This window comes from Ixodes scapularis, unplaced genomic scaffold, assembly GCF_016920785.2.
Source record: "Ixodes scapularis isolate PalLabHiFi unplaced genomic scaffold, ASM1692078v2 PGA_scaffold11__112_contigs__length_91849675, whole genome shotgun sequence".
NCBI classification, from domain to species: Eukaryota; Metazoa; Arthropoda; class Arachnida; order Ixodida; family Ixodidae; genus Ixodes; species Ixodes scapularis.
The window spans coordinates 66,521,924-66,647,100 of NW_024609837.1; the positions used below are offsets into that span (position 1 = coordinate 66,521,924).

General features: G+C 46.0%; 1 protein-coding gene across 1 annotated transcript; it reads right to left on the reverse strand.

Annotated features, from left to right (window-relative positions):
• Positions 1 to 39,932: 39,932 nt before the first annotated feature.
• LOC115332233 (venom metalloproteinase antarease-like TtrivMP_A) lies at positions 39,933 to 108,716 on the reverse strand. Its single transcript, XM_040205382.1, has 14 exons — positions 108,674 to 108,716; positions 92,180 to 92,355; positions 91,569 to 91,661; positions 88,111 to 88,237; positions 71,652 to 71,690; positions 71,438 to 71,556; positions 57,257 to 57,334; positions 57,072 to 57,199; positions 56,904 to 56,953; positions 55,610 to 55,718; positions 53,259 to 53,432; positions 50,463 to 50,607; positions 42,223 to 42,348; positions 39,933 to 39,965 (listed from the first exon to the last, which is right to left on the reverse strand). Exons 1-14 carry the CDS (start codon positions 108,714 to 108,716, stop codon positions 39,933 to 39,935), a joined length of 1,440 nt encoding a protein of 479 aa, XP_040061316.1.
• Positions 108,717 to 125,177: the final 16,461 nt, after the last annotated feature.

Genomic DNA, 125,177 nt, shown 5'->3' on the forward strand with positions numbered 1-125,177 from the left:
TAAAATTTGCTCATGTTCACCAGCTTTTCAATGCAAGGAAGCCACTCAGGAGAGCATTTCTGAGCCTTATGAACTTCAATAAATGAAATAATACTTTCACGGAAATACTCCTTAGCTTCACGCATATCACGGTCTGCATGGCGGACAGCCATCCAAGACCTCCAGATACCATGCAGGCTGTGGGCAACCTGGCGATTTCAAGCGGTTGGCCCAGGTTGCCCCTCCGACAATCATAAGTGGTCATCTTGGCCACGAGGGGGCCAAGGGCAACTGGCCACGCGAGCGGCGCTCCGCCGCTGATAAAAGGCCGTCGCAGCGGATGCGCGGGGGCTGTTGGGATCGCGGCGCAGGCGATAGCGGTCATTAAATGTTTACGTGTTGTTGAACCGGTGTGCTGTGTCATTCTCCGAGACGGGTAGCAGCAAGGGAAATCCCACACTGGCGCCCAACGTGATATGCTGCTCGTCTGGGAGGATGGCAGCAAACTGGGTTCGTTCTTACGTTTTACATAGTCAATTTTGCGTTCCTGAGTTTGCCCAAAGTTGAGGGGGCGTTTCTTCGGAAGCCCACGTTCATCGAACTGCGCAAGTCTCCACTACAACATGATGCCGTCTACAGAGGACGCCGACAGAAACGTGAGTGAGGACGACCTTTTGACGCTCGGTGCACTCGCGGATAACGCCGCCAGTGACATAAAACCAGACGCTAAGCCTGCAGTCTCAGTCCCGGTAGACGCATCATTAGAGGGTGGTCTGGCAGAACTAAGAGTGGCCATGACCATGATTCTTAACATACAACGAGAGCAGATGATGCGCTCAAGACCCACTCCTGCTGGAAGTACGCCCCCCAGGGACTTCCTAAGGCTCTCGCTTAGCGTTCCGGTTTTTTCGGGGTACGCAGATAGAAAGTCAGTTGCGATGTTCGTCTCGGAACTGCGAGACTACCAAGCTGCGTCGGGAATTGACGACGAATCCATCCTCACCCGCCTTTTGCCGGTGTCACTGACAGACAGTGCAGCACTGTGGAGGCAAAGACAAACTAAATTCACAAGTATGTCAGATTTTGAGGCACGATTTAGGATGGAGTTCCTGCCTCCGGATTACAGCGTGCGGATAAAGGACGAGCTGCGCGCGCGCACACAGCACCCGGAAGAGTCACTTATTGAGTTTGTAAGGGCTCTCCAGGGCCTGTACGATATCGCCGACGCCGCGGCACCGGACGCGGAGAAAGTACAACGCGCTATCCGCCAAAGCCACCCGCGTTTCCATCCCCATCTCAGGGGACGTACCTTTACGAATTTAGACGAGATGGCACGGGAGGCAATCACCATCCAGGCCGACATCCTCGCGGAACTAAGATACCGACCCCCTCCACCGCAGAACATGACTCTGGAACCATCATTTGCGTGGTCTGGAAACGCACGTGCACATAGAGTCGAGAGAGAACAAGACGATTCCAATCAGGCGCCCGTCCCCCGAACCCCAGATCCTCGTGCATACGAATCACGAACCCTAGATCCTCGTGCATACGAATCACGGAGGTGCAGCGGTTACGAAGGCACGCAATCACAACGCTACAGCCCCTCCATTGGTCACGATGAGTTCTTGTCCTCTGGACCGGTAATGCGGAGCTCGGGAGAGGCAAAAGAGAGCGGGACACCGCACGAAGCCGACGGGCGGGTCACGCCCCGTTGTTTTCGATGCGACCAGCCAGGACACATACACCGGGACTGCAGCGAACGGCAGCGCCCGCCTCAGACACAGGGAAACGGCTACGGCCGGCGGTGGTAAGAAATTTCTACTCTCCGCCGGCCGCGTCAAAAACACAATCCACGAGATCGAGTCGCCGCAGCCGCCTCCGGGCCTCCCGGAGGCTCACACGGGCTCCGGGGACTGACGCTTTTCTATCGACCCTCGGTGGCCCTCCATCACTTTTTCTTCCTCATAACACTCCTCGTTGTGAGACTCCCGGCGTGTCCGATTTTCCATGGACACCCGGGCGCCCAGCTCACACCGTTCGCGGTGTTGAGACTCCCGGCGTGTCTGCTCGTGCATCGACAACCGGGCGGCCAGCTCACAACACTTTCCGTCATGAGACTCCCGGCGTGTCCGCGTTCGCGTCGACAACCGGGCGCCCAGCTCACACCGTTCGCGGTCTTGAGACTCCCGGCGTGTCTGCTCTCGCATCGACAACCGGGCGGCCAGCTCATAACACTTTCACTCTTCGTCGTGAGACTCCCGGCGTGTCGGCTTTCACACCGACACCCGGGCGCCCAGCTCACACCGTTCGCGGTCTTGAGACTCCCGGCGTGCCTGCTGTTGCAGTGACACCCGGGCGGCCAGCTCACAACACTCCCCGTCATGAGACTCCCGGCGTGTCGGCTTTCACACCGACACCCGGGCGCCCAGCTCACACCGTTCGCGGTCTTGAGACTCCCGGCGTGTCTGCTCTCGCATTGACAACCGGGCGGCCAGCTCATAACACTTCCACTCTTCGTCGTGAGACTCCCGGCGTGTCGGCTTTCACACCGACACCCGGGCGCCCAGCTCACACCGTTCGCGGTCTTGAGACTCCCGGCGTGCCTGCTGTTGCAGTGACACCCGGGCGGCCAGCTCACAACACTCTCCGTCATGAGACTCCCGGCGTGTCGGCTTTCACACCGACACCCGGGCGCCCAGCTCACACCGTTCGCGGTCTTGAGACTCCCGGCGTGTCTCCTTTTGCACAGACACCCGGGCGGCTAGCTCATAACACTCTTCGCCGTGAGACTCCCGGCGTGTCGGCTTTCACACCGACACCCGGGCGCCCAGCTCACACCGTTCGCGGTCTTGAGACTCCCGGCGTGCCTGCTGTTGCAGTGACACCCGGGCGGCCAGCTCACAAAATTCTCGGTCATGAGACTCCCGGCGCGTCTGCCTTTGCACTGATCCCCGGGCGTACAGCTTCCACCGTTCCCGGTCCTACGCTACCCAAAGCAACTGCATTTGAGTTGGACCCTAATGCGATTCCCTTTCAGCCAAAGGCCGGCACGATCCCCAGCGTCAGAGCCGCTTTGAAGTTCTCAAGACCAAGGATGGTCGCTCTGGATGGCCGGCCGCTAATGGACTCGCACCAGCCGACGGGGGTAGGAACAACCTCACTAAACGAGGAACCGACATTGCTCATCCCAGCTGTGAGTAGAATCGAATCTACACCCAAGTCTCTTGAACCTCGTATGACTGTGAATGTACTAGGTATGCCAGTAGCCGCTCTTTTAGATACTGGAGCAAACATATCGCTTATTGGGGATGCAGTATTTGCGGAATGTAACAAGAGAAAGATACATCTTCGGTCAGCAAACGTGAAATTGCAAGTAGCATCGGGGTCCGTACTGCCTGCTCCCGGCGCAGTCAGGTTACGAATTTCCTTTCATGGTAGAAAACGAAGACAACGGTTCGTATACCTCCCAGAACTGCCGGTGCCCATGATCCTTGGTAGAGATTTTATTGCAGCGGAGCGGGTTTTGCTCGACTTTGCCCAGGCTGGATATTGGTTGGGTGGCGAAACGAAATTAACGCCGTTTACCAGACGGCAGGATTGTATTCGCGGCCAAGCGTTCCCGTTAAACTTTGCCGGGCAGATGCCTTTACTTCCAGACAGCGTGCTCAAAGCCGTGCAAAAGTGTTCCGGTGAAGACAAACAGAAGCAGCTCCAGCAACTGCTGGAACCCTTCTCGCTGATGTTCACGGAAAGACCTGGGAAAACCGATCTCCTACAGCACCGCATCGAAACCAAGGATGCACCTCCCCGGAGGTGCAATCCGAGACCCATAAGTGCTCACAAGCGCGAACTTCTTGATGCGGCGCTATTGGAAATGATCGACACAGGCGCAGTACGTCAGTCAAAAAGCCCGTGGGCTTCCCCGGTAGTCCTTGCTCCAAAGAAGGACGGCACAGCAAGGCTTTGTGTTGATTACAGGCGCCTAAATGAAGTGTCAGTCAGAGACAGTTACCCGTTTCCTAGTATTTCCTCAGTAATGTATGCCCTTGGAAACGCGACTGTTTTCACAACCCTCGATTGCAGCCGCGGATTTCTTCAAATCGAAGTTCATCCGGCTGATGTAAAGAAGACCGCATTCATTTGCCATAGGGGGTTGTTCGAATTCACTCGCCTTCCCTTTGGTTTCCCGCCAGCTTTCAACTCCTAATGGACGTTGTCCTCGGTGACGCGAAGTACGAGTTTGCGATGGCGTACATGGATGACGTAGTGGTCTTTTCACGAACATTCGAGGAGCATCTCGTGCACCTTCAGATCATACTCGAACGAATGCGTCAAGCCGGCCTTACGATTCATCCAGATAAAGTCCAGTTGGCATCGCCTGTAATCAACCTTCTCGGATTTGTTGTGGATAACGGAACGCTGCGGCCGAATGAAGATAAGCTGCGCGCAATAACGGAGTACCCACCCCCTTATGACGTCAAAAGCCTACAGAGATATCTCGGGATGATTGCGTTTTATAGAGATTTTATTCCGCAATGCGCTGAGATAACTGAACCCCTGAACCGATTGCTCCGCAAAAAAACGAAATGGTGCTGGGGGCAAGAGCAGCAAACCGCATTCGCGTGTCTTTCAAGGGCTGTGACTGAAAACGCGTGTTTGAACCTGCCCGACTTAAATCGTCCGTTCGTCTTGCAGACCGACGCAAGCGATTACGGATTAGGAGCAGCCCTTCTGCAGGAACATGACAGCGTTCTTCGTCCCGTAGCTTTCGCCAGTCATACGTTAACCGGAGCGGAGCGAAACTACTCAACAACCGAAAAAGAGTGCCTGGCAATTATTTTTGCGCTTAAGAAGTTTGACATGTACCTTGACGGCGCTTCGTTTAGCATTCAAACTGACCACATGGCTCTCTCGTGGCTCAAAGGGCTTCAAAACCCTGCAGGACGACTCGCTCGATGGGCCCTTTCGCTCCAGCGCTACAAATAGACAATCGAGTACAAGCGTGGAGTGGCTAACCACGTTGCAGATGCGTTGTCCCGTGCTCCACTTCTCGGGCAGGAAATGCAGGTGAATCCCGACTTGGTGGCACTGGCCAATGCGGCGCCCATCACACCAGAGTCGCGGTGGGGAACCCTGGTGAGCAGAGAGGAGCTCCGAGCGGCCCAGCTGTCCGATGGACTTTGTCAGAAGGTGATGCACCAGCTGGCAGAAGAAAACTCAGCCGACGCTGGGAATCCCAGAGACTTGGACTCATACCTGCTCAGCAGCGACGGCATCCTGCTGCGATACATCCCCCAGGCGGACGATGGGTCCAGCGGCCCGCCATTCCGGTCTGTAATACCACGTAAACTGCGTAAGTCATTTATAAGATATATGCATGATCCCGCCTTGGCAGGCCACAGCAGTGGGAGCAAAACTTACGAAAAGTTGTCCCAAATTGCAACGTGGCCAGGTATGAGGCAGGATGTGATGAGGTACGCTCGTAGCTGCCCGGTTTGTCAGAAGGCAAAACCCCGAGGTGGCCAACCACCAGGTTTAATGCAGTCGGTCGAAAGCAAGTACCCCTGGGAGTGTGTTGCCTGCGACGTTGTCGGTCCCTTTCCCCGTAGTCCACGCGGCAATCAGTATTTGCTAGTAGTGACCGACCATTTCACAAAATGGGTCGAAATGTTTCCTTTGCGCAAACTAGACTCTAAGAAAATCTGGGACTGTCTTCTCGAGACGTTCGCGCGCTTTGGCTTTGCCGCAACGCTTATTACAGACAACGCTTCTTATTTTGTTAGCAAGGTGTTCGTGGATGCGTGTAAGGCGCTAGGCATACGGCACAAACGGACTTCGCCATACCATCCACAGGCGAATATCACGGAAAGAGTGAACCGTAACCTGAAGCAGATGCTTGTATCGCATACAGAGCGACACAAAGACTGGGACGCGAAATTAGCAGAAATGGCATTCGCTACCCGCACAACAATCAACCGGTCCACGGGTTTTACTCCGGCCCAACTTAACTTTGGAAAAGAGCTCGTGTTTCCCCTGGGAAACGGCCTCCTTTGCACAGATCCTGCAAGCACGCAGCGCACAACCACGCAGTTCGCAGAAGATCTCCGGAAGCGTTTCACGGAGAACCTGCGTGAAGCTCGAGAGAGCCTCGACGTCTCGAGACTGCAGCAGGCAAACCAGTACAACAAGGGGAGGCGAAATCTGCAGTTCAAGGTAGGAGATCTGGTACTGAGGCGAACTCATCCGCTGAGTGATGCTGCTAGAGGCTTCACGGCCTCTTTAGCAAAGAGGTGGGATGGCCCCTACCGTGTTAGTAGCAAGCTCTCCAACCTGTCTTATGAGCTGGTGCATTGTGAATCTGGTGAAGTGTGCGGGTCTATTCATGTCGCCGACCTAAAAGCTTTCTATGAACCCGAGGAGGTAGATGTGTCGCAGGTTCCAGATGACGACTATCCGGACCACCTCTCGGAAGATTCCACACCGTCTCTACCGCGGTACAACTTGAGACGGCGGTGAAGACGACCGGGAGTAGCACGAGTTCTAAGCGTATTATCTTCATGCCCTCTTCGGTGTTTTGGGGGGGAGAAGAGAAATGGTCCGCGCTCCCGCATGCACAGTGGGACAGGCATCTTTCGTGTGCGCGGCTACTTTTTCCTACCGCGCCATAGCCTCATGTTGTTTTTAATTTCTAGTTCCTCGTGCCAGACAGCGGCGACGCAGCTCCCATCATCAGACCACCCCCCATGGCTGCATCGGTACTGTCCGGAAGCTGACGTCGGACCCGTGCTCGCTCATCTGAGAAGACCCTTGCTGACCAAGAAGGAAGGCCCCCCCGAAGACCATCAAAGACGTCCTCTGTTTTCGTTTTTGGAAGGGGGGAGATGTGTGGGCAACCTGGCGATTTCAAGCGGTTGGCCCAGGTTGCCCCTCCGACAATCATAAGTGGTCATCTTGGCCACGAGGGGGCCAAGGGCAACTGGCCACGCGAGCGGCGCTCCGCCGCTGATAAAAGGCCGTCGCAGCGGATGCGCGGGGGCTGTTGGGATCGCGGCGCAGGCGATAGCGGTCATTAAATGTTTACGTGTTGTTGAACCGGTGTGCTGTGTCATTCTCCGAGACGGGTAGCAGCAAGGGAAATCCCACAAGGCCCAGCAACATAACAAGATCGAATGGGGCGCCACCCTCGTTTTCTACCGGCAGGTACCTAATCCCATGAGAGTCAAGTGGAAAGTCTTTCTTCAAGGTGCGCTGTAGGACATCCCAAAGAAAGACGCCATCCCAACACTCCAAGAAGACGTGTTCAATAGTCTCTGGTTTTTTACATAGGAAACAATGAACACCCCACGGGACAAACAAGCCCCTCTCTTCCATCCGCGTTTTAACCGGTAATGTACCGGTATGCAATTTAAAGAAAAAAGACTTGACCCCAGGTGGAACTAACATCTTTTTCACACGTTTCAAGACGTCCTGTCCTGGGCCTGTAGAGTACATGGTCCTGTACAATGGAACAGGAAGAACAGCATCGCAAACATCCTTATACAACCGCTTACGGGGTACTACACTCAAATATTCCAAAGAGAAACGGGCCGCCAAAAAGCGGCATGATGCGACTACTTCTTTAAAGTCCCCATGAATACCGCCGGGCACACTGGACGAGGAAACAACAAACTCAGGCAAACATCGACCTAATCTTACTTGACAAACCGTATACGCAAAAACGGATCTAACATCACGAAAATAGCAGTAACGGTTTACTAATTGGCGCAAAAACAGGTGCGATAAGCCTAGTCCTCCCTCGCGAACTCTTCGGAAAAGGTTCATTCTGCTTGTTCGCTCCCAAGACGAGCCCCAGATGAACACCGCAAAAACACGATGCAGTTTCTGTACGTTAACACGCGAACAGTGTAACACCTGCAAAACGTACCACAGTTTACTCACAAGAAATAAATTGCAAACTGTGGCACGCGAAAACATCGAAAACCCATTACCCCTCCATTTTTCGGCTTTCTCGCGAAGGACTACTGATTGACTGCGCCAATATTCCTCACTCACACGATAATACTCAAGGGGCACCCCTAAGTACTTTACAGGAGTGGTGACCCATTTAACATTGGCAAACGCACTTGGGGTAACACTCCACTCTCCATGCCAGAAGCCCAGACATTTATGCCAGTTGACCGCACTACCACTTACACGACAAAAATGTTTGACTATATTGACAACACTGATGATACTCTCGTGATTCGTGCAGAAAATAGCGATGTCGTCCGCATACGCAAGGACACGAACTTCAGATGAAAATAATTTAAACCCACTCACAATGTCATGCCGTATAATACTTAAACAGAGCGATTCCAAATAAAGGCAAAAAAGAAGAGGTGACAAGGGACACCCTTGACGAACAGAGCGCTGCACTTGAATGCGCTTACCTACGGAATGATTTATTACAAGGCGCGTTGTACAGCCGCTATAAGCCATGCGTACTCCTTCGCGGATCAGTGACCCAATATTAACATGATCAAGAACAGCCAATAACACGTCGTGCGGTACCCGATCAAACGCTTTCTGTAGATCTATTTGTAGCATATCCACGCCACTCTGCATGGCGTCGCAACACTCCAACACACTCCGTGCTTTATGAATATTCGTTAAGATAGTCCTACCTTTAATACCGCATGTTTGGTGGGGGCCAACTATTTCCGTAATTACAGTCTGTAACCGCCTGGCCAGTATCTTCATAAGTATTTTATAATCCACATTAGTTAAACTGATAGGTCTATACGAAGTTACCTGTCGCAGTTTGACAGTGTCTTCAGTTTTCGGGATTAAAATGGTGTGGGACGACAAGAAGGATGGAGGTAGGACACCTAGTTCGAAAGTCTCATTGAAGACCTTAGCCAGAACTATTGAAAGCTCATGCTTCAGCGCCTTATAAAATGCAGCGCTGAGCCCGTCTGGCCCAGGGGACTTTCCCGGCTTCAGGGCTTCAATAGCAAACAAAACGTCCTCGGCCGTGATGGTCGCTTCCAAAACCTCTTTTGTTGCGTTGTCTAACCGCGGCATTAAAGGCAAAAAGTCACGCTTAAAGCTCTCCACATCGACTGGACTCGCCGCGAATAGGGTACAGTAATAATAAAAAAAGGCGCGCTCGATTTCCACCCGGTCGCTTGTGACTGCACCTTCACATTCGACCTCAGTTATTTCATTACGACGAGCGTATCTTTTTTCCATGCTCAGTGCTCGTTTAGTCGGCGCCTCCCCCGTTATGAACCGTTCCGCTCTCGCCCTGACAAGTGCGCCACGATAACGCTCTTTATCTAAAATCTCCAGTTTTTCCTTCACAGAAGAAATGTCGTCTTTACATGCTCCCGGCATTCTGCATTCCTCTTTGACCAACATTTCCAAGTTCAAACGCAACACTTTTTCAATTTTTTTTTCTTCATTCTTAATTATACTAGCTCGTTCTAATGCCTTCATCTTTATCTCCTGCTTAAAATGTTCCCAGCTTAGCCTATACCCACATGCCTTTACATCCCTTAATTTTTCTATTGCGGCCTCGACATCAGCTCTAAAAATGTCGTCATCCAGCAGCTTACAACTTAGTTTCCATAAGTTCCAACTAAATATTTTTCGATTTCCCGATTTTTTTCCAACGCAGAACTTGACCAGACAGTGGTCGCTAAAGGAAATAGGACACACCGTGTAGTCGAAACAAAATGGTACCACCTCCAGCGATACATACGCTCTGTCTAGACGGGAATGACTGGTCCCTTGAAAATGGGTAAACTGAACTCCCCTCCCACTATTGACACATTCTCCCACGTCTTCGAGGCCGTAGTCGTTAACTATGTCGCTTAAAAGCACGGTGCTCGAGTCTTGGTACGGAGTAGAGCTTGTTTTATCGTGTGCAGAGCACACACAGTTAAAGTCCCCCAGCAAACAAACAACCCGTTCAGTATCACAGTAGTGCCGAACACTTTCGAAAAATATGCGCCTTTCCTGAACCCTAGTTGGCGCGTATACACAGATGATGCGCCACTCTCGATCCTCGAAAGAAAAATCGTAAACGACCAGTCTCCCCAACTCACAAGCGGCCACTGAATGGATAACAGCCCCTAAACATTTGCGAACAAAAAGAACACATCCCGCCGACTTCCCAACCGCGTGACTAACACAGGCGTCATAACGCGCCGTAAAAGGTCTCACCATGCGCTCCGTCTGGTCTTCGCCCTCAACTTTCGTTTCCTGGATCGCGACAACATCCAAGTCCTGCTCTGTCACGAGGCGATACAGCTGGTTCTGCCGCCTCCCAGCAGCCAGCCCTCGTACATTTAGGGTCGCAATTCGCAGTAACCTATCTAGAGACACGATGGTAGAATGGTTCAGGCGGAGCACTCGGTGCTTACCCCCTCAGTTTTACGAGGCGCAGTGTTCCATGCCCGCAGGCGTTCCGGCCGCCGTCTTATCACCGCGTGGAAGCGACGATGACCGCCCTTGACTGGCGACTCGCATCTTTTTTCCCCTTCCGCCGACAACTTTCCACTCCTTTTCAAGCTGACTAAGCCGACGCTCCTGCGATGCCTCAAGGCTGGCATCACAGCGACGCTTTGACGCTGCCCACTCGACTTCCATCTCCGAGTTGCTGTTGACATCGTCGCACACAGGAACATCCACTCCAGAGGCATTGACCTCTTTGATGCCCGACTCCGGCGTGGCCGACTGTTGCGCCTCCGGCTGCTCCGGCCTCGAAGTCACCGCCACCGGCTGCAGGTCAGCACCGCTCGTCACAGCGGTGGTGGTGGCGGCCCCTTCCTGCGCCTCTCTCGGCTCGGATTGAGCCGTTGCAGGCGCCGCTGCGCCCTCCGCCTCGTCCTCGTCCATAACGAGTTCGCTGTGGTCTCCGTCCGTGCCACGCCCAACAGCACCCGCGTACGAGCGTGTGCAGTCGGCCGACACATGTCCAAATGCGCGGCACTCGGAGCACTTAGGTACCCGGCAGTCTCGCCGAATATGCCCCTTGGTGCGGCATCGTAGACACATCGGAGCCCGGCCGGGAATTACCACCAGAACCGCGCCACTGCCAAGGCGCAGCTGGTGTGGAAGACGGTCCAGCGAGACGCCCTCGTGCAGCACCAGCCGGACGAGCCGCGTCGTAGACTCTACGCCTTCGAAGTCGGCGACCCTCCACTTCTCTCGCGTCACCACTTTCACTTCGCCGTACTCCCCGAAGGCTCGTCATATCGTGTCGTTGGTCACGTCGAACGCCACCCAACGTAACTTAACCCGCACTTCTTGCCTTGTCGGATTCACGACGAGGCACGCCTTCTCCTTGACAAGGAACTGCCCGACGTTGAGCAGCTTCTTCTTCGCTTCGTCCGACCGCATATCGAGGAGCCAGACATGCGACATCTGGTATGCCCCGATTCCGGTCACCTCCCCGATCACGCCGATGTCTTTCAGCGGCTTCCGAAAATCTTCAAGCCTGTAGGGTCTTCCGGAGATGTCGCAGTGCAGAATAACTGCACGCTTCATCGCCTCGCCGGCTGGCAATGGAGGAAGGACGATGCGATAGTCGTTTGAACCAGAAGATGCCGAGTCACCGCGACCCTCGACGGCCGCTATCGCTGCTCGCACGGAGCCCATTCTGCGTCCGCTCCTATCGGCAGCCAGATACAGAATCGTTAGACCACGAGCGCGCTCGAGGCAATATGTTGACGTTTCTGTGAGAATGACGGTGTTTCCTAGTTGCAATCTTGACTTTTAGCCCCGAGAACGAACACAAGCGTCGCTGCGGTCGCCGCGCCCAATTGGCCGCTTGCGCGGGCCCCTCGCTTCCCAGCCCCGGTTTCCTGGTTTGGCAGTTGTGTCATAGAGTAATATAGTAACCGTAAAGAGAGGACACAGGAGCCGATTCGCGGCCCAGATAGTGCGTTTCATACCCTCCGCTACGTGGCGCTTTTCTACAATTTGGTTAGAATTAATTAAAACTCTTTGTGTGAAAAGGATTTATTTTTTAAATGGCAATGCTTTAAAATTATTTAAAGTACTTAAAACGACTAAATAGATTAAATCAAATACGTCACAAAAACCACGTGATGAATGGCGCCTGCCATGGCCTGCCTGCCTGCACGCCGTCGCCTCTGCATCATTCTGCATGGCCTCTGCTCGTCCCTGCGTCGTTCGTCTGTGCCGTGCGTGCCGTCCATCTGTGCTTTCTGCTGCATCATGTTCGGTCGACTTTGCATCAATCAAGGTGACGCATGACCGCCGCGTGCTCGCATGCTCGGCGTGAATTCGTGGAGCCGATCGGTTCAAGCTTCTCGCGCTGTTGTTTCTGCCGGGCTGTCTGGCTGCACTTGAACGTGTGTGCATGTTGATTTTCGATGAGATTGTTTTAAAAAAAGAATTTAACTTACGACCTTGCACACGACATTGTCCATAGGTTCACAGATGACGGTGTTGAACGAACCTCTAACATTGCAGATAGAGCCTTGGTTGTTATGCTGTCTGAAATTTCCAGGAGGTGCGTTTGCACACACTGTTGTGCACACTCCAACAACGTCTTCTGTTTAACGCAGTCTTTTCATTTCTCTCATCCGGGAGCTTAAAGGGGCGGTGCAATGATATTCAATTGGAATGTTTTTCACTTTACACGAGCTTACTGGCACTAGTGGGACTCAAGGATACTCGCACGCAACGCCACTGAACAAGAAACTCCTCTGTTGCGCTGTTATTTCGAGAACAAAACCCAATGTTTTTATTCAATCTCTCCTTCAAAAAACCTGATGACATAGCTGGACGATAGCAGTACTGCCCAGTGACGATATTTGAATACGGCTCATAGATTGGACCCGAGCATGGCGTGGACACTCGAGTTGGGCTCGTGATAATCTATAGCTCGAGAAGCATTCGGACAGTGTCCTGTGTCCAATCGCTGCAATGACGACAACTGCCGAACCCTAACAATGTCTGAAACGCAGCGCGTGTCCTGTGCCTTGCCAACCCCAGCGCATGACTATGATCAACATTGGCGGCATATAATCGGCTCCAGATCACGTGGCCGCTTGTTCTGGCTGCGAGTTGAGGGGGTGAACTCTGCTCTTTTTTCTTTATTTTCTTCTGCGACTTCGATTGCGTGTGGTGAAAACGAACGGGTATATTTTACAAATCATTAACGTCAGGGATTCGTTCTAAGCGGTATTTGCGCAAAAAACAAATATCAGTGCATCGCCCCTTTAAGACTGTTGGCTTCACAGTAAAGGCTGTGGTCTGTGGTTAGGGGGCTTCAAACGTAAGCTTGGTGTGTGTGGTGATAAGCCATTTTTTGAAGTTGACAACGAACACGTTTACTTTGTCTTTGATGTTCCGCACCTTCCCAAAACAACCAAGAGCAATCTCCAAGCCCACAAACTCTGCATTGGAAATGAGGTCATTGAGCGGTCTTCTATTGTTGAACTTCATTGTTCTATCCATGAGATTAGCTTGCAATTGACTCCGAAACTTACTGAGAGACACATTTATTCAAAAACTTTTCTGTAACATGGAAGAAAATTGTGCCCTACAGGTACTGAGTGCCTCAATCTTTCTTGTAATCATATCCCTTGTTTATGCAAAGGAACTTCCTGAGGCAGCCATGGCTACAGCCTATTTCTGTGATAGGATGTGCATACTTTTTGATTGTATAAATAGCTAAAAAAATTCAAGAAGACAGGGCAGAAGTTGCGTCATGCCATTCTGAAGGGAGAATCTCAAATACTTGATTTTCTCCACCAGTAACTCGGATGGATTACAGCATGGCAGTTCCAAAGTAGAAGGCAGCCATAAGCCATCATTGGTTGGCAAGTTACTATAAAAAGTGTCCTCATGCTCTGGGATGAGCCTTCAAGCAGCCATGACTTTAAGTTCTTACTTACACGACGCCTGCAGCAAGACACTCTTGAGAACGTTTTTGGAGCTATATACGACAAACGCTGGGCTGCAACACAAACCCAAATGTGCATCAGTTCACCTCAGGACTAAAACACCTCTGGATAAAGAAACTGTTCAAACTGTCGGACAATGAAAACGTAGAAGATGACAAGGCTGACCTCTCAAAGGAGTTGCAAATATCTTCGCACCATGAAAGTTTAATTGCAGACATTGTGGAATGTCTTCCAATTGATAACTTCCCGCCACTAGAGGATATTTCTGAGCTGGCATCAGACATCAGGTCTTACATAATTGATGACTCGTCCACGTTTTTATTACGTTTGGGGCTATTTGATCAAGCTTTTGCTTGAACAGACAACTTACAGCTGTGGCTGTTCTCAGCTGCTATCGGATGAGTCTAATAACTTGACCAGGCCTTACCAGTACTGTCTTGTTCCTAAATCATACCACGTGCCTGGAAAATTCTTCGGGAACTTAGTAGTACCATCACAGGCTGCCTTTCATTTCATTCAATAACTAGGAAATCACTTTCTTCCCATAATAGAGAGTGTGACACATGTTCGAGGAGTGTGCCGCCTTGTATAGCACACTTTGAGGTCTGGGTGGTTTTCGCCTTTGCCCAGAGGAGTACCACAAAGGGTTTTTAAAATTGTTTTGCAGAATACGCTCGTGTTGACATGTTTGATTTCTTAACCGGAATTTGGACAAAGTTCGGTTGCACTCTTCAGTGGCTAGTAAGAACGAGTCAGGTTTAACTGTTAATATCGTATTAACAGAGGCGGTTGCCAAACCAAAAACAAAAAGTGATTAAGTGGGCGGTGCAGCTTGCTCTCCAAATATTTATTTCCCCTTTTTCCAGCGAATATGTATCACGGCTCCCTAACAAAAATATTTGTCCACTTTCTAAAAAAATTCGATAGAAAATAGTGTATAGAGGCTAACAATATCTGAAAGAAAATGTATCCACTTTTGTATCCACTGTCTATAGTTTTTTAGCCGCTTTTTTCTGAAGTCATATTTCTTTTCTGAACAATTTCGGGGAATATTTAGGGACGTTTTATCTTGTCAGATTTCGAATAGAGTTCTCATTGTTTGGTAATGGCTCGCCCGCAGTGAGTTTGAGGCTATGCAAATTGGTGTTTTTTTATATTTGCCGGAAATCGGGAATTTGTACTATCCGGCGTGTGCTTCGCACTGTTATTATACTGTTATGACTGGTAATGATAGCGATGTCTTATTTATTTTTGCACTTACTTCCCGTACCCGAGTCGGCGTGAAAGTGAATGTATCATACAGCATGTTCTCCGTGGAAGGGTTTTGTTAACTTGGTTCCGCTAAGAATCTATTACGAAGTGTACGAATGCCGACGTCCTTCATATTCATTTATTTTGGGTGAGTTTCGATCTCTTTCGTATAAAACATACAGAGCCTCTGAAGTAAATCATGTCTACATGAATGTGGTCCAATAAAATGTGTTCGAACCACTTACTGTTGCTGACCCCAAAATGCTCCACCAGCCAGGAGTCAATGCGGTGATTGTGTAACTTCAATGCTTTACAATATAAAAAGAACAAGAAATATATATATACTTCTGCTTTGTGAAGTGAGTTGAAATATTGTTTGACACATTTTGCACGGACTCCATCGTAAAAACTAAAGCACAAGTGTGTCAGTATTAAAAAAAAAACGAAAAAAAAACAACAGCGGCTTTGGTAGTCAAGGTGCTCCCGAGAGATGAGCGAGGCGGGGAGGAAGGAGAGAGAGAAGGGTATTAGAGAACGGAAGCAAAAACACCGAAACCGAAACTAACTTGACCGGAAACGGAATCAGATTATACTTAATACCGCCCGCTAGGAGCGCTACCTGTCACTGGTCTATCTGTGCCGCTGGGGCCTATGGCAGTGTCCGCTCTTTACCTTGTGTATATTACTCTATGGTTGTGTGCCGGCGGCACTTCCAGGAGCAGGGTCTCGTTCACCCGGTGTACAAGACGCTCGGTTAGGACAATACCGACGTGTTTCCGTGCCTTTTATAAGCGTGTTCTTCGCTTTTACCTCTGCTATGACCCTTAGGGTCATAGCAGAGAGGGTAAAAAGAGAAAAAAAAAGCCCCCTCTCCCTCTCACCCGCTTCTCCTCTGCTCCACCGAGTGAGCTGTACCTAGTATCTGGCTGGCGTACAAACCCTGTTTAAAATCGCGTCATTTTGGAAATTTCAAGCGCAGATTCGCAGATTTCGGTATGCCAGTTATCGTGCTAGGTAAAAAGACTAACAGGGTCCAATTGCGATGTTACCTGTGTGCAAATAAAAAAAAAGGGAAAAACTGTGTCAGATTGGCCAGTCTCCGGCGAAAAGTAAATGCGGTTGCTGTACCTTTTTAACTTAACAAAGTTTGTACTGGTGTAGGCCTTTAGTGACCATGAGTGGAAGTCTGAAATAATAAATAAAAACGTGCTCTCCTGCCGCAATACACGCAGTAGTTAAGGGTAGTACTGCCGGCTGACTCAATTGCTATTTAAGTAACGGAAAAGATATGCTAGTTGATCATTTACCGAAATAGAACAACAGAGAGCTCTAGGCTGATTTTGGAGTAGCCATAACTATTCTAAGAACGCGAACCACTTCACAATGGCAGCCACAAGCGAGAGTTCGATGTTCCGTACAGCCCGCCGGTACAGCCAAAAGACGGAGGATGGCAACCTCCCGGTTTGTCGTCTGCTAGCGGAGTCGGGTGCGTGCCCTCTCTATCGCCGAACCCGCTGAATCTCCCGGATGTATGGAGAGGGCGCTGCTGTCAAACAAAATGGTTCCGGCCAGAGAGCGCTAAATGGGTAACAAATCCTGAAAGCTACCGGCGGAGGCTATTCCGCCGATGAACCTTTTTCACGATCCACACGTCACAAGGCAATCGTGCGGGGGTCGGTAAATCGGCGGCGGAAGTGTTTTAGACGCTAGAGTTCTGTTCCTTGCATGTTCAGGATTTAAGAAAATATTACAGCCGCTTTGCAGACATCTCAAATGGCATTTATATCAAAGGCATTTGGGTGGTCGGCAAATTAGCTGGCGACGCCGACTGCGCGTGCCACTCTGCATGCGCTGGTTCGCGGATGCTTTAAAGGCCCTGGGTCTGAGGGCCTTTGAAGTGCTCGTGGTATAGGGTTGTGTTCCATAAAAATGGCTCCTTTGTTAAATAATTACATAATTCGTACACGTATACAGATATGTTTTATTCTTTAGAATATTCACGGTTACTGGAAATTAGTTTGTATGGTAGCAGAAAAAACGGCCGAAAGGGCCCTAGTTGCCTGCATGAGGTGTATTAAACTAACAAAAATATGCGCAACAACGCTACCGTAATTTGGAATGTATGTACTTTTTCCTGTCATTCTTCCTTTATTCCAGCGTTGTGTATTCGGAAAATACGCCATTTAGTTTGAATTGTCATTTCCAATAAAAAGAGACACAGCTGCAGGTGCCCAAAAGCTTCCTCAGCCTAAAAACTTCGCACAGCTGGACTCTGACAACAGAGAAAAACAGGAGGAACGGCAAGCATTCGAACGGCTGTCCAGTTGTAGATGCTGCACTAATAGCCGAGAATGTGAAACATGCAAAGGGTAACAGTTTGCGTAAGAAAAGCTTCTGGTATTTTAGCTTCAAGACAATTTGCTTTAAATGAAATCTAAACATTAGAGTATAAGGGACTAATAACGGGCTAGACACCTTCGATTACGTTTGTTGTGCATTACTTGAGGGTTGATATAAGCAAGTCCTCAGACACCATCAGTGGAGTCCATTGGAATACTACTCGAATCCACGAAAGGTCAAATGGCGAGCAACGTAAATAAATAAATGTTCATTGTTTCTCTACTTTGCCCCTGTACTTGGGTTGTCTCACTTGTTATTCTCTCTATCCAGCCCATACAATATTTAACATGTTGCTCGAACAGCAAGCAGCTTTTCTGCTTCAACATTAAAAAAAATGGTATACATAACCTGCTAATTTATTCACACCATCAACAGCATTCATTGTGTTAGATGTAAATCTCTAATGATACTCCCGCAATTGTGGTCATATTTCTTCATTTTCATATACCAGCTGCGATCCTTGTGTTGCGGATCGTGTTACTCTTAAGTGATGATATCGAAGCTTAATACTTAAGCTTAGCAACGAATCTTGAATTAAAAAGGGCGAACATGATCTGTTACGCTTTCAATCCTTCAGCAAGGTTGTTGACGCCGTGTGAACAAGAAGGGGGCAGGCTTAGCATCTCTAAACATCTTCATACGCATTTAAACCCCAAATTATTTTCTGCTGCTATGATTCAGTGCATTAAAGACAAAAGGCATCCATGGCGAATTAGGTATTTTATTTTTTCTGAAGGAATTACAGCCCAACTTTGTGCTGTAATTTAGCAGGAAATTATTTCTACATCGCACAAATGATCTATTTTTACAGTTTTCTTGTTTATTATAGAAAACCACCTTATCGCGTAATGCCTCGTGATCGTTTTAGAGCGCAGCTCTTAGGCGTCCATTTCCGGCATGAGCGGCGTCGGCGAAACCCCCGCTTTTTTATTTTTTTTTTGCAACGATCGGGGGGTCACCAGTGTGCTTTCCTGAATCGCTGTCATACTGATGAAGACCCGTCTCAAGTCAAAACGTCTAAGTAAAAGAATTAATTTTTTGTAGTGGCCCTTTACTCTATACAAACTCTCGGCAGCCAAGCCCCGAACTTCTTACAATATATATAACGGGCATGGTGGCGGGCGGCCGAAGGCGTGGGTATATAACTGAGAAGTAAAAACCCTTTGCTGTTTTCACTAGGGGTTTCTTATTCTCAGTTATATATATATATATATATATATATATATATATATATATATATATATATATATATATATATATATATATATATATATATATATATATATATATATATATATATATATATATATATATATATATATATATATATATTCCGTGCGGGAACTATCAAAATTAGAGAGTTCCGCGCCAGGACGAGCATGTACGACAACTCTTTTTTTGTTAAAACGATACGAGAGTGGAATGGGCTGTCGGAGCTGCAAGTGTGCTGTAAAAAAGAAAGATGTGTTTTTTTCAGCATTGTAATCCTTCTGCTGTAACGCCCTCGGGCACTGCGGGGTAATCTCTGAACAAAGAAAAAAAAAAATATAGGCGGCGCTTTGAAAAACGCGCGTAGCGCCGCTAGCGGAGGGTCTGGCGTTTGACAGTGAGGCGCATTCAGCAACTTGCGCCGCCATTTCGCATGCGAAGCTGTGGCGGTAGAAGCGCGCACGGACGGAACTTTTGCTTTTGAGCCGATACGTTGAGGGTGACGTTGCATGAGAGCTGAGGCAGACCTAAGAAGGGAATCTAGTTGTTCTCCGCTTCATATATTGAGTTTGAGTCGTTAATAGGGATCATTTCTCTAGTTGCGGTCGAAAAAGGGGTTGGACTGATTTTCCAAAAAGCAAGATGGCCGCCACCATAACTGGTCTCAGTGGAAAATTTGTTTGGCTCGTCGCTGTAAACGTAGGACAACTGGGACGATGATATTTAGAGGCGAGTGAAATGTTCATTAAAGGAAAGTGTGTTCACTACTGTCTCAGGAGGAATTTTTCTTTTTCGCTCGTCGCTTCAACAGTAGGACTGCTTGGACGATGATATTTGGAGGCGAGTGAGATTTTCCCAAAGTTTGTGCACTAAGGTTTCCAAGTTTCATTAAGACAGCAGGTGTGAAAGTTATGTTTCTAACGAATAAAGGAATAAAACTCTACGGCATATGAAATATTAGACCCAAAACGTTGTGTTATAACCGGGCTGTGCGAAGTTCAGATTTAGTCACACAGGTTCTTGAACATGACCGTAACTTGACACAACACTTATTATACAAAAAATAGGTGGAATAGGGAAACCTGGTGGAAATTTGGCATGGGCGGCGTAACTGAATTGGAATTGGTTTTGACCGTGAAAGGGCTGTAAAGAGAATACCACTCGCCGTGGGAGTTGGATACTTTACAGGTAAGAAATGACCAGTAGACTGTACTTCCAATAGAAACAACTTTACGAAAAGTGGTTAAAAATCCGAGAAAACAAAGTTGTCGGCCAACACACGGTTTGGCCGTCAAAGGCCTTTGCGGTCAGGTGTTGACCTGCATGGTTGTGCGAGGTGCCGATTTTCGGCACACGGGTACTTGGACATGACCGTAACTTGACACAAAACTTATTATACCAAAAGGGGTAACACAAGGAAACCAGGTAGAAATTTAGTTTGGGTGCCTTAACTAAATGGGAACCGTTTTTGACCGTCAAAGGTTGTCAAGAGACTACCACTCGCCTTGAGAGGTGCACACTTTACAGGTATACAAAGGGACCAGTGGACGGTACTTTCAATTCAAACTTTACAATAGGTGGCTCCAAAGCCGAGAAAAAAAATTGTCGTCTACAGGACTGGGGGTGTCGGCATTTCCACATCCAAAAGGTGGCTGATCAAAAAATAATAAAAATAAAGCACACCATTTAAACTTCCATTGGGAGGAACGTAAGAACGCCGCTGTTTCATTTTTCATTGCGGGAACTGGAACAGGAACTCGTTACATTTTTACAGGAACTGGAACAGGACCGGCGTTCTTTTTTTTTGTCCAGTGAGTTAATTTTTACAATATTTCTCAGAGGAAAATTCTAAAAGTATAAAATACAATACCTCTGCAAAGAGCACGATCACGTTCACGTTTTGGTTACATATCTCAGGGTTTAATTTGTGTGGTCCTCGCTTGGTAATAGTCGGGTACAGGAGACCTAGTGGACATTTTTTTTTATTGCGCGAGGCTACGGTACAAAAACCAAAACCTTTAGTTAAATAAAATTGCAAAGAAAAAGAAACGTTTCAAACTCAGCTACTTTCCTTGCTTCCACGAATCTTCATACACCAGAAATGTAAAGCCGACTACAGCCATCACTGAAGTTCCACAAAGAGACCTACATTTACAACGAAAGAACAGTTTACAGACGTTGAGCCCACCCTTTAAGCCCGAAGTTTGGTCACTTAAAATAGACATAAAACTTAACTTTTGTTCTTTCTCCCCTCGTCCCCCACCTTCAAAATGAACAACGAATGCCTGGAGCTGAGCTGGTTGGTATGAAATGCTTCTGCAGCATGTCGAACCAACAACGAATCCACTTCCCGAAGACTTGAAGTTTTCAAGACTGACCTTCTAAATGCCCTACACTGTTCTTCACTTCCTCGTTCTGCGAGAAGCAACATCGAGAAGAAACTGTTCTTAAGTTCGAACACGGAACTTTGTTAGATTGAAACGTGTGAGGTTGCTGTAAAACGCTCGTTCAATGTGAAATAACAGTACATTTGGCTCGTCTGAATTGCCCACCAGAAACATAGATATGGTTAAAAGCTGATATTTTTAAAGGTGAATACATCAAGAAGTGAAACTCTGCTTCGCATTGTTTTCTTCTCCTGGTGCCCCTCTGTCACGGCATTCAAATTCGCATGTTCACATTGCATGCATTATAAAAAAAAAACTTTCCTCGATCTAACTAATTATGGTAATCGGCAAAATAAAAATGTAACTTGTATGTAACGATAGGTTCCATTTTCTGTAACTGTAACGGGAACGAGTTCCCTTTTCAGATGTAGAGCGGGGAACGGGAGCGCGTTCCATAAAATAGAAGAAACGAGGAACGATATTTCGTACCTTTTCTTGAGGACCGTGTGTTGATTACAGAAACCTAAATTCCGTAACGGTCACTAAGGTGTTCCCTATTCCAAACATGGAAGCCTGCATCGAGAGTCAGCTCGGCAAAGTACATTTCTACTTTTGACCTCGTCCGCGGCTATTGGCAGGTTCCGCTAACAAACAGGGCTAGCGACATCGCTGATTTTGTAACCCCGTTCGGAACATACAGGCCACTTGTGCTTAGCTTCGGTTTCAAAAACGCTGCGTTCGTTTTTTCCCTTCTCATGAACAAGGCGCTTTCGGAGGCAGAATCGTTCGCGCTACCGTACCTTGATGACATTGCAGTTTTTTCAAACACTTGGGGAGATCATAAACAGCATTTGCGCGACGTCTTATCTCGATTGTGAAGCGCGGGGTTGACAGTGAATGCGAGCAAGTGCAAGTTGGCGCGTTCCGAGGTGAGCTACTTAAGCCACGTGGTTGGTCAAGGAAAGAGGCGTCCGCAAGAGCTGAAACTCTTGGCTATCCATAAGTATCCTTTACCGGACACAAAGAAGGACTTAATATCTTTCATTGGTTTAGTAAATTACCATCAGCAGTACATCCCTCAGTTTTCCGAGTTAGCTAGTCCGTTAACAGATGCTCTCAAAAAGAAAGAGCCTGTCCGGATTGTATGGGACGAGATACGGCGCCAAGCCTTTGAGAAATTGAAAGAAGCGTAATTAGCCCTCCTGTGCTTGCCAGTCCCGACTTTTCGAGATATTTCTTGGTACAGTGCGATGTAAGTGAAAAGGGGTGGCGTCGTGCTGAGCCAAATTGATAGCAAGGGGGACGAACACCCAATTCTGTTCGCTAGCCGGAAGCTGACGACACAGGAACAGACATACAGCACGGTAGAGAAAGAATGTTCCTGTATGGTCTGGGCTGTAGAGGAGCTGAAATGTTACCTTGACGGGGCAGAATTTGTTTTTGTCACCGATAATAAACCACTAACTTGGCTGAGTCAGATGGCTCCCAAAAATAGTAGACTCTTGCGCTGGAGCCTGACATTACAATCCTATTATTTTCAAGTGAAACACAAGAAAGGAAAGCTCCACTCAAACGCTGACAGTTTGGGCAGAGCGGTCTAAATACATTTCATTTCTTTTCTTCCTCTGTAAATAAGTTTGTCACTTGACTTTTAATCTTGTAAATAAGGATTGTAAATAAGAAACACTTTTGGGGGGGGGGGGGGGGGTAGACTAACACACCTTCGGGACGGGGTAATCCCAAGTCGGGAAACTAAATAAAATGTGGCAGTGCGATATTATGGTTGGTGTAGTGTTTTTTACTCGACAACTTGGAATCTCGATTTGGCATCTCGTGGCCGTCGCCCGGGTTTTCTGGTTGTCGTTCGTTCAACTGTCTAGCTTACTCGCAGTCGACGACCTCGGCTTCAGGAGCGCCCGGTGGCTCTACTGTCATCTTCCCCCTGAACTGCTGTCCCTTGGCTTGGGCTTTTACTGAAGACTGCCCTGGACCCGTGGACCAATGTCAGAAGGAGCAACTGGGTCCAAGTCGTCTACAGCTTCTGCCCCTCGCAGCTTTTTCCAACAACCTTCTCTGGAGAAAATGTCCCTTGGCTTCGAGGCTTTGCCGCCTATCCTGGACAAGTGGGTCAAGGTTACAGGAGTCACCTGTGCTGAAGTGTGCAGCTGACGGCTCGTGCAGCACCCTTCATGCACGCTTCTAACCTGGGACACCACAGTCATTGCGAGAACTGTTTCTTGGTTGCCATTATTCCGAGGCTCTGCCCTCGAAGGGGGTAGAAGTTGTAACGTATCTTATCGGCATGATAAGCGGGACGGGGCGCATGCCCAGTTTTCGGTGCGAACTCGATAAAATGCCACTGGTCCAGTGGCATTTTATCGAGGCCGCGGGAGCGCTTTTTGCTTGAGATGTGATTGAAATAAAGTCGCCTGCCAGAACGAAGGTGTCGTCACTCTGGCCATCCCGGCCGAAGCGTTACAAGGAATTCAAATGTGAAAATTGCATTGTCGGAGCAAACCTGCTGACGCTACGATAGCCTGTTTCACCAAGGGAGGAACCCAAAGCGCCGTCATCCGCGGTCCGAGTCCTCGCCAACCACGTGAACTTACTCCCGCGGTCTGGTGTTTTCGTATCCGTCGAGATCACCGAAGCTTTTTGAGGCGAAGCTCTGCTTAAGGGAAGCCTCCAGTTGCTTCTAGAAGCAGGAATAGGCGTCGCAAGAGGAGTAGCTGAACTTTCGGACAGAAATAAATTGTAGCAACAACCGTGCTGTCAGCTTAAAAAGGGATCGGCGCTGAACCTCGAGAGTCACTTTTTTTCGAAAGCAGGTACTGAGCTGGCAAAAGAGCAAATGCGCGAAGCAACTTCAGTATAATACTGGGGTCCTTGTCAACGAAATTTACATATGGGGAAGATGCTTTATAGAAAAGGAAGGCGCTTCGAGTTTTCTAAGAATAAGAGGTGCCTGACACAGAGACTGGGGTAGAGACAGTGTACGGCTCTAAACGGGTGACTCAGGGCAATGCCAACGCAGGTTGCTATCTAGCACTAAAGTAAGTTTGTTTAGATCTCGAGCGTTTCGGTAAAGCTCTGAAACTTTGCACACGAAGGCCACTTCTATGGAAACCATAACAGAGGATCTTTCTCCTTGCGTTCTAGAACGTCTGTTTTAGAGGGTTTGCTCGTAAATCTCAAAATTGCGAAGGGAGCCCGACATTTAAACGGAACTGGTTGTTACAAAGCTGTGGATTTATGTTTACTCATGCACAATTTTGTGATCTTTAAAATACTCTCCGTCTCATAAGATACAGTCGTCGATATGCTTTCTGCAATGCTGAAAGCAGCTTTTTTACGCGTTGAAGTTTTTGCCTTGCAGTGCTGCTGCCAATTTTTTGTTTCCCCTCGCCATTGTGGCGAAGGAAACAGAATACAAATGCTTCCCTGTAAAAAAATAATCGTCCAAGGAAAATGAAAACTAAACGGGGCGAGGTCGGCTGAATAAAGAAGGAGGATTGTCGGGGTCATGCTGTTTTAGAACAAAAATTCCTGAACAGAGCGTGGAGTGCACAGGCGGAGTGCCATGGTGGACGAACCAATCTAACGATGCCAGGCAAGAATTTTGCTGCAACAAGTTTTACGTGTAAATACTCAATAACATTATATAACAGGAAATCCACGACGCTCCAGTGAACTTTATAAGTTCAGCAATCGCCTGATGGCGGTTATCGAAAATGGACTGACGAGTTTTGTGACAAGTCACTTGAGTGCGCCTGGTCGAACATCGCCCGGAACGAAATTGAATGTGAATCGACATTTCGCTTTGTTTTAAACTGGGACTCCATTTATAAACTTGTGTTTTACATATATAAAGGCTATTTTGAACAGTACGTAGTACAACAGCCATTATCGACGCACTTTGTTCCTCTACAGGGAAAAAACACATTTTATTGAAGTACGTTCTTGCATTGGGTCTTTCTTGCGTGAGTTGAAAAGTGGTGGTTCCAGTCTGCAAATATTCCCCACCACTTTCGTTTCGGAACTATTCGGCGTGTTTCGCTGTGTTTGTGAAATCAAGTATGCACTCTATATTTTCAAGATGGCCACTTATAGCATTGTACGACTTACTTCACTCCTATGAATAAATAACCATGTCTAAAAAATATGGAAACGATCGTAAATTGCAAGTGCGCCGGGGCTGCCAAATAGAAGGCGCCACTTTGTGTGTTGCCGAGCAAAAAAGGCGAATAAATCAGGTATCACGAAATTGGGAGACAAGTTGAAAGGGACTGCAAACACAATCCAGTGAAGCTAAACATTGTGTTTCACAAGAACGCCGGCTGCTACACTAATAGAAAACGCACTTAACGGAGGGAACTTGCTCTACCAGACACCCAGCCTCAAGAAGATAATTGCATTTACATTCCGGTCCCCTCCCGTATATTGACTAACTCAATAGGACTGTGAAGAATACTGCGTCGGTTCAACTCGCACAATACTGCTCAACCTCTTTTTTATTCTTGGTAAATATAGCTGAAACACTCTGTATAATAGACAGTGCGCATATCGCTCAGCTTGTCCAATACGCGAAAGGCTCGTTTTGTTGCCTCTAACATGTTCGATATTTAGCGCTAAAGACGCAGAACAATTTCACGCGTGCAAGAACCGTTTTAATCGGTATTTCATGTTCTATTTCATTTAGTTTTTGTCGTTTTGTTCAAAATAATGTTGAAAGAGTTGAACTACGTTACGTTTTTCGTATCGAAAGAGAAGCTGAAACACTTGACAAGAAGTTGGGAAAGGACGTTTGTAGCGTTTTGTCCCGTGAATTCAGTTATCGTACTTATTTTGGGCAAAAGAAAACGTAAATCGCATTTATTTAAATAAAAATGCGTGCAGCTTTGGATTTTAATCCTGCATGCGGGAATCCTCTCTGCCGCCTGTTAAGGCCTGCCGGACTAGATGCAACGGCTCCGCCACCGGGCGACTCCGTTAGGCGTCCCAACGCGAGGGGGGCACATTGGCCAGATATTGCCGAAGTTATTGTCAAAGTCGATTTCATAGTTTATCGAGACAACCGTCCAGGAACACAGTTGCCTGGTTGGCCATCGCGAAAGGCATCAACATGCCTGACAAGGTGACAGCCCGCCCCCCCCCCCCCCCCCCCCCCCTTCCTTTTGTGATAGCACTGAATCTAGCGATTCTTGGACTGCTCAAGAACGCGAGTGCGCCTCCACCGGATTTTCCGCACTTTCGTCGTCTGCTCTTGGTTAGGTTCTTCCGTTTCGGCTCCCAACTTTCGCATAGCTTAGTTTCACAACAGCACTCGCTGCCTACATAGCTTGTGTCGATGATGACCTGGTGATCAACATGAATGTGACCATCCCATCCAGCTCAATGAGCTTGCGAAGTCGCCGCGCTCTGAAGTCAACAAGGCACAGGCTCAGGGTTCTGCCGAGTTGGCGCTGCAGTCACACCAAGGGGCAGGACAGTGCATTGCTGTCCCGGCTGCGCGCCAGAGATGAAGACTACTTAGGAGATTCAGTGACTGAATTAGTTGCGACAAGGGTTCACCATTTATAATGTCGCACAGTTTCGAGGAACCGCTCCGTTTGGAAAGGCATGGGGAAAATAGGGATTACAAACGAAATCATGCTATGCGCTTCTGCAACGTGAAAAACGCGCGGAGAAGTGGACTGCGCGTGGCCATATGGCATCGGAACGTCACTATCTACGCCACCACCCATTGGCTCCCTTCTCCGGCAAGAAACGGCGAGCTATCAAACGCCCGCAAGCCGGTTACGTGAACGGCGCCGGTCAGCAAGCCTCTGAGGGCGAAAACAGATCTTGGCCGGCAGCCCGGAGAAGCTGCGGCGGGCGGCAAAGAAAGAAAAAAAATACACGTACCGTGATCGTAACTCTGGACTGCCGGTATCTGATTTGCAGAAGTGGCACAAGGGTGAACCCAAGTAGGCGATTCATAGCGATCTGGATGTTTCCCAACGTCAACGTGGTGTAGTATATTCACTACCGAGACGAACGCAGCACTGGGTGTTTCGCCGGTTTCACTGGGATTCACAATCGTAGTGGTGACAAAACGACACCTAGACAGTTTTGTTTGCAAAAAGGTAAATAGTAAAAGGAGAGCGACCCCGAAGGACACAAACGTTGCAGTCGCAGCCTCTGCGGCCTCGCCACTGCGCCCTCGGCCGATGGGGTGGCACAATCCATTTTGAAGCGTCTTTTGCCAGCGGTAGATACTCGTAAAACATTTCTCATTTATGTCACACCAATAAACACAGCCGAGTCTTGTTTGAAGTACAGAAAAGCACCCATCACTAAAATGAGACAAAATCCAGCAGTTTCACGCCGAAAGACGCCACCGACGGACTTATCCTGTTTTCAGACGAAAGAGCCGGGATACTAACCGTCGACGTTTTTTCACGTCGAGAGGGGGCGGCGCGTTCCGTCTTTGCCCGCATTTTCATAGGGGAATTTCGTCGTTCGAGCCTCTAACTAACTAGACGCGATATCGCCACTTCCATTTCTTTTCGGGAGAAATGACACATTTCTCGGACAGAGCGTTCCTGGTCGGCAGGGAAAAACGCGTCTGGATGCAGTCGCTTACACTGTCGCATTATTGCCGTGATAAGTACGGTGACGGCGCTTGAGGGCGGATTCCTTTGGCGGTTTAGCGTGTATAGAAGACAATGTATGGACACGTATAAACTACGCTTTTAAGCCGGCAAAAAGCCGTGTAAAGCTCTGGGCCACGCTCCTTGATCCTGTCTCAGGTCAAGAGGCCGCCATGTAAACTTTATGCGGCCATGGCAAAACATCACCACTAATCGTGTAATCACGAAACCAAATGCACGTTCAGAAATGTTCATATTACACGAGACCTCGCGCGCAAATAAAGTACCATATGTCTTGAGTGTAAGACGAACACCATTTGGGGTGTCCGCGCTAGGAAAACGGTTTACACGGCTAGTGGTGTAGATTTTTGCTAACATCGTAGGTTGTTTTTTGCGCTGTGTTGCCTTCTGACAGCTACAGCTGCCATATACAGTGCAGCTAGGTTCGACTACACCGCCACACATGCGACGGTTACCCTATAGCAACCGTCGCTGACGCTGGGACGTGGCGGCGAGGCACGCTTCTTCATAAATGCGCCAGCGACTCACCCTTCTCCGCTTAAATGATACACGTTCACGGTGATATTGATGTGAAGGGGCAGATATCCAGATTTCGCTTCCGTTAAAATGCATTCTGCAATAACATGTTATACATTGTCTTAGAAGCAGGAGGTGTGCCTTGTCCCCACTGGCCGGCGTAAGCGGTAACGTGAACGTACTAATTGCTCACGACGTTTTGATCCCTAAGTCACACGTATATGCCTCTGTAAATAAATGATTCGGCAAGGTTTACCGTTCTAAAAGAAAGAAAAAAACGTATTCTACTCACGAAGTTAAAAACAGCGCGGAAAGACGAGGACCAGACAAAGAAGTGACACGGACGTAGCGCTGACTTACAACTGAGTTTATTGAACGTAAACTCGCAATATTTATTTGCGGTGTCACGAACAAAAGAACATAAAAAATTCAGCCCATGTGACGTATCACCAATAAAAATAAAACAATGATAAAAAAACATTGAAAAAAAAACATTGAAAAAAATAATAATGAAATGCGCCATGACACAGCCGTACAGAGTATGTGCCAAAAATCGAGCAAGTCACGGAACTAGAAAATTCATCTCTTTGCCTGATAGGGCCACAGAAGGACTGCTTACACATGCTGCACCCAGCCTCGCTATCTCAACAGCCTCTAGAATTTCCCGAGTAAGCTGGTCCCTATGACGCTTAACAACCTCACACCGTTGGAAGTCGGGAAGGCAACCACAGTCGCGGCAATGAATGCCCAGGTGACCAGACACGGTTGTGGAGACGCTGTAAGCGTGCTCTCTCAACCTGTCGTTGAGACAGCGGCCCGTCTGGCCAACGTAGCGCCTGCCACACGTCAGAGGGAGAGAATAAACAACCCCCTCCGAACACGGGACGAAGCGATCTCGATGCCTCGTACTGCAAGCCGTGGCCGCCCTCGAAGAAGGGTTAACAGCTCTGCACAACCTGGACAGCTTGTCCGGGGCAGAGAATAAAACGTCGACGTCACACCTGCCAGCAATGCGTTTTAGGTTGTGGGACAGGCCGTGTACGTAGGGAATAACCACAAACTTTCTTCTTTCCCTTCCCTTTCTGTTGTTGGCCTCTTCTTCACTTCTCATAGGGCTGCTCTTGATATCTTTCAGCAAAGACTCGGCGACCGTTGTTAACACGTGAGAGGGAAACCCAGCATCTGCGAGGCGTTCAGTTTGCCTGTCAAAGCTATGTTTAATTTTATGATAACAAGACCTACGCAGCGCATGTGTATAGCAAGTCCTTGCAATCGCCCGCTTGACAGTTTTTGAGTGAGCGGACTCGAAAGGCAACAATGGCTTTCCAGCACGGGGTTCATAGCTCCAACAAAGATGACCTGGACATATAGTTAAATTCAAATCCAAAAACCGGATGCATCCTGCCTCAGGCACTTCATGAGTCAGAACAAGTGGCGAAAGGCAATGACTAAAAATGCCTAAAACGTCAGTCATTGACGAAAGAAAGGATACGGCATCGGCATGAAACAAAATCAGAAAATCATCTACGTACCGGAAGACCTTTGCAACTTTGGTTCCCCCAAGCCGTTCAAAGATGAGGCGGTCAAGGCTCGCTAACAACAAGTCGCTAAGTACGGGGGCAATGCAAGAACCAATACATACCCCTTGCCGTTGCAAATAGATGTTACCCTCCCAAGTCGCAAAGGTCGACCTCAGATACATATCAAGGAGTTCCATGAAGCCTTCAACTGAAATTCCCGCAGCATTTTGAAAGGAAACTACACCAAACACATCGATGCAGTCACGAATGCAGGTAAGGAGTCCATTATGTGGCAAGGAGTAATACAAATCCTTAATATCGAATGAACAGGCCATAAAGCTAGTGCGCTGGTTGTCTTTAAGAAAAGAAATGACAGTATCGGAACTCTTCACGAGAAAAGGATCGTGAATCTCAAACAGCTTCAAACTCTTTTGCAGGAACAAGGCAACCGACTTCTGCCAAGTACCGGCCTCCGAAACAATGACACGCAAAGGGCAATCTACCTTGTGCGTCTTTGCTGCGAAGAAAAGCTCCAAACTAAGCTGTTTCCCAGCGTCAATTTTCTTAACCAGCTGTTCGAGGTTCAGCCTCTTACAAAGTTTTTTCGCCTCAGATTTTTGTTTAGTTAGGGAAACGCTGTCCTTAGGCAGGAACACAGACGAAATAGCCACAAGTGCCTTGGATTTATAAAGGTCAACAGGAAGGACAAGGAACCCCCCTTAGGTAGTAAGGGTTACTAGGTCAAGAAGCTAGTAACTGTTATTAGCCTCAACGTAGAATCCATGTATTTTACTACCTCTGGCTAGGAACTAGCGCTACCTCCCAACAGAAGACCGGAAGCGCATCTAGTCACGTGATTTCCGGTGAAAAAAAAAGGTGTTGGGTTATGCCACTTATCACCAGGTGGCAGGCGCAACAAACATTGACACTGGAAATGAGTAATACAGGTGCCGCTAGTCACCGTCCAATTAAACGTACACAAAACAGGAAGCCCGTTATTTATAACTTATTTCAATACTTCCATATTTGCAAGTAGGTACATATAAACATGGACAACCACATCTTTAGCACACAATCAAAACAATGCGTTCAACACAAACACATGCTTACCTAATAACTCTAATCGCTAGCTTAAGGGGAGGGCAGTGGGGATGGAACCTAGGAGGTTCCCAGCGCAAGCTTTCTAGCTGAAACGCGTTAGCCCACTCGGCCACTTCCTCCCTGCTAACTTCTTTGACTGCCCTGAAGTCTTTTATACTGACCATTTGAGTGCGCAAACTTGTCGTCGTGTATCAGCAAGTCAGTTCTTCGCAGTCGCTAGGTCAGTGGCGCGACGAGGCAAACCGCATGAAAGCGACGGGAACGAGCGGCCAAGGCGATGGCGACGTTTCCTAGAAATTAAAAAAACCGAGCGACGCGACGGGTGACCGTGACAAATTGCCGTCGCTCGTCCCGTCGCTCGCTAAATCGATTACATGCGGTTCAGCCTTCAAAACGAATGCGGTTGCCGTCGGCGTCTCGCCGTCTAGTGCGGCGAACGAAGGCTCTAACTGACGGGGAGTACGACGGCAGCTGCACTCCTTTCGCGTGCTGCGCTACAAAACTGCATGCAAAATAATTACCGCGTGCAGCTCGCACCTTAATTTTTGTAGTGCATCGACGAATGCTCGCTTTTTGGGAAGATATAAGCAAATTCAGAAAGACTCGTAGAATGCCAAAAAAGTTTTTTTTTTCGTAAGTCCCAAAGCTACATGCACTATTTACGACGCACATCTACTTTTGTGACAGTGGACTGTCACGACCGAAGACAGCTCAATCAGAATCATTCAACCACCGAGCACACACAAACCATGAAGAAATTCTCAGTGTCAAGTAGGAGGAGGCGGAGAAAAGCTTCTTGGACGACGAAGCCCCATCCAGTGACAGCGGTACCGGCTCGTTAGAACTATCCTCGGAACAGTCCAGGTCCACGCACACACTTGCCCGTCGAGTGCATTAGCGTTAACTTTGCACTCCAACAGGGCAACACGAGAACTGCACACGACACAAGGCAAAAACGTCGGGTTCACATCCGTGAAATTAGCGTCTTGCGAACTCCGACTGGCCCCAAATTGCTTGCCGTACAATGTTGCCAAGCGTCTCTTGTGAAAGCAAAACATATGTTTAAAAAAAAGATACAAAATTCCAAAAATATAAAAAAAAACAGAATGAACTTTTCGTGATTTCGGAAACGTTTTTAGTATGTGCTATGTGGCTATTTTCATCCCAGTTAAAACAAAAATTAAATTATAAACGCTCACAAATGAATGCAAACGAGAAGAAAAGTAAGTAAGTCGCATGGCTATTGGATCAACAATGGCTGCTGCGCTCGCTGCCGCCCTGGCTTTCACGTCGTGCTGCTATGGAGGCTGCGATCGTTATAAACTTAGCTCCAACCCTTAAACATGCTCCTTCATACAATATTTAACGCTACGATTGCGTGTGGATACCTCCCTCTGCGATCCGAAACAGCAAGTACGTCGCTAGCGCTGGCAATCGGGTATGAAGCAAGCGCCGCCATCTTCTACTCGCCTTTGCGGTAGTAAATACCGACTCGTCAACAATAAACAACATCCGCACTACCTTCGTAACGCAATCTTAAGGACTAAAGTTTACCCACGAACTACCAACCAACTGCAAGCTCAAGATTCTAAAACTTTAGTTGTCCTTCGAAGACAACCATACGCTTTGAACCATAGCCTCCTCTATACTGACAAAGTCTAGCAGATCCGCCGACAGTGAAAAGGTAGAGCGGCAGACACGAGTCATGTAACGGGCGCCCCGCTGTGGCGAGACGCCGGAACACAATTGTCCCGAGCGATAGAATGTCCGCCGGTGCTTCTCGCGTTCCTCGAGCTACCGCTTCCTTTCTTGTCGGGTTTGAAATACATGTTTCGGGTCTTCACCGCTGCAAAAAGCTGTGCGCTGAATATCAGACTCTGTGAGAAATGATCTGTGCTACAAGATCCTTGCGCTCCAAATCTGCGACCGGGCGCTCTATGGCTCCGTCATCAAGCTGCCGGGCTTTGTGAGTATAGACGCGGCTATGGTTGGACCTATATATTCACTGCAGTCCAAAAAAAACAAAAACAATACTTTTTTGCAAGCAGTGATAGAGTGCAGGCGAGCTGGTAATTAAAGGGGCGGTGCAACAATTTACGGACTTTGGCTAATTAATTGCGGTAATTGATCCCGGCCACATATAAAACAAAGGACCGAAAACTATTCTTTCCTGCTTGCCCTAGTTTTCATTAAAAAAATAAAAGAAATTGGTATCTCCGGCACCCCTCAACTCAACATTGAAGCGGCACCAGCTTCGCCTGTGACGTCATTCGGAGTGGCGTTGGTTTCCGGTTGGGTTCTTTTGGCTTCCGTTTCCCCAGCGCTCGCCGGCTCGCCAGGCTCGCCGCTCGCCGCTCTCCCGTCGATTCCCGACCAACATGGCGGCGCGGTCGAGGTCGAGACACCAGGAACAATAACGATACCACGATAGTACGGACCACGACCAACGCACTTCGTCGGGCGAGGGAAAGACAAAACGTTCGGGTTGCTCGTGTAGCCGTTGTAGGCGCCTCGGGCGTCGACGGATGACGGCGACGGCAGGTTTTGTTGACTTGCGGTAGATGGCGCCACAAATAATTCATACCCTTTTAGCGGCAATATTAGGCTTTTGAAGCGTTTCTGCATGCCTAAACAACAAGATTTTTTAAACTTAACCTTAAATCAAGCTTACAATTGCCTAACACTATCACTTACAAAAACCACTCCGAATGACGTCGCACCACAGGTTCCATTTGCGGCCACCATGTGGCCGCAGGTTGGGAAAAAAATGTTTTTTTTTTATTTTGCGATTACGCAGCGAAATATAGGTATTTTGGGGTATGGTGGCACTTTTTCTCTTACTTATGCCGAAGTAAACAATATAAAAAATACAAGCTGCACATTCGTTCAGTGTTAAAATCATTGCACCGCCCCTTTAATCGACATCTTGTGAACCCAGAGATGGGGAACGATAAAAAAACGGACGTTTGAATTGCATCACTTGAAGATAATCAAAATAGGAATTGTAAAAAGCTGCTTAAGCGCAGCCTTGCGAAGCCTTTCAGCCTCTCCACTCTGGTGAAGAAGGAGGAACAGCGGAGCTGTTCTATGTACCGCAATCTATAAGCGGCGGAGACAACCAGAAGACCGGCTTGCCGGTTGTCTGGTTGCCGTCGTCACTTGTAGATGGCGGTAGCTGTCCAGAGGGTTGTGTCGAGATTTATCGGTCCACGAACACGAAACTTGAGAAAGTAGCCCTTAACAGCTCCGCGGCAAAAAATAGGCGAACACAGCGAAGAAGAAATTCGAGGCCCAAGTTCTAAGGCTTGGGCCTCTGGATATACCAGCTCGTTCTTTGTTTGGTACCACAATAAATAAAAGAATAGAAAGAAGCCATGGAAGGAGGCGTTTGCCTGCAGTGCTACGCTGCCACCACAAAATTGTTAACTTGAAGCGGGTAACCTCAAAATATGACACTCCCCTTAGCGAAAAAAGGCTGTACTTGAAATATGTTCCATATACATGTATTACATGTATTTATTTTATATGATTCAGATCTTTTTTCCGCATCCAGAATTTGTTTGAAAAGCATTTTAAGTACATCAGAAATGCACATTTCATTATATTACGTATTTATCACTAGCAATCCAGAAATATGTCAAGTGCGTTCCAAACCTATTACAACAGCATTAGAAATATTACTTTTTTTATTTTTCTACACGAAACGCGATGCTTAAACACGATGCAGTAATGCGCAAAGCATCACTCTAACATTTTTTTTTTTTTTTTGTAATGAGACGTCGGCGGCTGTCGCCACGAAGCGGCGTGAATGGGTGTCCCGGATCGATGAATACGCGTCCCAGTGATACACGCGCGACGAAATGTCCCTACAGCGTGCAATTCGCGTAACGAGTGTCGATGACATGTTAATATCAAGGAAACGTGTCAGTGAAAAGTGTATCCACAAAAAGTTGTCTGTGAAATAGGTTTCCGCGAAAATAAGAAAGTCAGTATTTTACCCGCATTTGTCACTTGATTTAAGACACGTGATGGGAGGCGAATGCCGGATGAATTCTGAAGAAATATTTTATCCCAACTGCCAGGAGATTAGGCAGTGCCTAATTCTAGAGGAAATCCGGAAGAGTACCCGTAGAAGAGAGGTCTATCGTCGCCAAGAAGTAGGTGGCAGTGCATCTAAAATAAATATAGCGGACATCAAAGATGTAGTCGGAGATCTATGTCGAAGCGGGCACTGCAGGACAGCCACGCTAACACAAAGACGAGAAGGAGGGGCTCCGTGAAGATTCAACACGATGTGGCACAGGCGGTCATTTATCTGTCAAATTGAACACTAAACGTATCATGGGAATTTCGTTATGGTTTCTTCGAATAAATTTTATGTTACCAATACTCGCGTACGACTTTCCGAACACTGATAGCTTTCGTACGCTTTGAATACGTTTTGCGGACGATATAACCACTACCACCAAAATCCACGGCAGCCCCATAGGCCGCAGCACACACGGAACTAAGTCGTCAAGAAGGCATTCCGGGATGGGGAAGAGCCACCGCGTTATCCGTCAATCTTTTACTGCGTGATGACGCTCCTGTAGTCACTCGCGCGCAGAGAGCGGAGTCAAGTGATAAAAAGCAGAAGGTTGAGTTTTCAGGGGAAAGCGCGCCATCTGAACAGCTCTCATTTTAGAGAAAGAGAGACAGAGGGAGAGGAAGTAGGAAATCAGGGGCTGCTTGAATACAGCCGTAGCGCATCGAATCTAGAAGCGACGAATCACGCGCCCCTGATCCTTCTTTCCCTTTCTCTTATACCGAGTCATAAGCAGCAAATCTTGGTTTTATTAGCTACGTACGCATCCATGCAAACTCGAAAGAGGCGGAGTGGCCTGACGAAAGGTTAATCGTCAAGGGGCATCCCAACAATAAACAATAGCGATAGGATTTTTCACTTGTATCAACTTGAAAGTTCTTTCGGTAGTGATATTTCCCGTTGCAACTCAAGAAGGTAGGGGGAGGGAAGGTTGGTCGGTGAGGAAGAAGCAGACGGGACACTGGAAGGGAAAAGGGGAAACCTTCTCCTCTCTCCAGCGTTCCGTCTGCTTCCTCCTCCCCGGCCTTCCTGACCCTCGCCCTACCTTCTAGAGTTGCCATGTACAATAGTATAATTTATGCTATGTGCGTTTCCCTTGTCCTTCAGGCAGGTGGCGCTCTCTGCCTTTTCACCAGCTTGGAGACTAGTTGGAGACTGTAGTCATGTGACCCTAACCGGATACACGATTCGCCTAAAACGCGAATACCGTCTACTCTGCTGACAACACCGAGTGAACAGAACAGCTGCATGAAGGCTAAGTTTTGAAGTTCCAAAGACACTGCCCAGCTCAAAAATTAATCGAAAGCAGGAAGTATGAAGATCCTATGTATTACGCTGTATGCCCACATTCTATGCTACGGTCGTGGTTAATTCTGCATTTGAAGAGTTAACCGCGTCTTAATTCTGCGCACGATGTTCATATATATATATTTTTTTTCAAGAAATAAAAAAAAAATCTTTAAATACTTTGTCAGATTTGCTTTTTTTAAATTCAGTTTTGGGAATCATTGCACCTTTGTGGCATTTATGACTGTATGGTTTAAGAAATGGCACAGTTTTTCTTACATCCCACAATTCTTCAATATGACAGTGCCAAAGCAGTCAGACGTTGTTGCTTCAACACAGAAAGAAATGTTGAACTGTTGTACATATCTGATTTTTCAAGTTTATAATGCACTATCAACAATGTTATTTTTTACTTAATGTGACGCAAAAATACTTCGTTACTAGACATACACTCTTAGAAAAACGGGTATGGATAGTCCTCCCTAAGGTTAGGAACGGTCTTGTACCCTATATTCCTTTTGAAAGGGAGAAACCTTCGTCCCTAAAGCAGGGGAGCAAATAGTTCCTCCGTCGCCTGCATCTCATTATGGCGGCACTGAATCGAGCAAATCGAGCTCAATAAGGATTAACTAGTACGCTACGTCTCTCGTACGGGACGAAAGGAGCAGCAAATAAACGCGTAACACGAGCTTTCCACGAACTGTGTTTATTTCCGAAGCCAGGTTCCCCCCGCAGGCACAGAAACTTGCGTTTCGAAAGCAGTTACTCACTCTTCTCGTCGTCAGCACTGCGACGTTAAAAGGAGACAACCGACACCCAGTTACTTCGCGCACTTTGCGTCTTACCTTTGCTGTTCCTCGAGTCACAATTCTTTCGCCAACCGCGCATCACGGAGAAATGGCAACCCAAATTCCAATCCGCGAAACCAAAAGCCGCTCTCAAAAGAACAAACTCGAAGCTGCTGTTTACCGCGTAGCGTGAAAGAATGTTAAATCGCTTGCCAGCAGGCGGCAGGGTCAAGCAGAGTAATTTCAAGTAGCTAGGCTAGGTGGCGCTAGGTACCTCCCAATTCATGTTGTACAAAAGGTTTTTTTCATTTTTTCAGGTTATCCGTGCGCTTCAGAAACCTCTTCTATACACTCATTTACACACGGAACTTTTCGGTGACTCGCTAAGCAATAAAAAATATTCCCAGCATGTTGATGTTTTCCCAGCGATCATAACTCTGACAGTATTTTGAATGACTCAGAGGAAGAATCTCTTAGTAAAAAGTAAACGCTCGATCATGCCGTAATTATTTGAAAGCTAATATATCAAGCCGCTCCAATGCGGTTCGAAGCCATGAGTTTGTTTATCCCGCACGGCACGTGGTAGCCTGTATTTCTATTGTAGTGTTTGGTTTTCTTTTTTTCTGTTCGCGCACGGCTTTATTTGCAGACTTGAATTAATCTCTGTAGAGCGGATATTCACTCAGCTGGAAGTGATGCTTCACGATCAGAAAATCGCTTTTTGATGAACTTGAATGCAGTCAAAGGCGCGACTTGCGGCAGGTGTTAAGTGTGGAGCTACGACGTGCTGAGTTCGAAAACTTCCAGCGCTCATCGCAGCGCGCCACTTGGAGGGCAGTATCTCCAGGAACTGTACTATATTTAAACAGCAAAAAAAGGGTAGCTTTTTTTTTCGATTGTACCTACTATTCTTTTTTAATGCTTCAATTCCACACTGTAAATATACGCACTTTCCGTCATAATTTCGTACTGTTCAGTCCTTTCCCGAGAGCGCAATTGCTCTCGGGGGGGAGACAACCTACAATCACATGTGCCACTGTACGAGGAGCTTACTGTTCAGACCAGCGTTCAAACATGACTCTCCGCACGTCGACCGATTGCACCTAATCCCTCAAGTGGTCTTAAACTCTTTAATGTAAAGCGGAATGTCAACCTGCGACACTCCGCCCCCTCCGATCACGGCCCGACCAGCGTCATCAATGCCCAACAGTTTACGTCATCTCATCTTGTGTTTACATTACTGGTACGCGAGAACAGGGTCCCATCGGCGATAATTGCAGTCTTCTGTTCACAACGCACAACAATGCCACCACGATGTTGCTGCCATGTTGCTGACACGCAGAAATACAGAGCCCCATTGACTGCCGGTTGACTCTCGGCATCGGAAAACAGAACCGAACTCAGCACGGAATGCACCCAGGCACCCGGCAGCAAAACCTGTCGGTCTTCGACGCAGTTCCTGCGATTTTCATAACGGCGAAAACGTCGAAAACGTCGACACAGTTCCGCGTGGGTTCCGCAATCCGGAGACGGCCACCTTACCCAGTGTACGTATCGGTGCTGGCACTGCTCCGGAACTTCGCTGTTTCTAGCGGCTTCGTTTACTCGTTTGATAAAATTAGTAATAAAAACATCAGTGCAACCGAAATGTTCTGGACGTTCGGACTAGAAGAGGGAATTACAAGCGGCCTTCGCTGCCGCTGGAGCTCAATCCACTCAATAGCATTTATTAAACAACGTGCACGACGTGCTCGAAAAACGAAACCGAAAGAATATGAATCGAGACAGCGAAAGCTTTCGCCCGTCTGCCTGGAGAAGGAGAAAAACGTTTCGTTCCTCTCTTTTTCTCGTGTCCACTTGGGGGCGTGTCAGTACATGGGAGGGAGACGCGCCGTTGCTACCTTTTTCCTCCATTTTTTCTTAGAGTGTAGGCTCACATGGTCTGAGATATTAGTGAAAATTATTTCTCACAATGGATGAAGTCTTATTTTTTCAAAGCGTGGAAACTAAAGTATCGCTTATCATATCTAATTGTTTAGAAGTGGTGTTGATTCAATTATTAAAATTTCAACTATATTCAAAATGCTGTTCCGCGATGACAACGAGTTCAGTACGGGGTCTATGACCAAAGGTAGAGAGTTAATATTGTTCATATCATCAAACCCTGTGATACAATAAAGAAATACCTTTCTTTATACGATTACGTTTATATGTTTCCGGAAATCTCGCAAAAACAATCTAATTTAAGGATAAAAGTGATACATAAAAAGTGCCAATTAATGTTTAAACAACTAGCATGCGTGTCAAAGTATTTAAAAAATAAAAGGCTTGTTAAATTGGGTACCACCAGGAAACCAACAAGATCTCCAGAGTAAAATGTTTCTGCACACTTTTTTAAAACCAAGCAATATTCAAGGGATAAAAAACTGTTCAATGTCGATTTACTCTTTATTCCAAACTCCTCAATTTATTCCAGGTTAAAGTTGCATTTTTTTTTATTCGTACAATATCTTTTAAACCGCAAAAAGTTGGATCTTGCTGCACTCCACAATATTTGCCATGGGGTACCAAGCATGTCAATTTTTCCAGCTATTGATGTAACTCTATCTTGCATTAATTACGAAACGGGCGCAGCAGGATCATGTGTACGTAAAGCAATACATTTTCGTACTTAATAAACCCTCCTTATTTAGCGAGGATAAGTAAAATTTTCTAGACAAATGAAATAACATAGAAACTAAAATATTGCGATTTGACTATAGGTTAATAAAATGAAGTTGCACATGATATCCGAAATATGAAATGATTCGTATTTTTTAAACTTGGGCCAGGGTGTTACCAGAAGCGACATTCCCCGTGTCTGCACGTCTGCGTAAAGAAGGCATAATACGGAAGATAAGAAATTTGCGTCACATTAATTCAACATTTATCTAGTTTTTTTCGTTTAATCTCACCTTTTTTAATTCTCACAAAAATTTTTTTTTCCATTTGCATTTGTTATTAATTATACATTTTGCGAATCATTATTGAAATTTGTCCTTTCAATAGAGAAACAAATTAAAAGCTCAAAAGTGATTGACGTCGCGTAAAACGAGGCACATATCAAAATTATGAATTACGAAATGTTCAAATTATAGGCTAAGGGATATTAGGAGGAACACAGCTTGGAAGTTACAATGGCTGAACAAAAAAAAAATAAAATGTTGAATAAATGTCTTACAAGCTACAAGGCTGAATAAGCTTACTACATTTTACAATGCTCAATGTTATTAAATTCATAAGAATGCAAGTCTTCAAATATGTTTCCACTAAAGTTAACCTATAAACCCCGTCTATAAATTAAACATGAGTAGCTTCAACTTACCTTCTGAAAATACTTGAATTCTTAGCGACTATAGTACAGCACTAAATTTTTGGACTGCATAGTTTAGTACTGTATTGAGTAAACTTGTAAAGGATTTGGACCATCTGACTGTTTAAGCTACATATTTATCTGCTTACAAGTTGGGTCTTGATCGAATATGCCACTCTCGCTACCTTGTAACGCTAAGTCTAAATCTTATAGATATTTCTCACGCACAATAACGTGATCAAAACAATTGTCAGTGTAAAAGACTTGAAAGTACGGTGGAATACAAAGTATTTATGGCCGGCATTTGCATTTCCTGAAAAAGCAGTATTCTCAATTTGAAGGCGGGGGGGGGGGGGGGGGGGTGCAGCGATTTTAAGATTAAAAGAATTTTGCATCTCGTCATTTTTACGTTGTTTATCGTCTCCCGGAGGATAAGGAAAACATCTCCTTCATTCAAAATGTCGCTATTCCGCTGGTTAATCGCGAAGCAAAAGCCAAGCTTTTTGCTCCATCTGCAACCGCGAGTGGCAGCCGAAGGAACTACGGCGAGAAGATTACGTGACCTCGCTCGGCTCTAAGCTGCAGCATAACGCCTGCTAATGTCAGCAGAGAGAGGGAGAGGAAGCGTCCTCAGAAGGAGCACACGGGAACCTACACGGCACCCCGAATTACGTCACTAGGAGTGCGACCAGGTGTGACCCTGTACAGTGGCGTCACTAGGGTCAGCGGCACCCAGGGCGGTAGCCCGCCGTGACACCCCCCTGAGCGCTGCGCCCGGGGCAATCCACTCTCCCCCCCCCCCCCCCCCCCCCGCACCCCCCTTGTGACGCCACTGACTCCGAAGGCTGGGAGTGAGTTGAGGGGTGCCAGAAATTACAATATTTATCTTTTTTTAGAGCGCAGCTCTCAGGCGCCCATTTCCGTCTTCGGTGGCGTCGGCATAAACGTAAGGGGTCGGTGTAACGCGTCGGTGTGACGCGTCGCCGTAGGCGTAACCGTAACGCGTCGGCGTAACCGTAACGCGTCGGCGTCGCCGTCGGTGTAACCGTAACGCGTCGGCGTAACCGCACGGTGCATTTCGGGACGTTTACTATTATGCACCGCCCGGGAGGGAGGAGGGCGAGGGGGAGGAGGAGGTAGGAGGATGGAAAAGGGAGGAGGAGGAGAAAGAGAGAGTAGGAGGAGGGGAGGAGGAGGGAGGAGGAGAAGAGGGGTAGGAGGCGAGGAGCACGGGAGGAGCAGATGAGGCGGGACGAGGAGAGGGTAAGGCGGAGGAGGAGGTGGGGCATACCCTCTCCCCCCCCCCACCCCCTTTAACATACCTAAGCAAATAGCGGCTGCATTCGTTACTTCTCTCTAGACTTAGACAACTAAGACAGAAAAAAATTTAAAATTAAAATATGAATGCAGAAAAAATTAAAGATGGTTTCGTTGGAACCATCTTTAACAAAAAAAAAGTATTTAATGCACACCGATTGTTAATGGTTTCTTTGAAAGCCTACTGGCTCTTCCTATTCTGTGAACAGCAACGCATAGTTCGTTTATAAATTTCGTGGTTTTATTTGCGAAAGCTTTCAATCGTTTGCCTGATGCATAGTTTCCTTTTTTCCAAATTTGCGTTCGTGCAGTTTTCACGCAATCAGAACTATCTTGTCATCCCCTTCTCCAACAATATTCACACGTTCTTCATGTTTATCGCATCGTGAATAATAGAAAAAAAAACACTATATTTTGATCTCTAAAAAAACGTTAACACCATAACGCCCTACGTACCGCCCTTTCTCCGTAGCAAGTCAATCCTTCGGGTGCGAAATGAGGGTAGTATATGTAGTTTCCGTATGCATCAGTTCGAACTCTGCATTGAATCCTGCATTGTAGAAGGTCCAAAGGGTCTTGCGGCTGTGTACAATGCAAGCAACCGGTAAAGCGAAGCCGATTCCGCATGGGGCGAAAAGTTACACATCTCTTATACCAGTGCTTATTCAAGATTATTCTGCACACATCTAATTTGTGTCCTTTCAATTCAAAACTTATAAATAAAAAAGAACTGCGTGCATTTACGCTTCAATTCGTTTTAAGGTAAAAGAAAACACGTAATCGCGATATGTAGATTAGCATAATAATTCCTCAAACGTCCTCACGCTTCACTACACAATGCCCCTCAAATACTGTACTTAACAAGGTGCAATTCTGTCAAAATAGTTACTTGTATGATCCCTCGTACAAAAAATTAAAAAGGAAACATTTGTTTTTCCAAATTTTATGTTATAAACAAATAGCCTGATAATGATGAGTACGTCGTTTGCGCTCCATTCATGTTTCATGCAGCGATCTTGTGCGCGATTAGTTCACAAGTGGGAGTTTATGGCCTTGAGCTTGAATTTTATATCCCTGATGTTTCGACCTGAATATTTTTCTTAACTGTGCCATAGATATACAGGCTGTTTCGGTTTAATTTGAACAGTGTTTTAGCAAATGGGGTTAAGTTAGACGAGTGCCGTCTTCACCTTGTAAGTATAAGGCTCTGCATACATAAGATGAGGAAATAATCCTAAAGGTAAGTTGACTAATTACCAAAACTCCGTTAATTAGCTTTCAGTATTAACACTTTTAGAGGTCTGTAAGTAAAGGACTGACGGCATTTACAACTCGAGGTCAGATCAACTCAAATATTCTACGAATATGTAATAGCTATGTAGAGGTTTATATTCATTTTCACCACTTTTGGCCAGATATAAAAATTCCGCGAAGAGAGAGTGCCACAGGCCCAGCCCGTAATGACGCTTGGAAAAGGGACACAGGCGTTTCAATCATGTCAAAGCAATCTCGGCAGCGTGTCCTTGATGGGTGCATCGACGAAGCAAGTGACGACGGTACTGAAACGACTATGTCATTCGTTTAAGCGTTATTGTGGACAAGGATCGCAGCGCTCTTGCGTGGAATATTTGAGACAAGAAAAGGAAACAAATAATCAGTCAAAAGATGGAGCGCAGGTAAACAAAAACAGTAAAGTGGCCAAACTTCCGAGCGGAGTATTGTAGAGGCTATGGCCGCTGCCACAATCTGCTGCGGGGCCAATAGCTCGTGTGTGGCTCTAACACTTTGCTCTACGCAGAATGGCCCCTGAAATTCACTTGCACGGGATTGACAACCCTTTCTGTTACCTTGGAGGAAAAAAGCGTGCATTTGTTCCTCGAAGAAACGTTAAATCTGCTAAAGGTATCGTGCGCGCGTCTTTAAGACTACCTATTCGACAAGCCCGGTTCATATATATCTTAGGACGACTTAAAACCTACAAATCCATAAACGCGTCCAACTACTTCGTGAACTCCAAGGCATCGGCGGTGGGCACCTACCTCCCCCAGTCGCAGAAGATACGCGCCAAGCCTCTCTGCGGGGGTCGCCGAGTCGGGTCTTAGTTTTAGCAGAGAACCTTCCGTAAAGCTTTAAAGCGAAAGCCTTAGCTGTCCCATAGAGTGAGCCGACGTCATCAGCTTTGAAGCCACGCCAAACGACACCTTAAATCCTTTCTCCAAGTTAATCCAGCTCCTAGCTATGAAACCACGTGAAATCCCGAGCCAAACGGCACCTAGTTTCCCCGATCTCAGAGGAGCGGAGTAAAGCTGACAGATTTCGGCTTCGGTCCCATTGGCTGGCGCGCGTCGACGAGGCTGCCATTGGACGCTGCGCGTCAGTTTCAACGACCGCCACCCCATGGCGCTGCGTGTCTGTCAGCGCGCCGCTAACACGAGGCGTCCACGGTTAGAGAGGCGAGAAGAGGGCGCGCACTGCCGTCGACGCAAATACGCTGCAGGCGAAATAAGGGAGCGGACGAGCGGCTCTGCATGCTCTCACATTCACAAGTCATAAGAAGTGCTAAGGTGTACCTCAAGCATTTTTTTATTACGCTTCCCTTAGCGCAACGCGACTCTATTTTCTATTTGCTTGGTTTGGTATTCAGGGTTGTTTTTCCCAGAATTTACGAGCAGAATAATTAGTGTCAGATACATTTTGTGTTCTTTGAACATTTGTAAGCATTTGACGCCAGTCCGGAAAGTGTTCAGCCACTTTAATTACATTGCTAACCTGGGACACAGCTCCCATATCATTTGGGAAAGATACAGTCTGACAAAATTCTGCGGCGCTTACGTGAATAATCACTTTGGTTTCGTACACGTCATTGGCAGCGATGCTTTGTTTAATCTGGTAAAGCGCCGTGGTGTAGCCACATTAATTGTGATTGAGCGAGTTCGTTCAGGACATACGCCAATTTTCACTTCAAAGTGCAATAGACACCAACGGACACTGTTAGTTGGTAATGCCCGGATAAATATTTGGTGCGGGTGCGTCAAGAGCCATGCGCGGTCTTAAAGATTCTCGGGAGCCAGAGCACCAGACAGCATGAGGCGCGTGGGAGCTGCATTCAACGAAAACCAGCGTATGGCAATAAGAGACATTGGAAGGGACCCGGCAATTCCCTGAATGACAGTTGTAAGCATTTTGCCGGAATATCTGGTCATGGAAACGTGTAGCGGCAAAATTCGCCCCTCAGCTTCTATCGCAAGTGAAGAAGGATCTTCGTGCTGAAGTGGAGCAGGCCTTGCTTGAAACCGCGAGTAACAACACAGAGTTCCCAAAGATTATTATACCAATAGATCAGTCATATTTATAACCCTGACCCTGAAATAAAAGCTCAGTCTAGCCAATGGAGCTCACCAGAGCCGTTATTACTGAAGAAAGTATGAATGGGTCGCAGCACGCAAAGGTAGTGTTGACCAGTGGCGTCGAAACAGGGGTAGCAGGGGGGGGGGGGGGGGGGGGGAGAGGGGAGGCGAGCGCCCCCCTCCCACCAGACAGTTAAGAGATTTAATCAAAACAATACGGGGGAAAGGCCACGAAATCGCCGCCGGCGCCCCACCCCTTTCCCCTCCCCCTCCCCCGACCACCGTCGCGCCAGAATCACCTGTGTAGTTCCAACGCTTCCACTGTTGACGTCCTTTCTTGGTCATAAATGCGTGGTCCATCACGAGTAGGCTACTTCAGGTGAAAAAATACACAAAGAGTACTAATGTAGGTTGACCATCGTGTTGGTTTAGTGAAAAAAAAAAACACCAAAACAATGGGACACAGGTGGGATAAGAAACGATGTACAGTTCCTTTCAACTAGCTGCAGTAAAATAAAGTCACAACGATCGTCTTCCCGAATCACACCTCACAGTAAAAAGTACAAGAAAGAGACATAGAAAGGGGGCAAGGAAAGGAAGGAGAGGGTAACCTAAAACTTTAAACGACTGAATTTAAGAAAAAAGAGACTAAATGATCGGAACTTTATCACTTACTTAAATTATGACAAAGCGGCTATGCCGATTCCGGAGAAAAAATCATGTTAAAATGAGTGACGTAGAAGAAACATTTCCACGGCTTTGTTCATGGTGAATGATTCTATTATATTTCTTCCTAACCTGCTGTGGTTCCCTCCTATGATACTCGTCCGCTGAAAACATGGATGCAATCACTGCACCTGCGAGAATGGACGACGGTCAGGTGATACGAGTCGACTTGCACGTCATGTTTTCCTGAACTCACTTTGACCATGGAAAACCAGTCGCTAGAGGCTTTGCAGTACTTAGAGCTGCGTTTTCATCATACTCAATCGGGTCTGTGTTGGGCATTTCAATAGAGGACAAGGAAACCGGTGCATCCCTTCTAAATTGCTCACTCTGAATCAGTAAAACACAGCATCTTCCAATTCCTTTCCTCTTCCTTCTTTTCGAAGCCATGTCCGCACCTATAAGAAAAAAGCTTGTGGAAGACGAGGCTCTAGGACGACGGCATGGAGGACACGTGAGGAGCGGTAGGCCGAAGAGGCACGAGCCGGCGCGTGATAGAGCGTGCTGCGTGAGGCTGGAGGCAGGGAGGAACGATGGAGCCGGTCCTGCCTAAAGGCACTGGATCCTGGAAAACTAGCGCCAAGCTCCCCGAATGGTGGTCATCTTGGTCCATGAATTGAGCAATTTTTTCTTGACACCTCTGTTCTTGGTGAGCCGATCTAAATTCTCTGGTGACGGGTATAACTTTATGAAGACGTTTCTTGTATATCAATATTTTGCAATCCACACACCGGCGAAACAAGCGTACATCTTCGTACCACCCCCACATGCTGTGTCGGTGCTTGGAGGCGCTGAAAAATAATTTTACTTTCTTGAAATACGCAGGAAGAACAATATAATTGGAAGATATCCGTGCCGATGGGCTTGATTGATAAGTTGATTTAGGGTGCCTTCATATGCGCTTTTCTTGGGCTGATGACACCTGGCCACTTTGTTTCGAACGCTTATTTTTATTTTTTCTTCTGAAAGCGTGAAAGAGCGTGTGCCTGCAAGCGCTCGTGGCACTGACTATGCTAAGGCGACTTTTTGTTTCCTGCGTCTTCTTTGTGTTTTCCCTGTGTGCGCGTGCTGTCGGCATCAGGTACTACTAATGATGGCATCACCCAAAATAGAAGGACAGTGAGGCACTCGTAAGTTGATTGCATACACAGTGCCAAAGACGCTTCTATTGGCGAGGAACGGCTTCAGTACGATGATGTTCCATGGTGATCTTGGCGCAACTGGATCAGAACGACCCCATGGAAGCTTCGAAGGTTTGGACGGACTTAGATGGCAAATTCCATGGCAACGTAGACAAATTAGCGAATCGCCTTCCGGGGTTTCGGTCGTATGTATATTAGTATCTGATTCTGTCCAGTTAGCAGGTGGGGAAGGCAATGGCGCTACTCTTCCAGGATCCAGTGGGTTTAATCCGGCCCATGGCGATCCGTGGAGCGGCCTACCAGCGAGATCCGGACAAGAACCGGCGGGAATGGCGAGCCATGGACATATGGGACTGGGCGATGACAATCCCTGAGAGGTTAGGCAGCGAGGCTTGGACTATGATCGCCCGGAAGAGCTAGCCTACGCAGCGCTGGAGTGAGAAGGACGATCCACAGGCCTGGACACGAACCCCTTCTGAGAGCTCTGAAGAATGGGCGACAACTAGGACCGGAGGGCCCGGACTGTCGGCTCTTGAGGACGGGCAACCGGGAAGTACAGTAAACGTATTCGCTCTCTTCTCGTTGATTCGCGTCAATCCTTGGGAGTCGAGCCCGGGGTAGCCGTTCATAAAGACGGCGGCACCGGCGGTGACCAGCCGGCGGAACGACGAAAAGCCGGAAGGGCATCGCGCCCCCGCGAGTCCTACGGACGCTGTCTGTTGTGCGCCCTCGGCGACATCCACGCGGGATAGGCATCTCCCTCCGCATCGGAGAGACCAGCTTAGAGCAGGCGCCCTGCTGCATCGCGGTGAATGGGACAGCGAGCGACGAACAGGAGTCTGTTGACATTGTCTGCCGCAGCTTCGCTAGAAGAACCAGCTGACGCCAGTATCAAGAAAGACCGACGCCGAGGGTCATACCATAACCTACGCCTCTTTCGGACGCTACAACGCGGCCTCCCCGGCAACATCAATAGCAGCCGTCTCTCCCGACACCTCAGACGACACCTCTGCCTCCCCAGTCCATTGACGAAGACCATCATACCTTACATGGAATAACTTCTCTCTGAGGCCTATGAGAATCCGAGAACCGGATGTCCGCTGAAATCTGTGCCTTGAGGAGGGGAGCGTGTGGGAGACGGGTATGGAAGACGACAGGGCTAAGGACACGTGACAAGCGGTCGGCCGAGAATGCACGAGCTGGCGCGTGACAGAGCGTGCTGCGCAAGGTTGGGGCCGGGTAGAAACGGGGGAGCCGGTACTGGTCCATGGTGATCCCCGGAGCGGTATACCAACAAGACTCGGACAAGGACCTGCATAAACGGCGAGCCCTGGCCACACTTGTCTATGACATGTCGATCCCGAAGCGGTTCGGCACCGGTACTTTGACAATAATAACCCGGAGCAGCTAGCCTGCGCACAGCTGGTGTGGAAAGGACGATCCACAGGCCTGGACACGGAGTGCCGCCTTTTAAAGTTGGGCAACAGGGACGTACAGTAAACGGAATCGCCGTCTTTTCGTTACGTTGCGTCCCTTCTGGGAGGCCAGCGAAGCACGGACCGATCGGGCGGCGATTATTATAGAGCGACCCCACTAGTTTCCATGCTCAGCACCACAAGTTGGACATTGCGGGGTTTCCTTTGGATCTTGAGGAACACCTGACAAAACTTTATTCTTAGTGTTAGCCCCGCAAGACCTGTCACCAAAAGCATGAAGTCGAGTTGTTTTTCCGCCGTACCCTAAGTACTGTCGCAGTGTTGTTCGTGACTTATATATACTGTTAAGTTCGATAAAGCACGGTTGTACCTTTGGAACAAAAACTACTCGTTCATCATAAAAATAATTAGATGAAACGAAAGCATAACTACACAAATATATACTACCAAGAAAGAGAAAAGATGTGAAAAGTTACAAATGGGAGAACGTTAGATCCTGGCCGTAGGCTGGTGTAGATACCGTGGGGTTGAGTTAGGTCGGGTGGCGAGGAGCGTTTCAGTCATGAGGTCTCTTGATGTTAAAGGAATCTTGATTAGCAGCGGGAGTTTTTGTTCTTGCTGGGTGCCAGGTGTGGAGACCAACCGTGCTCAAAACAAAGTCAGGTCAGTCCCGGCTCGCCAAGACCCGTCGGGAAGCAGCAGACTTGATCGGACCTCTTGAGGCCTGGCCGACAGTGGGAGTTCAACGTCTTCGCACAGCCCAGCCTGGTTCGATTGTCCCGCTCCGCTCGCTCCCACGCCGCTTGTGTCTTTTTTCTTTCGTTCTTGCCACGCGCACTTCGTTTCCTTCCATATGGGATCAGCCATGACGCTACATAGCTCAGCGCACAGTCTGAAGGCTATTTCTCCCGTTACATCACAAATGTTTTGTTTCATGCAGAACGCGTTTAAAACAGCTCTGTAAAAAAGTTAACAATGACGAGAAGCCGCAGGAATGAGCTGTCAAGCAAGCAAACAAATTCGTCGCATGCGAAGAGAAGTAAGTTTGTTCTATTCCATTAGGTTCTGGGGACCAATATATTGGAAAAACTGCAAGTTGCGTCAACCATCGACTTTGGAAAAGTCGATTGAAATTTTTATGAACCTCGATGGTGACTCGTATCACATTATCGGCTTTTACTCCCGTTCGTGCAGTGGTTGCACTCCATGATTTGAGCGAACCAGCACCGTAGGAGGGCATCATAGCAGGTTCGGCAGAAAGATAATAGAAACATTCACTATGAACAAGACCGACAACAATTTTCCTTATCCGTCAGTGATCTTAACTCAAGATAGAACTGCGTTCTTGTCTCCGGAAATGATATAGCGGTTTGATCATAATGTTAGGACGCAATGTAGTTTTTACCGTCAGGTCATTTTTTTTTTGTCTTCTAATCTTTTGAATTTTTTAGATATCATCTCCGTTCATTCACTGTCACATTTCCGTGTCTATTTCTGTGATTAAAAAAAAAAAAAAAGATCGCCGTGGCTTTATGCAGTGAACATAGCTGTAAGTAAGTTTACGTCATCCTTCGTCCTACCTTTGTCCTATACTTCCGGTGTTCCCCTAAAGAACACTACATGCGAGTTCTTCGCGTCGGTGAGATTCCATAAGAATAGTAAGACCAGAGTTGTGGGACGCTTCTCCCGGATATACCAACCACTTAACAGCCAAGACATGGCTCTCTGCGACTTTATTATTTTCCCCAATATAAATTCCAGTTGAAGAGTTGTACATTTGAGATCATTGAAGATATTAGAAAATAAGCAAGGAGGCCGCAAAAGGCAATCCCGAAAATGAGCTTCGCAGCATGTTTTGAGAATGGAAGGAACACTGGCATAAATCTGTTGGCTCCCTTGGGGAGTAAGGTACCATTGAAGGCGAGTAAGGTACCTTTGTCCTAAAGCATCTACATTTACTTAGTAAGAAATTGATGGTTACTTTCCGAAAAAGAAACATCTAATTCAAGATTAGCTGTCGACTATGAAGTGGATATTTATCTTACCTGGGGATAATAAATAGAGGGCGACGAAGGGTGGTGAGATTTACAAAACAAATTTCCATTAAAGTAGTCTCCTGGTAGTTTGTTTTCTGAATTTATAAAGTAATCATATCGGAATTTATTAGCTAAGCAGTCCGCCGAGAGAAGTCTGAAAATTAGAAATAGAGAACCAAGGTTAAAAGTGTTAAGTAGTCATTTTTCAGTTGTCTATACAGACATGTTATATATTCACTTGGATTCAATACCGTACGAGAATCTCGTCTGCAGAAAACTAATACTATCATTTTCGCTGCAGTCAAGATATATTTTCAGATATACTACTGAATTCATTGTTCCGGCATACGTTAATTCCCTTTGACTCTATCCTTACCATGGGCAAACTGCTCGTCCTTGGAGTGTCCCAGTATTTTGTTTTTCTAAAAAAACATCTCCGTTTAAATTGTGTTGCAATTTTTTAAAACATAGCAAAATAAATATTATTTTTCATTACATTACCATAATATAAGAGCTTAATAAAAGAAGCGATATTTAATTTGTGAAAGCCAAAACTATTGCGGCCAGCAAAACAGAAATGAAAAAAAAATATGCAGATATTTCGGCAACACTCACAACTGATATATTTCAAAAGATACAAAAATATACCAGATTTCAATAGCAAGAAAGGCAGTAAATTGCAGTGTCCTAGGTAAAACGTTAAGTTCGAACACATAGTCTCAAGAATAGTGGTATGCATGCCATTTGGTAAAGCAGTTCCTGGACGCTGTAAAACACAGGTAAACGTAGAGGGTTCTGCTGAAACCTATTGTTTTGTGCTCAACTTTGTAGAATTTGTAACATATCTTCTGTTTGCCTCGCTTCTCCTTTCTTTTTTATTTTATTTTTTTGAGGGGGGGTTGATGCAGTTGTTCAGTATGTACAGTGGTCATCGCCTGCACAACACATTGGTGTCTTCATATAAGGTATAATGCATTTTGATCCCTAAGCCACCAGACATCCACCTCGTTTTCTTTTCTTCTCCTGTGCGAAATTCTTCTACACAGATGGGAACCCCCGAAGATCTTTTTGTGTAGACGCCATGCATAAGATGTTACAGCGTTCCGAAAACGAAAATCACGCTCAACTTGCTTCTTTTTAGGTTTTTGTTTTCTATGTAACCGCATCTCCGCACCAGCGGTCCTGCTCGCGTTGACCAAAGAGAGTAACTAAAGCGCACCGCCACAATGAATTCAAAACGTATTCTAGGTATATCCAAGATTTAAAGCTTACTAGCTCTTGCAATGTTAATCCGACAGCACAGCATTTCATATTGTATTTCGGTGCCACACTTTCTTTTCTGCTACGAAGGAGGGGCGGCTGTTGGTGCGCGCATTTGTCACGTGTAAGAGGACCGCTGGCGGCGATATTCATTTTGGAAACGAAATCATAACTAAGAAACATGTCCGAATTCTGTGTTTATTCAGAACACCGTAAAATGAAGCACGTACTTTATATTTTGTTATTTTCGTTGATTTAGTGATTTTACATGATGCGCAAAAACGTTATAGTAGGAATAATACCTTTAGCCGTACTTCTTAAAAATTTAATTACTCAAAAATATTTAGGAATGCAAACATATGAAACGTTATTAATATCACGAAGTTGGCCAATTAGCATGACACCAATATGACATCAGTTTTGCTATGCGCAGGGTATTTTTGCAAGAGCAATTTGGACAGCATGTATTATACCAACTGTAAATAAAACAAGCAAAAAAAAAACTTCGTTAACTTCGCAATTTTTAGATTGCGTTTTTTAATCTTTCATATATTGTTGGCAAATGATTCTATGTTTGAAACTGATCTCTATGCTATTTGAACAAAGATATAATATAAGGATTTAAGTTTTAAAGATACATAGAAAGAATGAAAATTCTAGAATCATTAAAATGACCGATGTGCGCCAAACGTCTTTGGGAGGTATTATCCCCTCAAAGCTCATATTCTTCTAAATACCGGTACACACTTCGTTTTACTTGTTTTAGGTTTCTTTGATGCAGCATTTAATAACGGTCGAAACTCTCTTTACACTACCAAATATCTTGGTTTAGTGTTAATCAGGTAGTGAGGTAACACATTTGAAAAAAAGTGAAAGCCGTTTACAACTCCCTGTAATGCCGAATTGGAGCGCAGCTCTTGAGGAGGAGGAGGGAAGGGTACTGAGGGGAAGGTAGACCCCTCCTCCTTCTCCCCTCATTTTTTAGTATGCTCCGGGGGGTCACGTGACCTCGGGAAGGGGGAGTCACGTGACTTCGGGGAGGGGTGGTCACGCGACCTCGGGGAGGCGTGATCTAGGGGTCAAGTGACCTTGGGAGGGGTCACGTGACCTCCGGAGGTCACGTGACCTTGTTGGGTCACGTGACCTGGGGTGGCCTTGGGGGTCACGTGACTTTGAGGTGACCTTGGGAGGGGTCACGTGTCCTCGGGGAGTCACGTGGCCTGGAGGGGCCACGTGACTTGGAGGGGTCACGTGACCTGGGGGTCACGTGACCTTGGGGTAATCTTGGGGTCACGTGACCTTCAGGGTGTCACGTGACCTTGAGGTGACCTAAGGAGGGGTCACGTGACCTCGGGGGATCACGTGACCTGGAGGGGTCACGTGACCTTGGGGTGACCTTGGGGGTCCCGTGACCTTGAGATGACCTTGGTTACGCCGACGGCGACGCCGACGCCGCTCAAGCCGGAAACGGGCGCTTAAGAGCTGCGCTCTAAAATCAGACGTTCACTCAATATCGGGAAGATATTAGTAAAAATATATATTTACCGGAAAAACACCTTCATCTGTAGTTTACAGCAGGGAGAGAAATGAAAGGACTTTGCATCCTTCTCAATGTAGCTCATCATGTAGCCGTGTTCCCACGCGCATTCTGGAAATTTTGATCCGGGATGATTAGGAATATGGGCCAGTGGTCCTTCACCGTCATGTACGCAGCCAAACCTAAAATAGATAGAGGGGTACGTTTTATTTGGTTTGATTTGAAGCTTCCTTTTGGGTGTCGTGTTCCTAAGTTATTTGAAGGAGAGATATATTTGCCATGATATGCATTACCCTGAGACCGGGGAAAAATAACATTCAGAATTGAAAGAAACAAGAAAATTAAGGCAGATACACATTGTCTCAAACGCAGTTACTGCGTTTATTTAGTTACCCGTCTTAAACACGCCACCTTTTTATGTTGCGAAGAAAGGGGATGTGCAACGATATTCGATGGAAACGTTCCTTTCTTTACACCAGCTTACTGGAACTGGTGGGGCGCAAGAATACTCCAACGCAGCGTCACTGACCAAGAAACTCCTTTCTTTCGGTATAATTTCGAGGACAAAAGCGGACCTTTCCTTTCGGTGCTTCCTTCGCAGAACTTAATGACGAAGAGAATTGCGTAGCTAAGGAGGCATTGCCAACAATGCGATGCGTAGGTGTGCGCCATCAAGTTTTGCGAACCCCGCTGTAACGATATTTAAATGTTGTTCATACAGTAGACACAAAGACTGCCTAGGCATTCGAGTAGTGGCTCGTTCCCGATCGCTTGGATGAGGGGAATAGCCGAAACTTAAGAATGCGCTGAACTCGGAAAGCGCCCTGTGCTCTACCAACCCGAACGCGTGGAGCATTGGCGGCGTATAATTGGATCCATATCACGTGGCTGTTTTTTTCTACCTGCGAGTTGAGGGGGTAAACGGTGTTCTTTTTTTCTTTTTTTTTCTTTCTGCGACTGCCTTTGAGTAGAGAAAAAAAGCAACTCCTGTTTCATTGTTCACAAACGTCAAGGAATCTTTCTAAGCTGTATTTATGCAAAATTGAAGAATTGTTGCATCGCCCCTTTATACCATACGAACTTGCCCCTATTCCGAGGTATTTAACATCAGAGTAAACTAAACGCCGCTAGCCTTTCACCCTCATTGTTTTTTGTTGATGTGTCTGGTCGGTTGTTAAATGCGAAAAATCGCGAAACTTTTAACTAAGCCGGGGTCGTCCGAATCAGATGAATAAAAATAATGTTTTGACTCGCACGCTCCCGTTCCTACCGCCCACAAGGGCCAGGAGAATGGGGAAATGCGGTAAAGTGTGGGTGGAGCAACATGAATCGAAGCACCTATTTTTTCGTCTCTTAGGACCTTACTAATCCTTCGGGCCAAGATATAACATGGTACAAGGCTCGCGTGGCCATATTTTTTTACAAGTACCAATCGATCTTTCAAAGTAATCGGTTGGTCATACCCAACCTGCTGTCTGTATTCATTGCAATACTCAGGGTGCTTCGCACAAAAAAGTATAATAAATAAACGTATTCCTTCGGGATGCTGCTCTAACGCCGTCGTCGATGTCCGAGTACGATATGAAAGCAATAATACCCTCACCTTTTAGCTAAATCCTCTAATTTTCTCCCTAAACTTGCGCACTAGTTTGCACATTCCAATGAAAAATTTTTTAGTCGTAGTGAATAGTCCAGTTATAATACTGAAATCTAGATTAAGTCTGGCAACCTTCATTGGTCGATTTAATCTTGTAAAGGAACCGTGCTCTCGAAACTAAGAGGTAAGGGATCGAATAAAGATCTTCCCCGAGGCACGATGTAAGATACATTTGAGGCGAGGACACACAACACGGCGAACGCTACTATGCCAAAAGACCCTTCTCTTTTTTTAATTCTTCGTGAGTACACGCTTTCTATACAGGGTGTCACACCAAAATTAAAAGCCTCTGTAAGTTTCGCAAGCCACTGCCCGGATAAAGGGCTGTGTGCATTGGGTCATGGTTAGTAGATTCCTCTGCCACCTCAGGCGGTAAATGCGCTGAAGTTTTACGAGAGTACGGCGGAAAGCTGCAGGGGGACACACGTTTGTCTTGGCGTCACCGCCTGCTAGCGTCGCGCTTCTTGTAAGACGCTGAAGGAAACGCTGGCGGCGACGCTGACCGGTCTTGTCGTTCGTCGCAGGTAGAAGAGTGAGGTGCGTGCAGGTAAGAACGAAGCTAAGAGATTATACGCCGTCGAGGCCCCGCAGAGGAACCATCTGGGCAACGCGTACTCGCGTATAGGTTCTCTAATTCGACGGAAACTCGAAGAACTATCTTATCCTTCTGGCTTATTCAAACCGCGTAGGTTTTTTACTTACGCATGGGCCAACTCGTGAGCAGTTACACGGACACCTTGATACGTTCCCGGCTTGTCTTCTCCAACTCCGACATTGTTGAATCCGCACATCACCGCGACAAAAGTCATTCCTATAAAAAAAGAAGACGCAGTAAATTGGCGCATCAATAATCCAACCCCGTTTTGCAGTACTAAAAAAAACTTCGCTTAAGTTGCGAGTTAGAAAAATGAATTTTTCGTTAAGGCTCGTTAAACTATTAAGTGCTGGATACAGTCATCCATCTGCGTAAAAAACCTCACTTCGAACTCTTTTGTTCACGTTCCGCCCTTTCAAAAGCACGGCCAAAGAGTGCCAACTGCGCCATTCAATCATAATAGTATTTCCAAAAAGGCCTTATTTTGCTTTTCTTTTTAGCCTAGAAAAACTTTGACATTGTAGAAACACTGGATGTAATATAAAGTCTTACGCATCCGTCACGCGTTTAAAAAACACACAAAAACTTCTGCTGTCTGACTCGGATTTCGTCTTAGGGTATTTTTAGTGAGATCAGCGTTTCTTAATTAAACGTTTTGTGAACATATTCCAAACTCATCACCCCTGGCAATATTTTGTAAAATTCATGATTCTGGTATCTTCTGCTTTGGAATAATGTTAGACCAATCAATCATCTAAATACCCATTAACTCATTAAAAGTTCTGCAGTTTATTATTTCACATGACAATTATTAAAAGCAATCATTACAAGCAGTGTGCCACGCCTTCTTGCCGCACACAGCGCTCTGCTGGTGACGTCACGATCCCCCACAGCGCAGGCGCGGCGAATCCCGGTGGCTCCACGCCTGCCGTGACGGTGCATATGCGTTGCTGTGCTTTTCTTTGTGTTTTACTTCTGAACGGGCGTGCTTGTTTACTTGCATTTAGGTGCCGGTTTGCTCAGCCAATGGGCATTTAGGGATTATTACAATCAGCCAATGGGACTAGCTGCCGTTTTTCGTGGTTACAGACAACGCCGGCTGCACTCCTTGGAACAGTTAATGCTTTCAATTTAAAAATAAATCAACGTAGAAGTGAGAACTACGACATTCTGCCGAGACAATCTTAGGTAGGAAAAGAGAGAGAAAGGGAAATGAATGGTCATTTCGGAGATATTGCAATCTTAAAATTATACGAGGTAACAGACTATTTAATGATAAAATAGATTAAGTCTAAATTAATCGGTATGCGGCTATCAGTGAAAGTAGTTAGAGTTGTAATAATACCTATCATTTCTAATAGTTTAGTGTGAAATAAAACAATCCAGTCATAATGCACGCACCCATAAGAGTTATGTCAAGATTCTGGCCGTTCATCTGAGCAAGGTCTCTCCTAAATCCAGGTGGAGGAACAATACGTTAGTGTAGACATTGTGGAGACATCCTGTTTAGAGTAAATATACTTTAAAAAAGCAAACATATTCAGAATGCAAATAAGGTTTGTCACTCACCCTGAAAACAAATAAAAGAAATCTGGATTCCCAAAAACGGGCCTTTGACGAAGAAACCTATATAAGTTTCTCAATGACTGTTCAGCCAAGACATATCCCAATGAATAAGAGTATAGGAGTGATTCCTCCTAGAAAATTATTCTAAAAGTAATAAAAGCACTTACTAGAGAAAAAAATTCACTCACCTGATATGTCAGTCGGTACATGCCGACAATTCGTATGGTAACAAAGGGGTCGGACAGCAGTGTAAACCGAAGTTTCACCTAAATTTAAAGGACAGTTGGATTAATTTTTTTTTATTTCTAACATGTTTATTGTTGTGATATTTAAATGACAAATTGTTTATTTTATAACCCTCAAACATAATTTTTCAATCCATTATTAAGACACGACCTAATTAAGTATCAATCATTTTTTACTTTTTGCTTTTATTTACTTTATAGGCGGGGCATCTAAATAAAAATGATCATAGTTTCATTTAATGGAAAAAATATTTAGAAACTGTTTAAACAACTAGTCGTGTCATAAAATTTTATGAGCGTAATCAGCTAGTATTGGTTTCTAATTAAGAATAAGCAAAAACTAGAGTGCCACGCACAAATCCAAACACGCGAAATGCATGGCTGTTTCAGCAAAATACATACGTTTGATTGGCTAGTGAAGAGCTCGAGGGAAGAGAAATCTTGGCGGAGATAATAAACGCGTGTCTGTCCACTTTTTGCGTCTGGTGTATTTTTATGAAGGGGAACGCTGACTTGTCCTCTACTGGCTAAGACATTTGCATTTGAGGAGACCTGACTCCGTTAATTCTCGTAGCTTTCCTTTTTAGACCCGTTGCGCGGACTGCAATTTTCATAGCAAACGTCTGGTCGTAAGAAGTCATCAGTGTGGGTTCGTCACTTGATCGTTTTGTAAGGAATTATATGCTTTTGAACGAAACCCCTAATTCCAATGTTTTTCTGTCCGTTCATTTCCCGCCAAATTTAGCGGCGAAACTAAATTGGCGGTTAGGTTACGTGACTTCGATTGACGTCGTATAACCTGACTTCACGCGATCTATACAACACTTCAGTTTTCCCGCTAGAGTCAGCATGGGAGTTGATGTCACTTGACCTGAGGTCACGTGATATGTGCACTGATTCAGTTTCCTCGCTAAATTTATTAGAAAAATTCACGTAACGTGGCGCCACGTCATGTTACCTCTAATGTACATCATTGGTTGTTTAGCTTTACTTGACTTATTTTGTAGAAAACAACGATGGGTTGCGCGACTATGAATCTACATAATTTCCGTTCCCTCGCTAAACGTACCGAGGAAATTGGTGTTACCTGTCCCAAACTTCTTCGCTTCCGTACTAAACTTAGCGACGAAATCGACGTCACGTGAGCTGACAACACGTGAGGCAGCAATACGATTCCCCCAATAGATCTAGCAGGAGAATCGACGCAGCGTGACTTATACACAAGTTTTGTTTTCCGACTAAATTTATCAGGGAAATCGACGTCGCGTGTGGCACCCAGTTTCTCCCTCCATGTATCCGCGGGAATTAAAAAAAAAGGCACTCTACTCCTAAGATATCGTTTTTATGTCTCTTAAATATTGCTAACCAATCTTTCCCTAAATTTTGCTATTCACGCAATATAGGTTTTTGAAGAGAAATATCGTTCCCAACTTTTTTTCTTCAAGTTCTCAGGGTTTTTTTTTTTTTTTTTTTGGGTGGGGGAGGTTGTATTTTTTTTTTCGTACAATCGGTGTTTTTCGGTGTCTTAAAAAATTACCGTTTCTCACAGTATGCTGAAGTAAATAAGACACTGTCGTGTGATTTTTCAAACTCCTAGGACCATGCGTGGGATCAGAATACTGGGAAGCCGGCCGGGTATTCATAAGGAAATGAAATGAGGGAAAAGCTGTGATTCCCGAAAAAGGAGGTAGCCTCGCAGGAAGTTCTCTGCGGGTTTTGTTCTGGGAAGTGATGACAAACGCGGCCAGCTGAGCGTAAAGACGTAGGGCCTAAGAGGCATGAGAACAGAAAAGGGCACAGGACCCTGACTCTCGCGCACGAGAGGCATGGGGTAATCTCCATTAAAACTTCGCCTAAAGAACACCTCTTACAATTATTCCATTAAAACAAAGCTTACATAGGGAAATATCATAAAACAAAATATCATAAAGCGCATCGGCTAAAAGCAAATCTTTCAGAGGACACCTTTCAATAACGCAACAGCTCAACCCGTCAATCGCCGCCCACTTTGTGTTCTCTTAATTGCGTTTTTTTTTTTATTGAATCATCGCTGAAACTCGAGGCTCTTAGCTTTTCTTAAATTTCCGTAAATACGGGCACGAGGGTTACCCTCGGAGTTTATCGATACATATCAAAAGGGCGAAACGCGAGGTCTAACTGACATTACCATTTTCATGAGTAGAATTTAAGCGTGACATGGCAGATGACGTGCTAAAGCAGCCTTGTACGGGAAGGACAGGTTTTCAGTACCCCCCCCCCCCCCAAAAAAAAAAAAAAAAAAAAAACACGCACATTTTTTTGTTAGGAAGGTAACCAAGACTTCTTTTAAACATCTTACATAACACTTGCATATCGCTATATTCTTGAGGCTATTATGTAACCCACAGCCAGATGAAATGAACCCTTTGTGTGAGGTGGTCGGTAAATTCAAAATTAAATGTCCTAACAGGCACGAATTTTCCCAAATGTTACCAAATAGATTGCAGTAATACTCGTGCTTAGCTTTTTCCCCCAACGTATTTATAGTTTGTTTCTGTGTCTTAAATTTGACAAGATCGTGATTGTCTTCAGATTTTAGAAAGTTAGGATATGAACTATTTTGATACCAACCTTTTTTAAAATAAATGATTGGAAACCCATGGTTTATTCGCTCTTTTGCTAGGCTTTATGCACTTATAAGAAAAGAATTTGTCATAAATATCTCGGAAAGTTTCCAAAAATGTTTCGTATGCTGCATCAGGAGAATAATTCGCTTAAAGACCGACCAACGAAACCATTTTCCGCAAGGTAGGAAAATGGCCCTCTCGCCCTCCTCTTTTCACCCTCTCCCGAAAATCACGTGACGGCAGGGGCTTCTTTTGTGGCGGTTTCTTCTGTAGGGATAATCCTCAAAACCGCGAAAGGAGCGGCTAGCTGCGAGCGCCACAACGACCTTGAGACGTCCAGGTGTCTTCCCTCGTTGACGCGGGCACGCTCATTCCGCGAGATTGAGGAAGCCAGCGCGACCGAACGCTTTTTCCCTTGAGCTGCAGGTCCGAGGCCGCTCGGTCGGTGGAGATCGAGGGGTCGTGGTATGCTGGGTTCGTTCCAGCAGCCGGTCTCTAGCATCGCGCGGCTGCTGGAACCATTCCCGTGTCTGCACAAGGATTGGCTTGCGCAATAAAGGGTTCAGGTCGTCGATAATACATTTATTTTTGAAACTTATAAATCAAGTGGCTTTCCCTAATCTCTTCATTACTGTTTGAAACAAATCTCCTCTCATAGGTTGTTCACCCAATTTTGGACTCTTGCGTATTTATTCGTCCTTACCTCTGCTTGATGACTGCGTGATAACTTGAAAAGGACCTTTAAATATTGGCGCGGGCTTGCGCGATCAACGCTGTCCTGGATTTATTCAAAATTGGAAAGATTGGCGTCAGGAGGGGTTCAAGAAGCAAACCGAAATTCTTGCTTCTAATGAAGACGGTACAATCATAAGATAGGTCTTTGCTTCACTTGGCTCCACAACGCCCCATCGTTTGCACTATCGCAACTTCTCAGTAACATAGCTGTATACCACATTTTACTCATGGTGGACCCACAGGCTTTCCCGTTATGAGCGAGTCGACTTTTTAACGACCGGCGACTCTCCTGAGTAAGATTAAATATTATCACCTCTCCACAACATCCACCCCCTTCTCTCTTCCCCCCCCCCCCCCCCTTTCCCGACTTGGGAAGATATCACGCCACTCCAGGAAGCAGCCTGCAGACTGCGCTTTTCGGCTACTCATTCTCAACACATTCGAACGTGGAAGTAAACACATTGCATGAACGACGCCCAGTTTATTTGCAACCTAAATAACGTGGCTCCACCGTTGGAACAGAATCAATTTGATCATCAATCATTATTTGTTACGATTTCATGGTGAAAGTGTGTTCGTCGTGGTGCCACAAAAGCGATCGAGTCAAAGGGAGAAATAAGTCCTCGTATTTATTTTGCGGAAATACTCGCTCCTGTGCCGCTCTAGTGCGTAAAGTCAGAGCACCCGAGGCAGTGCGTAATACTTTACAACTGTCGTTGGCCATGAAATATTTGTGGGAAGTGGGTAAAATTGTGTACACCACAAAAGCATATTTAAACGCAACAAAATATCACAATTGAAAAAAAAAAAAAAAAAATCTGCCTGCGAAACCCGTTGCTTTCCACTTTCTCTCTCTCTCTTTTTTCGCGCCACTACAAAAATAGCGGCCGAGCAACGAAATTCTATCAAAACCTCGCTTCTCGGAGAAACGGCAACAGGCTATACAGTAGTGAATCTGACAGAGAGTTTGTACAAATAATAGGCGACCATTGAATCTAGCCTTCTGCACAAATCATGCCCGGGATATTTCCATTTTCCTTCCACGCAATTAGATGGCAAGACGCTGGGAGAATTCGTGTGCCCTAACATGCCGCTCCTAAAAGAAAGTACCAGATTTATAGTGCATGTTAATTTAGATGTAAATAGTTTAATCAGTGTGCAAAAACATTCGAGGCATGGAGTATGACATGGAAGCATGGCGGAAAGCAGCTTGCTGGAAATAAAAGTCTCTATTGCATTGCACTGGTGTGAAAAATTATTCCATATTTTTGTTTTATTTCTGTGCGAAAATAAAAACAGCGTTTAGAAACCGAACACTGTGCGTTTTCAGGAGTGCCGAAAGGACATAAAAAACCGGGACAACCTGAACAATACGAGGCGCCTTGCGTCACTCAGCTTTTCTTGGTTTCTTGTTTTTCCGGAGCCTTTCAAAAGGGGATGAACAATTATGAACCGATGGACCCGACTTGCCACATTAGAGCAGTTAATTTTCATTACGACAGACTGTATTCAAGCGTCTTGCATTGTTCAGCTTGTACTGGTCCGTTGTTTTTTTTATTTTAGATTCCTTTCAAAACGTGAGCTCGAAGCCACTAGACCAACCTACAACATTCATAAGTTACGGAAGCGGAGAAGTGGAAATGCGACAAAAATGGGAAGATTCGCCCGCGTTATTTGAGGCCTATAGAAAAGCGGACCGGATAGAAGGGGGCCCTAATGCTTTTTTTAAAGAAACGCACATTCTTCTCTACAATTCTGTCTAGCAATTTGATATAAAGGTATACTTGGACGCCGGCATTATTCGTTTAGAAATCAAGCAAAACTTTGTACCGGATCATTATGCGTCTACGTCCACTCCCATTCGATGATGACCATGTTTTCGACTCCGTATCTGGGGTCGTTTTGACACCGGAAATCTCTCCCAGAAAGAAAGAAACGAAATTGATGTTGAATGAACGCTGTTTATTTGCCTTATAATTCCAACCGTTAAAAAAATAGAAAACTCAGGTCTACGTCGTCGCCTTGTCCCCCGAGAAGCGGCTGTGAGTGGTGTCCATGAGAAGGCTGGGAAAGAAGAAACAGTTTTTAAATATCCTGTATTGGGACCAAAAACTATTGACATGTAATAACTGGGTTATTGGGGTATGAACAAGAACTTATATTTAAATAATGAAAAAGCATACCTAAGCTGCTAGCTTTATTTATCTGCAATCACGTGGCATCAGGAGAGGAAGACGCAAGGAGAACCAGCTCCACAATCTTTCGAACAAAACTGAAAGAAAACAAGCAGACAATGAGCTGTAGATGAGAACAGCCTATAGCGCTAATCTACCTGTAGGTTTTCCTGACGTACTTCTTTTTTCCTCCCTGTCTGTCCGGGTGCCGGCAGTCCTCTATGCGGTAGAGAGACGTGTGCCCTCTTCCAACGTGCTCGTTCCAGTCTAACATGGCTAAGGTCTGCCGCATTTCATAGGTCGCATCTTGATAATGTATCCTCTTGTCCAGGTAGATGAGACTGGTGTTTTAAAAAGACTCGACGTAAAACGTATCTTTGGATCGAACAAAATCTTCTGCGTTCTTGTACAATGTCGTTGATCTCAGGAATTGTGTCAGGAGTTCCAAGGCCACGGGATCCTTGATCAGTAGAGTTGTTGGGACATGTCCGTTCTCTTTGCAAGGGGAATCCACGCAGCACTCCTGATGTTCTCCGCTGAAGTGCCTCACCCAATTCATCAAGGACTTACGAAGTTTCGATGCGTTGCCCTCACAGGTGGCAATTGCGTTGTAGGCGTGGTTCCGAACTGCCTGACACTTGTCGGACAGTTCAATATGCCAGGTTTTGCCCTCATTTTTTTTAGGACCTGACGCTATCGCCTGAAATCCTTTCTTTAGGCCTTTTGCAGCATGCCACCGATCGTTTGAATTGGTTGGACCGTTCTTTTCTCTGATTATTTTATTTACACTTGTGTTCCGATCATGTGCATGGTCCACAACACGGATGTTCCTTGAGTCAAAGTAGTTGTACAGCTCTCTTGTTCCGTGCGCTTCGTGCTTTTGGGATGAAATTTCATCTTTCTTGCTCACATGGACGATTCCGACTACTTTGTGGGTCTTTTGACCAAGTGCGACAACGTCCGTATGATGAGAATTCTTGCGGCAGGCATGGCGCATCAGTCTCGATGTTGATTGCTGCCAAAGCGGAGCCGTCCTGCTCAGTGGCTTCCGTTTCTTCCCGCTGCGCACCTGATAGGCTTTCCAGCTTCAGTACCTCTACAGTAGCTGCGATCCGCGTTAGCACCTTTTCCAGGGTTCGTGCCGAATACCGTAGCCCGCCAAATGTGCAGAATTTCTCGAACTGTTTTGCCAGCATTCAGGAGCAGGCATATGCTACCGTGAATAAACAATCAACGACCCGGATGGAACCGCGAACCGTGCTGGTGTCGAGAACTAGTGAGTGGTTACTGCACTTGAAATGCAGACGTGACGCAAAGCCTCGTGGCGTCACCTTCTCCAAGACGAGGCTGGGTTCTGGGCATACTGTTCTGTGCTTCGCTGCAGTCTGAATGAGTTCGCAAAGAGCAGCAAGGTCGCAGACAACTAGAGTGTGCTCACGTGATGAGTCGGAAGCTATCGTGCACGAGTCCTCTTCACCATGCAGCTCGTTGCACGCGGTGCATGGGGCACTCGAGCCCGATCTCTCCTCCGTGTAACGAAGTTCGGGTTCAAGGAGTCGTCGCATCGACCTGATCATTAGGCTTCCGAGGGTGTCAGATTTATAGGTGGTTTTCGCCTGTTTCAGTAAGTCATCAAATACGACCATATCAGCCTTTTCGGAAAATGTAAGATTGAGAGTCCGTCGAAGACTGCTTCGGCTGCATACATACGTTTTCTCTGTTCCATCTCGCATGCGTTTTCGTGATGTGTACGTAGGGACATTTGTTATGTCGTCCATCTCAGTGTCGCGTGAACATCCGAATATCTGAAATAAACGGAGGAAAACGAATGCAATTAGCTTTAGGTTATAACTTGATGTAACAATTCGCGACATATACTACAAAATGTTAGATAGTTCGCACTGTATTTTTACGGAGCGCAATGGCGGTCACGAATGAAATATAAAGAAAAAAGGCTAGGCCACACAAGTATTTTCTGTTCATGACTCGCATTGCTGAGCGGCGTAATGATTTACATTACAGTTTTTAGCCTGTTATAAGTATGTGCATACGATTTTTAGCACGGCAGTTTCAACGTTCAAGGCATTTTTCCAAGAGCCTGCGCCATCTCCTCTTTTATATATTGCTTTCAATTCAGAGCGATTTTACAAAATTAGGGGATACCGAATTTTAACAAACTATCTGTCGCTTTAGCAAACTCTTCGAACTCCCGCAACAATATTCGGGATTGGTTTCGGGGGCCGCACTAATGCTGCGAAGTATGCTTTGAAGCGAGCACCCTGGGCGTAATCGCGCACGTGAAAATGATTTGCTAACCTTCTTCTTTGTCAGAAAGTTTGAAGAAGCCCCGGTGCAGGCCCAATGGCGCTCGAAACACGCACTTCAAAGTATGCTTAGAAGGGGCAGAGCGAAATGCAGATACCAGAATCGTTCACCAAAAACACGATCTGCTAAGGCTCTTTATATGCATGCTGCCTTGACTTCCTTTTTTTAACCACATATTCAGCCCAGGTGTCAAATAGTTGGTTTTCGTTCCGCTGCGATAATTAGTGTGTTTTCGGTCCACTCTTACCAAAAACACGGCGTCGGTGGTTTTATTTTTTTTTTCGCGGTTTGTTTGTATAGGTATTCACAACCAGCTAGTGTTTATTTTAGGTTAGTTCACCAAATGAGCACTATCCACAGAACTAGAAGTATTAATAGCAGCGATTCGGTTATACAAGAAACAACAAACAGAATCAGACGGCGAGTTCTTGTTCGCTCTAACAGTGCCGCGGAATGTACAGTATAACTCAAGCGGACATACTTTTGCAATCGTGTGTACAAAAACAACCAGAATGAACGAGAGGAATCTTATTATGAAAGGGAAGTACGTAGCACATAGCCCTGAGTCCTAATTCCGGTAACACGTTATGGCGGCCGGCACATGGAACAAAAGGTGGAGGGGCATGCGGCACTGTCTGCCGTGGTAATTTCATATGCATACACTATTTGCTACGCGCCACTGTGGTCGAGGCTATTTCCTACAACTGTGTAAATAAATAGTTCTTACCTCTGAAACTGTCTGCGTGTAGTTCGTAACGTTCCAAGAGAAGACTGACTTCGCCACTGCCAACACAAGAATAGATGTGGTCAAATGGTCGGTTGGGAGGGCCAAGCGGGCAAAGGTTGCACGCCTCTCGAACCACTCTCCGTTACCTTTGCTTAGTGGCTGGGCTTTGCGAGAAGAATGCGACCTTGCTCGAGTAACTTGGATCCGTTCAGAAGATAATCCCCAGTAAACGACTATCTCCGTCGCCGGGGAAGAACGTAAGTGGGCGAACGAGACGCCTCTGGGTTTTGCGTCACGCCAGCATTTCAAGGGTCAGACTTACTGGTTCCCGACACCAGCAGGATTGACGGCTCCGCCCGCGTCTTTGATTGTATATTCATACGGAGAAGGAGAAGAGCGCGACGGCCCGCGGCCGTAGTGCTTTCTGGCTCGCGCTCTGGCAGGCAGTCAGATTAAAAACCTACCGCTGAAAACCACCCCATGTACATATAGTCAAAACATGATAAGCATCGAATGGGAGTGAACGTAGACGTATTATGATCCGATACAAAGTTTCGCTTGATTCCTAAACGAATAATGTCATAGCCAAGTACACCTTCACATCAAATTGTTAGACAGAATTGAAGAGAAGATTGTGTGTTTCTTGAAAGAGATTTCGGCCCCCTTTTATCCGGTCCGCTTTTCTATAGGCCTCAAATAACGCGGGCGAATCTTTCCTTTTGTCGCATTTCCAATTCTCCGCTTCCGTAGATAATGAATGTGGTAGTCTGGTCCAGTGGCTTAGAGCTCTCTTTTTGAAAGGAACCGAAAATAAAAATGGACCAGTACAAGCTGAACTATGCAAGGCGCTTGAAGACAGCCTATCGTATATGGAAATGAACTGCTCTAATGTGGCAAGTCGGGTCACTCGGTTCATAATTTTTCATCCCCTTTTGAAAGGCTCCGAACAAACAAGGAACCAGGACAAGCTGAGTGACGCAAGGCGCCTCGTATTGTTCAGGTTGTCCCGGTTTTTTATGTCCTTTCGGCACTCCTGAAAACGCACAGTGTTCGGTTTCTAAACGCTGTTTTTATTTTCGCACAGAAATAAAACAAAAATATGGAATAATTTTTCACACCAGTGCAATGCAATAGAGACTTTTATTTCCAGCAAGCTGCTTTCCGCCATGCTTCCATGTCATACTCCATGCCTCGAATGTTTTTGCACACTGATTAAACTATTTACATCTAAATTAATATGCACTATAAATCTGGTACTTTCTTTTAGAAGCAGCAGGTTAGTGCACACGAATTCTCCCAGCGTCTTGCCATCTAATTGCGTGGAAGGAAAATGGAAATATCGCGGGCATGATTTGTGCAGAAGGCTAGATTCAATGGTCGCCTATTATTTGTACAAACTCCCTGTCAGATTCACTACTGTATAGCCTGTTGCCGTTTCTCCAAGAAGCGAGGTTTTGATAGAATTTCGTTGCTCGGCCGCTATTTTTGTAGTGGCGCGAAAAAAGAGAGAGAGAGAGAGAAAGTGGAAAGCAACGGATTTCGCAGGCTGATTTTTTTTTTTTTTTGCAATTGCGATATTTTGTTGCGTTTAAATATGCTTTTGTGGTGTACGCAATTTTACCCACTTCCCACAAATATTTCATGGCCAACGACAGTTGTAAAGTATTACGCACTGCCTCGGGTGCTCTGACTTTACGCACTAGAGCGGCACAGGAGCGAGTATTTCCGCAAAATAAATACGAGGACTTATTTCTCCCTTTGAATCGATCGCTTTTGTGGCATCACGACGAACACACTTTCACCATGAAATCGTAACAAATAATGATTGATGATCAAATTGATTGGGTTCCAACGGTGGAGCCACATTATTTAGATTGCAAATAAACTAGGCGTCGTTCATGCAATGTGTTTACTTCCACGCTCGAATCTGTTCAGAATGAGTAGCCGAAAAGCGCAGTCTGCAGGCTGCTTCCTGGACTGGCGTGATATGTCCCCAACTCGAGAAAGGGGGGGGGGGGGGGGGGGGGGCGGGCGGGCGGAAGAGAGAAATTAGGGGTGGATGTTGTGGGAATGTGATAATATTTATTCTCACTCAGGAGAGTCGCCAGTCGTTAAAAAGTCGACTCGCTCATAACGGGAAAGCCTGTGGGGCCACATCTATAGTAACCATGAGTAAAATGTGGTATACAGCTATGTTACTGAGAAGTTGCGATAGTGCAAACGATGGGGCATTGTGTAGGCGGATGAAGCAGACCTATCTTACGACAGCGCCGTCTTCATTACAAGCCAGAATTTCGGTTTGCTTCTTCCACCCTCCTTCCACCCTCCTGGCGCCAATCTTTCCAATATTGGATAAATCCGGTACAGCGTTGATCGCGCAAGCCCGCGCCAATATTTGAAGGTCTTTATCAAGTAATAAAACATACATCAAGAAGAGGTAAGGATGAATAAATACGCAGAGTCCAAAATGGGATGAACAATCTATGAGAGGAGATGTGTTTCAAACAGTAATGAAGAGATTAGGGAAAGCCACTTGATTTATAAGTTTCGTAAATAAATGTATTATCGATGACCTGAACCCTTTATTGCGGAAGCCAATCCGTGTGCAGACACGGAAATGGTTCCAGCAGCCGCGCGATGCCAGAGAGCGACTGCTGGAACGAACGCAGCATACCACGACCCCTTGATCTTCACCGACCGAGCGGCCTCGGACCTGCAGCTCATGGGAAAAAGCGTTCGGTCGCGCTGGCGTCCTCAATCTCACGGATTGAGCGTGCCCGCGTCAACCAGGGAAGACACCTGGACGTCTCAAGGTCGCCGTGGCGCTCGCAGCTAGCCGCTCGTTTCGCGCTTTTTGAGGATTATCCCTACAGAAAAAGCCGACACAAAAGAAGCCCCTGCCGTCATGTGATTTTCGGGAGAGGGTGAAAAGAGGAGGGCGCGAGGGCCATTTTCCTACCTTGCGCAAAATGGTTTCGTTGGTCGGTCTTTAAACAGGGTCCCGATTAGCGGTACCACTGAACTCCCTAAATGAATGTGTACTTTACGATGTAATGTTGCGTATTCTGAATCCTTCTGATTTGTGTTTGCAAGCTGAGAAGTGCGTCTTAATAAGAAGGAGATGGGTTAATGATCACTAATGTTGTAGCTAATTAAACGTGAAGCATAAATATCTTCCTGTTTGCAATTTGTAACGAAGTAATCAAGTAACGCACTGCCATTTTCTGTAGTTATTCTCATTGCATTTGTATTAATACAACAATGCAATGCCATTTGATTAGACTGCAGAAAATAGTTCATCGTGCAGAGCTGATGTTTTTAAGAGATCAATATTAAAACCACCTCAAAAGGGAGAAGGTATAATTATTGTCAATAAATTAACTGAATCGCTTATCAAGTACAGAAAGCAGGATGTTAACATTTCCAGAGGGAGATCGATATAACACACTGAAAACGTACTTATCCCAGGGTACTGACAAAAATTCAAAAGAGATATTCAGTTCTGTAAAATTGGGAATAATGCAACAATTCAATGATAATTTAACAAGCATTAAAACACCTCCCCCACTTCTAGAATTTCGAAGTATAAAAAAAATGTTTGTATTAGGCAAGACGAAGTCACATGAATCCGAAGTATACCAGGTATAAGAGAACATAAGTAGGCTGAAAGAAAAACGCATGGTACTAAGAGGAACTTCAACGTCATCAGCTTTCGATATCATGGAGCGCGCATTCATGTGAAAAAAAGATAACACAGATTGTTTTCGGTTCCTCATATTGTGAATAAACTCGTTAGTTTGAACGCATGGATTAGATAACGGAGAAATTTTCATTAAAAGAAAATTAGTGTGATGCTACATGTTTCTTTCCACTTTTCATTGAATCAAATCAAGTTCATCTTCGCTTTCGATCCAAACTGTACGATCGCTCGCAGCATCGCACGAACTATGACGTCACGCTCCTCCTGCAACAGTTGAGAATGAGGGGAAGTCTTGTCTGCTTCTCGCTTCGGTTCACCAGCTCGAGGGGACGAAGTGAAGAAGAAAGGAAAGGAGGATCGTGACGTCACATGTCTCGTCGGCCTTAACTATCTCATGGAGCGCGCCGACGTCATTAGCTTTGAAACCGCGCCAAACGGCACCTTAAATCCTTTCTCCAAGTCAAGCCAGCTCCCAGCTATGAAACCACGCGCAAAGCTCATTTTACACTTCGGTCCCAGTGGCTGGAGCGCGTCGACGAGGTTCCCAATCGCCAGACACGGAACGTCAACACGCCAACACGCGGAGAGGAAGTAGTATGTACATGCTTTTGCATTCCCAACTCATAAGAAGTGCACAGGTGTACCTCGAGCCTGTTTTCTTTTCAGATTAAAAAGAAGCTTTCCACTTTTCGGATAAATTGTGTCGTGTGTATGTCAATGAGAGAAGTCTCTTTACGCTAGCCCTTAATTACATTCATTTATTAAATGATTATCAAATTAACCTATGCATTAACCTTCTCCCCCCCAGCCCCCCCCCCCCCCCCCCAGGAACGGGATCCTCTATCATCTCCGACGATCCACAAGGGGTCCGCGAAGCATCAATTGTTGAGAACCAATGGCAAACATCAGACATCTACAAGTTACTAAAAAAGTAATAAAGTCAAGTTACTGAGTTTTACCTTAAAACTGATTTGAATAGTGTAGAAATTACTCAAATGGAAAGCGATTGATGAACTTACTGAATACCGTAAAGTAGCAAATTCCTTTTGAAGTTAGCACAAGTTAGCATAGTTTTCAAGGTTAAAATACTTTTTTTGTCTACAAATATGGGTTCTTAAAAAGCAAGAAGAAGCCAGGGTAAAGCTAAACTTTACCTTCTTTGCGCAGAGACTGAATACTTTGTTCCTTGTTTGCAAAACCAAATTTAGGATTCACCGCTGGTGATTGTTCTACCACCTGACGCATTTGGGCCTAACTTGCCAAACAAGTGCCAGATATAGGTTCATATTATGGAATTTTCGGATCACGTCTAGCACTTCGTCAATTATATGGCGAAGCAAAGGAAAGTCATAGAAACGCGAAAAAAGAAGTAGGACACTAGCTAACGCCTCGGAGCATTAGGCCAAAATAGGCCCCTACAATTGCAAAGCTTGTGCCCACTTGGGTGTTTCTCTGACGTGCTACCTGGGGAAGTGAGCCTACCGCTACTTCACCCCGTTTTGTTTTCGACGTTCTCTATTTATATCTGTTGAATGATTTCTAATACCATTATTTATATCCTAGAATACGACGTTATCCGGAAAACGGCGACGACAACGCTATCCGGAAGATATCGTTTACTTATTTCAAGTGTTCGTTTTTTTTAGTCGTTGGTGAAACAGTATGTATACCAGAATAATATGTGTATTATCAGGGTAACAGGGTGCATGGAGGGCTTATTGCGACTTTTTTTTTTTCACAAGATACGCTTCTGAATACAATTTGCAAGGGCAATATACGTACTGCATAACATCGTATCTTAACATTGCCGCTCGTTATCAGTGTCTGGTTCGAGATTTGTAAAGAATGATAACTCACCGCATTCAGTAGGGCAATTAAATACGTGAACAAGTTGGAGAAAGTTATGCCATAGACAGAATCTACCAATATAAAGAGTTCACAGACAATAAGGGGAGCGGGTGCAACTTGTCGGTTTTCTGTACAGAAAGGTAAATTATTGTATGTATCAGTCTGTATGCCATTCAAATAGTGCTTGAGCAAGATTCTCACATGATGCGAAGAGAATGCCTACCTAATAGGCGCAGTTTCGATGTATTTTTGACCGCTAGATCTGAAAAAAAATTCATCACACGATAATTGAAATGCTCAATGACGTAGTCTATATTACCTTATTTTTTACAATGGTTTGCACCCGTTGCATTGTCCCCGGGTCAAATACTGGCACTTTTTGTTATCTTTGAATAGTTCGCACCTCGTTTACACACCGCACTCGGTGCACAGTGGGCACGTGAAAATTTCATACACAGCTCGCAGTGACAAGTACCTGCTATTTCAGCTGACAAAAAAGCTCGTGTCATACATGAATCATCATTGACTTACGCTGTCATTGATAAAATCCGTCACGTATCGTCGTAATGAACAACCTAGAAAAAATCCCCATAAACTCGGCGCCAAATGATGGTTCGCACCACATAATATTTCTACTTTTAGATATGTTAGTGCGAGGACAATATTGAGAAATATTCAATATCCTGAACAGCTCACTCTTTTTGCGTGTACAACTACGCGTGGCTTTGATGACACGGTGCTGTTCTCGGCTCTGCACATGTGCCGGCGTTTAGCTTGACGCTAATTCTGTGCGCGCCATGTGCACACACCTGGTGAAAAAAACGCTAACTGGCTCGTAATCATGATGTTCATTTTTTTTTCAAGTATCAGATAGCATCCCCTTGATGCATGGCAAATCTATTAATATCTTCTTGGATAAATGAAAATATTATTGAAAGTGTTTTGCTTTTATTCTCTTCAGTTAAACATGTGATGTCTCTTCTTTTTAATTCGTAGTTTAGAATGTTGATAGCACTATGGACAGCATAATTTGGTATACCGCGTATATCATTATTTTCTTACGGCTGGAAAAGCGTGTCATTATCATTGCATGTTGAAGTCGATTGGGCTTAAAATTGTTCAACTGAGAATGTTCTTGATTTATTTATTTATTTATGGTACATACCCTCAAGCGCCGAAGCATTGTAGAGGGGAGGGGCAAAGCAAACAAAAATAAAACAAAATGACAAGACAAAAAACATGAAGCAGTATACATTCAAATATCAAAACTACAGTGCGATTGGCAAAAGCTGTGAGCAACATTTGTTACGAACACAATAAACAAAAATAAATTGACTCATGTTGGCTCATCGAACAGAAACGTAAACAAAGATTCGTGAAAAAGGATATAATCGGGTATAGTTGCGATATCTGCTGAAAGGTGGTTCCAGTTGGTTGACGTGTGCGAGATAAATTAATAAAAAAGTGTTTGTTTGGCAACGTGTTAATCCAACTTTATTCTCATGGTCCAGACGCGAAGAGTAAGAGTTAGGCAATGTAAAGAAATGGTCTCGCAGCGACTGATGATGATATACTTAATGAAACAGGCAAACTCGAAAAAAACTTTCTACGCAGTGACAAAGAGGGCAACAACAAACTGAACTTCATTGATGATATGCTGGCTGTTCGATTTTAATTAGACAGAATGAAACGAACGGCGTTTTTTCAAACTATCTCAAGAGATTTATGTAGAAAGGGGTAGTTAGTATCCCAAATAGAGGCTGGGTATTCCATTTTTGACCGTACAAGAGTGTCATAAAGAAGAAGTTTAAAGTAAACTGGGGCCGTTCGGAAGTTTCGTCGCAGGTATCATAACATTCGGTTAGCGTTTGCGATTATTATATCGATATGAGGTTTCCATGTTAAATTCGATGATATAGTAACACCCAGTTAAAGGTACGAGTTTACAGATGATACTTGGGTAAAAACAATGATTGGCGGTTTGAAGCATTTTATGAAAATATTCAGTGCATAGAGGGCAGTAAAAGACGACTATTATTCGATTCAGCAAGGGCATTGTGTCGAGTTTTTATCTATTAGCGATACAGACATCCCATACACTTGCCCGCTTAATCGTGTGTATTTTGAAAGCTTTATTAAGATAGTGTTGTCGACGAATGTAACACTTCGTGTGCAAATCAGTCACTGAAAGTCCATTTACCAAAATATTGAAAACGGAAATGCAGAAATATGCTGGGAACGTAGGAGCAAGCGCCATGCGCACCCTCCTAAATTACTAAAATAAGGTTTTCGAGCGCAAGTGCAATATGGTGTTTTTGCAGAGGTTTCATTTAGAAATTTTACATTTGCATAAGCTAATACGCGCAGCATATGTGATTTCACCTCCAACATAACCAAAGTTTTTGGATAATTGAGAAATGGTATATTAAAACGTTGAATAATATTTAAATTGAAGAGCATGCCCGTGTCTTCTCTCGCCCTCAAATATCTAGTACGTCAAAATTAATATGTTGTCTTTTAAGTATTATAAAAACCACCCGCATGAGGTAGCGAAATGCATTAATTAAAGGATGAGTTATGTTTGTTTGAGGATATTGCAAAGACATCTTCCCGAAATTCAATGTTTCGTATGGTCCCCACCCCAGCGCCGAAGGGGAGTGGGGTTAGAGGTTTGGATGGATTCCACCCCCTCAAAGAAACAGTTCGGTCATTTATAAAAAAAAAAAAAAAAAATCTCTTCCCGCCCCCCCCCCCCCCCCCCCCTTCCAGTCTGCCGAATATGGCCAGAAAGTCTGTGCGCCAATCTTAGTTACTTTGTATACAGGGAGTATTCACTGACGGCCATATCCGTGTGCGCTGCTGCTGAGCACGTGCTGACGGCGAGCTTCTGCAGTCCTTTTGGAGCGGGCATCCAGCACCATCAAGGTTGCCGGTTTTAGCAGACTATTAATGAGAGCTCGTTCGGAGCTTGCGCTCTAAACATCGCCCTCAAATATGGCATCCAGTGAAGTGTTTCTGTTTGAGCTTAATTATATTACGGTATTTCAACATACAATGCTGTATTGTTTCGCGGTAGGGATGGGCAGAGATACTCCAAAAAGATTTCCAGAACACAAACACTGAGACACGTGTATTTTACGGACAAAATGCAGATACTGAGATACGCTTGTTTTTTTATTAACTTGATATTCTTGAAAAACTTCTGCAGAAATGGCAGAAAAGTATCCCGCAATACTGAGATGCAGATACATACAAAATGTATTCCCAAATGGTTAGGGCGACCGGACGTCCCGTTTAAGCCGGGACAATCCCCTTTCCGGTTGCTCATTTCTTCCGTCACGTCTTTTCGCGCCAAAAAACCTCGTGTCCGTTTTTTTTTTTTTTTGTGGGATGGCGCATAGTTGCTAAAGCACTACTAGTCGATTTGAAGAGAACCTAAATTATGTTTATTCGTTAAAGATTTAGTTTTAAGAAACTACTAATAGAGGAACCAGGCTTCTTTTTTTATTACTGAATACGGCATACTTCGGTTAGCAGCATTTCTCTTCTATTCTTTAAAAAATGGGAATAAAAAACATTGGCGTCCATGACTCCGATAGAATGTAGCAAGTAGATGGGGTCATGCAGACGCAGCAGCAGTATTACCAAAAAGGTGTTTTTTCAGTTTATCGTGTAATCCCGACAGTTGAGCTTCTACAGCAATTTTACCGAAATACCTAACACCGGCATAATATTCATACGCAACCGACGCATGTTACAATGTTTTTTTTTTTTTTTTTTTTCAAGTCTAACTTGATACAGATATACAGATTCTTAAAAATAACTCTGAGATACTACGGTGGGGTGTGTCCACGTCGGATCGTACAATGAATATCCGGGTCATATTTTTGATATTTCTGTAATAAATACTGCCGCGCGCCAAGTAGGCAGCGCGGCCGTAGCCTAACGGTTATCGCGCTTGCCTCCCGCGCGAAGGGCCAGGGTTCGATTCCTGGCCGCGGCTATGCATTTTTGTTAACACTGTAATGTGATGTTCTGGTGAAATCGAGAACCGTCTAGCTGATTCGAGGTCAGAATGTTCTACGCGTCGAACCTTCTACGTCGAATGCTCCAGAAGCCAACGTTTGTACAAAAGCGGCTCCGCGGGCAAGCCGGAGTCAGTTTTCGCCCCAGCGTTCGACTCTGCTGCCACGCCGACTTCGACGCCCGCGACGCTCTATTATTATCTTTTGTACTCTTTTATTTTTGGCATAAGTTCGCCACATTAAACGTTTATTTCTTCCTGTTTATTTATTGTTTTTTTAGTCACCACCCGTGACATTTTGGTGGAGGTGCGGGGTACCGCATGCCCGTACAGCGTTCCCCTCCCAGGGCCCGCAGTGCAAGCCCGATTCCAAGCCCTGTGACAAGACCACTCAACGCGGAGCCTGAAACTCGGACCAGTCGTCGCACCCAAGGTCTACGCCCGGAATACGGACTTCTGCCACCCAGGACCAGGCAGCCTACTAGGCCGACGATGGACGACCAGCAATCGCAGTCCCCGACCGCCGCCGCCGTCGTCTACCTGCCTGTTGCCCAGCGAACCCCGACGACCTTCCATGGCGAGACCCACGAAGACGTAGAGGACTGGCTCCTGCACTACGAACGTGTAGCACGCCATAATGGATGGACCCCTGAGCAGCGCCTCCAAAACCTCTACTTCTCCTTGGAGGGTACCGCGAGGCAGTGGTTCGAGAACCACGAGGCGTCGCTTACGTCGTGGGACGCCTGTATCGCTGGCCTGAAGGAGACATTAACGAACCAGACACGACGACAGCGAGCGGAAGACCTCCTTCAAGTACGAACTCAAGGGCCCAACGAAACGGTAACCAGCTTCGTTGAAGACGTCCTCCGCCTGAGCAGCCGCGCCGACCCTCAGTCCACCGAGGAAAAGAAGCTGCGTATCCTGATGCGCGGCGTGAAGGACGACATTTTCGGTGGCCTCGTACGCAACCCACCGACGACGATTCAAGAATTTGTAACCGAGGCCACGAACATTGAGCGTGCACTGCAAGCCCGAGCCAGCCACTACCAGAGGCTACCCGGCGTCAGCGCGGTTCCGCCGTCCGCTTGCGACCTTGGCTCCAGCATCTCCAGCATTCGCGAGATCATCCGGGACGTCGTCCGGGAGGAAATTAAGAAGCTCCTGCCTGCTACCCACCAGCCGGCTTCGGTGTCAATATCCGAAGTTGTCCGCGACGAGGTTCAGCGGGCAATTCAACTGGAGGCTCCTGCCAACGTAGCTGCACCCGAGGAGCCCACCGTGACCTACGCCGCAGTGGCCCGACGGCCACCACCTCCTCCTCGCGCCTATGTCGCGCCGCCCCGACGCCAGTCTCCTGCGCCGCAGCACGACCGACGCCGCGACGACCAGCCCCAGTACGCCAGCCAGGAGCCCCGTGTACCCCGGAAGACCGATGTGTGGCGAACGGCCGACCGACGCCCGCTCTGCTACCACTGCGGGGAAGCCGACCATGTGTACCGCCGATGCTCATGCCGACGACTCGGGCTGCGCGGATTCCACCCAAACGACCCGCGCCCCCGGTATGGTCAACGCCCTCGGGAGATCGACGAGTACCTGCGACGACCCCAGTCCCCCGAGCCTGCGTCCCGCCGAGAGTTCCGGTCGCCATCGCCCCGACGTCCAGCTTCGCCGATGCACCGACCCCGGCGTGAAAGCCTGTCACCCCTCGCTCCTCACCGGGGAAACTAGGCGCGGCCACCCCTGGAGGTGGAGTTGCCGAAGACAACCGACGTAAAGAGCCTCCAAGAACGCCGGAGCGCTCCCACTCTCCCGACGCCACGCATCGCTACGACGCCCCTGCAACGGTGTCCAACAACCTAAACGTCGTCATCGACGGCCACGACGCATCGGCACTCGTGGACACCGGAGCAGACTACTCAGTCTTGAGTGGGAGGCTCTCCCGCCGCCTTCGAAAAGTCATGACGCCATGGGAAGCAGACTTGTACGTAATCCGTTACAAGTAACGAAATTACTTGTAATCCCTTACATTTATCGGTAATTTAGTAACGGAATAATTACATATTTTCTAGAGTAATTTTAAAGTAATTCCCTTACATTTTTGACGTAACGGATTCCTTGTAATCCGTTACATTTTTTTTTGTCAACCCCCCCCCCCCCCCCACATTTCTAAATAGTTTTTTTTTTCTTTCGTAAATCCGAGCGCAGTGACACTGTCACGCGAATCGACCAGCGCAAAGGGAGGCTTGGCACTCTTCAGTTCCGCAACCCTTTTTTTGCAACACCAAGCCCCTGAATCTATCTTTTTTTTAGACCCTAACATCAGTCAAAAAATCCAAATGAACAATTCTACGAAAAAAAAAAGAGGGGGGGGGGGGGGGCAAGTCATTTCCGCTTTTTCTTTAGTTCTTTTATTTTTTCTTTGCGATTGAAGACGTGGGGGAGAGGGAGGGAGGACAACAAGTGATTGTGCGCCTCTTCGAGTAGCTCGAGGCGGTAAGTGCACTGGAAAGAATTAACAATGTCCTTCTCGGTTATAGTGACTACGACCATTTTCATAATGTCACAACACGAGACAACGCTCCGTCTACCCTATCCTTTTTGTGAGTCAGCTTTTTGCGAGCACTTAGAAAATGGTAATAGTCTTCCTTTCTTCTTCTTCCTGTTTTGCCCCAGCAGGACGCATCTTATCTCAAGCAGATATTTTTACAAATAAAACATAATGGTGGCTGACGTAGACTTGATATTCTGGGCTTGAGGAGAGTGAAATTCGTGAGTGGGCCCGGGCCATAGCGCGGATTACTTAGTACTCTACCCTTTGCTGCCCGTGGCGTCAGCGGACGTCTATCTGGAGAACACCGGAGTAATTACAGCAGTCGGTCCGTGCTACGTGCGTTTCTGAACGGCACCAAAAAAGGTACACACGGCAAACGTGCGTTTACTATTCCTTGTTTAACCGACGTTCTAATTAATTGTTGTTATGAGTGTCCTTCTTTTTCTTTTGTTACTTACATTTATATACTGGAAACCTTTTTTTATTCACCAACGTCTCAAGTGAGGCTTGAACTGTTCAGAACCAAAGGAAGAAGAATATTGAGCCAAACCTTATTTATTATTTAATTATCCCCTTACTGTTACAACTATGCTTTGCTTTTGATGACTTCTACAGCTTCGCGACTTAGACAATGGAGAAGTTTAGTAGAACGGTCCGATGACTCCGATAATGATATCCGATACTTCGCCGCCGTCTTTGCGTATGCATCATATCGTTATCGAGTACCGTTATCGCGGGTATCGGAGGTATCGGAAGGATCTACTAAATCCCGAATAGCAGGCAACGGCTGCAACGACGAAGCTTTGCTCTACATTCGAAGTAAATAGTACTTCCCTTGCTTCGCTGAAAACGCTCAATGCAGAGCATGAAGCATTCGTGAGGAACAATATGGCACTCCCATCCAGTGCCTCAGCTCAAATGGTGTTCAGCGTAACAGTCGACATATTGAGTAAGAAAGAACACAATGTCTGACGAGGCTTTCGAGAGCCAGCTGTTGCTCAAAATACTCAAGGTCATTAAATGGAACGGGTGACAAGAATAAGAACTTGAATAACCCTCTTCCCTTTGTTTCTTACTTGAAGGCGATAATGTTAAAAGTAACGCCACGAAAGTAACGGATTACTTTTTGGGGTAACGGTCGGTTACTTTCACGGGAGGGTAATTGTAATTGTAATAAATTACAATTTAGCCTCGAGTAATTGTAAATGTAATTCCTTACTATTTTTCAGTAACGTGTACAAGTCTGATGGGAAGGACCCCAAATACGAACCGCCGGAGGACATCTCATCACACCAGTCGGGAGATGCACTGCTCGCGTCGAGATCCACGGTGAAACGTGCCCGGTCAAGTTCGTCGTTCTGCAAGACTGTTCGAGGGACGTTATCCTCGAAATGGACTTTCTCTGCGAGTATGGCGCCGTCATCGACCTCGGAACAAACCGGCTGACGCTACGAAAACCTGCTCCGCCAGCGGAGGAACCCCAAGCGACGTCACCCACGGTCCGAGTTCTCGCAAACCACGTAAACCTACCACCGCGGTCGAGTGTTTTCGTACTTGTCGGGATCGATGAAGCTTCCTGTGGCGAAGTTCTTCTCGAGGGAAGCTTCCAATTGCTCCTGGGAAGAGGCATAGGCGTCGCAGGGGAGTAGCTGAACTTCAGGATGGGCGGACTGTGGCCCTCGTGACGAACTTCCGAAACGAAACGCAACACCTCACGAAAGGTGCAGCCGTGGGCCACGTCCAGAAGCTCCGAAACCCCGCCGAAATCACCGCGATTACTGACGAATCCTCGCCGCCCCAGCAAGACAGTACGTCGCCAGCGCAGCTCGACATTGACCCTAAGCTTCCGGACCCCAAACGGCGTCAGCTGATTAACCTCCTCCCCGAATACCGCGACTGCTTTTCGACGTCGTCGAAGGTGCGCCAGACCGCGGTTGCCAAGCACCGCATCGTTACCGAGGACGACGCGCGCCCTGTACATCGATCGCCGTACAGAGTCTCCGCTAAGGAAAGGGAGGTCATCCATCAGCAAGTTCAAGAGATGCTGAATGACGACATAATACAACCTTCGAGCAGTCCATGGGCCTCTCCAGTCGTGCTGGTTAAGAAGAAGGACGGAACTCTTCGGTTCTGCGTGGACTACCGGCAGCTCAACACGGTTACGAAGAAAGACGTCTACCCACTCCCCCGCATCGACGACACTATAGACCGGCTGCGCCACTCTCGATACTTTTCATCGATGGACCTGAAGAGCGGCTACTGGCAAATCGAGGTCGACGAACGGGACCGAAAGAAGACAGCCTTCGTCACGCCGGATGGACTGTACGAGTTCAAGGTGATGCCCTTCGAACTATGCACGGCGCCAGCAACTTTCCAGCGTGTCATGGACACCGTACTGGCAGGGCTGAAGTGGCAGAGTTCTCTCGTCTACCTTGACGACGTCGTGGTATTTTCAGCTGACTTCCACGAGCACTTGAGACGACTCCGAGCTGTTCTTCAAGCCACTCAGACCGCCGGACTCACACTCAAGCCGTCAAAGTGCCGGTTCGCCTATGACGAACTGAAGTTCCTTAGCCACGTGGTTAGTAACGAAGGCGTCCGCCCAGACCCCGAGAAGACTCGCGCCGTCACGGCATTTCCAGCGCCGACAGATAAGAAGGCCGTGCGAAGATTCCTTGGACTTCGTGCCTATTATCGACGCTTCGTTCTGGATTTCGCAAGGATTTCCGCACCACTTACGAATCTCACGAAGGACGCCGAGAAGTTCGAATGGGCCGAGGAGCAACAGCAGGCATTCGACGAACTGAAACAGCGACTCCAGACTCCTCCTGTGCTTGGACATTTCGACCAGGATGCGGAAACAGAAATTCACACGGACGCAAGTAACGCGAGACTGGGCGCAGTACTAGTCCAAGTGCAAGAAGGCATCGAGCGAGTCATCGCCTACGCAAGTCGGACATTGTCCAAGGCGGTGAAAAATTACTCCACGACTGAGAAAGAATGCCTTGCGGTCGTCTGGGCAATAACGAAGTTTCGTCCGTACTTGTACGGGAGCCCGTTCCGAGTAGTCACGGACCACCACTCGCTCTGCTGGCTTGCGAACCTGAAGGACCCGTCAGGACGCCTCGCTCGATGGAGTCTTCGACTACAAGAGTTCAACATGACAGTGGTCTATAAGTCAGGCCGCAAGCACAGCGACGCCGACTGCCTGTCCAGAGCCCCCGTCGAAACCCCTTCCGGCTGCAGCGACGACAATGACGACGAGTGCTTCCTAGGAGCAGTGAACACCGACGATATGGCACGGCGTCAACGGGACGATCCTGAGCTGCGCGCATTAATCGAGCACCTGGAAGGTGGCAGGAGTACCGTGCCACGTGTCTTCTCACGAGTACTGCCGACCTTCGCCATCCGACAAGGTGTACTCTACAAAGAGAACTTCGGCGACAACAAAACACCGTGGTTGCTGGTAATCCCTAGTGACCTTCGGGAAGAGATCTTCCAAGCCTGCCACGACGACCCGACATCCGGACACCTTGGTTACAGCCGGACACTGGCCCGTATTCGTGAAAAGTATTACTTGCCGAAGCTCCCCAAGACCGTCCACCTATACACACGATCATGCCACGAGTGCCAGCGACGCAAGAAACCGCCGACGAGGCCGGCCGGACTTCTGCAGCCCATTTCTCCTCCAACTACACCCTTCCAACAGATCGGAATGGATCTACTTGGTCCTTTTCCGCCTTCGACGTCGGGGAACCGCTGGATCATCGTCGCCACAGATTATCTCACGCGGTACGCCGAAACGAAAGCTCTTCCTTCAGGGACTGCTGTGGAAGTCGCCAAGTTTTTCATCGAGTCCATCGTCCTCCGGCACGGCGCTCCCGAAGTTCTGATTACAGATCGCGGATCTTCGTTCATGGCCCAGCTGACGCAAGAGATTCTTCGTCTCAGTGGCACCGGCCATCGTCGAACCACTGCATACCACCCGCAGACCAACGGGCTGACCGAGCGACTCAACAAGACAATCGCCGATATGATCTCTATGTACGTCGACGTAGAGCACAAGACATGGGACGAGGTGTTGCCCTACGTCACGTTTGCCTACAATACGGCGGTTCAGGAGACCACTGGATTCACCCCTTTCCAGCTGGTACATGGTCGGAAGGTAACGACCATGCTGGACGCAATGCTGCCCCATGAGCCATCTGACAATGAGAGCGACGACGCCCAGGCGGTTGCTCAACGCGCCGAAGAAGTCCGCCAGCTCGCCCGACTCATGATTCAAGACCAGCAACGCGTCGACGCTGGCCGCTACAACCTTCGTCGCAGGGACGTTCACTTCCAGCCCGGAGACAGGGTGTGGGTGTGGACGCCCATCCGTCGCCGCGGCCTCAGTGAGAAACTGCTGAAACGGTACTTTGGACCATACAAGGTACTTCGTCGCCTCGGCGAGCTGAACTACGAGGTGATGCCCGACGGAACAAGAACATCATCACGCCGCCCACCACGACCTGAAGTCGTCCACGTCGTGCGCCTGAAGCCCTACTACGCTCGATAGGACTGTGGATCTTATGTGTTTCAAGTGACTCTTTAGTTTGCCGTTCTTTTTATGTGCTTTGTTTTGTTTTGGGATGCATCGGGGCGATGCACTTTTTAAGGGGGGAGTAATGCCCCGCGCCAAGTAGGCAGCGCGGCCGTAGCCTAACGGTTATCGCGCTTGCCTCCCGCGCGAAGGGCCAGGGTTCGATTCCTGGCCGCGGCTATGCATTTTTGTTAACACTGTAATGTGATGTTCTGGTGAAATCGAGAACCGGTCTAGCTAATTCGAGGTCAGAATGTTCTACGCGTCGAACCTTCTACGTCGAATGCTCCAGAAGCCAACGTGTGTACAAAAGCGGCTCCGAGGGCAAGCCGGAGTCAGTTTTCGCCTCAGCGTTCGATCTCGCTGCTTCGCCGCCTTCGACGCCCGCGACGCTCTGTTGTTATCTTTCTTTCTCCTTTTACTTTTTGGGTACAAGTTCGCCCGATTAAGCGTTCAGTTTACTCCGTTATTCGCCGCCTCATCACTTGTCCTTCGTGACAAGTGACGAAGGACAAGTGACGAAGGACAAGTAGTAACAATTACGGTTCGACGCGTAGAACATTCTGACCTCGAATCAGCTAGACGGTTCTCGATTTCACCAGAACATCACATTACAGTGTTACAAAAATGCATAGCCGCGGCCAGGAATCGAACCCTGGCCCTTCGCGCGGGAGGCAAGCGCGATAACCGTTAGGCTACGGCCGCGCTGCCCACTTGGCGCGCGGCAATACAATTTAAACCCATGTTCCTGGGAGGAACATTTAGCTATATGTGGCCGCCGTACTTACATTTTTCCTGAGATATAAGATTGCGAAGCTCAGTGCGTGGACATTGCCGTGATTTCATCAAAGCATTTGCACAGCCACTAATGTAACACCAAAGCAAGCACGTAGTTAAATATATATATATATATATATATATATATATATATAACCCACGCCTTCGGCCTCCCACCACCATGCCCGTTGTATATAAATATATATATATATATTGTTCACAATTTCAATCATGCACAAAAAATATTAAAAAATAAATTATAAATGTTTATGCAAAAACAATACGAAGCACGTAAAAACACGTTTTAGATATATTTTGACAAATTATTTCGCAACAAACAAGTTTATGCCAAATGTCGCTGAATATATCAAATGTGCGTCTTGAAACGCAGCGAGTGAATATAAAAAAAAATATTTGCTTAGCCAATATTGTAGTTCTCATATGAAGGCAGAAACTAATATCATTTCTCTAAAACTTGCAATGTTGCTTATCAATATTTAGAAAATCCATCTTAATTTCCTTTCAACACTCCTTAACTCCTTGCCGTAACTTGAACTAACTTGTGATGGCGAAATATTGAGTAGCATATGAGCTCCGATTGAGAAAAGCAACAACAAACCTTCACGCCCATTGGGCTAGCTTGTTTACGTTATAAGGGCTTTGCCGCACGATGTTTGCTCCAAAGAGATACTCTCTAGAAGGGACAAAGTGTGTGCAACGACGCTGCTCGTTTGCAGAGCATAGAAATTCGTCATAACTTAAATCCATGGTACTAGGAAGCATAAAAAAGCGGACAACACAACTCAGAAATTCGGAAACAGCTGAGCTTTTGCGACCACACTAAAGCAAGAAAAATTCAAGGAAACAGAACATGACGTCGCCAACTGGTTTTGACCAGACGTGGCTTGACAGGCTAAATCTCTACAACACCAGACACGCTTCCAAAAACGAGCATCCGCCGTCAAGCACGCGCAAAGATAATCTCTGTCAGTATTACGAGAACCGCCCAACTTTCTAATCTCAGGGCGTAAGATTATGATCATTCCTAACCAGCTCGTTCGCCTGCTTTCACTTCTCGGAAAATCATACCGTTCCAAGATTTGTTTCTTACAGCGGAGCTGTTCAGGGCTAATTTCCCCAGTACCGTGTCCGTCAGCAAACAAATGATGATACGAAACTCTGGACAGCTACCGCCCTCTATGAGCGACGGCGGCAATCAGACAACCGGCTTGCGGTTGCCGGGTTGCCACCGTCACTCATAGGTGGCGGAGACCTTTCTAGCCTTTCCACTCGGGCTTGCCGACTTGCGGACGGGCATTACTTCATTCCGACCATACTACAGCTTCGCTGGTCTTCCATCTTCATCAGGGTGGAAAGGCTGAAGGCTTTTTTTATCTCTCTGTTTCCTTGTGTTTCCTCTTGTGCAATGGGTGCAATGATTTCCGGACTTCGGTCAAATATTTGTGGAAGTTGTCCTCTGACTCTTCTAAAATAAAGAACATAAAACAGATCTTGCCTTCGTGTCCTAGTTGTTGTGTAAAGAAAATATAAATATTTTCATTTCTGGCACTCCTAAACTCACTCCCAGTCTTCAGGGCCACACCCAGTCCCTCTCCAAGTGACCTAATTCGCGGTGCCGTGTGGCTTCCCGTGTGCTCTCTCGGGTGACGCTTAATTCCCCCTCTCTGCTGACATTAGCGGGCGTTATGGTGCACCTTAGAGCTGACCGAGGTCACTTCATCTTTTCGCCATAGTTCCTTCGGCTGCCATTGCGGCTTCAGGTGGGGGAAAAAGCTCGACTTTTGCTTGCGATTATGCAGTCGATTCGCGACATTTTTTAATGAAGGAGATGTTTTCTCCATCCCTCGGGACACAGTAAGGAACGTGAAATGATGAGATGCATATTTTTTTAATCTTAAAATCGTTGCACCCCCACCCCTTTAAGCCAACTCCCCCCGCCCCCCCTTCCCTCCTTATTTCCGAAGCAGTTTGGCGGACGCCACTGCTGCCGGCAGTTGCGAACTGTATGAATGGAAGATTGCCTTAAAACTCAAGCGCGCACACAAGGAATGTCAGTCACTGTATATACAAAACGAGAGAACTCTTCTTTGACATGTTCTCTCTAAATGCTAATGCGAGAGTTTCTGAATGCCTCTCTTTAGGCTCCAAGTATTTTGTTAGCGTGGTGAAATTCTTACAGCCAGAAAACGTACTTGTGGTGCCCGATTTCTATCTAGATTCCTTGCACTTCCCGTTACACCTTAAAGTGATAAGCCGGTATTGTTTGTTTTCCACCTCACAATGTCTAACTCTAAGATAGCGACCCCCCGGATACTACTTCTTTCGCTTTGTTTACGCGGTGGCCGACGTTTCTTGTGTGCGTGCTTGAGTTTCCAGATCTGCCATTCATGCTGCTTGCAGCTGCCGGCAGCAGTGACATCCCCCGACACTCTTTGGAAACAAAGCTTGGAACACCACGACATTCTGTCAAGTGAACGCAGGCAAACGAACTACTTAGGAAACATCATGATCGAACACCCTGAGATTAGGAAATCGGTCGGTTATCGTAGTCTTCGCGGAGACTATCTTTACGTGTGCTCGGCGGCGGATGCTCGTTGTCGGAAGCGTGTCTAGTGTTGTAGGGATTTAGCCTGTCAAGCCACGTCTGGTCAAAACTTTGGTACTAATGTTTTATTTTCTTGATTTATATATCAACTTAGCTGTTTCTGAGATTTTGTCTTGTCCGTTTTTTATTCTTTCTAGTCCCATGGTTTTAAGTTATGACGATATCTTGCGCTCTGCAATAGACCAGCACTGCAGCACACACTTTGTCAGTTCTAGAGAGTACGCACTGATCTCTATGTCTATTTGCTGGATCGTGTTTGACCAGCTCCACCTATGGACCGAAATGCGGTCACTGGCGGCCATCTTTAGGTAGAGTTATATCATCTCTAGCCATCATAGTAATATGGCGGACAGCGCAATGGCGGCCGGGTGTTATAAAATAGCCGTGGATCTAGTACACTGTACCGTAGGAGATAATTTGTGCTTGATTCAAGTTGTTCGACGACGCAGATTCTTGCAACCCGGCGTGAACGGCAGCCTCATCTTTGAGGGCCCGGAGAAAGTTTTACGAAAGCCCAGCACCGGGGGAAAGCAGCGCAGCTTGCATCGAAAGCAGACTCCGTAAGGGCGTCTGCTTTCGATGCTTCCCTCGATGCGACTTTCGATGCGAGCTGTGCTGCTTTTCCCCCGGTGCTGCGATTTCGTGAAACTTTCACCGGGTCCTGAAAGATCGCGCTACCGTTCAGCTGGGTTTCAAAAACATGTTTCGTCAAACAATTTCAATCAAGCACGAAATATCATCTACCCTATTTTGACGGCAGCCTGCCACCACACCTGTCAAAACGCTGTCTGCCATGGATGGATTACAGTGGCTGCAGGAGCTGTACCTTGGCTAGAGGTAATATAACTCTACCTAAAGATGGCTGCCAGTGACCGCATTCGCAGAGCGGGCAAACGCGATCCAGCAATTGTCATTGAGATCAGTGAGAGTACGTCTTTGGATCCGACGTCGAGCGGCGAAACCCCTATAACGAAGACAAGCTAGCTCAATTCGAGTGAAGGCTTGTTGTCAGGTTTCTCAATTCAAAGTTATATGCTACAAAATATTGAGCCATCTCAAGTTAGTTCATGATAATGCAAGGAGTTAAGGACAGTTTAAAGGAAGTAAAAGATAGTTTCTCAAATATTGATGTGCAATTTCGCTACGTTTCGAAAAATTACTTAGGTTTCGAATTAATAACAATATTACAATAATGGCTCAGCAAATATGTTTTATATATTCATTACCTGCGTCTCAAAACGCACATTTTAAAATATTTTGCGACGTTTCGCATAATGGTGTTTATTGCAAAATAATTTGTGAATGTACCTCTAAAACGCGTTTTTTACTGAGATATTGAGGTGGGCTAGTTGGATATGCATGATATAAAAAACTAAATAGCGCAAAGGTTAGACAAAGGACAAGGGACAGATCATGTAGATAGGACAAGCGCTATTCCTGTCTACATGGTCTCTCCCTTGTCCTTTGTCTGAATTTTGCGCTATTTGATTTTTATATCATGCATATCCAACTAGCGCTTGCCCTGTGTACATGTTCTGTCCCTTGTACTTTGTCTAAACTTTGCGCTATTTAATTTTTATGTCGTGTTTTTTTACGTGTTTCGTATTTCTTGTTTTGCAAAGAAATATTGATCAAATCTTAAATATATAGCATGCGTTTCGCAAACTGACTACAAAATATACGCAAAACAAAAATCGAACCGCGTGCCTGCTTTGGTGTGACATTGGCTACTGTGCAAATTACTATAGCGAAATTTCGGCAATGTCCACTCTTCGAGCTTGTCAATTTTATACCTCAGGGAGATTTTAGCTGCAGCGTTCACATATAGCTGAATATTCCTCCAAAGAACCGGGATTTCACATATATTTTTAGAGTTAGCGAAGATATGACCCGGACAGTCATTGTACGATGCGACATGGAAACACTCTGCGATACATTTGTATCGCGATACTGCCCAGCCCTGTTTTACGGTATAAACTTTATCGGTCTGTTTATTGTTTTTTTATTAATTTGGGTAGTAGATTAACACGTCATGAAGGTCGATAAAGTACAAACATTATCATGATACAATTGCCTTTGTTGTCGATGCATGTTAGCGTGTAAAATCATTCGTGATGCATACCACTGTAAGAAGCCTTGGCCAAAGGAGGCAGTTCAATCCGTGAAATCCTATGGGGTAGTCCTTTCCCAGGCATTCGTTGCACCATAGGCAAGGGCTCAATTTTTAATTGTTCAGTAAGTATTCCTTCCTAAAATAATACACGTTTATCAGACATTTGAGGTAATTCTAACTATCATAACTTTTTTATACCTCAATATATTAAGGGGGTAAGATCACGCGTTTTGCAATTGACATACTTTGGCTCGGCACTCAGATACTGTAATTGAATACTATTTCTAATTACTCATTCTTAACATCGATGTATTAGCAGTTACTTTCGACCGACTGATTCATTTTCCTTATCCGTCACAAGTTACTTTGCCACTACTTTGTTAATGAACTTCTTTAAAAGTAAGTGAACACGAATCTGGTGTTTCGATTTCATTACATTTTGTTCATCCTTAAACTAACAATGTAGTGGGTGCTACGCATTCGCTGAACCAACCAACCGTCTTCCTTTCATCACTTGAGACCGATCACTGCGCCTGGGTATCTACGGTAGAGAGATCATATGTCGAAAGTTGCACGAATTACTCGTCCCTCGTGTACGTAGGTTCCCGGCACTGTCGGCTTAGGGGTGAACAGAAAAAGTGAAAGCCGTTTACAACTCCCTGTAACGCCGAATTAGAGCGCAGCTCTTGAGGAGGAGGAGGGAAGGGTACTGGGGGGTCAAGTGACCTTGGGTGGGGGTCACGTGACCTAGGGGGGTCACGTGACGATGCCGATGCCGATGACGTCATCAGTAACGATGAAGATGCGGATACCGATGACGTCATCAGTGACGTCACTGATGACGTCATCAGTGATGATGACAATGACGATGCGGATGCCGGTGACATCATCAGTGACGTCACTGATGACGTCATCCGGGTCACGTGACCCCGGGGGTCACGTGACTTGGGGAGCTACGTGACTTTGGGTGTCACGTAACCTTGGGGTCACGTGACCCTGGGTGACCCGAGGTCACGGGACCTTGGGGTGACCTTGGGAAGTCACGAGACCTTGGGTGTCACGTGACCTTGGGGTCACGTTACCCTTGGGGAGGGGTCACGTGACCTTGGGTTGACCTTGGGATGACCTCGGGGGTCAAGTGACCTTTGGATGACCTTGGTTACGCCGACGGCGACGCCGCTCAAGCCGGGAACGGGCCCCTAAGAGCTGCGCTCTAAAAAGTGATGTGCAGTGCTGAAAGAAGATCTAGTCGCTCGGGCGCAAGTTTGGCCACAGCTTTCTTTTTAGACCGCATCTCTAGGCGCCCCTTTCGGGCTTAAACGGCGTCGGCGTCGCCGTCGGCGTCAGCGTCGCCGTCAGCGTAACCGTAGCGCGTCGGCGGAACGGGTCGGCGTGACACGTCGGCGTCGCCGTCGCCGTCGGCATGACCGTAACGCGTCGACGTCGCCGTTGGCGTAACCGCACGGTGCATTATGGGAAACGTCCCATAATGCACCGCGGTGACGCGCGCGTTGCATTACGGGATGTTTTCCATAACCCACCGCGCGGGTGAGGAGGGAGACGGTGGAGGCAGAGGAGGAGGGGGATAAGGAGAGAGAGGGGGAGGAGGGAGGAGGAGAAAGAGGGAGGAGGAGGAGTGGGGAGGAGGCGAGGAGCACGGGAGGAGTAGATAAGGAGGGAGGAGGAGTGGGTACAGTTGAGGAGGAGGGGCATACCGTCCCCTCCGTTCCTTCCCCTCCTCCTCCTCAAGAGCTGTGCTCTAATTCGGCTTTAGGGGGAGTTGTAAAAGTTTTGCATTTTCTTCTTTGTGGCTTCTTAGCTACTTGGTCGTATCAATTTTTTTTTTTTTTGCCGAACAAAACATTGAAACACACGGCTATATAGACAAACACGCGGCTCTGATGTCACGCTGCTCCCGTGGCCCCGTAGTCGGTGCGGCGCATGCGCGAACGCTTCAGTTCACACGAATCTGGTTTCTGCTCACGCGCAGTGCCTACACCTGGCGGATTTGTTTGCCGACAGTCCGCTCGCCTATACTTCGCCCAAAACGGGCATATACGCGGGTATTCTTAAATCATCCTGTCTTGTGTAATGTGATGCTTATTCGCCGAAAGAGTAACACCAACATCTATAATATTACAAAAAGTAGTATGAGTCTGCTTTCGCCTGTCTGTTTGCTGTTCCGCAAGTCAGTACAGGACACTGATTTCTATGTCTATTTGCTGGATCGTGTTTGCCCGCTCCGCGAATGCGGCCACTGGCGGCCACCTTTTTGGTAGAGTTATATTACCTCTAGCCAATGTACAGCTGGTGCAGCCACTATCATCCATCCATGGCCGACAGCGTTGTGGGAGTTGTGGTGGCTGACTGGCATAATAATAGCCGTGGGTTATATTTCGTTTTTGATTGGAATTGTTCGACGAAGCATATTGTTGAAACTTGGCATGAACGGTAAGTCGATCTTTGAAGAGCCGTTGAAAGTTTCACGAAATCACAGCACCGGGGAAAAGCAGGACTGCACGCATCGAAAATCGCATCGAAAGAAGTATCGAAAGCAATGTTGCTTTCCCCCGGTACTGCGCTTTCGTAGAACTTTTGCCGGGTTCTCAAACATGGGGCCGCCGTTTACACCGGATTTCAAAAATCTACTTCGTCAAAGAACTTCGATGAAGCACGAACTATTACCCACGGTACAGTGTACTAGACCCACGGCTATTGTATGGCAGCCTGCCGCCATAGCGCTGTCCGCGCTTATTGCTATGATGGCTAGAGATAATATAACTCTACCGAAAAGATGGCCGACCGTGGCTGCATTCCCGTCCATAGGCGGAGCTGGTCAAATGCTATCCATCAAAAGGACATAGAGATCAGTGGTACGGGACGACATACATCTGTGCCAGTGATTGATAACATCAACATGAGAAGTTCAGAAGAATTCTACGCTCCTCTTAATATCAGATGGCTCTTCGCTCGTTGGCCGTTTAAATTGACGTACTGGAATTACCATTACTGCGGCTGTTCTGGCGAGCGCAAGTCTATTTTTAGGTTCAAGTCTGGTGTAACAAGAACGCCAGCTGCAGATCCCAAATTCAAGAGCTTTGTATAAGGCTCCTCTTAGGAAAGCTCACACTTACTTTAACCACACGTCGGCAGCCATACAGGATGTCTATTCGAAATGCATCTGCTATGAGCTGTACAGTGGCGCTCTTTGTTTTCTTGCAAATCAATACATCATGAATTACCGTCGCGATAAACCAAAGCGAATTACTTTCCAAGTATAGACAAGGTTTGAATGTCCCGTACGTTTCCCCCTAAACTTAGCCTTGGAACGCTTTCACTTGTACAGGGTGTGGCACGTCGAGAAAAGTACATCAGATTTTTTTACATCTAATGCCAATTATTTCATTTACGAGGTAAGATCATTATGCTATTATTCTATTGTACCTAACCTAAAACCATTATTTTACCAATGTAATGCCCTCGTCATTCTTGATCATTATGACTGAAGCAAACTTCTCTCTGTCTTCGTATAGATTTTCCTCCAACTCCGTTCCATTTTTCTGGAAAAAAAAAAGTGCAATGTTTATCATTATAAACACCGAAATAATTCGGTCGGCAGATGTTTTCACTCTTCGAGGTGGAGTATTTTCTTCACGAAATATTCGCACTGTGGGCCGCAGATTAAAAAAAAAAAAAAAAAGAACAGGAAGATTGGAATAATTCAAGTCAATAATTTGTTCGATTCAAGCTCAAATGTAGCAGATTTTCAGAAATCACCAGCTTCAGGCCTCAATACAGCCATCGGCACAGTCACAGCAGTTGGACACGCGGTATTATAAATATTGAGTGTAAAGGACAGATAGCCTACAACCAATTTATCTGTTCTCAATGCAATTTGGCTTTTATGTTTGAAATCTAAAAGCTGCGAATACTGGGATACCAGTTTACACTGTAACAATAAAATGTTTACCTACTAATCCAGAAACTGCAGTGCTCAGTTTTCTTTTACTACTATTTCCAATACCGTGGTTTGTCAACAATAAGCGTCAAATAAATACATATTTGTGCAGCAACCTACCATTCTCAGAGCGAAATTTCCCCCAGAGAAGCCTTCAATCAAAACTGTTCCGGCTAATATTGAGGCTTTTTGTAGTTCAAGGTGCAAGTCTTTGTTAACCAGAACTATCTGCTTCCCTCCTTCTGACCTTTCTTCGAGCAGTCTTGGGAACACAATAGCTTCCTCTGGAAATACACCTAAGCAGGAGAAACGAAGAATCAGTATGTATGTGTGTAGCAATGCTAGAATCGCGATGCGGCTTTCATCTAAATGCTGATAAAACCGAAAATATCACAAAAAAGATAAATTTAGTTTCATCCATTTTGCGCATGAATGTAGCTTGTAATCAAGCAATCATTATAAAAAAAGATGTCAAATACACAAAAAATGCGATTTTTTGTTTTGTAATTGTTTTGCAAACAACATTTAGTAATATTTTCGCTGTTAACTTTAACGTAAAAGGGGGGGAGGGGGGGGGGGGTTTAGCCCAGCTGTAGGCCCCGAACGGTGATTATATAAATAAGCATTTTTTTCGGCCCTCATGGAAAGATGATTGACGTGTGAAATGTTGGTTGTAAAATTGTAGCTCCGTACCGTAATAGTATTTTAATCGACAATATTTTTTAGGTATGGGAAACAAATAATTCAGATTAAGTCATTATTGCTTTAAAAAGTATCCCACGATTGCGTTTTCGGCAATGACGATAACGAACATGGATGCTGGCGAGTGTGGAGTGCTCAACGAGCGCACTTCGTGAAGCTCGTCTATTCTTAGGTGTGCTAGTCGTTTTGCGTTCACCGAGGAGTTTACACGAAGATCTCCTCAACCGACGTAGTCTGCAGCAAACAACTGTCACAAGTACGCGCCTTCGGAAGAGCTCTTTTTGTTGCGGGTCTGCCGTAAGCCTGGCGTCTCGCGTCAAGTATGTTGCTTGATCTGGCTTGATCTGCCCTGTTTGCGCGTGTTGATCTTGAATAGAGATGCTGGTTCCCGAAAGCGGCCACACAGTTCTATGCATAGTGCAACCGTCGTGATTGCGACCATGGTTTTTACACCTACAGGGTACCTACACAGCACAGTATTTGCTAGCCATTTGGTTGGAGACAATCTGTAATTCGGCTCGCACCAAGTTTGTCTAAGCATATTCCCGTTATCGCGCCTCGAAAGGCAAGCTTTTAAGTTTTGGAGTGCAGCTGGTCTACCACAATTGAATATTTTTACGTCGTGTTTCAATTTTGCAATATGGCGCTCACTCACCTTGCTCGCGGCTGCCATGAGAAGAAAAAAATTGAAAAAAAAGAACGGTAATGTTAGAAAGACTACATATATATGTATTGATTTATAATTTAGTTGTCTCGGTCGCTTAGTGAGTGCATCGACACGCTGAAAGACTCGTCTACTGGACCGTGGCTCGAGAATAATGAATCGCTAGAACGCTACTCTCATGGTAGCGTCTTCTTAGCGTCGAAGAAGTTTTCAGGCGGGGATGAATAGCAGACGGACAGAGGCGAAAACGAACCCCGACGTGCAGCTTTCGTGTCCGCTTCCCAGGGGCATTGCAGACGACGCTAGGCGGTGGCGAAATAGCAGACAATGCCGGAGGCTGCCGCTCGTCTGTTCGCACGACTAGCAGGCGGTGTTAGATTTCCAGTCTAGACGCACCGGACGACGCGAAAGGGAGACACTGCGCTCGTTAGCCTGTTCGGTCGTGCAGCCAGGCCAGCCTCGTAGCAAAGGGCGGGGCCACTGATCTGTGGGCGGGGTTTAGAGCGGGCTGTGACCTTTACCTAAATTGCGTCTAACGGCGTCCCCCAATATTACCCCCAAAAATATTCTTTAGTGAGAATTTGTTTTTAAACCGTGTAAGCGAGCGCCATTCTGTACTGGCTCTTTTATTTTATTTCGCCGAGCGCATTCCAAGCAGGCGCCATTGTGTTCTGCCTTTTTCTTTTATTTCGCTGGGCGCAAGGTTCAGTTCTCAGAAGATTGTGTTTTATTTTGAACTCCTCGGCGCCGGGAATCTCGCACGTGGATGCCCGTGCCATGAAGGCGCGACTGGCTGGCGTCGCGCAGGATGCGGATCGGGTTACAGCCTTGGGCGAGACCAAGCTGCTCAAGGAAACTATGCGGCAGTCTAACAGCGGGACTCAAAGCGAGAGTGTGTGTGCGATGGTGGTACGCGACCACCAATAGTGTCCGTCTTGTAAACTCAAATTGTATCAAGAATATTAAATCCAGTATTTCTTTAATTCCAAAAACCCATTCGTCAAGACCTCGTTTATTATCAACAAGTTATTTTATTTGAAACGACCATACGATTAGATATCAGAACTGGGATTATCACCCAACTCCTCGGAACAAAGAGCGGACCGAAGAGTGACACAAGGAATCAAGTGCGTCAGGCATCCAATCCCGTGGACCCTGGATCGACGAGTCAAGTGCGATCAGAGTCAGGTTGGAGCGACCCACAGTGTGACAGGTGGGCGACGTGTGTGTGAGTGCCTGCGATTGGGGGCTTCCCACTGTGCGGAACTCAAGGTTCAGGTACTGTCGGATTTTTCATCTCCCTGTGGAACTCTTTATCAACAGAGTTTTCGTTTTGCGTATGAGATGTAGTGTATTATGTTGTGGCTTTATATTGTTTGTGCGAGCGTGTGTGTTGGGTGTAATTACATGTACACAGCTCAACCCTTCACCATGAATCAGGAAACGTCGGGAGCGTCTCCGAGCCAGGCGGGTTCGCCTGAAGTTGCTCACTCCATGGGGAACGGGTTTTCTTTGCACGAGCTCTTGGGAATGATTCGAGAAAAGGATCGTTTGTTAACGGACCTCTTGGGACGACTTGCCCTTCCGGCGCAGTCAGGCACAGCGGACGTGAGCGGCGTGGCGACGTTCCAGGTGATGCCTGACCTCAGTAAGAACATATCCAATTTCGACGGAGGCGAGGACGCAGCAGCAGCGCGAGACTGGATTGAGAACCTAAAGAGGACGGCGACTCTTCATAAGTGGCCGACACCTTTCCTCCTGGAAACGGCAAAATCACATCTCACAGGAGCTGTGAAAGACTGGTTACGCTCACGCCATGCAGAAATTGCGTCGTGGGAAGATCTAGAGTACCAGTTTCGACGAACATTCGTTAGCCAGACCCGAGCAGCGGAACGCTGGAGAAGAATGCAAGGCCGCGTCCAGCAGCGAAACGAGAGCACGATTGCCTACTTCCATTCGAAGATTCGTCTTTGTGGAGAGGCAAACCCCTGACTTTTGCGATACTCGCGAGCAAGTACTCACCGGCTTGCGTTCGCGACAACTGTGCACCATGTTAATGGGGAGAACACACGAAGACGGTGATGACCTCCTACACGACATACAGGAATTCGAAAGGATCGATCGGGAGCGACAAGAGCGCTTCGGTGGACAGCGTGAAAAAGGGGCTGCTACCGACACACCGCGAAACCGAGATCCGGGTATGACGTCTGTCAAGAAAACCGTTGACGAGAGAGACAACAAGGATAAGAAATCACCAATACACAACGAAAAGGGTGAGCGTAAGTGCTACAACTGCTCACGGTTCGGTCACATTGCGCGTGACTGTCCAGAGCCAAAGCGCCCACTAAAGTGCCTGAGCTGTGGAAAAACCGGGCACACTCAGCGTCACTGCATCGAAAGAGCTCCAAGGAGTGAGACCAACGCCGTAAGCAACTCAAAGAGAGAGGAGTTTCTCTGAAGTGCTCCTTAAGCAAGTCACATGGAATGGCGACAAAAAGCTCATTGGAATGATTGACACCGGAAGTTCCGGATGCCTCTTGCGCGCGTCTGCGGCGGCGCGTTGCGGTGCTGAGCTGACGAGAGACGCAACACCTCTTTATGGATTCGGCAACCAGGACGTCCCAGCAGTAAGGACAATTGGTAAATGCAAAGCAGACTTGGATATTGACGGTGTTACCGGGAAGAACATCACAATTTTTGTTGTACCAGACGAGGCTCAGTCGGTCGACCTGCTCGTTGGTCGAACTTTCACCGAGCTCCCGTACGTGACATATGCTAGGCTGGCCGGATGTCTACGCTTTTGGCACAAGAGTCAGTGCCCTTTCTCCCACCTCGAACCCTTGAACGACGATCCCAAGTTGATTGTAAAGACAACCGAAAAATCCACCCTCCAGGCGAACGTAATAAATTGGATCACGCTGTCATCAGAATCTGATGTCACTGGCCCCGTCCTTTTCAACAACTGTGTAAAAGAAATTCTTCTCGACATGAAAGACGGAGAGATTGCTGTTCCAGTTTTCCCAAGCGGAAATAACGATGTAGTCATTAAAAAGGGACAGCGTCTTGGACGTGTCACTGCGGTCGAGATTGTAAACACACCCGGTGAGGAGGACAACCAGAGAAACCGAGCGGAAGAGAGTTACGAAACCGAGAAACAAGGGCACGGCAATTCGGAAGCCGATAGACAAGAATCAGGTCGAAGTAGGTCCGTCGGTGACCAAGGTGCAAAAGAATGAGCTCCTTGACCTCCTGAACGAGTATCGGGAGTGCTTCGCTACGAACTTGAGCGAGCTTGGGTGCTCAAATGTCCTTGAAATGGACATCCCGGAAGTGCCGGGAAGCTCACCAGTTGCGTTTCGGCCTTACCGAACAAACGTGGCCGAAAGAGAAACGATTCGCGAGATCGTCAGCGAATGGAAACGAGAGGGAATTGTGAGCGAGACGCATTCCGCTTACGCAAGTCCCGTGATCCTTGTTCAGAAGAAGAACGGAGAGAAGCGTCTAGTGGTGGACTATCGACGATTGAACGCCCAGACCGTAAAAGAAAAATACCCCCTACCAAGCATTGATGATCAACTGGAAGGACTATCCGGAGCAGTGATGTACACAGTTCTCGACCTCGCTCACGGCTACCTTCAGGTTCCCTTGAGTGACGATGCAAAGAAGAAGACAGCTTTCATCACTCCGGACGAGACCGGTCAATTTGAGAGGATGATGTTTGGACTCACGAATGATAGGGGGGGGGGGGGGGTGTCCGTGTTCCAGCGTCTTATGAACCACGTTTTGGGGCCGCTGAGGGGAACGATAGCTATGTGCTACCTGGATGATGTGCTGATTCCAGCGAAAAACTGGGATGATACCATTACACGGCTGAGCCAAATCCTCGAAGCCTTCAAGAAGGCCAATTTAACCCTTCGCCTAAGCAAATGCGCTTTCGGAAGAGACAGTGTGGATTTTCTGGGTTTTCGACTGAAGAACGGAGCGGTGCAACCCGGCGCAGTTAAGGTACGCGCAATCACAGAATTCCCAGTCTCAGAGAACCCTCATGATGTCAGACGATTTTTGGGACTGACGAGCTTTTTCCGACGCTTCGTGCCGAAGTATGCGTTAATCGCTGAACCCCTCACAAGGCTCACCAAGAAGAATGAAAAGTTTGAGTGGAACTCTGAGCAAGAGGAAAGTTTCCAAGTTTTGAAGTCAAAACTAGCATGTGGACCTGTTCTTCAACTGTACGACCCGAATACGGAGACGCAGTTGCATACAGACGCCTGTGCGAAGGGATTGGCGGCAATGCTCCTTCAACGGAAAGACGACGAGTGGCACCTTGTTTATTGCGTAAGCAAAAGAACGACCGACGCCGAGAGCAACAATCACTCATCGAAGCTCGAGTTGATGGCTATCGTTTGGGCGGTGGATCGGCTTAGACCGCTGTTACTTGGCATCCATTTTACTATTGTGACTTACTGCCAGGCTCTGGTGTACCTTAATGCACAACGAACACAGAAGCCCCAGATTGCAAGGTGGTACGATTTGATCCAGGAGTTTGATTTTTCAATCAGGCACCGTCCCGGATCACGGATGCTTCATGTGGACTCACTTAGCCGAAGCCCAGTTGAGAAGCCGGTGGATACGATGGACTCTATCCTTGAGGACCGCTTCGAGGTCTGCCTCACCTATGACCTTGCAGACCAAGTGCTAGTGTTACAACGAGGAGATGAAGAGCTACGAGAACTGGTGGCCATACTAGAAAAGCCAGAACATTGTTGCACAGGGCAGGAGAAGGGAAGAGTGAGCGGCTACGTTCTGAAGAATGATAGGCTCATGAGAGTAATCGAACACGACGGCAAGAAAAAGTACAAGTTTGTGCTGCCCAAGCGCATGCGGAAGGCTGTAGTGGTGCAGTCCCATGACTTAATGGGTCACTTCGCACTTGACAGAACAGTTGCCAAGATTCAAGAGAGCTTCTGGTTCCCGCGAATGCGGAACTACGTTCGGAAACACATTTCACAGTGCTTTGAGTGCATTTCCAACAAGATACCTGCTGGCAGACGAGAAGGTCTCCTTAATCCGATACCACCAGGCACGCGACCATTTGAGGTGGTGCACATGGATCACATGGGTCCATTCGTGCAAAGTAAGAAGCGGAACCAATACCTGCTTGTCATCATTGACAACCTAACAAAATTTGTGAGACTCTTCGCAGCGCGCGACACATCGACCAAGCACGTACTGCGGGCTCTGCAGGAGTTTATCCTAGAAAGAGGCCTGCCGAGAACCCTAATCACAGATAGGGGCAGTTGTTTTACTTCTCGAGAATTTGAGGAGTTTTGCGGTGCACGAGCCATACACCACGTGCTTAACTCTACACGACACCCGCAAGCGAACGGTCAGGTGGAGAGGGTGAATAGGACAGTACTTCCTGTCATCACAACCTCCATGACAGACCCCCAGCAGCGCGACTGGGACGAAAAACTGAATTTAGCTGAGTGTAGTTTGAACAACTCCGTGAATAAAACATCGGGAAGGACTCCCTTCGAGATGCTACACGGATATCAACCAGACTTTCACAACACCGCGTTAAAACGGCTAGTCGAAGCTGAGGGACCTGCGTGGCAAGACCCCAAGGAAATGCGGGAACGGGTGCGACAGCACCTCATTGAGGAACAGGAAAAACTGAAAGCCGCATACGACCGAAAACACTTTCCTGCGCGACTCTACGATGTCGGAGAAATAGTCTTTATGAGAAAAGCTACTGAACCAACAGGCAAGCCAACGAAGGCTCAACCGAAGTACAGAGGGCCTTTGGTTGTGACACAGGTTCTTCCATCCGACACATATCGCGTCACTGAGCTTGACAAGACCAAGGCCAGTAGATTCGCAACTACGGCGCATGTTTCCCAGTTGAAGGGATGGACGTCGACAACAAAGAAAACACACTTGGAAGACGACACATCATCGTCAGAAGAAGCAGAATCCGCCAGGGACGAAGTCACCGTTCAGCTCCCGAGGCGCTCTGCACGTAAGCGTGCAATTCCGAAATGAGCACATTTGCGACACATATTATTTTTCGCTTGTATCGATTTTTTTTTTTTTTTGCATAACGTGCATTGAAGCATTTATGCGTTTCTTGTGCTGTTCACGTATATGTAGCGTCGATTCCTGTGTATTCATATGTTGTTATTATTAAGAAACATGAAAGATTAATCTTTATTAATTTGTATAAGCATTGCTTTATGTTGTCGTTAACGAGGACGTTAACAATGCCAGGATGCCCAAATGTAAGCGAGCGCCATTCTGTACTGGCTCTTTTATTTTATTTCGCCGAGCGCATTCCAAGCAGGCGCCATTGTGCTCTGCCTTTTTCTTTTATTTCGCTGGGCGCAAGGTTCAGTTCTCAGAAGATTGTGTTTTATTTTGAACTCCTCGGCGCCGGGAATCTCGCATGTGGATGCCCGTGCCATGAAGGCGCGACTGGCTGGCGTCGGGCAGGATGCGGATCGGGTTACAGCCTTGGGCGAGACCAAGCTGCTCAAGAAAACTATGCGGCAGTCTAACAGCGGGACTCAAAGCGAGAGTGTGTGTGCGATGGTGGTACGCGACCACCAATAGTGTCCGTCTTGTAAACTCAAATTGTATCAAGAATATTAAATCCAGTATTTCTTTAATTCCAAAAACCCATTCGTCAAGACCTCGTTTATTATCAACAAGTTATTTTATTTGAAACGACCATACGATTACAACCGTGTCCCATTTATGTTTTCTTAACAAATCTTTTTTTTCCTTGCAGTGTCCAGACGCTGCCGAGGTTACGTGCTGATAGGACCAATCACAGAGCTTCAGAAGCGCACCCTTCTAGTACTCCTCATGTTTGCTTACGTGTCTTATCATCGCTAAACCAATTAGAAACAGAAAAGGCTCAGTGACTTGCACTTTTCACGGTGCTGGATTGGTCCTATTAGCTCGTAGTGCCGGCTGCCTCTGAACTGAACCTCAAACGAAGTATAAAATACACAAATAAAAAATGAGGGGTCACGTGACCTGGAGGTCACGTGACCTAGGGGGATCACGTGACCTCGGGGGGAGGGGGGTCACGTGACCCTGGGAGGGAGGGGTCACGTGGCCGTGGGGGAGGGGTCACGTGTCCTCGTGGTTACCCCGACGGTGACGACGACGCCGACGCCGACGCCACTCAAGCCGAAAACGGTTCCTAAGACTTGCGCTCTAAAATGGTAAAACTTCATATGCGCAAAGAAGATGGATTGAGATTAACAATCCGAAGAAACCAGACGACACCAATGAATGACTGGCGCTTGGCTGATAAAAGCACGTTCCTTATCGGAAAGGGCTAAAGAATGATCGTTGACACAGACGGTCGGCCGATGGGATTTAATCATGAATAGATCATGCACATCATGCTCTAGGTTTGGTTAAAAATTGTGGGTTTTGAAGGTTTTTTAAGGTTGTGGGAGCTTTAAAACAAAACTAGAGAGAGACATACATGAAGCTTTCATGATTAAATCATAGGGATTCACTGTCAGTGTCAGCGCTCCTTCTTTGGCCATTTCCGATAAGCAACATCTGTTTATCGGTCAAACCTCAGTCATGCACCAGGGTCATCCGGCTTCTTCGTGTTCATAATCGAAGTGTATTCTTTTTGCGCATGCGTAGTTTTACAATTTGTATGTGTGTATTCTAATAAACTTTCGTTGAACATTAAACCCTTTCCTGTGTGCCACTCACTTTCTTGTCCTAGTTTTTTGGTGTATATCACTATTATAAATCGGAATTCACGTAGCGGCTACTAGATGAGGTAAACTTTTGAAAAAGAGAAATTCATGGCACCTTTTAAAAGGGTCGCGGGGTGGCGAAATCGTAAGTGACTGTTGAATTAGTTCGGTATTCATGGCAAAATTAGAACGCAAAAAACAGGGGCATAAAGGAAGAAATTGACAGGACAGAGACAATGTTCCCTTTCGAGTCTTTTGCGCGGTAATTTTGCAAGGGGTGGAGGAAATGGGAAGGGCGGGGAATGGGGGAGGAGCTCTGCGTTAATAATTCCATCTCTCCTCCGCCTCAACTGCGTAGGAAAGAAGGCTGCACAGTAGGTTAGGCACTGCACGTTGACACGCTAACACACCCGTATTTATATCTGCTAACATGTTAACTGATGTTAACGCTTATTAACATATATTTTTACATTGGAACATACGATGTCATTACCACACAGTTCGGAACTGAGTGTTAATATAATCGTGCCTCGACTGCTTTTGGCAAATGTCGGAGGCAGACGATGTTCGGGTAATTACTTTGCTAAATTTGCCACTGGGCTTTAGATTTTATGTTCAAAGTGGCCTAGAGCTCCCATTCTAATAAAACATTAATTTATCTACAGTGTTCCTGTTACAAAAAAGTTTTTTACCCGAAACACTCACATAAAAGCTTATGTGTACAGAATGTAGTAGTACAATATGTGCGTCTGCTCTAGATCTGTACCTTTTGTAGAAGTGCTCTCTTGACAATACCCACTGACACTCAATTTTGAAAATATGAAAGGACTCTAATGTCAACTTTGAATTCCATCGTTAGCTTGTATACCAGAACGTCTAGACTCGCACCTAATAGAGGGGCGAACAGTCCAGACTCTTATTGTTCGTGATATAGCACATATTTTGCAAGTATAAGTAGCGTGATTTTGCAATGACAATGCGCATTGCAACAGCATCACAAGTCTAGCCAGTTCACTGTACTGAATAAAATGTTTTGAGATGATTGAAATACACCTACACGATAAAATCGTAGCGAGGAACGAGTCTTTAATCTTGTTTTAGATCGTTATCTACGTAGAGAATAAGCTAAAGCTACTGTCGACGCTTAACGAAGCCGCGACTCAGCGACCGCTAAGGTGCGGGTTCGACACACGCGGAGCATGGCAGGAGAGTGATCAGTAATGGATACTCGGCAACGTTGCCCCTTCAACAAAAGGTCAGTTTCACAATTGGCCTAGACTCCTCGAAGTCGAGTTCCTACGCTGATCGGTTGGTATTTTTATTCTTATTCACCGTTCTGTATTTCTAAAGTTAAAATGGCCAAGCAACGGTATTGGGTAGGAATGTGTCTGACCTTACACAAGCTTACTTGCACGAGTGAAATCCAAGTGTGCTCGAACGCAGGGCCACTGAACAGAAAGCTTCTTTGTCGCCGCGTAATTTCAAGGATAATAATTTACGTTTTATTTCAGTCTCTTTCTCGCAAAAAAAAAAAAAAAAAAAAAAAAAAGCTTGACGGCCAAGTTGTGGGAATTGCACATTTACGTTGTCAGCAATGTGATACCCAGGATCTTGTCATTAATCTTTATGATACCCGAGGTGACGGCATTTAAATGCGGCTAATAGGCCCTACGCGTGAGCGTTGGGTTTGGGCTCGTTGCAATCATTGCCTCGGCATGCATTCGAGTGGTGTCTTGTGCCCAAACACTGCGATAACGGGGATTGCCGATTCCTAACAATGTGTGGGACTCAGCGCCTGCCCTGCGTTTTCCCAACCACTTCACGTTGCTACGATAAACACTGGCTGCATATGAAGGCTCCCGACCACTTGGCCGCTTGTCTGGCTGCAAGTTCAGGTTAACGCTGCTCGTTCTTCTAAAATATTTTTTTTTTGTAAATGGCAATGCGTGGAGAAAATATCTATAACGTACGTATTTATAAGTTATGATTGCAAGAAAATAATAATAATTTGTATTTAATGAACGTATAAAATTGTTGAATTCTCCATTTCTTAGAATATCAACTACAAACTTGAGAGTTTTTCTAAAGAAAGATTTGCAAGTTTGAAGTCGATATTCTAAAAAAAAAAACACCTTTTATTTTTTTATTTTTTATTTACAGTTAGGTAATATAATAGTCTGTCGGGACCTACCAGCAGATATTGTTATATATTGTTTGTATGGCCGCTATTATGACTCGAATCTCGTGCTGTGAGAGTATTGAACGGGACTTCGCATAGATTCTCAGCTGAGCAGAATTTTCACCTATGTAAGGTTTTCTGTTTAATGTTAGTACTTACCTCAATATCTCAGAATAAAAGCGAGTGAAGCAACAATATTTATTCTAACACTATTTATTTACTCGGCACTGGCATGATTTGCAAGGTGTGTGAGCTTCGTCCAATGTATTGACGGAGAAGATACGTAACATCTAGACTCCCGGACAAACTTAAGTCAAGAGGACAAAGTCGAAAAACCCGGCATGAATCACTGAAAATAGAAATTAAACCTAAACACATGATTAATACATTTGAGGCCTTACACGCTACGAAATGCTCGTTATTTTACCAAAGAGTCCGTACGCGCTCAAAATAAACCGTGCTTCCTAAGCGTCAAATACTAAATTGTACATATGTATATGCACTGCATATCTGTTTGACATAAGAAAATATGACAATTACATGTCAAGTTCGGTATTTCAAACTCAAAGCGGAAAGCAAAAGGCCCCAGAGGAATTCTCTAACGATCCGCATTCCGCGTATTGGGAGGAAGTATGCACTGGGTGCCCGCACTTGTGAATACTGACTTCGAAGTAAATTTTTTTAAGCACACTACTCCAAATTTTATTAATGTTTAGGTTTGGATATTGAGGTAACTGCTAACTATAAATAGAAAACCTTACACAGGCCAAACTTCTGCTCAGCAGAACGCCTGTGCAAAGTCCCGTTCAAAACGGTCATAGCACGAGATTCGAGTCTTAATAGCGGCCATACAAACAATATATTACAAATTCTGTTGGTAGTTTCTGATAGACTACTATATTAACTAACTGTGAATAAAAAAATAAAAGAAACAAAGTGGTTTTTTTTTTTTTTAGAAAATCGACTCCAAACTTGACAGTTTTTCGAAATGTTTGTTCTTCAGACACATGTAGCGGCTTATATCCTCATTGAAAAATATTGATAATATACTCAAAAGAAAGCACTTAATCAGAGCTTTACGGTGATATAAAGATTATAAAAAAATATGTTGATTAGGTCACACAGCACAGCTTGCTGAACTTCGTCAAATATCGTCGCAGAGAGGCAGTTTGGCAAACAAAAAAAAAATCATTAAGAAATTTATGACCCAGACGCTTAATTAGCATGAAAAAGCCTATGTCTAGAGTGTTCCCAAAAACTTATATTGATGTAGCGTAAAAAGTTGGGAAAAGGGATGGAGTGAAATATGGCACCTCCGATAAGCTGGAAAAACGTCAGTTTCCACCTTGGCCGCTTCAAGGGTCCATAACTTGAGAACAAAAGATGCGGCGAAATTGCCATTTGCCTCTTCTTTTATTATAGACCATTCCAATTAGCGCTCTCTGGGCGGCGCCATTCTGTTCGACAGCAGCGCCCTCTCCATACATCCGGGAAATTCAGCGGGTTCGGCGGGGTAAAACGAGAGAGAGGACACGCGCCCGACTCTGCTAGCAGACGAAAAACCGGGAGGTTGCCATCCTCCACCTTTGGGCTGTACCGGCGGGCTGTACGGAACATCGAACTCTCGCTCATGGCTGCCGTTGTGAAGTTGCTCGCGCTCTTATAATAGTTATGTCTACTCCAAAATGAGCCTAGAGCTCTCTGTTGTTCTATTTCGGTAAATGATCAACTAGCATATCTTTTTTCCGTTACTTAAACAGCAGTTGAGTCAGCCGGCAGCACTACCCTCAACTACTGCGTGTATTGCGGCAGGAGAGCACGTTTTTATTTATTATTTCAGACTTCCACTCATGGTCGCTAAAGGCCTACACCAGTACGAAATTTGTATAGTAAAAAAGGTACAGTAACCGGATTTACTTTTCGCCGGAGAGACCGGCCAGTCTGACACAGTTTTCCCTATTTTTTATTTTATTTGCTCAGGTAACAGCGCAATCGGACCCGGTTAGTCTTTTTATCTAGCATAGTATTACACGATAACTGGCACACGAAAATCTGCGCATCTGCGCTTCAAATTACCACAATGACGCGATTTTAAACAGAGTTTGTACGCCAGCCGGATGCTAGGTACAGCCCACTCGGCGGAGCAGACGAGATGAGGGCGAGAGGGGGAGCGCATTTTTTAAAATTTTTTTATCCTCTCTGCTATGACCCTAATGGAACGGTCTATAGGAATTGCCCCAAAACATATATTTTTTTCGTCAAAATTTAAAATTCGACCTTATATCCGAAACTGAGTTGAGATAAAATCACCCATATATATATATATATATATATATATATATATATATATATATATATATATATATATATATATATATATATATAAATGACATCTTCAATTTGTGGGGAGCCGAATATATTATATATATATATATATATATATTACAGTTCCACACCCAAGAATCGGAACCCTGTAAGAGATCTAAAAATACAGTGTACATGCACGCAAACTAATGTGGTCATGAAGAAGGAAAATATTGCAAGTTACAAAGCCTGGCATTTCGACTGAACTAAATGGCTCGAGCGTTACAACTTTGTTGAAAAATTAAAAGGGAAGAAAATGTTAAAACTTCCAATTAAGAAGCCCAGTTCTTCGGCAGAAACTTAGGGGTTGCCTGGTAGCTGACTCTTCTGCGCCCATTTCTCAAGATGGCACTTGACAGAAGCGTTTTTTTAGCTATATAATCTATATATGTTTAAAATAAAGCCCCTGGAAAGTTTTTGCGTATGGCGCGTGTTTGTGTCGCTTTCTCGGGCGACGCATACGCGCGTGCCGGGCTGTGGAACAGCACACGCTGGGCTGTTGCTTGGAATAGGGTGCCTTCATGTGCGCTTTGCTTAGGGTGAAGACGTCTGACCATTTTGTTCCTGACGCTTTTGTTTCTTTTTTGCTCTTGAGCGCAAGCAAACGCGTCTCCCGGGCGGCACGAACTCTTGGCTTTGACAGTGCCACAGCGGCATTTTGAAACCGGCGATTTGTATTTTTCTCGAGAGCGCATCGTGTACTACAATCTCGTCACCCTAAGCAAAGTGCACATAAGGGCACCCTAGCTTGGAATGGTGTACACATTATTCTAATACTTGCAAAACCCCAGCCCAGCGTGCGATCTCCACAGCCCAGCACGCGTGCGTTTTAGCTTCGGAAAGCGAGCAAAGCGAGAGACGCAATCGCTGAGGGAAGCTCTGCCTTCAGCGCCAGCCGGCTGATTTCCGTGGAGCTTTGGTTGCGCGTGCACGCTTTTGTAGGAAAAGGCAGAAAAATTGTGCTGAAGTTTGGCTGAAGGCAGTGTGATGAATGTGGTATATCTGGGGCACCCTTCTCCCAAATGGACGGTGCGCGTGGCATACCGTGGAGGAGCCTTTCGACTAGCGAGCCTAGCCCATTGTCCATCGCCGCTCCATCGGAAGAAAACACGCACAGACAGACAGAAGTAAAAGCGCTCGAGCTGAGAACCGAATTTCATACCTAGTGTTTGGGTTTGTGCATTTAGGTTGACTGTACGCTGTCAAGCGTACATACAAAGCCTTGTTTATGTTTGATGAAGTAGCTGTAAGGTAAACAAGGTCAGAATGCGTCCGGAGAGCCTGTTGAACCGCGTTTTGGGGGGCATCGAGTTTAGTCGTTGAGTGCTGCTTTCGCTCTCGCTGTGTAGAGTTCTGTGTTAATTCTATTTTCCCCTGTGAACCAGTATTTTCTCCGTCCCGCGATCCATGCACCTCCAGAGAAATAGCCTAATGAGCGTCGTCTTTCCTACCAGCGAACACTAAATAAGCTTTACGGCACGTGTAAAATTCGTTGAAAAATCTCAGGAGCTTAGCTCGCAATATTTTCGTGATCTACTGTATTCGTGAGGTTCGGAGACCTCGAACTTCGTGAGCTTAGGCTCCGAAAAAATCCGACCTTTCGAAGTTTTCCATAATTTCGAATTTGCTTGAGCTTCTCAAGCAAACTTGAAATTATCAACTTTCGCAAACCTCAATCGTAAAAAAAAAAGAAAAAAATTAAACCGTCGAATTCGAAATTTTAAAAGTTCGATGACTTCGGACTTTACAAATTCAAATCCGGGCAGCTTCGAAGGTTCTAAACTTAGCAAAATTGAACCCTTGGGAGGTTTGACATGCTCGCAAACTGCCGAATTTGACCTTCGGGAGGTTCGAGACATCCCTACTTATAGCTTCTTGTACATTATTTTATGGTTATCATATGTTCATATATGATCCTATTGATTGTTCGCGTTTATTAAATGAAAAGTTTTCTCATAGAAACAATACTTTTCACTGGGGCAAGATTTCGTAGCACAACGTAACGTAAAAGAAAAATGGGGCTGTGAGAAGGAGCCTCTGTGATTCCTTTCCGTGACGCCAGGACGTACGAGTTACAATTGTGGCTACTTATCACAAGCTTCCAAAGACAATTTCAATGCCGTGTCAGAAAACCGCGGCAGACGCTTCCGAAAGACTGCCTACAGTTGGCAGCTGTCCACCGTGCCCCCGCAATGCCGGACTAAATCCGCAACGTCTCGGCGCAGTATATGCCTTTGGTTGGATCAGAAGGCGAAAACGCGTCCACAGAAAAAGGTTATGAGCGCGGTGACGTTGCACTTTCGAGGCTTTGTGATTGGCTCGTCGTCTCCTAGCGTTGGCCGCGCTCCGACGTTCGGTATCTTACAAAAATGACTCGACCGTTTCACGATGTCAGTTGTTCCGCTACTGTGCAGTGGTTCCGAGCTTCTAATTACTCGCACGTGATACTCGAAAGGAAAAGTTCTGAAACCAAAAAGGGTTCAAGTTGAAAGACTGGCATTACTTCTATTGCCTCCGATTAACGATGAGTGCATTTTTTAAGATATCATATTCAGCTGGCTTCCAAGCTTGAAAAGCGGACCACAGCTACCGAAAGCAAGAGCATCCTATCTAGAAGATAGTATTGTTGGGGTGATTTTCGGCCAGCAGTCAAGAGGATAGGACATGATGGAGACTGAATATAGAATACAGGTTATGAAGTCCGGGTCTCCACGAGGACCTGGCGCACAATAGTTTTGCCAGCCTTTACCACACCGTCTTTATTTGATAAAGACATGCATATATCTGTCACAAATATTAGCCCTGTTTTTTCTTCAAAAACACGTTGTTAAACCTTCCAATCTTTGATATCCTGAGAGACATTACTATTCAGACTAATAAAAATGAGAAGAGAAAATCGGTCCTAAAAACAACGACAAAATAGTGAGTTATATGTACACAGGTCGTTACCTATACAATTTATGAACTGGGGTACTCACATGATAGTCTGTGCAGAATAAAAAATATCTTGACAATTTTCATAATGGCTTAATGAGAATAACAAGTCAGGTGGATCGGCTTGCTGCGAAACGACGTTACTGTCCCTTCGTTATAAAATATGTTCTACCCGGATATTGCTTTTGTAAGCCTACTCTTAAAAGGTCGAACTGACCGCAGAAAAGCACATAAGCACTCACTCGCGAATTACGAAAAAATGACATTTTAAAATAAAAAAACGTCAGATATAAATGCCACTATATATTCTTCCCCGAGACACTCTCACTTAAAGAACACACGTGCCCAATAAGCTTTCGAGTTGAGTCGATAATTGGAAGGGGCTAATAATTACTCAGTAGTGAGAAACAACAGAAAAAAATAATCCTTATTCGAAGGAAGTCCAAAAGATGAATTGTGCCCAATGCAAAATGATTTTCAAACCTATGATGTCGACAATGAGAACAGCAGAAGAAACATTCACAAAACGTTGAGATCATGAGTTAAGTTGTTGGTACTCCCGGTGGCGTGGGAGGCAGGTTCCGCTCCAATAGTCTGGAGCGTGGTGGCACGAACGTCGCTGAGTGACGGGTCGACGCACTGCTTGTAGAGAACTATGTGCTGTTATTTACACTAGTTGCAAGTCTCAACTTGGGAGACTATCTGCCTCGTCTAGAGTCTCGAGCCCAGTCTCCGGTCTCCCTCAATCGGATCCAAACTCCAATCCAGATCACTCCCTGCCAATCCTCTCGGCACTCCTCTTGTACGCTCGCAGGGTCCTCCTTTCCCACCAGGGACCGACCAATCCCTTCGAATTCCGCCGCTCCCACGTGGTACACTGTTACGCAATGGTCGTCAAGCTGTCAGCCTGGCGCTCCAACCGCCAAAATGAAATTCCTTCTAGAGTCGTTCCCTGCATTTTCCCCAGTCTGGTTGGTGTCAACAGCTAAATTATTAGACCGGGCAAAAAGCGACAATCTGACACTAAGCGGTGGAACTTTCTATACACAGGCACACTCGGTTAAAAGGCACAAGCACCTCCAAGCGCGGGCTCTCCCAGTCTCTGTCCGAGCAGACTCCCGAAACCCGAGACGTTTCTTAACGACCGCGGGGGTACCGCTCCAACCTCTCGGCCACTCTGCCCCCGCAGATGCTCCCTCCAAAGCGCCGACACCAACATAGGAAGCTAAAAAAAAAAAGAAAAGGACAATACCGACGCAACTCTGGATAAATAAACGTTTCTAACAAAAGAAGACACCTTAAACAATAAACAGGATTTCTAGATACTAACTTGAAATGCTATTGCACTCGTCTTGAACGCGCGCGACAAGCGCCACCGCGCGGCTGCTTACAGAAGCCCTTCGCATAAACATCGTGCATAGCAGCCGACCTTAGTTTCTAGTAAATGTTAGCTTATCTGTGCACAGGGTTATGCAAAACATTCTTACAAAAGAGCTGGACATGAGCTGGCAAGAAAGGTCCCAGTACGTCAATTCGATACATCAAAAAGCAGAGAAAAATCTGCTAAGATGAGAAAAGAAAACTTCTCATATAGTCTTTATCAAAAACAGGCACTGGTGAATATCGTTCCGTAGTGATTTTCAAGATGATCGAACACACAGGCGCTTCACAGGGGCTTGTTCGAGTGCCGATAAACAAAGATTGAGGAGTCCTGCGCAACTGCACCGTTTGGTCGCGACGATGGCTGCGAAAAGTCACGTCGAGGTTGTTGGACGTAGGTGTCTTGTTTACGCACCGTGGGTTGAGTGAAAAGAAAAGCATTCCGAACACAATAGACATCTCAGAATTTTGTTCCGAACGCTTTTGTTTATTTTTTGTTCCGGAGCGCTGGAAAGCGCGTGTTCATTCAAGAGCCCTTTTCATGTACACGGCAACAACCGCATTCGGTTATCGTATGTTTTTCTTTCCTTTTTTGTTAGGAAGCGCGTGCAGTGGGCGTTGGGTACAACAAAAACCCTAAATATGGGGGGAGCAAGTCGTCTGCTTCTTTTTGCAGGAGTTGCGTGACGTCAGAAATACGGCGAGCTCTGATTAGCTCTGATTGAAGGATGGTGGGTACACCTCAAATCAAGCTGCTTCGAGGTCTACCCACTACCCTTTAATCAGAGCCAATCGGAGCTCGTCACCTTATTAAGAGCTTCTTATGTGTAATTTTCACAGTTTATGGAGTATATTGCTTCAAATCTATTAATTACGAACGAAGGTTCTCCCTCATTTGGCATGTTGATTTGTAGCGTAATGTTTAAGATTTGGCTTAAATGCTCTACTTTCGCAGTAGACGTTGTCTACTTATGTGGGTATAGACCTTTTTCTCAAGGGCGCCGCCATCTTGAATTGTGGCCACTTCCAGTATGGGCGAAAACGGATTCCGGAAATAATGTCCCCGGAAGAAACGCCCCCGAAAAAAAAAAGGCCCCATTTGGAAAGTAGGAAAAAATATTCCCAAAAGGTTCTCTATCGCTGTGTTTTCCGCGATTCTCATGACCTCCGGGCGGTCCAGTCATTATCCGGTCACAAATGACCTGACCCAGCTAGATGTAGAAAGAGAGACTGGAAGTCACACAAGGAAACCGAAATAATCTATTGTGGGGTATCTTGGAAACCAAATTATTGTGTTTGCCAAAACCAAATCAGTGTTTTTTTTATTTTTTTTTTATTGTGAAATAAACATTTGTAAAACTTCTAGGCAAAACCAAACTACTGTGTTTAGGGAAATTTGAGAGGTACTCGTGTACCATTTCCGAAGAGGTAAAAGGCGTGACACTGTTATCATATACGCCTATCAGCTGGCTGGGGACAAGAGTATACGAAAAACGGTATACACGAGACCGCTAGTTTTTTTTGTTTTTTTTTCTTTTTCCATAGAAACAAAAGGTTGTCATCGAAGTTATCATAGGCACTGAAAGTGTTCATTTAACGATATAATGCAGAGGGTAAACATTTCCTTCCCACTAATACTCTTATTAAGTAAAATGTAAAAATGCCCCGATGTTGTGTTCGCCCTAACTGTGTCGCGATGTGTACCTCGGGGAATCGTATATTTCCTTATTTGCTGGGGCCGTTTTTTTTCCTACTTCCCGCAGGGTGCCTTTTATCCCAAGGGCATATGGCCGGACCACCCGAAGGCCATGAGGATCAGGGAAACCCAGATATAAAAAATCCTAAGGGGACATTTTGTTTTCCTCCTTCCCATCTGGGGCCTTTTTTCGGGGACATTTTGTCCGGGGACTTCGTTTTCGGAGACATTTTTTCCGGAGACATTTTTTCCGGGAACATTTTTCCTACACCCGGCGAAAATATTATTTTGCCGTCGCCACGCCAATAGAATACATTTAGGATATAAGCGTAACCGCCACCCATTATCGTTTTGCCTCCCCTCTCTTTTTTTTAATATTTGTAGGTTGAAATGTTTCATTATTTTTTGTCGCCCATACCGCATACGCCTATCCGGTGGCTGGGACGAGAGTATACGAAAAAACGGTATATACGCCACAGCCGAGTTATAAATATGTTTCAGTAATTTTTGATATGATAACCACACAGGTGTCAGAACGGAACGTAGCAGAACAGCATCTCGCGATTTCTTCAACAAGGGCTGAATCTTGTGCAGCTTGAAAAAAGTCTGGCCCTTAAGAATTCGAATGAATTGATCAGTATCCTGGAAGGAATTCATGGAAAGAGATGTGTGGTAGCCTCCGTGGACATAAAGGAGTTATATTATTCGCAAGAGAAGACACGTCTAATGCAGAGGGTTCGTGAGGCTTTGGAATTGAATTTGGTTCATTTTCAATTTAGCTTAGAAATACCGGTGGATAGTTTTTTTTTGTCAATTCTGGATCTATATCTCCAGGCAACGGTAGTCGAGTACAATGAACGCAAATTCGTACAAAGAGATGGCGTATGTATCGGTTCATCGATTGCTCCCAATGCTAGCAGAAATATAGCTTAACAACACGGATGCTGCCGTAACGGATAAATTTAATTGTATTTCATCGAGTACGGGCTTTGTAAGGTGATATGTCGATGACATTTTCATCTGCTCATTTCGCGAAGAGGATATACTCGAGTTGGAACGGACAATGAGGGGAGCGGCGCCGGAACTTAAGTTGACCTTAGAAAAGGCCGACAATGGTATTTTACAATTTCTGGACTTGCCCATTCACGTGGAGGTATGGGGGTTATGTTGGGAGTGCGGAAAAATGGCCGCAAAACCCGTTTTGAGGAGGAAAAGCTGTCATGCTAAATCAGTAAAAGCAGGTGTAGTATGATCTCTAATCGGCAACGCAATGGATAAGTCGTGTGCCTATTTTATGGGTTGTGAGGTAGAAAGGCAGTGGTCAAGGTTAGAAGACGCAAGCTATGACTGTGTGCACATAAAAAGACAATTACAGCAAGAAAGCTAAGCAACGACCAGAAACGGAAGCGAAAAGGCATTATGCGGTTATTCCGTATTTTCATGCAATTTCTCATAACCTTAAAGCATGCGCAAATACATTTGGGATAGATGTAGCGTTTAAGTCCAACTTTGAGCTGAACCGTTTGATACCGTTTCAAGCGAGTCAGGAAGTGTGTCAGAAAGCGCATCGTGATAAGTCGGTTGATTGCAAGGAAGGGGTGGTCTATGAAATACCATTGGAATGCGCTTTCAGGTGTGTGGGACAAACGACAAGGTGTATTAAGGATAGATTGGTAGAGCACAAAAGAAATGTAAAAATAAAAGCACCCAATTCAGAGATTGCTAAACACAGTAGTAAGTGTAACGATTGTACGGCACATTGGTCGCAAACTGACATTGTGCACAGAGAACGCAACAACACTAAGAGGCTCATAGGAGAAACAGTTCGTATCAAATCCAACGGTAATTGTATCAGCCATGCTTCGATGCAACTCGGAAGTAGTTCCAAAAAGTTTCTTAAATTCTAAATTTTTTTTTGTAATAGTTGTAAGTGAACGTGGAATTAGTCATGTTGCGGGCAGGGGTTCAGTTGTAAGTCATATCAGTTTTCGTTTAGATTTTGTTTACAGAACAAAAAGTAAGGGCGCAAACGAGCTGGTGTACATTGCACATGGTTGCACATGGTCAAAGATAAGAGAGGTGCATGACGCAGAGTCCGTTGTCCTTGTATTTAGTCAAAGGTTACATTGGTGGAAAGTGGAATTCTTTGGTGTTCTCACCCTCTCCCCCTTTTTTTCTTTTGTATCGAAGTGCCTATATAACCAGATTTCGGAAAATAAAAATTTCAGCTGCGTTAGAGACTTTTTAGTGTTGTGTCGTTTACCCGCAGTCTCGGGGTTTTTTCAACCATGAGAGTTTGTTTCTTTTGTTTTGTTCAAGGTCCTAAGCTTTCAGTTTCGGATTGAGGTCACCGTTTACGGTTGAGGTGAAGGCCAGTGTGAGTAGGATCCTATAGATAACAAAGATTGACCTTGTGACGTCGGTGGTCGGTTGTTAGGTTGAGGGTATAAAGACATTAAGGAAATAAACCCAGTTTAAGACGTTCTTTTTCCCTGTCTTTCTTCTTCGACACCGTTTCCCTGCTTTTACCACAGTCTCGGGTTTTCTACATCATGATCAGTTTTATTTGCATCGGAAACACTGCAAATACATCTCCGTTTAAAAAAGGTTTCATAAACTTTATATTGTAAGTCTTGAAAGTTTGTTCTGGAGTTTACGAAAAAAAAGATAAGCGGAACTGAAATAACAAAAAGTTTCACGCTTGCTGAACCCCTCAAACAACAAGGCGGTATTCGAACTTTTCTTGGAAGCCTTCTGAACTTTATATTTTATACAATCACGTTCCGTCCCCTCCCCCTTTCCCGAGTTCCTCTAAACTTTCCTAAAAAAATATAAGCTAGAAAAAGAAAACTCAGTTTTCGACTAGATGCCCTAGCGACGAATAGGCCTGTGACAAATTGCCCTACGCGACCAATAGCCCTGCTACGAATTGCCCTATTACGAATTGTCTTTCGAAGAACGGCACATAGCCCAGGCCCAACGACCCCAATGCGAAGAAACCGAACAGAACCGAACGAACTTCCATAACAATAGAACAATAAAACATCCACCGTCACCCCCGACACGCGCCGGAATTCAACACTAGCACACCGATTCCAAGAAGCAGAAAAAACACAAACACCACTTCACATTACGGCACATAAAGTTCAAGATCGCCGAGAACTCTCCCAAGATAAAAACCTCAGCAGCTCCTTGTCTAACACAATGGACGGAACATCTATGCAGCTACAAGCACTTGTTATCCGAACAGTCTCCTTCAACAACCTTTTACAATTATCCTTTTCTTTGTTAACAATTTCAGTTTCAGTCCACGTGGGGTTAACCATCGCCATATTCCCCGAGATTTTTTTTTTTTTAATCTGTTTCCGAATTTGACGTGCACGTCAGTACTGCCCGTTTGTGTTCCAAGATCGTATCATTTATGCACCGTCCCGTCTGTCCTATTTAGGAAAAACCAGATGCCGTCGGTAGTTCGCAAACCACAGCCTCTTCGCATCCAGTTGACGAACCCCTACGTTTCTTCGGACAACCTTTCGAAACGGTCCGAGAAGGGCATCAAACTACTCAACTTAAAATCATTTTTGAACACCATGGAGACACCGTATTTCCCTGCCGAAGATTTCAGGTTTTGTGAGAACTGATGATAAAACAGTATACACACCCAGTTTTTCCTTCTTTTTTTTTTGCGTTTCAGATTGTTTTCCGCTAAGCTAAACAGGTGTTTCCTTACCGCACTAACCGATACATTCGAACAGTAGCCTGATTGTGCTAACCTCGAGATTTGAACAACCACTTTACTTTGTAGGTGATAACAGCATGATTTTTTTCATCGCACTTGTAACAAGTGAATTTGCCACTCCTCGCTTGACTGCCCTAGGATGGCAAAAGTCGTACAGCCAAATACGCTTCGGCGTTTCTTCGCCGTAGCCCCAGCACAATCCTTTGACAGAATACACCTTGCAAATGGGCGCACTTCGGTTTTCTGCGCATGGGAAAGGAGGTGTTAAGGTGGGAAGGGGGTAATACGGAACTCCGCCTCCGGGGGGGGGGGGGGGGGGGGGGGCGGGGTGGTCGCGGATGTCAACATTTCGGCGTCGGCAATGGAGGACGTGCTGTTGCAGCTGTGGTTGTAGCCGTAAGTCCTTCGCGTAATTGCTGGTCAAAAAAAAAAGAACGTTCCGCTTTTCTTTTGTGTGATTGAGAGGTCGGCTCCGACCGGGCGCTGTCCAAGGGGCAGTGTTACCGGGGGAAATGAAAACTTGCTCCGTCTTCGGATATGGTGGACGCATTCACGATGGTGTGTCACATTTTAGATTTCGGAGGGGATTGACAGATTGAGAGTTTTTTCGTGATTCAGTGGATGATGGTGCATGTCCGTTCTTACTTGGTGGAGCGATTTGTTTGGTTAATTCCGATAACGAACGAGACCCTAGCCTGTTAAATAGGTGCGTGGTTCTCTACACCGTGCACCCTTCTTCGAAGGACAAGCAGTACCTAGCCGCACGAAGCATAGCAATAACAGGTCTGTGATGTCCTTAAATGTCCGCGGCTGCACGCGCGCTACACTGAAGGAAGCAGCGTGTTTTTATCGCTGTCTGTTAAGACAATAAGCTTAGAAAAAAAGTGACTTGAGCAAATACAGAGGGCTCATTGAAGCCCATCGGATCACACCCGAGCAAGTGTTTGTCTGTTTAAATAACAGGGCATAAAAAATAAGTTTCCATACAATTCCGCCAAAAATAAAAACAATAATTACTTCTTGGTGTCAACGAGTCTACGACATAACTTCCGCGATACGCTCGACGCCGCACACGAAAGGAGGGAACTTGCGGACGCGAACCACCCTCGTTCTCGGTTGTTAGTAAACAAACTTCGGCGCGTGGGCCACCTCGCCCGTGAGAACTTTGGCTTCGCTCCTTGATACGTGTCTGCTAGTTGTTAGACAAACTCACATCGCACCGCTCGAGTTATTCCCTCTGTCCTCGCTGAAAGGCAAAGTCGAGCTCGCTCGTCAAGGTAAGACAGCTGTTGAATAGCAGACGACGTTGCAAAGGAGCAGACGACGCTCAGATAGGGGGTCGCGGCGACCCACCATCCTTCAAGCAGAGCCAATCAGAGCTCGGCGTTCTGGCGTCACCGCAAACCCTGCTCAAGAAGCAGACGAACTTGCCCTCCGCATAGTCTTTCGAATCAAGAAACTGAAGAATGTGCGTAGTACACAGATCACTCGTGAAAGACAACTCAGAAGCCTGATGTTTTCTGAAATCAGCCCCCTCTTCAACACTTGGGCCCTCAAATGCACATATAAAGAAATCATCGAAATAACGTTTGAGTATCGCACTTGCTCCGGCCATTGACTGTAGTCGCGCATGAACCTCATGATCTAACACACCCAAATAAATGTATTTAAATTATGAACGTAAACCAGCTAGCCTGCGCCTTATCACTCATTTCAACAGTTACAACATGAACAATTATAACATGAACGATTACAACATCAACCATTACAACTACAGCATCAAAAAGGGGCGTCATTTGAGTCCATAGCAGCTATCGCTGTAAAATATGAGGGTGTGTTGCCCTCAGTACCCCTTACAAACGCGAGTGACATAATTGAACACTGCAGCTTCGTGCAACCCCTGCGGAACGAATGAATGCATACAGGGAAACGCTGGACAGGAACACAATGGAGACCAATGCTAGAAACTCCCGCGGTGCGCGGGCGAAAGCTGATCGCAACGCCCTTCATGAGCCCGGGTTGTCCGTTAGCAGTCGAACTCATCGGAACGCATTGGCGTTGCCTGTCTCTGTACGAGGAAACAAACGAAGAAGCATCGCGACTCGTTTTTTTTTTCGTTTAATTATTAAGAACTTTTTTACGATACCATAAACGAAGGATGTGTTCAGTGTATGAAAATTTATTTTCCCGCTATTTGGTCTTATTTTATTCATTTTTTCAATGCAATAGCATTGTTAAGCTACTCATCGGAAATTTCTGTGTATGTATTTCGCCTCTTATATGGTAAATTTTCCCTAAACTTTAGCGTAAAACTGTCTTTACGTGACCTAGGCACCAATAAACGTTCCCCGCTAAGCTTAGCGGAATCAGGTTTCCGGCTACATTTTGCAGAAAACTTAAGGTGACCTATGCACCAATTCAGTTTTCCCGCTAAATTTGGCGGAAAATTTACGTCACGTGATCTATGCACCAATTCATGCTACCCGCTAAATCTATCGGGGAACCAAACACCTGCTCCTGTGTGCAGCGATAAATGCTATCTTATTCATTAAAGAGTCACCCCGTGATTTCCATAATTTGCCTCCACCACAATTTTTTTTATTTATTTTAATATACTGCTAGCCATGAGGCCAATACAGACTCGTAGGCATTTGAAAGCTAGAAAAACACAAATTTATTAGGAATATCAGCAAGAACACCACCCACACATGTTCACTGGTAACAACATTCGTGGATGGGCAGTTCCATTCATCGATAGATTTAAAGAAAAAAATATGTTAAAAGAGTCAGTGTTGAAACAATGATGCACAATAAATGTGTTAGGCGTGTTTTGCTTCACGTGCACCGAAGCGTTACCGAAGTTAGAAAGCTCGCTCCGGAGGCGGACCATCTACTGGTGATCTTATGTTGCAACAGACTATAGGCCAATTGTGCGAGCGCTGACGTTTTCAGAGGTTCTGTCGGCGCCGCAAAGTCTGGCAAAGGTAATTGTAATTGCCATAAATTATGCAATTACTGACGCTAAAAAGTAATTAAATTACAATTACAATTCCTTTTAGCCGAGAGTAATTATTTCCAATTGGAAATTACCAAAAAGCATTTAAATCACAGTAATTTAATTCCTGTAATTGAATTACTACCCAAGTGTGGTAGGAACGATGGCGCCGGTCTGGCCCATGGCGATCCCCGCAGCAGTTCAACAGCGACGTTTGAAATAGGACCGGTGAAAACAGCGAGCCCTGGCCATACCGGCCGACTCCACGACGATCCCGGAGTGGTACCACAGCAAGACTCGGGCGATTATAGCCCAGAAAAGCTAGCATACGTAGTTCAGGCAGGGGAAGGATACTCCGGAGGCCTGTGCACAAGCTACGACTGCCAGCTCTGAAAAACGGGCGACAACCAGGGTCGGCAACCCGGACTGCCGGCTCTGCCGGACAATCGAAGCACAGACCAATGAGGAGGCGATTAATATAGATTGACCCCACAAGTTTTATAGCCTATAAAAACCCTTTCCACGGGGCTTATGTATTCCAAAGCTTTGACGTTGTGCGCGTCGTAAACTTGTTAATGTGAACAAAAGTGTTACAAGCTTAATGGGTGTGTTGCGCAGAAAAAAAAAACAATGTGACGAGGACATGAGAGGAGGGTCAAGGTCGAAAAAAGGACAGCTCGGTTATAATTGATCCTATTAAAGGAGTGCAGTGGTGCCAGCCTTTACTCTGAAAGCCAAAGATGTTCAAGTAGCCATACGAACACGTCACTGAAGGTCTTCGTCAACTACAACGACCAATTGATGGTCGTCGCTTTACTCAACAAAAAATCAGGGTGCCGCAGTTGTTTTCAAACAGTCTGGCATATGTTTTTATGAGGCGCTACATCTGGTCGTACTCAAAACATGTCATACCGATCTCTGGAACAGCGTGTCGACTGCAGGAAAGGGCAGCCACATTTTCTTAATGAGTGACTCAACAGGAGCTCTGATATCGTCGGAGAGGCGGAAAAGCGATGAGCGGCGATCCACACCCAGGCGCCGATAGGCCATAAAAGGAAGTTTTTTCAGTCACGTGAGCGGGGGGATATGCCTTCCGATATTAGTCCAATCATTTGCAGCATTGCTGAGGTTTGCGTGGTGCTCCCAGGCATCATAGTCACTCATTTATAAGAAAACGTCGGGTACCGACTTGCACTGCTGGATAGACATTTTACAAGAATTCGCCTATGTCCTAAAGTGCCCTTTAACGACAGCATAGAATTCCGCTCCATGATTTCAAGAGCTTGCTCGCTTTACTCATGGCCTAGTCACTTCACCTTCCTCCTACCCAGCAGGTAGTTTCAGTCCACCTTTGTCTGCAGCTGCATACTACTGACTCGCTGTCGACAGGGGGCACATGTTCTCTCCGATAACATGACTGTTCTCATTTACTTGCCTGTTAATCACGTACATCTAGACGGAATTCACTGGTTGGGGAGGCAGTTGCTTTCCTAAAAGAATATACAAACCCATTTGTAAGGCTCTCATATCAAATATACAAAATGTAACCACAAAGTGAATATAATCTAAGGTGTTCCCTGACAGCATCTTTAGGGAGGAGACTTCCGAAGAAACATATAAAATGATTTGATTTCGGTCCATGAGTAACACAAACGAAAAAGTTACAGCGTCAAGTTTATTAACATCAGCCGAATTGATCAAAGACTAATTAGAAAAATTAAAATTTCAATGAGAGCTCTCTTGATGACAGACGGTTACAACCCTGCCTGTCTCCGCCAAACATATGCGACAATTTCAGTGCCTCATGCACAACATGATCTGGACTTGTGTTTGCGCCCGTGAAAGTTAGAGGAGGTAAACATAGCAGCAAAAACTAGGATGCCTGGTGGCTGGATCCTGGTTGCGATCACCGAAAGCAAAGGCACCTTACCCGACGCTTTATGTAGTGGTGCCCTTTAAAACAAGCCTTTGTAGAAACATGTAAGTGACACAAAGTAACGTTTTAAACAGCGGAAAAAGCGGTCAGGCCAGCCCGCATAGTTTACAGTTTCCATTTCGGGGGGAGCACTTAGCCAACGCCGCATACTTTGCAATAAGGAAATGTTGCTTAGCACCTACGTGATTTAACCACCGCTTCAATTTGCTGGGGTTTTTTTTTTCTTTCTTGCGCGTCGGGATTTCCAGGTGCTCTTTTCGTTATGAGTGTTTCCTGAGAATATCCTATGAGGATTTTAAACTTGCTCGTTGAAGGACGACGCTACATCCGACTCTGGATCTCACTCGAATACCTGTTCATGTTTGTTGAATTTCGATAAGCGTTTATTTCACTTCTTTGAATTGTAGTTCAAGCTTCCCAAGAGTTTTCATACTGAAGGGGACGTTGAAGCACACATGGCGCGATATGTGGCCAAAACCGTGGAACGCCGATGAGCGAAACAAAAAGAAACAAGCGCCATGGGCCACCGCTCAAATGAGCCAATTTCACCAGACGGAAAAGCGAATTTGTATAGAAAATGCGTCGAACGTTAGTTTCAAAACCTGTGCATCAGCATCTTTCCCGATTTGCCTTTCGTAAAAACATGGTATGAAGAAAACTCAGAGGCAAATTCCTTTTCGAATGGGAAACACTTTTTAAGAGAAAACGTGTCACCTAATCTCGCTCCCAGGTGAGGAGCACCGCGATTGCTCGCGACTTGAATGGGACTTGAAGAAGGAAGTTTACGGGAGCATGTCTCAAACGTAAAAGCCAGGTTGGACGTTTTCAAGTCGAACTTCGTGTTGAGGCGGATTTGAGCAAGTCGAAGTACGACTTCAGATGAAATAACGTTTGCGAATTTGGCGGTAAGACTGAAGATACTTGCGCAGCAACCGTTTTAAATGGTCTTTCGTATATTGTCAAAAACATACTTCATATTGAAAAAAAAACACATTAATCAGTAGCCTAAAAAAACCCCGACGCTTACGAAAAAAAAAGTTCGGACTGAATAAACAAAAGTATCGATTCATAAAAACTCGAGTTTAATATAAACAATATAGCAAAGGCACCGTCAGGCACCATGACCTTAACTCATTGCCCCATCAGCTGAAAATATCCCCCCACAAATAAGAAAAAGGAAGCGCTACTTCCCTGTAGACTTGTTTCAAACACCATATGTATAATAAGAATAATTAGATATGATCTCACTTTTAGCTTTAAGCAATAAAAATGTTATCTTGTTTCGTGCAGGCCATAGAACATCCCGCATACGTTTACGCCCCATTTAAAATATTCAAACTCGCACTATTGTTCGTGCGCCCCAATGTGTCTATCCACAAAAAGATGGCGAGAGTAATTTTAGTAATGGTATAACATCAAGCTTTCAGTATATTGCTGCAATTACATTAAAACCCTAGGTGGAGAAAGTCGGCACACACTGATACAGGAGTAAACTGAAGGCTTTCAACGAAACTACTCCCAGCGCGAATAAACGCCGTTGTTCTGATAGAGAAGACATACACGTAGGATTTTGGTGCAACCTACCAGTGCGCTACTTTAATGCAAAGACGAACCTCAAGAACAATCGTTGGAAAGTCTATGAGATAAACAAAACTCCGCTACCTCAGAGCTACGAAAGTTTTAATAGTGTCCCTGGTTTACTTATATGACCCACGGAGTGCCAAAAATGTTGTCAATATTACAAGCAACAATGTCCCTGCTTCTTGTCTTGAAGGAACCCGGCTTCTCGGACAGTTGGAAATCTGAAGACAGTGTGCTGAAGACCGTGGAAGACATACCCAACGATTCCCTCCTCTCAATTGAGTCGGGCAACGGCTTCATGGAGCTCTTTGTTCCTACAGAGTGCCTCAAGGAAAACACTGCGATGTTCAAGGCTTTTCTGCACTCCCGCGCGAAACCGGTCACATTGTGGACTGACGTCATGATGCACGTCAGTCAATGCAAAAAGAATATCTGCTACAGATTAAGGATGCCATTTTTTTCAAATAGTTTAATTTATATGCGGGAAATATGATATTCGTCAAATACGTCGTAGCCTTCAGGCAGATTACTTCATGTCAGCTTTCGTCGTAGATAAACACGCAAAACATCCCTGGAATTCTTTTCGGAATGATCATAGTGTACCATTTCTACCACCGTACCATAGAGCAAGTGGAAGATATGTAATGAGCTTCGAGAACGGCAGTCTCTTCTTGACTAGCGAGTTTGAAAGAAAACTAATCGACCACCAGACGCTTACGAGTGGCTTATTGTTGGAACGGCAAAGGACGTTAACTGGGAGCTTCATGCACCTGGTATGTGCAAGCATTTACGCCTGCCAGCACCCAAGCTTCAACGTCACATTAAAGCTTCTGACGTACCGCAACGCTTCTGTCAGCGTTGCCAGTCATTTTAACATTGATAAGGTGCTGCTCAGCTCATACATTCATAATTTAAACAATCGGCCAGACAGAGACATGGAAGACCCTTTCCACGCACGTCATCATCCCGTATCGGTCGGTTTTTCATTTTATGTTCGCAAGCGGGATCGGGTGTCCAAGGAGAAAATATTTATCTTGCCATTTTCAAGCGGAGCGTGGTTGGGACTTTTCGCGTCTTGTTTGTTACTCGTCTTGACGTACGGCCTTATCGCGAAGATTATGCTGAAAATGAATGTTGATATCTTAATCTTCCTGATTCCCATGGTGGCGGCCTTCTTTCAGCAGAGCACTCAGCTCCACAGTCGCCTATTGAACACGTCTCCACTTCGAATGATGTACGGCACAATGGCCTTAATGTTTGTCGTGATGTCGACAGCATTCAAAGGTCGTCTCACTTCACTTCTGAACGACCTTCCTCTGGAGGGAGAACCTACTCAGTTCGTGTCGTTCCAGCATCTTGTTCGAACAGGGCATCGTCTTTGCTTCCTTGAAAATCCAGGCATCCTTGGTACAGTTGGGTCGCTAATCATCTTCACGAGCAACGGCCCGATTCGGGCAGGACGTAAATGCTACCAAACTTCACGCTCCACTTTAGGTACTCTTCACTGGATTAAAATTTCCGCAGACGGAAGGGACACATTCTTTACCTACAACTCGCCAACAGGTCCCAGTGAGTCTTTGAGGCGAGAGCTTCTCGGAAGAGGCTACGTTGAGACGGAGGGTATCGCGTTCTCGTACCCTGCAGGACCAGAAATGAGGCCATCATCGGTCTACCGAAAGGACTTGACTGCAACATTGAGTCGGGCGATTGAGGCGGGCCTATACGAAAGGTATGCTGCCCTTGCCGAGTACAAGAGCAGATTCTTTCTCCAGAGTACTTTGGATCACATCCAAAAACTAGTTCTAAGCTTAGGTGATCTGAGACCGTTTTTTCTCGCTTGGTTCGTTGATCTGTTGTTCTCACTTCTAGTGTTTATTGGTGAGGCAATTCTATCTCGTGCCAGACGCCTAAATTGCTTGGTTCACGTGAGGATTATTCCCAAACAACGTTCAAAATATCTGACACGACTCGCGGACTTTAAGAAAAAAGGTCGTCATCGCGTTCTTAAAGGAAACTAAAGGAAAATGTCAAAAATATTATCCAGATGAAAATTATATTTTGCACAAATTATGGAAATTCAATGCTTTAAGCGTTTTAAAATAATTAGTGGATATGTTTTATTTCTTTATTTTTAGAACATTAAAGTTCACATATATATTTATACTTTCACAGGGTATCTATTGATGATTTGTATTTACGTCATAGTTCCAAAATATATTAATAATTGTTATCATGTTTCTTAGATGTTCGCAATATATTTCGTAACATGAATTATCAGCCTATAAAGAATCTGAACGCCCATTCGCTCGGCACACGTATTTATCGATCGTGGGATGGACACTATATCACATTTGTAGAGAAAATTCCTGTCCCTAATTCTATCAAAAACTTGTATTGAATTAGCATAAGGTGTCAAGCTTCCCTTTTTCTTAAAGCTCAAATTTTTAGGGAGTCACGTCAATTCACACTTTTTCCTCTTTATTTTAAATTAAAAACGGATGTTCAATTAGTGTGTCCTATCAACGTTATATTGTTTACCAGTCAAAGTTGATGTTCAATTAGATTACACTGCGGACTGAGACATTGACTGCGAAACGGATATCTTATAAAAAGAAATCAAAAGAAGATAACTTAATGTAGAACTTATTCGACAAAGTTTGAAAACGTCCATAGCAGCACAATAAAAAGGGAAGTTGAAATCATAACAAGATCTGAGGTTTAATCGGTTTCTATACTTCATAAAAAAACAACCGTTACTTCTACCTCGAGTGTGACCCATAATTTTTTTCTTCGAAGAGGGATTGTTTTTGCTTCCGTTCTCTACTTTTTTGTTCGAGCTCTTGTGGATGGAGTTAACAAAGTGTTCCTCAATGAAATAATCGAAACCCTATTAGGCATTGAAGAAATGTAATAGAGATATGAGCGTTAAATACATGTGGCAAGAATTACATTTTTCCTTCACTAGATGTTTTTGTGCACAACTTTTTTACACTTAGTTCCGAGCCGTTTTTTAGGTTCAAGTTGGAAAGCTCCAGATGGTTAGAATCTCAGTGTTTGAAAAGCGTTTTGACAGCCCGTCGCTTACCGCCAGGTGAAATGCTGAGAGTTCGTGCAACACTAGCACATATGTACCATATACGCAGCAACTTCGTTTGGGCAATTTTTTGAAACACGCGTGTTAACTATGAAGCTCATAAATGACGATATTTCATCAACACCCT

What these genes read in the sequence shown, in the direction of transcription:
- LOC115332233 (XM_040205382.1), bottom strand. Translation starts at nt 108,716, where the DNA reads ATGAAAATTGTCAAGATATTTTTTATTCTGCACAGACTATCAT. An exon ending in GGCCAAGGCTTCTTACAGTG is followed by an intron (nt 71,691 to 88,110) that starts GTATGCATCACG and finishes ATTTTTTTTCAG; the next exon opens with ATCTAGCGGTCAAAAATACA. An exon ending in TTCTTTTATTTGTTTTCAGG is followed by an intron (nt 56,954 to 57,071) that starts GTGAGTGACAAA and finishes ACCTGGATTTAG; the next exon opens with GAGAGACCTTGCTCAGATGA.